Genomic DNA, 144,179 nt, shown 5'->3' with positions numbered 1-144,179 from the left:
CTTCTAAGCCTGTGGTGAGGACTGTGAGGAAGTGGACAGTGGAGTCAAGGCAGGACCTCCAAGCCTGCTTTGACTGCACCGATTGCAGAGTTTTTGAAGGTGCAACTTCAGACCTGCATGAACTCACTGACACTGTCACATCATACATCAGTTTTTGTGAGGATCTGTGCGTGCAGACTAAGACCTTTTGCACGTACAACAACGACAAACCTTGGTTAACACCGAACCTCGGGAGGCTGCGCAAAGTCAAGGAGGAGGCCTACAGGAGCGGTGACCGGGACCTTTTCAAGCAGACCAGAAACACACTGAACTGAGAGGTAAGGACAGCCAGGAGGTGTTACGGGGAGAGCCTGGAGAGACACCTCTCTGCCAATCCTGATCCCTCAACAGTGTGGAAAGGTCTGCAGAGCATCACGGGCTTCAAGAAACGAACCCCCCGTCCTGTGGCGAGCCCAAGGCTTGCTAACCAGCTAAACAGGTTCTACTGCAGGTTTGATCGGTCCTCCCACACAACGGGACCTCCTGCAGCACAATCTACATACTCACCTCCCCCCACAACTGCTCTGTCCACACCTCCATCACCGTGGTCACCGACTCTCTCTCTTGCAGAGGCCGCGTCCGCACTCCAGATCCGCGAGGAGGAAGTGCGCCAGATGTTCCGGAGACAAAAGATCAGAAAGGCACCGGGCCCAGACGGCCTGTCACCTTCCTGCTTGAAAGTCTGCGCTGAGCAGCTGGCGCCCACCTTTGCACGGATCTTCAATCGTTCCCTGGAGCTGTGTGAGGTGCCCTCGTGCTTCAAGAGCTCCACCATCGTTCCAGTGGCCAAGAAGCCCGCCATTACAGGTCTGAATGACTATAGACCTGTTGCACTGACATCTGTGGTCATGAAATCTTTCGAGAGGTTAGTGCTGAACCACCTGAAGGATGTCACGGGCCCCCTGCTTGACCCCCTCCAGTTTGCCTACCGGGCAAACAGGTCGGTGGATGATGCGGTTAACATGGGACTGCACTACATCCTGCAACACCTGGACACCCCAGGAACGTACGCCAGGATCCTGTTTGTGGACTTCAGCTCGGCGTTCAACACCATCGCTCCTGACATCCTCCAATAGAAGCTCATCCAGCTCGCGGTGCCTGCCTCCACCTGTCAGTGGATCACCAGCTTCCTGACCAACAGGAGACAGCGTGTGAGGCTGGGGAGCATCACATCTGACACCCGGACCACCAATACTGGAGCCCCTCAGGGGTGCGTCCTCTCCCCACTGCTCTTCTCCCTCTACACCAATGATTTCTCCGCAGGTGACTCTCCTGTGAAGCTCCTGAAGTATGCAGACGACACCACTCTCATCGGACTGATCCAGAACGGTGATGAGACTGCGTACAGACAGGAGGTGGAGCAGCTGGTCCACTGGTGCAGCCAAAACCACCTGGAGCTGAACCCGCTCAAGAACGTGGAGATAACAGTGGACTTCAGGCGAGGCCCTTCACCACTTCCACCCCTCACTATCCGCAGAAAAACTATTCTCTCAACAGACACCTTCAAGTTCCTGGGAACCACAATCTCTCGGGACCTGAAATGGACCGGTCACATAGACTCTGTCCGGAAGAAGGCCCAGCAGAGGCTGTACTTCCTGAGACAGCTCAAGAAGTTCAACCTGCCGCAGGAGCTGCTGAAGACCTTCTACACTGCCATCATGCAGTCTGTCCTCTGCACCTCCATCACTGTCTGGTTTGGATCGGCCTCCAAACAAGACAAGCACAGACTGCAACGGACAATAAGGACTGCAGAAAAGATAATTGGAATCAACCTCCAATCTATCCAAGACTTGTACCTGTCCAGGACCAGGAAACATACAAGTAACATCTCTACAGACCCTTCTCACCCAGGCTGCAGTCTGTTTGAACTACTCCCCTCCGGACAGCGTTATAGAGCTCTGTACACTAAAACCAGCAGACACAGAGACAGCTTCTTCCCCCAGGCTGTTGCTCTGATGAACTCACACCACTCTTAGAGTCTCAGAGTCATTACTGTGCAATAACAACGTGCTCTCCACACCTTTTTTGTCTACACTGTTTGTACTATGTGTCCTCTCTGCATCCATTGCAGCCTGGTCATCCTAGAAGAGGGACCCTCCCATCTGTGGTCTCTTCTCAAGGTTTCTCATTTCCCCTAGCTGGAGTTTTGAGTTTTCCTTGCCCTCTTGGGAGTTTAAGATCAGGGGATGTTTGAGAATATCTTCCATTTTTCAGATGTCCTGAGTGCTGTTGTTAGTCACCTAAATGTTGAACAGAGGCTGTGATTTACCAAAGTCAAATTCCTTGTTTGGCACGCTCAAACATGGCGAATAAAAAACTCTTGACTCTTGAATAACATAAAATACAAAAACAAAATTAAAAATATATCTATACATATCTGTTTAGTGCAGTATATATGTTCAATGGGAGTAGAAAAAAAACGATCCCTATCCCTTGTTTCTCTATAAATGATTAGAAATCATTTAATATTACACATTTTGTTTTTATTCTGGGTTTTATTCATGGTATTCACTACTCCACCATGGTGGCAAATGTCTGCCACTGTTTCTCATGTTCTCAAAGAAACATATTATAGTGGAAATTAGGCCTCACTACTAATATGCCTGAAAGCTCTCTATGGTGACCTAAAAATAATTATTACAGTTATCATTTTGGAGTAAGCTTTTTTTACTATTTGTTTTGCTAGCTTTAAGACACAAAATAACACAGTAGGTTTTTGAATACTAAATACAGTAGTTATCATTTCAGAAAAAGTAATGCATCAAATTAGTGGTTACTCAAAATGGCCACTACTATCAAGTAACACGTTACAAATTAACTCACCAAGTTAGGGTTAGGGTTACATCCTTACCAAAGGATGGAGCCAGCCACCCATTTTTTTCTGCTGCAAAATAAAGCACTACCGGCCTCACTGTCGGTAAAATAATGATACGCTGTTTTAGCCTGTAAACCAAAATGCAAAACGACATGCTACTAATAATGACCTAGTCATTAATGAGCCAATATGGCTGGTCCAGGTTGTAACGTTTGTATACTATAAGCCTGTTGCTTCAGATTGATAGCAATAGTACGCAATAATAAACTGATATCTTACCACATCTGCAGTACATTGAGGTTGTCATGAAAAGGATGTCCAATGGTTGCCTTGTACTGCTCCCACCTCCAGGCCTTCAACCTGTTGAGGAGTTGGGCCTGACACTGGTCCAGACAGTCCACACACTCACTGAGCAGCTGAAAACGCTTCTGCAACAATCAAATGTTACAATGACACGTGGTTTGGATATTTACACTTGAATTGAAATCAGGTGATTGAGTTGGTCAGTCTGAGACCTTTCACTTCTCCTCCATGATAAAGTCTGTTGAGATGGCAGTGTGTTGTGGGTCTTGTTGCATGATGATGGTTCACCCAATTAGTTTGGATGCATTTATGCATTTTACTGTAAATTGACGGACAAAATAGTATTTTAGACTTCAGAATTCATCCTGCTGCTACCATCGCGAGTTATATCATCAATGTCTGGCAACTTATAGAAAATTGCACCAAAAATGAATTAGGAGATGTTTCATCATGCAGCAAGGGCCCAAAACACACTGCCTACCATTGTTGGGAAAGTTAATTTTCAACATAAACTACCATATTGTCCCGAATATAAGACGACGCTGGTTATAAGACGACCCCCTCTTTTTCAAGACTCAAGTTTGAAAAAAGACTTTTTGAACACCACGTTTAATGTTTATAATTACAGTTCATCTGAAACAAATGATCATAACAATATATTCGAGAGAAGAAGCATATTTTGCCTCATTCAAATCATGCAAAAACTATCTATCACATCTTAATATCTGAACATTTAAATATGTAAACTAAAGTGCAATCACATTTGTAAATGAATGGCTCCTGGTTTTTGAAATGTAAATAAACCTACTGTGATAAAACAACAAAATTGCAATAACTGTATTAACCATCAAAGTGGAGTTTAACTGTAACTGTAGTCTTGAAACAAATCTGAATAAGGAAAAACATTGCAATAAAATAATGGAAACTGCTACTGCTATTGTTGGGGAGGCTGAGGACTGTATAGGGGGTTGGCTCGGATGGTTATGCTCTTATTACCTCCGGGTGTCGGTCAGAACACAGGAGGGAAGACGTAGTTTAGTTTTGATTGCTTTACTGAATTATTGGCAAAAAAGTAACAGGCACTGTGACTCATAGGGGCATACAGGCAAACTGGCAAAAGGATATAGGCACGTTTGGTCGTAAGAATGTGAGAGCAGGTGCGTGTAGTGTACATGGGCGAGTCGTTGGGTGTGTGAATATGAGTCTTGTGTGTGTGATTATTGTATGAATCGTGTGAAGGGTGTGTGGGGTGTGTGTGTGTACGTGTGTGTGCGTGTGGTGTGTGCGTGGGTGTGTGATGTGCGATGCGTGTGTGTGCGTGTGTGTGTGTGTGTGTGTGTGTGTGTGTGTGGTTCTGCAACAGACAGAAATACAGCACGTAAGTCAACGCTCAACTTCTAACGTCACAACACTAGTAGACGGCACACATTACAAAACTAAATGCGTGTAATGGTTCCACTATACTAAATAACCATAAATAAAATACTCTCGGCAACACACCAAACATAAGTCATCGATCGAGACAACAAAATACATTTGCTGTCGACCGTTAGTCGCCGTGCCGCTGCGTAACGGCTACTTGTACGATGCGAGGGAAACTTAAAGGAGCGCGCCGGAGCTGTCAATCAAACGGCACGCACACGAAGCAAACCGCGATCGGACAAACGGCACAATAGTAACAATGAAATGTATATACCGTAATTCAAAAATCCGCGTGAAACCGCAATAAACGAACCGCGATGTAGCAAGAGATTACTGTCATTTGAACTGAAAGTGATGTCAACAGGGCGGCGGTTGTTTACATTAAGAACAAAGGATTCAATCACGGGATGACGAAGATGACGAACGGACCCACGTTTGAAGGATTTAAAGATTTGGAGTGACACAAGGTTTGAAAAACTTATTTATGTTACAGTTATTTGATATATTTTATTTCGTGTAGCAACTTGTATATGTTTTTATCGTTACAGTTCAGTAGTTGCTGGCTCGTTGAACTCTTGTTTTTGTGGCGCGCGCGCGGCGTTGTTGACATACAGGACGAGGAATTTGATTTAATGATTTGGAGTGACACAGATGGTTTGATAATATTGTTGTAATATAGTTATTTGAAATATACTTTATATATCGTTATATGGGTCTGTGGAATAATTAGAAATGCAACTTACAACGAGTCCGATGTCAGCGACGCGGCGCATGTGCGGCGCATACACGGCATTGTTTACATAAGGACAATCGATGGATTTAATGAATTGGAGTTCTTCTTCTTATCGTTCCTACAAGGCAGTTAGTTACAAGGCTTAGCTAGATGCGGTTCAGCCACAGTTGAACACATTTCTGTCCCTTCTCAATAAACTCTGCTAAGTCCGGTGCTGTGCAGGGCCGCTAAGATTGTTCGTTTTGCAGAGGAGAACACTTCGATGTTCACAGATAGAATTGTCAATGCTGGTCGTGACGAGGTTCCTCGTTTCCAAGATTGACCTTTGTGTCTATCTCCAGGCATGATGTTGTTTTCTGTTTTGTAGCTTTGTGGCTTGTAGCTTTCGGCGTAGCTTGTAGCGTAGCTTGTAGCGTAGCTATGTAGCGTAGCTTATAGCTGTGTTGTAGCTTGTAACTTTGCTTAGCTTCATGAATTGGAGTGACACTGATGGTTTGATAAACGTGTTATTTATGTAATAGTTATTTGAATAATTCTGAATGTTACATCAGGTCCGTTCTCAGCTCCTCGTTTGTGTATATGTCACGTTAGCATACCGTATCGTTTAGCCTGTTATTGCTGGTTCATGTCTGTTCTTGGTGTTGGATTTTGACAAATAAATTTGCCCCAAAAGTTTGACTTATACTCCGGTGTGACTTATATATGTTTTTTTTTCACTTTATTGTGCATTTTATGGCTTGTGCGACCTATGCTCCGGAGCAACTTATAGTCCGAAAAATACGGTACTCACTTTGTGTCAAAGACGCACACCATCACAGTGAAAGCAAAGTGAAAATGGGTATAATGTCTAGACCCCAAATGTAAGACAACCCTCACTTTTTCAGTCTTATTTCAACACAAAAAACATCTTATATTCGGGCCAATACGGTAGTTCAAAGTTCAGTTCACAAATTTTAAAAAGAACTTGTTCATTTCATCGTTCATAATTGAAATTTTATGAACTATCAACCCTAAGGATTTTTTTTTTTTTAAAGAATTCATTGTATGCATAAGCAACAATAAAAACTTGGTTATTCTGTTTAACATTATATTTCTGGAATAAGAGTTAGACATAATAATTCATTGGACATTTACATCCCGTTGTCAACCGAAAAATGTCACTAATGTCTTTCACGTTCTTTCTGATACATGCGGAACGTCATGTGACCAAACCAGGAAACCAATGTTGCGTTCAATACGCTTAGAGAACGCCGTTCAGAATTTCAATACTTTGCCTAAATTTTACAATGCTGGTGCGCAATTGACGACACAGCTATGCCAGTGCAGTGCTGACTGCGCTCATTAAGTATAGCTTTGACTTTGCTCCATTTTATTTCTGCTTAAAAAGATCAAGTTGTCCAAGATGATCAGTTCACGACAAAGATAAAGCTTTTACTTCGATGTGTATTGAGGGAATTCAGTACAAAAAAAAATTCTCAAAATGTTTCTCTTTCTGAGAAAAAGACAATTAGATTATACTCCAGATTCTAGATTAAAAAAGCCACGTGAATGAAAAAACACAGGAGCAAAAATGAAACGTTGGTATTGATCTCGCACTAGAATCGATCCGATATTAATATTGACGATATCGATAATGGTGCTATTCGGATCGATTCACCCACCACTCCTGAGTTGTGCATGGGTATCTCAGGGAATTTCCAAATGTTAGCGGTCGTTCAAAGATTACTGGCTGCGATGCACAGATACGCGCACGCACATTATCCGTAGTAGTACCGTATTTTCCGGACTATAAGTCGCACCAGCTATAAAATGCCCCAAAAAGTGAAAAAAAACACAAGTCGCTCAGGAGTATAAGTCACATTTTGGGGGATATTTATTCGACAAAATCCCACACCAGAAACAGTCATGAACAAGCAACAACAGGCTAAACGATAGCAACAACGGGCTAAACGATAGGTATGCTAACGTGACAAACACAAACAAAGAGCTGAGAACGGGCCTGACGTAACATATAGAGTGATTAAGGACAACTATTACATGAATAACATGTTTATAAAACCATCGGTGTCACACCAATTCATTAAATCCATCGATCGTTCTTTGTCAACAATGGGTGCGTGCGGCTGAGGGCGCTTGCACTTCAAAATATTCCACAGGCTCATATAACGATAGATAAACTATATTTCAAATAACTATAATATAAGCAATAAACCATCCGTGCACTTTAAATCCATTAAATCCATCGATCAAATTCCTCGTCCTTTGTCAACATCGCCGCGCGTGCGCCCTGACGTCAGCCTCGTCTTTATTCCACAGATCTAGTATATAACTATGTTGTAGCGTTAACAAAGTACAAGGATAGACGTGGGTTTAGTAAACGACTCTTTATTAAACAAAACAAACTTCCAAGCGTGTGGCGGCGTGGACTTCCTGACAGACCGGGCGTGCGTAATGGCCATGTCCGAGCCCCGCGCACCGTTCGCGGACAACCACTCGGCCGAGCGCCGGCCCTCGACTCAGTAGAGTAGAACCGGGCGTGCGTAAAAGCCATAATAGTTTTTCAAACCTTCTATGTCACTCCAAATCCTTAATTCCTTCAAACTCTTTGTCCTCCGTGTCACTTAGAAATGATCACCGCTAATGATGCCGGTAGTCCTTATGTGGGCACGTTTGTATGTAAACAATATGTTTTGAATATGTTCAAGATAAAGATATAAAAGCATGTGAAGTGATCAACTATACTAAAAATAACATGGGAAGTGGTCAACTATACTTGTAAGTAAGTGATGTCTTAATGATCAAGTAAAAATTTGTGAAAAAAAACATATTAAGTCGCTCCTGAGTATAAGTCGCCCCCCCACCCAAACTATGAAAAAAAACGCGACTTATAGTCCGGAAATTACGGTATATGCACGCACATTATAGTATATACAGTACAGTACACCTACACACACACATTATATATACAGTACATATACCTAAAAAAGTGTGTGTACTTAAGCCCCTCCTAGAAGGTACATGAAGCAGAAAAATTGATGCTCACCGTTGCCATTGTGCTGACATTGTACTCCAGCTGCTGGATGTGTTTTTGCAGTCTGCTGACTTCTGATACCATGGGATCCATGGACCCTGTGCCACCAGTAAATAACACGTTCAATCCCCAAATGCACCCAATTATGCACATTACCCTTAAAAGTTGTTGTCAATCATCTTGAACAATACAATATACATGTAGTCCTCAATTTAAGAATGTTCAGTTTAGGAACGTTCATAGATATGAACAATGCACTGGCGGAGCTAGAAGGAAGGGGTGCGGGGGCACTGCCCCTCCCTGAATATACTTGGACACACCCAGATGTCAGGGCAGACATTTTATACTTTGGGATTTATTGTCCGATTTTTCTGGGAGTTGGGAATTCGCCACATTTCCTCTATCTGCCATAAAAAAAAAAAAAAAAGTTTTACGGTCACCCTCCATGACTGTACTATGTAGGAATGTTTTTATTAATGTATGTTAACAGTCTAAGTGTAGTAGTATATGCCGTACACTGCAGGGGTGGGCAATTCCGGTCTTCGAGGGCCGGTGTCCTGCATGTTTTCTATGTCACCCTGTTGCAACACACCTGATTCAAATGTTCAGATAATTTGCAAGGTCTACAGAAGCTGGATAACAATCCTGATTATTTGAATCAGGTGTGTTGCAGCAGCAGCAGGGAGACCTCAAAATAACCCCACACTCTCCTCGAGCTTTGACAACAGACGCAGTTTGTTTCGCACGCTTGCCGTTTACCAGCAATTAGTTACCATTTCCAATGTAACACATCTTAATATGATAGCTAGTGTACAAACACCATACAGTAATTTAGATATAGCAATGCTGGGGTAAATACGTTCTAACTAGAGAGAACTGTCTTTCACAAAGATAACCAATTCCACTGCCTGTGTTAAAATAAGTATGAAGCATTAGGATGAGTCGTCAAAACTACTTCGAAGACTGACATGACGTGCTTCTCTGGAAAAAGTCAATGACTGCAATGTAAACTTTCCACCAAAAAGTATGCCAATACACTCTAAAAATGGTGATGAATGGTATAGCAAGTGTACAACAGACTGTAAACCAGAATGTGGACTGTAAATGTTTGAGTGGCTGGCGTAACAATGAAGGCCGGAAATGTCTCGGCATAAAGAAAAAAAATTGATGAAGTTTACTTGGTTGATCCCCCCCCGGCCGTATTGTATGGTCTGACTGTGTTATGTGAGCATTAGAAACTTGCACACATGCAACCAGATGATGACAACAGATGCCGGAAAATCAGGGTACCCGATTATACATGAATACACAGAAAGAAGATACTTTTTGAGGTTGATTTTGTGGGGACGTATTATACATGGGGTAATTGGAATTTTTTAAACCCATATTTGCGACACCGCGAAACAATGTATGTTTACTGCATGGACATTAGTTGTTGATTTGACCGCACCGAATGTCCGACTTCCATATTTCAACTTCCAAGACTCAAAAATGAAATACCTTGATACAATAGAATAATCAATTATTTAAAAAAAAAAAGTTGGTGACAGCCTTAACATATACACAACTGTACTTTTTTTTTTTTTAATTACCTTGCAATGACTCATAGTTCTGCCTTTCCCAATTGAGCTCTTCCTGCACCTGGTGTATTTTCTGTCTCAAGTCCTGGACATCCCGCACTTTGAGGACCAGGTGGTCCACATCTGTGCTAGGTAATGCTGATTCACCGGTGACATATGGTTGATGCTGTGGAGTTTTGTTTACCTGTGGCATCTGTACACAAGACACACCACCAAAATCAGATACTGACCCACCATGAGGTTCCATATGTCAAATCTGAAAACTACATAAAAATATGATCATCATTATCAATCAAAATGAGCAGAATAAGTACTTTAAATTTGAATTTTTTGATCAACTATAATGATTTAAAATATAAAGTCCTTTTAACAGAGAGTAGTAGTACCTTGACGTTTAGGAAATATAGCTTCCAATTTTAGTTTTTCTAACCCGGTGCTTCTCAATTTTTCCTCACCCCCCAAGGAAGAAAATATTCCCCCACCAACTCTCCTCAGTGACCATAAATAGTATCATTTGTCTATGAAAGTTTAACAAATACACCTCAGCATAATACTGTATCCTATAAATTATGCTCCCTCAGGTCCCCCCTCGAATCGCACTGCTTTACTATGATGAGGGGCGACGACAACAGTGCATGCAACTGTGGTTACATGACATTTTCCATAACATAACAACTATGTTGAGTTCTCAATGACTTGCTTCACCCGACCTCACTTCAGCCCACATGATACACATATTAGTATGTAGAAAATGAATAACACAGGCTTTGGGCATGAGAAATAAAGTTAAACAAGAAGCGTAAGAAATAGCCTTACAGCCTCAAGCAGGGCCCTCTCTTTGCGCAGCGTGTCCCTCACCATCACTGCAAACTGCAGCGGCTGCTGGTGAAATATATTCTGGAAGACATCACAGGTATTACTTTGTACAGTTCATTCTTGTTTTGCATTCATCTCAAAAGTCTGGTTGGACAATACTGGGCTAACTTTTTGTTTGGTGGTATACAACCCTTGCTTACCGTGGAAAATGTTTATTGTATTTTTTTCAACAAGTTAAAAAAAAATTATAATTTTTTTTCTTTTCCATTGCATATATAATGGTCATCATTTATATGCTGATTTTCACAATTTTTTGGGCGGACCGGTCCTTTTTATTGTAACTTGTGTATGTGTGTGTTTTTTTTATTCAATCAAGTCAAATTTCCCTCTACAATACTTTGACAGGATTATTACCATCTGTGACATGAAAGTTTATTTGTATTTTATCATGGAAAAAAAAGAATTAAAAAATTGATGGCTCAAAACAATTTTTGCATTGAATGTGATGCAACCATATCAACAATTTACAATTGACTGTGTAGCAGGGGCCACCAACACACCGTCCAATATGCTATTTATTACGCGTTGCTCTAAATAGACAGAGTGATCAAAACATTAAAGATGTATTTACACCAAAATTTATAATCAATTTTTATTGGTTGCTTTGGCCACTTAAATAAATAATTTCAACAGTGGACCCTCAGCAGGGTCCTTGAGGTTACCCAACCTCATGTGTTTTGTGGACTTGGAGAAGGTCATGTCCCTCTGGGAATTCTGCGGGAGGCACTTTGGGTACTGAACCTGCTCATATGGGCTCTTTGGTCCCTATATCACCAATGTAAGAGTTTGGTTCGCATTGCCGGCAGTAAGTCGAACTCGTTTCCAGTGAAAGTTTAACTCTGCCAAGTCACCCCTTTGTCACCAATTCTGTTCCTAATTTTTATGGACAGAATTTCTATGTTCTGCCAAGGTGTTGAGGGGGTCCAGTTTGATGATGTTTGATGACTGGGGACAACCCAGTACGTGTTAGAGAGACTATGTCTTCCGTAGAGATGCACCGATTCGATATCTGGATCAGATATCGGCCCCGATATCAACAAAATAAATGGATCGGGTATCGGAAAATGCAGCCGATCTGTGAGCCGATCCTTTCCTTAATCTATTGGGACGCGGGCTACGTCATACGTCAGCAGCACGTGTGCCACATGCCACGAGAGTTTTCTAAACAAACGCAAACATGGAGCGAACGAAAGAGTCAGCTGTGTGGAGGTACTTTAAACTGAACACGCCAACTAGCTTGACGGCAGTTTGTAATGTCTGCAAAGCTAATGTTGCCAGGGGTGGTGGTAGTACTGCCAGTTATAGTACTACCAATTTAATTAAGCATCTCCAGAAACACCACGCAACGAAGCACCAGGAGTTCCAGCAGTTGAGCAGATCTAAGGAAGCGGGAGGTGGACCTACACATTAACATTAACATTAGCAGATGCACTGCAAAGACGGGAGAAATTCCCAGGCAATAGCGCAAAAGCTATGAGAATTACTGAGAAAGTGCTGGAATTCATGGTTTTGGATGGACAACCGATGTGTTGTTGAAAACGAGGGCTTCCGACGTTTACTTGAGCACCTGGAGCCACGGTACAATTTGCCATCGCGCAAGTATTTTTCTGAGACCGCACTGTCAGAATGTCTGAGAAAGTGTGCGAACACTTGTCACAAGAATTAAGAGATGCCATGAGCTTCACAACTGATATCTGGAGCTCAGCGGTGTGCCCCATGTCTATGTTGAGTTTAAATGTGCACTGGTTAGACAGGAATCACACCCCTCGCAGTGCCGTGCTGCAAGCTAAAAACTTCCCCGGAGCACACAACGGTGACACAATTTCGACTGCCATTGAGGCAATGCTTGATAAGTGGAATATTCCGCTCAACAAAGTGCATGTCATTCTCAGGGACAATGCCAGCAATATGAAAAAGGCCATGGAAAAGATGGGAGTGTGCAGCTTGGGCTGTTTTGCTCACACACTACAGCTCGTTGTTAACGAGGGGCTACCGTCTCAGCGAAGTGTGAGCGATGCGATTGCAAACGGCCGACAGATTGTGAAACATTTCAAACATTCTTAACTTGCTTATTCACGTCCAACTCCAGATGCAAATGCAACCTAAACGCTTACAACAAGACGTCAGAACAAGATGGAACAGCACCTACTTCATGATACAGAGTCTGCTGGAACAGAAGCGCGTACTAGGTGCCTATGTTATGGATTATGATCTGCCCACAACACTGACTGCTAACCAGTGGGCCTTGCTGGAGAAAACTAGCACTGTTTTGGAACCATTTGAAGAGCTGACCAGGAAAATAAGCTCATCCACCGCCTCCACTGCTGATGTCATTCCAGCCATCACTGTCCTCAAGCGCATCCTGACCAAGGAAGACGAGGCAGACGCTGGCATTAAAACGATGAAAAAGACCCTGCTCCAAGCTGTCAAACAACGTTTTGACTCAGTAGAAGATGAGCCTCTGTACGCCCTGGCCACTTTGTTGGACCCAAGATATAAGGACAGGTAAAATATTTTAAGCTAACATACTCAACAGGCCGTGAGCTATTAGCTGTGGTATAATCACAACATATCACGGTCTGAAGTGAGCTATTGCTTTTATATAACAGATACCAAGTATGGCAATATGAAAGTTATAGACACCTAAGCTGTTCTATGTCTGTTTCAGATACTTTACAAGTGAGACCTCTACCAAGCATGCAAAAGATGCACTGTTGAAGGAGCTTGAAGACAGGGGCTTGACCAGCACAGCAGGAGCAGCGGAGGCTTCACAGCGACCAGAGAAGGCCCCTCGGATGGAGACTGCAGCAGAAACAGTAGCAGCTCTAAGCAAGAGCTGTTTCACGGACGCATTTGAGCAAATTCTGGAGGAGAGTGAGGATGCAGGTGCAGCAAGCAGCTCAAGCCCTGCAGTTCAACTGAATGAATATTTAGCTGAGAAAACCATCACTGCATCAGACAGCCAATACAATTACTGGGAAGCCAACAAACATCGGCTACCTGATCTTGCTGCTACTGCCAAAAAGTATCTCGGTGCCCCCTGCACCAGTGTGGAAAGTGAGCGATTGTTTCCAACACTGTGAATGACAAGCGAAACAGACTGACTGCAGACAGAGCAGAAATGCTTGTCTTCTTGACAAGGAATTTTTCATTGCTGCTTAAGTGAGCATTAATGAGGGGGTGAGACTGCACAAGTTTCAGAGCACCAGGCCATGAATGGTGCGATTGCACTATGTAGAGACATGCTCACATTGCTTGATTATTGTATTTGACCAAGTCACTTGTTTATTCTCTTGTCCCGATGCTATATTTTATTTTTCCACATGTAGAGGTATGTAGCTTGTTCGGTCAACCATAATATCGGATCGGTATCGGGTATCGACCGATACGCAAAGCCACGGTATCGGTATCGAAACTGAAAAAGTCGGATCGGTGCATCTCTAGTCTTCCGGCTGTGTTGGGAATGCCTTGAGATCCTCTGGGATGAACTAGAAGAAGTGGTTGGAAAGAGGGAAGTTCCCTGCTAAAGCTGCTGCAGCTCGCGTCATGTACTGGTGCGTGCGGAATCTGAGGGTGTAGCCAAATTTCTGTCATTAATAAATGCAACAGTATTGAAGTTAGTGGTTTTGTGCTAGTTGTTATTTCAGATCACCCGTTTTGTGTGTGATGGCTCTGTGATGGTAATATAGCTCTGGGGAAAAAATTGCAAAGGTATTTGTGTAACTGTCTTTTTTGTCTAAGCTCTCTCGGTCCCCTCCTTCCCCCATGTGTAACTGCTAGCCAGGAAGGAAGGGAGAAAAAAAGCTACTGGTGCTGAATTAACTTCAAAGAGGTGACAGAAGAAATGATGACTTTTTAAAACCCCCGTAAACCGTCAAACCGGAAATTGTATATTCAAATTAAATGTCAAATACAGTGGAGCCTCGGTTTTCGAACCCAATCCGTTCCAGAAGGCTGTTCGAGAAGTGCATCGTTAGAATTCCGAATCAAATTTCCCCATTACAAATAATGGGGAAAAAAAATAATCCATTCCAAGCCAAAAAAAACCCAAAGCCTTTTTTAAGCATTTTTTCATTTGCGCATTTTTGTCCAATCGCGCAACTGTAGCGCACCGCCAAACGCGCAACCATAGCGGTCGCTAAACTTTAGAAAATATTTTTAAAGTCCTGTTGTACTTTCCAAAATTTAAGTGGACATCAGTGCGCAAGAAGCTTAATTTTGTCCGATCGCGCAACTGCAGCGCACCGCTGAACGTGCAACCGTTGCGCGCCGCCCACTGCGCAACTGCACCGCGCTGGTCGCATTATTGTGACAGAGCGGTCGCTAAATTTTAGAAAATATTTTTAAAGTCCTAATGTACTTTCCAAAATTTAAATGGACCTCAGTGCGCAGGGAGCTTAATTTGGTTCGATCGCGCAACCGCAGCGTGCCGGGCGCTCAGTGTCGCATTGCTTTAGGAGCGTCTTTGTGTTTTAGGATGACTTTACTGCTCCCACTTGCTTCCTTTGGAGGCATGATTAGAGTTGATGCAATCCTCAGAGTAACGAGAACGTAATAACGAACGGAGTCAGTTGGCATGCGGGTCCTCTCGGCTCATCTCGTGAGGTTCGACAACCGAATTTTGTCCGACATCCGAAGCAAAAAAATCTCGAATTTTTTGTTCGAATACTGATTTGTTCGAGATCCAGGACGTTCAAAAACCGAGGCTCCGCTGTACTTGAACCAATCAACAAATTCCCCAATATCAGCTGAGGATTTTGCTCGACTCCTTACCATGTTCCTGCTAATCTGCATAAGCTTCATTTTATCCACTACATTAGCATTATGCTGAGAAAACGACTGCAGCAGCATGATGATCTCGTCCAATAGAGCGCGGGCATTATCTTCTTGCTCCACTTTCTCCAGAGCAAATTCCTCCCTGAGAAAACACACACTGACAACTCAAGTATGTAATAAGTAACTTAAGTATGACACGTTTCTATTGTGCACAATAAGCATAGCGTACTGTGTGTGACAGTGTGTGTGATGTCTGGGCCTTACCATCTTTGGTTTTCAATCCATTCGGACAAAAAGTGCCGTACTTCAATAGCAAATGTGGCGGAGGGGTAGAAGTCGTAGATGGTCTGGTCAGGCAGGTACTGTATCAGCTGGCTGATGCGACTCCACTGGGCCATGGTCAAGATGTGCTGCATTGTACATGGAGAAAATCAAAAGAACAATCCGAATAGAAAGCGGTTGTTGACTCGCAGGAAAGTTCGACATTACCAGCGGGCTGAAGGCCAGCGGCCGCTGTGCTGCGCTGGCTGGCAATCACTCACCTGCAATGCTGGTCCAATCGTGGGAGTCCAAATTTTTTAGCTACTGCTACAGACAATGGCCATTAAGTGCATTTTTTGTTTTTCAGGCTTAAATACTGTAATTTTCAGACTATAAATCGCGTTTTTTTTCATAGTTTGGGTGGGGGGGTGACTTATACTCAGGAGCGACTTATATGTGAATTTCTTCGCAAATTTTCAAAATTCAAAAATCCATGATGTAGTGAAACCGCGATAAACGAACCGCGATGTAGCAAGGGATTACTGTCATTTGACCTGCAAGTGACGTCAGCAGCGTGGCGGTTGTTTACATAAGGACAAAGGATTCTATCACGGGATGACGAAGATGACGAAGGGCCCCACGTTAAAAGGATTTAATGATTTGGAGTGACACAAGGTTTGAAAAACGTATAGTTATTTGATATATTTTATTTCGTGTAGCAACTTGTATATGTTTTTATCGTTACAGTTCAGTAGTTGTTGGCTCCTTGAACTCTTGTTTTGTTAAATAAAGAGCCGTTTACCAAATCCACGTGTTTCCAGGTACTTTGTTAACGCTACAATATAGTTGTATACTAGATCTGTGCGGCGCGCACGCGGCCTTGTTGACATAAAGGACGAGGAATTTGATCGATGGATTTAATGATTAGGAGTGACACAGATGGTTTGATAATATTGTTGTTATATGATAGTTATTTGAAATATACTTTATATATCGTTATATGGGTCTGTGGAATAATTAGAAATGCAATTTACGAGTCCGACGTCAGCGGCGCATATGTGGCCCATACGCGGCATTGTTTACATAAAGGACGATCGATGGATTTAATGAATTGGAGTGACACAGATGGTTTGATAAATGTGTTATTTATGTAATACTTATTTGAATAACTCTGAATGTTACTCAGGCCCGTTCTCAGCTCCTCGTTTGTGTATGTCACGTTAGCATACCGTATCGTTTAGCCTGTTGTTGCTGGTTCATGTCTGACCAGCTCAGTGACCTAGTAGTCCGCCCTGAGACTGGAAGGTTGTGGGTTCAAACCCCGGCCGGGTCATACCAAAGACTGTAAAAATGGGACCCATTGCCTCCCTGCTTGGCACTCAGCATTTAAGGGTCGGAACTGGGAGGTTAGATCACCAAATGATTCCCGAGCGCGGCACCGCTGCTGCTCACTGCTCCCCTCTCCCCCAGGGGATGAATCAAAATCACATGGGGATGGGTTAAATGCAGAGGACAAATTTCACCACACCCAGATGTGTGTGTGACGATGATCATTTGACTTTAACTTAACTTTCTTGGTGTTGGATTTTGACAAATAAATTTGCCCCAAAAGTGCGACTTATACTCCGGTGCGATCTATATATGTTTTTTGTTCACTGTATTGTGCATTTTATGGCTGGTGCGACTTATAGTCCGAAAATTACGGTACTTTATTTTGATATATTTTTATCACAAAAACTAGAGCTGTTTGAGACTACTTTTTCTCAATTCTTCGAGTAATCGCCGATACCAATACCAATTACCGTTACCGCTCATACTTTTGATACATAAAATTTCCCCTTAAAAATAATGACAGATGATAAAAACTATTGTGGAAACTGTACTTGCATTTACATGAAATTCATGTGAATTTTCTATTCTTCTAATTACAAATATGAAACAACCCCGCCGAAACACGACGTGATGACGAAGAAAATGTTTGAAGGGCAGTTCATTTTCGTTTAAGTGCCAGGTTTTCTCTTCTTAGACTTCAAAATAAAACCCCACTAAACACACAGTGAACAAGGCTTAGACGGGGAAAACCAATTTGACAATCCCGGCCACAAACAGTCGCACAGCACGTATATCATCAAAATGCAACGTGTGCTTGGAGGAGCGAAGAATGCGCAATTACATTTTAGTTGATATTGACTCAGTTGCGCGACGAGCAGCCCCACTCGCCATTTCTTGTCAACCGGCAACAATAAGGTATCGTCCTATGAGAGCATTCAGGAATTGTAGGAGAAGTTGTAGTGTTCTTAATGAACCACAAATTACTCTTCATGAGAATGTTTTTTGTTGATGTTTAAGTAATTTATTTGGGCTTTGCACCTTTACCTTTGCACTTTTATGTCCCAAATTCTAAACATTTTCTGATTCTTTGGGAAAACAAGTTAAGAAATAATGAACCATATAATCAATATTTAAAGGAAAGAACTGAAATGTCACTTAAGGCTTACAGAAATAAGGTAAATAACCAACTGAGAGTTGAAAGAAAAGATTTCATGACCAACTATTGCGAACAAGCACACAATTCACAAAGAATCTATGGGCTGTTATCAACATGATAACAGGTCGCGGAAAAAAACATCCTGACTTCCCCACTTACTTCAATTTACAAAACAAGCAGATAGAGAGCAAGCGAATGATAGCTGTAAGCTTCAATGAATTCTTCGTTACAATGGGAGAAAATCTTGCAAAGACATTCCCAAAACAACAGCTACACTGGAACCACTTTGAAAAAAACAGACGTTTCCAAAAACACATTTGTGCTTGAAGCAATTACAGAAGAAGAAATACTATGCTCAATCCTAACAAAGTGTACAAGCAAAACCTCTATTGACACCAATGAGTCAGACATGAAACTGATAAAAGCCATAGAAAAGACAACAGCCTACAACAATCTATGTTTTGAAAGTTGGGTATTTCCTGAAAAACTGAAAATAACAAAAGTCCTCCCCATTTATAAACAAGGAAATAAGCATGATCTCAATAACTATCACCCTATTTCAATTCTACCCCAGTATTCTAGAATTATAGAGAAACTGTTTATTCAAACGGTGGAGAAAATTATAGAAGACAACAATATATTCTGTGATAACCAATATGGCATTCGCTAAAAGAAATCAACTGCTCATGCACTCACCGACTTCACCAAAAACATAAAAGTGGCCCTGGACAACGGACTAGATAGTATTGGAATATTTTTGGACCTCAGAAAAGCCTTTGACACCATAAATCACAACATCCAATTTGAAAGGCTGAATAGGTATATGGACAACAGGGTAAATCACTAAAATGGATCAAAAGCTATCTAAATAATAGACAACAGTTTGTACAAAAAAGTACCGTATGTTTCGGGGAATAAATCACAGTTTATTTCATAGTTTGCGATTTATATGTGAAATTATAAAGACATTATTACTTGATCATTGACACATTACTTACTTACGAGTATATCACTTCACATATTATTTTCAAACTAAACCGCATGGGGGCGCTCGAGGCCTGTGGAATAATTGGAACTGCAACTGACGATGAGTCTAACGTCAGCGCCGCATATACTTTTGGAGTCAGCGGAGTTGTTTATAAGTGACACAGAGGACAAAGATTTCTATGGATTTAATGATTTGGAGTGACACGGATGGTTTGATAAACTTGTTATTTATGTTATAGTTATTTAAATAACTGTTAATATTTACGTCAGGCACGCTCTCAGTTACTTGTTTGTGTTTATGTAACGTTAGCATACTGTATCGTTTAGCCTGTAGTTGCCTATTTATGTCTGTTCTTGGTGTTGTATTTTGTCAAATAAAGTGCCCCCAAAAATGAGGCTTATACTTCGGTGCGACTTATATGTTTTTTCTTCTTTATTATGCATTGTTTGGCTGGTGCGACTTGTACTCCGGAGCGACTTATAGTCCAGAAAATATGGTAATACTAGGTCAACTTGTCTGAGTATCGCTTGTGTTGATTTGGGGGCCTAAAGTGTTTATACTTGTATAAATGACATAATCAATGTATGTGATCAACTTAAATTAGTAATGTTGTGGATGACACCAGTATAAATCGTTCTGGATAAATGATTCACCCATCAAAAATGTTAATGAAAATAATATGTTGGGCATCACAATTGATAACCTCTTGGGATGGAAACCATATTTCAAATACATACCTCCAAAACAAAATAGCAAAAAGCATATCTGTACTATGCAGGTTACAAAACAAAGTGAACCAGTCAACTCTAACAATAGTATATTTGGCAATGGTAGAACCACACTTGTTTATGGCGCCAAGGTTTGGGGCCACACCTACCTTATTTCACTAGAACCTCTCAATAAACTTAAAAAATGAGCAATACGGACCATTCACTCCAAATCCTACACTTCCCACACAAATTAATTGTGTCTTAAAGATGAAATACTCAAGCTGCGAGATATTATAATATACACTTCATTAGCTAACATGTATAAAGTCTCAAGATTTGACATGCCTTTTACAATAGAAAAAAAAAAACTATTCAGACAGACAAAATAACCTGGGGCTCATAAGACTGTAGATATTTGAGCACCTGCAAATAAACTCAACATTAAGAAGCCACACCCTATCAGTGGCATGAGTTAAATATTGGAATAAATTAAACGCAGAAATCAAGATACCTAAAGACCTTAAAAAAAAAAACAATTTACTGATGCAAAAATACAATGCGTCATATGAGACGTTTTCCATGTGAAATCTAGTGTGACTTGTGCTTTGAAATCTTACGTGTACAATACAGGCTGGCGCCTGTGTTGTTGATGTGTGCAAATATTGATATAAAAACTTGTCAACACTGTTGTTTAATTTTGACATTGAAACTCATAAACAATGTTGTGAAATGTTGAATGTTGATCTTGAAACACATGTAGTTGCAAACTTGAGGGCATACCGGCGGCAGGTTTTCAGGCGACAGAAACAGGCACTTCACTCACTGCATCATATGCAATGGATCTCCTAAACTGCGCCTTCAGCGCAAACCATCGACCTGACCATCGCCGCTCCATGTCCAGAAACTAGGAAAACTGGCCCCCACTGTACCTCTCTTGCAGGATACACAATGGACAGCTGGAGCAAGTGGCACGTCATGGAAGATGGTGAAGATGTGTACATTTTGATAATCATCTGCTGGCTCTCTCTGACCCTCATAGTGCTGCATTTGTACCAATAGCTGAAGGAAATGAAGTCTGGTGCCCTTGGAAATGAGGGACTTCCAGCTTCGGAAAACAGCCTGAGGGCTGAGAGACCAGAGAGATGAAGACAAGGCTCTATCACGAGATGTCTGAACTTAATGGGAAAATGGTCAAGGTGCAGGAGGCCAGCATGGGAGATGACTGCTTGTGATCGATCGGTGCAGGTGCCGCCTGGTGCTGGGGGCGGTGCGCGGGATGCCGCCAAGATTGTGACTCCAACTCTCTAAATTGATTGTTTTATTCAAATCAAATCTGCTAGGATAGGCTCCAGCACACCCGCAACCCCCGTGGGGACAAGCGGTATAGAAAATGGATGGATGGATGTTATAAGTCAGTTAACTTGTCATTGCTGTATTCAAATCAAATGTTATCTTGTGTAATTTTTCTGATTCTTTGTTTCTTCCTTTTTTTTGTTGTTGTTGTTATGGTGGTACTTAGGTAATACTGTGGAGATGTAGACTGTGTCTGGCAGTGTAAACCCTTGGTTGAAATTGGGGCAGCACTAGATAAGCAGAATTCCTTCAACCCGCTTCCTTTTTCAACAAGTCATGTACAACATAATCCATCCATCCAATTTCTTTACCACTTTGTCCCCACGGGGGTCGCGGGCGTGCTGGAGCCTATCCCAGCAGTCATCGGACAGTAGGTGGGGACACCCTGAACCGGTTGCCAGCCAATCGTAGGGCACACAGAGACGAACAACCATCCACACTCGCACTCTCACCCAGGGGCGATTTGGATGTTTTTGGGATGTGGGAGGAAACCAGAGTGCCCGGAGAAAACCCACGTAGGCACAGGGAGAACATGCAAACTCCACACGGGGAGGGCCTTTGAAGTGGAAAGGGCAAATCAATAATTCCTCAATTTTAAACATGGCCAGTGACATGTGATATGATTAGTTATAGCATAATCAAAACATGTCTTTCAATCCTATTGCATTGTTTATGTATGGCAGTGGCATTGCAGCGAGACCTACTAACATCCATCTATTTTCTGTATCGCTTTGTCCCCACGGGGGTCCCGGGCGTGCTGGAGCCTATCCCAGCCATCATAGGGCAGTAGGTGGGGGACACCCTGAACCGGTTGCCAGCTGATTGCAGGGCACACAGAGACAAACAAACATCCGCACTCGCACCGAGTGGCAATTTGGAGTACTGAATCGGCCTATCAAGCATGTTTTGCGAGGAAACCCACGCGGGCACGGGGAGAACATGGGGGAGAACATGGAAACTCCACACAGGGAGGGTCGGAGGTGGAATCGAACCCGCACTCTCCCAACTGTGAGGCGGACGTGCTAACCAGTGCCCCACCGAGCCGCCTGTACAACATACCGTATTTTCCGGACTATAAGTCGCTCCGGAGTATAAGTCGCACCAGCCATAAAATGCCCCAAAAAGTGAAAAAAAACATATATAAGTCGCTCCGGAGTATAAGTCGCATTTTGGGGGAAATTTATTCGACAAAATCCCACACCAAAAACAGTCATGAACGAGCAACAACAGGCTAAACGATAGCAACAACAGGCTAAACGATAGGTATGCTAACGTGACAAACTCAAACAAAGAGCTGAGAACGGGCCTGACGTAACATATAGAGTGATTAAGGACAACTATTACATGAATAACATGTTTATAAAACCATCGGTGTCACTCCAATTCATTAAATAGCAACAACAGGCTAAACGATAGGTATGCTAACGTGACAAACTCAAACAAAGAGCTGAGAACGGGCCTGACGTAACATATAGGGTGATTAAGGACAACTATTACATGAATAACATGTTTATAAAACCATCGGTGTCACTCCAATTCATTAAATAGCAACAACAGGCTAAACAATAGGTATGCTAACGTGACAAACACAAACAAAGAGCTGAGAACGGGCCTGACGTAACATATAGAGTGATTAAGGACAACTATTACATGAATAACATGTTTATAAAACCATCGGTGTCACTCCAATTCATTAAATCCATCGATCGTTCTTTGTCAGCAATGGGTGCGCGCGGCTGAGGGCGCTTGCACTTCAAAATATTCCACAGGCTCATATAACGATAGACAAACTATATTTCAAATAACTATAATACAAGCCAATAATATTATCAAACCATCCAGCTTAGTGCTGACCCTGAGATACCAACACAACTTTTAAGACGCCCTAATAAAATATCGAAGTCTACAGTGTCAAAGGCAGCACTAAGATCGAGTAGTAACAATACAGACGACGTATTTGAATCCATAGCTATGAGGAGATCATTAGTCACTTTAGCAAGTGCTGTCTCTGTGGAATGATTAGCTCTAAAACCAGACTGAAAAGAGTCATATCGATTATTAGCGACCATGTAATCAATAAGCTGCTGCGCTACTACTTTTTCGAGAAGTTTTGCTATGAATGGGAGGTTTGAAACTGGCCTATAATTACTGAGACAGTCCGGGTCAAGATTTGCTCGCTTAAGTGACTCGATTGACTGGGTTGTGCACAAATATTGCGGAGGCTCCGTTGCGGCCGCCCGTCCTCACCGCGGCCTCTTGCGCAAAGACTTCTTCTCCAAGCAGTAATAAGACCAAGGCCAGAATCTGCTGCCTGCGCCAATAGATTTCATTTAGATATTTAAAAAAATTTAATAATAGCGGTTTTAAAGGCTGTTGGCACTATCCCAAAGGAAACAGACAGATTGATTATATTTAAGACGGACGGAAATAATTCTTTGGCTGGAAGCGGGTCGAGTAAACATGTTGTTTGTTTAGCCGTACTAACCAATTTTGTAAGCATTTCAAGGGACACGCTTTTAAAATTTGAGAGGGTTATTGCATGATCCCCAGCGCTAGTAACCGGCGGAGCAATTGGAATGGTATTCTTGATCTCGTCCCTAATGGACTCAATCTTTTGAGCAAAAAATTTCATAAACTCGTCAGCTGAGTGGAAGGAGCTATCGGGGGTCGGCTGGCGCAGAGTTAGCTTTGCCACCGTATCAAATAGGTATTTAGGATTGTTTTTATTAAGATTAATGACTTGCGAAAAATAACGAGTTTTTGCTAAAATAAGCGCATCTTTATATTTCAGGAGGCTGTCCTTCCATGCCTGATCGAAAACCTCAAGTTTGGTTAAACGCCATCTGCGCTCATGCTTTCTACATAATTGTTTAAACGTACGTGTTTCATCTGTGAACCACGGAGTTGGCCATCTACGGCGAGTTTTCAGACGTAGCGGTGCCACAGAGTCGATGGCTTTTAATAATGTCGCATTAAATTCATTTGTAAGATTATCAATAGAGCCGCTGTATGCGGGAAACATGGCGGTTGCTGGCGACAGTAACTCAGATAGCGCAGTTGCAGTCATGGAGTTAAAATTACGGCTGCTATAATTCTGATTGCTCTCTTGTCTTTGACAAGGAACTAAAATTTCAAATTTTATTAAGAAATGATCAGACAGAACAGTAGTGTATAGCAGTACTGCTATATTTGAGTTTGCTAGTCCCCGGGATAATACCAGATCTAAGGTATTTCCATTCTTATGCGTTGCTGCCTGTACAGCTTGCGTAAAACCAAACGTATAGATTAAAGTTTGAAATGCCGAAGTCAGTGGTTCTGACGGTGAATTCATGCGGATGTTGAAATCACCCATGATAACTATATAATCTGCATTTGTCACTAGATCAGCCACAAATTCTGAAAATTCATCCAGGAAGCCAGAGTAAGCCCCGAGTGGGCGGTAAATAACAACAAGATAGAATGACGGAAACACAGTGGATCGCACAATAAGAACTTCAAATGTTTTAAATACGTGAATTGAGCGCGGCCTAAATCTAAGCTCAGAATTTGAGATGAGGGCGACACCCCCACCCTTTTTTCGAGGACGTGCCACATGCGAGCTCACAAAATTTGGAGGCGAGGCCTCGTTAAGTGGTAGCAGTTCATTAGGTTTTAACCAGGTCTCGCAAAGACCAAAAACGTTTAGATTATGTTCCGTGATAAGGTCATTAACGAGAACTGCTTTCGTATGAAGTGATCTAATATTCATAAAACCGAATTTAAGTGTAATCGGTTGATCAGGGTGCGTATCTATCAAAGGATTTTTAAACGGGATGCGAGTAAAATTGTGTTCTCTAGGCCTAATATCACCTCTCAAAAATGTATTAGGGCGGTGGGATGAAACGACCGTGGGAATTTGATGATGAATATTTGTTACACATGTGAAGTTATCTAAAACAGGCACCGTTTCATCAGCAAGACCGGTCAGGACGGAGTGATTGGATTTGTCTACTACCCCAGTAGAAAGTGTGTTTATGTGTACTGCAGCACTATTTAAACTGTCGGGCTCTAGTCTACACGAGGAGCTATGTGTATGCTGAAAGTCTAGCCTAGCGCTAGTTAACTTTAACTTAACAGACTCCAAACCCATCCTCACAGGTGGTCTAATCACCTGTGCCCTGGCCTGCTCTAAAGTGACCTGTCATGAGTGGCTCAAACAGTAATCTATATTCCTAGAAAGAGTGAAGGCGCCTTCACGGTTAGGGTGAAGGCCGTCCTTCCTCAGCAGGTCGGGGCGGCCCCAGACTATGAAACTATGAAAAAAACCACGACTTATAGTCCGGAAATTACGGTAATGTAAAATGAAATTGTAGTGAATGTTGATTATGCACTTGCCGAAATAAACAAATCAAATCAAATAGCTATGACACACAGTCATTAAAACCCTCGCAGCAGACAGCAGTGGAATCATTTATTTCAAAAGATGACATGGATATTTTTTTCCCTCTACGTCACGTCTACTCTTCGCTGACTGGTTCATTCGAACTGTTTGTTTACATTTGCCCCTTCTCAGAAATGCGCATCGATGCGAGCTCCCCCCCAGACCAACCACTGTAGCATTGGTCTGGTCTGCCAGGCTCGGTGTGATATGCCTCGATTTACATCTGAGTCAACTCATCGCAACTACTGTTGGTGATACATATACAGGGTCCGGCAAAATGATCTGACACATTTGTAGGCTTGATAAAATGCAAATAAATTAAAGAAACAAAAACGTTTTTTTTATTTTCTAAAAGTACATATAACGCCGTTTTATTTTGTTTTGTTTCGTTTTCGAATAATGTTATTTTGTTTCGTTTCAGTTGCTAACATGAATTCGGTATATGAGGTCCGTACTTCTTCGAAGAAGACAACGTCACAGTGACTGTGAACTCTGATCGATATTGTAAGATGCTAGAGACTTTTCTCAGACACAAATTGAATACGCTCCACGATATAGAAAATGTTTGGTTTCAATAGGATGGGGCAACAGCCCACACTTCTCGACGTGCAAAGGGGAGTTTGAGGGAGATGTTTCCTGGTCATTTAATCTCATTGCGTGGTGACATCGGTGGGCCCGCCTGATCACCTGATTTAAATCCTTGTGATTTGTTTTCTCTGGGGATACCTCGTCAAAGGTATACATTAATCGCCCTCGATCTATTGAACAACTTAAAGATGCCATTGGTCAAGAAATTGCTGCCATTCCCCATGAAATGATCCGCCGCGTTATGAACAACTTTCATGAACACCTTCGACAGTGTGTGGACAACCACGGCTCCCATTTGACTGATTTGATTTTTAAAACCAAATGAAACAAAATGGCATTACATGTACTTTTCAAAAAAAAAAAAAATGTACGTTTCTTTACTTTATTTGTGTGTTTTTTTAACCCAAAAATGTGTCAGATTATTTTGCCGGACCATGTACAAAGTGAAGTAAACAAATGCAAGATCTGTAAAACTATGGTAAGAGTACAAAATTTAACTGTGTTTTTGAAGTGTGAGGAGCCATGAAGAAGCGCTCTATGATGGTTTTCACTACTAAGTAGATGGGAGGAAGCCCATCAGTGAGCTATTAGGCACAGGAAATGACAGAATCCAACTCCCTGCCTCATATGTGAGCTGTGGTTCCAATACTTGTTTATTCCTACGAGCATTGTAAAACAAACTAAAGTAGAATTGATCACCCTTCAAAGACATAATAATGAATAAATAATGAAGAAAGAGTTTGCCAGCATGCTCCTGTACTCAGTTCCATGTAATAAGCCACTACGCTTTAAGCTACATGAAAACTAAGTAAGCTGTTTGATAAAATTACTGTGTGTATGTGTATGTAGTGATGTCACAAGAAAGCCAAAGTAAAATAACACAGTTGTGGAGCAAATTCTTTAGTTTGAATTCACACTGTGAGGGTGAAGTGACACATTTGCCATACTTGTGCTTTGAAAGTGTCAGAATAATATTACAGTGTAAAGACAGAGCTAATAACCAAGGTCACCAGACAGCATCGGATCAGAATCTGGCCTCTTTCAAATGGCGATCAAAATCTGGTATCAGATATCTTCCAATCCACACGCAGCAAAAACACCCAGAGAGATATTGCATTGCTGCCATAGTCATCTTGACATCATTTAAGTATGCCAATTGCTGACAAATACAATCCTACATTTTCCCAGAGAACACAAACATTTTTTTTTTTTACAAACAACTGCAACAGAAAAAGCACAAGTAATTCAATAAGATTTAAATATGATACATTATGAAAAATAATTAAAGACTGCAGCAAGGTTGCTCTAATTTCAATTAATGGTGGAAAGAGCCAGCCCGGGTTAAATGAAAGTTTTATATTGTTTAATATGTATTTTGTAATATTGCCCCATCCACACTGTTATTGCTCAGTATCATCCATCCATTAGTCCGTCCGTCCGTCCACTGAGTCTCACAAGCTTTGCTGATGCCTGGAATGCTGATTGTTTGAATTCCAGGTTTTGTTTGACGTTCGGAGTATATATCTCTCCAAAACCATTTGGATCCAAAACTTTAAGAGTCTTTTTTCTCTACATCAGGGGTGTCAAACTTATTTTTGTCGCTGGCCGCATCATAGTCATGGTTTCCTTCGAAGGGCCATTGAAATTGCCAACCCAAATAAATGTCTGAATGTCTCAAATTATATATAGGGTACGGTACTCAACAAGCTAGTGAATGACTAGATGAATAACTAGTTTTCAAAACATAGACTAAGAAAAACTGTTAACATATTTTAAAAATATGAATGGTAATAAAAATTGCTAGCAATAGATCAATTTTTTTAAAGTTAAAACAATTCGTCATTTTAATATTGACATATGGATTTGATGCACAATTTGTCTTCGCGGGCCACATAAAATGATGTGGCGGGCCGTATCTGCCCTCCGGTCCTTGAGTTTGACACTGTGCTCTAAACAATCAACTACGCGGCATACCTTGACATGCACTAGATTGGTTTTATAGCATTTTTTACAAAGAGAGCTGACAGCAACGCAAAGGGGGTGATGCCCGTGTATACCGATGGGAGGGACGAACTTGAAATAAATTATCTTTATCTCTCGTCAAGACTTACATTTTTAGTGAATGTCAAACAATACTATGGGATTGCTGCTCGTGCTCAAGTAAAACAGAAACTGAAAGTACGCACGACAAGAATGAGAATATAGTTAAAAGGTAAACACTAATAATTATGTCGTCATATTGACCAAGACCATTCATGCAACTACTGTCGAGCGACATTTTCGCTTACCGTTCTAAGTTCGTTTGAGAATTTTCAGTTTCTTTCGTCTCCTCGCAGGCTGCTGCGTGAAAAGCTACCCAACATGTCCGCTTTGTTTATTATTCAACTTCTTTGTCTTCATGCACTTTAATAGGAGACGATCGTAGTTTCTTTCGACTTCCCTGTTGAAGCAACTCGCTTCCTGCAGTCCCGTAACAGACGCGTAGCGTGCTCGTCGGCCAACGTTACTTCAAGTATTGTTGGACTCTGCGCACTTCGTGACGTCGCCCACCCTTCCTCACCAAAGAGGAAAGGTTCGAGTTTGTCAAGGTGGACTTGTGTGAGTGGACTACGTATTCCGCCACCGTGGGTGTACTGAGTCAACTTCCAGAGAAATAGAAAAAAGGGCGGTGCATTGATAAGGCGCGTACATTTCCAGGAAAGGCTTTCTTAACATAGATTAAAAATAGAAAAACGAATAGTTATTTGATTTTGTTTGAAAACAGAAAAACAGATTTTCTTGTTAGTTATATGAATGGAGTGATGAAAAGTCTAACAGGTTGATTTACAATTTTTATTTGTAAAACGAAAATGGGATATAACACGCACGCTCACGCGAACACAAACACGCTTCTGCGCGTGCGCAAAACGGCTGATATTTATTTTGGATTCCCGGAAGTTGCCACTAAGAGCATTTCTCATACTGACCGGAAGATGGCAAAAGCGCGGCGTCTTAAGACAACGCAGTGTTCTGTAATGATGATCCATCAGCAATCAACATTCTACGTTCGATTTCTGTAACTCTCAGTAAAACTTGAGCACCTTTGAGCAGGTATTTTGTCACAGGTTTGAAGGCTGCTTTCTCCAAATGTCATGTTCCAACTCTTTCTGCAGATGAGAAGATTTAGATCAGGGCTCATCCAAAGCGACTGTAATACTATGGTATCACATTGTTACACTTTCAAGAGCACTATTCTGCATATGGGTCAATATTTCTGTAGCTTTCCATAGCCGATGATGCAACCAACAGCCCCTTTGCTGAGGTGTGGTGATGCTTATTATTATCTTGTATAGAAATGCATGTTTTCATCACTCAGTGCAGCTGCGTCTTACTCTCCTCGCAGAACAAAAGATTGCAACATCGCAGCTTTATCTTCCGTGCTCAGAGAAAAAAGATGACAACATCTGGAACTGATACAGCTGTGCTGGATCTCAGTGGGACTAGGGGGCTAGGAGGCTGCTGGGGGTGGTGAAGAGCTTAGGCCCTGGGGGCCCTGTGTCCCTGACTCGAAAATGGACTTGATTGCAAACATCTGGCAGTCCTGACTCACCCTGTGTCTGATGTCAAACTTGTCAGTATCATGACCCAAACAAGCGAAAAGGCCAGCACTTATGGTCAGGTAGGGGACATAGAGCAGACCACGTTCAGTGTGTATATTTACTTTCACAAATCTGTTGGGATAAAATCAGGTTATTTTATCAACAGAGGGGCTCATCTGCCCGCAATAAGCGAAATCCGCAAAGTAGAGGTTGACATTTTCCCGGGGGATTTACCCCTCTATTACTATGTTACGGGCCCCCTGCAGCTTCCAAACAGTTCCCTTCCCTCAAAATATTTGTTACGCTTAATAAATTCAACTTTTAAATTGTAAAATGAAGAAGGGAAACGAGCTGCGAGAGCTGTGAGAGAAGCGTGTTCTGTCCCCAACAGTGTACGAGTATGATGTAATGTAACATTACATTCAAGCTATATTTTTATGGTAAAATGGTGTACCTTAACTAGAATCCTGCGGTGCATTTCAGCCAAATCCTGGTAGATTAATGCAATTTCAAACACTTGTTGTGCAAAACAAAGGTTGAGCGTATACCCATGAAGGTATCTTGCGCCTACTTCTTCGATTTTTTCTTCAGTGCAGTCGTCTTCTCTCTTCCTCGAGAAGCAGAACTCGCAGCATTTTATTTTCACTTTGAACAATAACATCAACAAAGTGAACTTTAAACCACTGGAAATGCACCTTTGGCCAAAGATGCCGCATTACAGGTAAGGTAAGCTGTTTTAAGATAAACTTTAAAGAGACACAAACACCATGATCCATTTTTTTTCATAAACAAGCTCAGTTTGTGTATTTATTGATAGGGAAATGATTAAAGTGATTTTCTATTTCATCCATTTAATTTTGGAGGGAAAACGAAACACCCAATGCCCTCAGAAATGGCCACTTTTAATGAGGAATTGGCCATACCACCTCCCCTCCCTACATGTCGAACCTCGCGAGATGAGCCGAGAGGACCCGCATGCCAACTGACTCCGTTCGTCATTACATTCTCGTTACTCTGAGGATTGCATCAACTCTAAACATGCCTCCAAAGGAAGCAAGTGGGAGCAGTAAAGCCATCCTAAAACACAAAGACGCTCTTAAGCCATGCGACAGTGAGCGCACGGCGCGCTGCGGTTGCGCGATCGGACCAAATTAAGCTCCTTGCGCGCTGAAGTCCACTTAAAATTTGGAAAGTACACCAGGACATTAAAAATATTTTATAAATTTCAGCGACGGCTCTGTCACAATAATGCGACCAGCTCGGTGTAGTTGCGCGGTCGGCGACGCGCTACGGTTGCGCGTTCGGCGGTGCGCTGCAGTTGCGCGATCGGACAAAAACGCGCAAATGAAAAAATGCTGAAAAAAGGCGGGGTTTTTTTTCTTTTGGAACGGATCAAATCTTTTTCCATATTTCTGGAACGGATTGTGGTCGAAAACCGAGGCTCCAATGTACACGTATACATATTTCGACATTGCAATAGTTAGAAAACTTTAAGTTACAGTCTAGCCAGCTCAGTGGCCGAGTAGTAGAGTGTCCGCCCTGAGACTGGAAGGTTGTGGGTTCAAACCCCGGCCGGGTCATACCAAAGACTATAAAAATGGGACCCATTGCATCCCTGCTTGGCACTCAGCATTAAGGGTTGGAATTGGGGGGTTAGATCACCAAATGATTCCCGAGCGCGGCACCGCTGCTGCTCACTGCTCCCCTCTCCCCCGGGGGATGTATCAAAATCACATGGGGATGGGTTAAATGCAGAGGACAAATTTCACCACACCCAGATGTGTGTGTGACGATGATCATTGGGACTTGGGGGGGACTTTAATAAATAAACTGGTTTACATATAGACCTTCTGGTGCCTAGCTAAGGAGAGAAAACAAAGGGTTGTATCCCCTGGCTTGGAGGTGTTATTAGTTCCTGGCCACTTTAAAGGGCCACCAGGACAGACCCACACTTAAAAAAAAAAAAAGATCCCGCACGATCACAGTTTTTTTTATTGGAAATCATTACACAGCTGTCGCTAATCATATCAATATATATAATATTTTATATCAAATATTTGTAGGCATCTCAATTTAGGCCATTTTAACTTCTTAAAACTTCAAAACATTTTGCCTTTCCACGGCTGTCCAACTTAAAAGAGCAAAAAATGAGCAGCCTCCCTGCAGCAAAATGCCTGTTTTTTGTCACATCTGTATGTTTTTTTTTTTTTCTATCTCCATAAGTCACCAACATACGAAAAACACAATGCGGTCCAGAGAGGCTTTTTGGAAGTTGAATTGTTCATAAGTGCTTACATATTCAACTGAAATCTGACTTAGATTTCCTCTGAAATCCACATATGGATATTCCCCCTGAGTCGCCTATCCGAAAAGAAGGAACCTTAAGTGGCCACCTTCAGCTGAAGGGTCGGACCCCTTGCTAGTAATTAGGTGATCTGAATCTTTGCAACAAGCCAACCTCCTCTGAAATTGATGCACACGGGCCGGCAAACGCGGCCTGTGGTCAGCAGAGATCCTCATTGCTGGGCAGCAGGCCAGCCGACGTGGGCCTCCTTGCTGGAATGAAGGACCTGCGGCACCTTTCCTTCTTTCACCGTGGGTCTAACAGCCTGCTGCTGAAGGAGCTTCTCAGGGACCCCATAATGTCATGGAGGGGGTGAGAGGTGTTGTCCAGGATGGATGTCAACTTAACTAACATCCTCCTCTCACCCACAACCTCTATGGAGTCCAGGAGACAGTCATGACAGAGCTCGCTTTCCTGACCAGTTTATTTAGTCTCCCTCTGTCCCGGTCCGTACTGCCCCCTCTCCAGCAGACCACAGCGTAGAGGATGGCTGAGGCTACAACAGAGTCATAGAAAGTCCTGAGGAGAACCCTGCACACACCAAAGACCTCAGTCTCCTCAGCAGGTGGAGGCGACTCTGGCCCTTCTTGTACAGGGCGTGAGTGTGGTCAGTCCAGTCCAGTTTGTTGTTGAGGTGAACACCCAGGAATTTGTAGTTCTCCACTATTTCAACGTCCGATCCCTGGATGTTCACCGGGGTGAGGTGGGGTGCTTTCCTCTTGAAGTTCATAATCGTCTCCTTTGTCTTGCTGGTGTTCAGCTGAAACTGGTTGAGCTCACACCAGCTGACAAAGGCCTTGATGACTGTCCTGTATTCCAGATCGTTTCCCTCAGAAACATATCCAACAATGGCTGTGTCATCGGAGAACTTCTGGATGTGGCAGTATGTGGTGTTGTGGGTGAAATCCGATGCGTACAGGGTGAAAAGGAAAGGAGAGAGCACCGTAACGTGGGGGACACCTGTGCTGCAGATCACCACGTCAGACTCACAGTAATGTAACCTCACGTACTGTGGCCTGTAGTACATGCAGCCAGGTGTTGGTCCACTCCTGCCTTCTCCATCTCCACCCTGAACAGTGACGACTGGATGGTATTAAAAGCGCTGGAGAAATCGAAGAACATGATCCTCCCAGTGCTCCCGCTGTCCTCCAGGTGAAGCAGTGATCTGTGTAGCAAATAAATTATTGCATCGTCCACCCAAACACCAGGCCGATAAGCAAACTGCAGGGGGTCCACCAGTGGTCGTAGGTGACCCAGGATGATCCTCTCCATAGTCTTCATCAGGTGGGAAGTCAAGGCAATAGGCCAGAAGTGGTTAGGCTCCTTGGGGCGTGGCACCTTTGGTACGGGGACCACGCAGGAGGTTTTCCACAGGGCTGGAACTTTATTCAGGCTCAGGCTCAGGTTGAACAGGTACATGACCACACCATATTTCATGACCACAGATGTCAGGGCGACGGGTCTGTAATCATTCAGACCTGTGATGGCGGGCTTCTTGGCCACCGGTACGATGATGGAGCTTTTGAAGCACGAGGGCACCTCATACAGCTTCAGGGAACGGTTGAAGATCCGTGCAAAGGTGGGTGCCAGCTGTTCAGCACAGACTTTCAGGCAGGAGGGGGACACGCTGTCTGGGCCTGGTGCCTTCCTGCCCTTTTGTCTCTGGAACATCCGACAGACCTCCTCCTCGCGGGTCTTAAGTGCTTCTGAAAGAGAGAGAATAGGTGATAACGATGATGGAGGTGTGAACAGGGGCAGGCACACACATGTACCCACATGCAGACACAAAGGAGGAGAGAATGAAAGTGCATATAGGAACAAAGGCAGAAACAAAACCACAGAAAAAAAGACAGAAAAAAAGACAGATGTACAAAGCCACGGAGTATAGCTCAGTGGGAGAGCATTGCAGATGCTGCAGATCAAGAAGTCCCCAGTTCAGGTGCCCACTAATGGCTCTGGTTCTTAGTTATTGATTCAGTTGTCATTAACTCAATAACACAAAGTCAGGGGGTATAGCTTGTTGATACAGCATTTGACTAAAGATCAAGAGGTCCCCAGTTCAAGTCTGGGTGCCGCTTTCTGGCTATATGTAGACCCAAGTCCTTTTCCTCCTCAGGGGGGACTTCTTTTAAAGCAGAGGCACAGGTACCTGGTCTGGTTCTAAGTCACATTTTCATTCATTAGGGAATCAAGGGAGTATAGCTAAGTGGTAGGGAAGTTGACTGGAGTTCAAGTCTGGATGGCCCCTTGCTGGCTGCTTGTCGAACCCCGAACCTTTGATTCCTTCAGGGAGATTTCTTTTATAGCAGAGCTTGAGGTACCTGGTGTCTGGTTATATGTCACTTTTTTATGTGTCAGGAAATAAATTGTACAAAGACAAGGGGTATAGCTGGTAGACCATTCTAAGTCACTTTTTTATATGTCAGGAAATCAACTGTACAAAGACAGGGGATATAGCTCAGTGGTAGGGCAATTGACTGCCGGTCAAGAGATCACCAGTTCAAATCTGGGTGCCCCCTTGCTGGCCGTTTGTAGACCCAGATCCTTTGATTCCCTCAGGGAGACCTCTAAGCAACATGCATAGTAAGTGAAAAAATGCTATTGTAAAATATTATGTTTTTGTTTGTGGACTTTGTTGAACTGAGAGTTTGTGTGTGTGTCAGGTCTAAGTACGATCAGACATTAAGTCACACGCTGGAACGAAGAGGAGAAGACAACCAGAACAGGTTTACTCGCGAGGAGAACGATAGAGAAAGGAACGTCAGTTACGATCTCCATCAACTCTGAGTCCTTACTCCACGTGCCCCTCTTTTTAATGTTTTGGTTGGCCTGGTTACAGAGGCGTCACTACACTAAAAGGAGGGGAGATTGTGGCTGTAGCAACGCTGATTAGCTAAGGAATGTAATGTGGTGTGAATTAGCACTTCATTGTCGGCCTGTGACCCCCGCAGAGTCTCTCCTCTTTCCTCAACCAGCTGTCTTCCCCTGGCTGGCTGACTCGTCCTCGACTGTGATCAGATAACTTGAATCACGTTGATTGCCGCTTTCCTGTGGAACAATGCAATTAAACTGTCAGGTTCAAAATCAGTAAAAAGGATCAGCAGACAAAACCAGTGAGGCAGAATGTTGAGTCTTTTCTCGCGAGGAGTGCATCCAGACTTACAGCAGTCCGACTACACTAAAGATCTGTCACACCCCTCGCTCTTTTTATTTGGAATGCCCTACCCACAATGTGAGACTAGCCCCTAACAGGTGGGGGGAAAGCATGGCCTAGTCTCATGAGAAACAAAAAAGAGCGCAAGGACAAAATGCTATGTGAAACAAGTACTCACAAGACGTCATGAGAAACAAAAGAGCGCAAGGACAAAATCCTATGTGAAACAAGTAGTCACAGACAAGACGTCATGACAAAATGCTATGTGAAACAAGTAGTCACAGACAGGACGCCATGAGAAAGGAGTGCAAGGACAAAATGCCATGTGCAGACATCAACAAAATGGATTGAGCTATCAGCAACTTTCTTGGATTCCCAGAGGTGTAGAAGGTCAGGAAGCTCCAGACAGCATCGTTTGACTTGTTGTGGACTGGTGGACGTCTGCAAGGCGAAACAGCAAGCATTCTGCGCAATAATCTTATTAATAAGTACTCATTAGGGAACGCATGATAACATATATGTACAATTTAGCTAACATAAACCTTTGCTAACTTTATCTTCTTGGTAAATTAACACACAATAATAATAAGTAACTTGTCCTAAACACTTCAACACACATTAAGTAAATGTGTGAGGTAACTGATATGCAGTTCCTTAAACAAACATTGAGTAAATATGCAATAACTTATATGCAACTACTTCAAACTGTATATAACACTTAACAAAGAAAAACAGTTCTGATCAACAACAATCTATGAACCAAACCTACAGTTAACTAAAAGGAATGAAGTTCCTTTGAACCAAACAAAGAACATTTTGCCGATGCAAATAAGCTCTGCTCATTGTTAGTGAAAGCCTCTTACAGGAACAAAACACACAGACAACATAAGGACAGGAAGCATACATATGGCTGACAGGGATCAAAAGACATCCCTGTCACTAAAGAGGAAGAACCTAGATAAAAGGAAAGTCATAAACTCGTAAAGACGAGGCCTCGAAGTCTGGCAGGCAAAGACTCCACTTGAATTATTCCAACAGTGTGTGAGACAGTGCACACAATGTTCATTGTTGAAAATGACTGGCCTGTGGTCTTAGTACTATAGGAGTCAATTTCTGTCATTATCCTGTTGGTGTGTGACATGATAATGTCACACAATAAATTTGGCTGAGCAGAGGTGTGTGTGTGTGTGTGTGTGTGTGTGTGTGTGTGTGTGTGTGTGTGTGTGTGTATGTGTGTGTGCGTGTGTGTGTATGTGTGTGAGTGTGTGTGAGTGTGTGTGTGGAGGGGCGGTGATGTTCATGTGTGCTCATGTGTATGATGTGGCTCTATGCAGTAACACAGTAAAAAATGTGGCTCTTAGTCTCTGCTGGCCACCCCTGCAGTAGAGGTACCCGGTGTCTGGTTCTATGTCACTTTTTTATTTGTCAGGAAATAAATTGTACAACGAAAACATCCCTTCATGATCTGGCAAGAGGCTGTCAGTCTGTCTCAGTTGGTAAACGGAAAGGCAGTTCACTGAGCGACGAGTACTTGCAAAGGTAGTGTTGGATTTTTTAAATAAATAAATAGATTTCGACCCCATTCCTTCAGTAGCAAATGTTAGATTTGTCAACATTTCTGATGAAAGTTTACAAATATCAGTGCTCTAATAGTGCTGCGGTTGAAGTGGTACATGGACACTTGTCCACACACAATTTGGTTAAGAGTCCCCTGGGATTACATTATGTAATACGGGGCTGAGTTAGTTGAGGGACATGTGTGCATACGACGATTAAAAGACAGTATATCTGTGTCGAAAACAGATTCCTGTAGGCCTCAGTCTCTGCGTTTTGAGAGGTCATTCTTTTTCAGGACCCTAGATAATGTTCCTCTTGTAGTCAATGCTTTTGTTTTTCCCTCTTTTTCACACTCTTTACAACTGTTGGATTTTGACCACAATTTAGGGAGCGCGCTATCTGCGCCTCACGGCAAAAGCCATTGCCAATCACCTGTTATCCAATTTACTCACTGCATGCTCGTTTGATTTCTTCAGATTTAGGAAAATGCTAAGACACTGAAGCAGAAATTAGACTTACACAGGTTGGTTGAGTTCAATCACAATTCTTGTTCAGAAAGCTCTGTTTTCAGGAAAGTACAAGACAACGCTGGGCCTTTTTGGCGACAATGCTTAAGAACAGAAAGTCTCCGTTCAAGGTTCTTTGGTCAGCTTATATTCAGTTGCACATGCCAGTGTGGGCCGAGTTTGATGGATGATGAGTCTTTGTGGCGGGGCAAGTTCGCAGGAGAGTCTGATTCCATGGGAGTGGGTGCTGGTTCGGTGAGAGCTGGTTCCGTGGGGTTGGGTGCTGATTATGGGCGATTTGATGTGTGGGGGCTGTTGTTTTCCTTTCCATCTTTCAGCCTTGACGATCATCTTTGGCTGGGCTGTCTCCCTCTGGCACCTGATGGTTTTATCTCCAAGTGACCTTCCTGTAAACATTCTCCTCCATTCTTGTACATACACTGTTCCACCTCATCCATTCATCATTCTTTCAATTTTGTCATTTTATACGGAATTATGTGAGCTTTTGGCTGTGACATCATCTACGTATCTATTAATGTTCCCTGACTATGCAAAGTTTGTACTCACCACTTACCATGTTTTTGTTTGTTTGTTCTTTTGATCTCCATGTACTTGGTTACGTCATCATATTCTTAGTTTAATCATGCTTTCAACCATATCTTTTCTTTGTTAGGCAAAATATTTCTCTCTGTCCAGAACGTTCAGTAGTAATCGAAAACTGGCGTCTAGCATTAGTCAACACATAAGATACAATCAAGTACTGAACATTTTTAGACGACTTTGGCAGTGTCCGTGATTTAGAAAATCATCAGGCATGCATTAAACAGTTCCTTAAGGGTCATTAAGCTATTCAGGCAATATATCAAAAAACATTTGTTATTTCAAAGTGCTTAGAAATATATATCAGATCATAAAGTTATAAAAACCTTTCTCATTACCACTTATCAAAAATGTCTAGTTATGTCCTTTTTATTGATTTGGTGTGTAGGTACAATTATATGCTTAAAATGTTTCTTTTATTTATTTAATATGTGAATATACTTGTCTGCTTATGTACTTTATTCAATGATGTCAGGGTTTTTCAGATTATCCTTATCGTATGATTATGTTGGAATGTGACCGGTAATAAATAACCTAGCTTGTCCCATCCTACACAACGTCGTAAAACACCCCCTGATATGTTTTGACTAGAGGACAAGGGCTTCCTATTCAGCCTACTCTTACCCCCACTCTGTTTTTCTTAATAAATATGCCCTTGCTGGAGGGAGAGGCAGACTTCATTCCTTCAACGGGTGAACTCCCCACCTGCAGGTGCCTAAAAGGACTTACTTGTCTCCCGTGTGGTTCTTGCAAAATAAGTTGGAGTGAGCGAATCTCTAACAAATGAGGTTTGAGCATATCTGTTTTTGTAGCTAGGCAGGACTTTTTGTATTTCGACCCCATTCCTTCACAACAAACAATCCTTTCTCCTGGTAACGTCATACCAATGGGAATTCGTCGAACTACTGCGTTTTTAGATTAAAGGCCTGTTTTGCCGTGTCATCTATATTCTTTTTCTTGGGCACATGTGAGAAAAATTTTATGTTGTTTGCCGTTTTGCGCAGCTTGAGTGCTGGTAGGTTGTTTGGTGTATATTTATCCATTTTATGTTCGTTAGCGGGTGGCTCGTTGGAGCACTGGTTAGCACGTCCGCCTCACATTTAGCAGGGTGAGGGTTCGATTCCACCCTGTGTGGAGTTTCCATGTTCTCCCCGTGCCCGCGTGGGTTTCCTCCCAAAACATGCTTGATAGGCCAATTGAGCACTCCAAATTGCCCCTCGGTGCGAGTGCGGATGTTTGTTTGTCTTTGTGTGCCCTGCAATCAGCTGGCAACCGGTTCAGGGTGTCCCCCGCCTACTGCCCTATGATGGCTGGGATAGGCTCCAGCACGCCCGGGACCCCCGTGGGGACAAAGCGGTACAGAAAATAGATGGATGTTAGTTGGTCTCGCTGCAATGCCACTGCCATACATAAACAATGTAATAGGATTGAAAGACATGTTTTGATTATGCTATTGTTGGATTTTGTCCACAATTTAGGGAGCGCGTTATCTGCGCCTCACGGCAAAAGCCTTTGGCAATCACCTGTTATCCAATTTACTCACTGCGTGCTCGTTTGATTTCTTCAGATTTAGGAAAATGCAAAGACACTGAAGCAGAAATTAGACTTAGACAGATTGGTTGAGTTCAATCACAATTCTTGTTCAAAAAGCTCTGTTTTCAGAAAAGTACAATACAGCGCTGGGCCCTTCAAGAGCGGAAAGTTTCCATTCAGAAAAGGCAAAGTCCAAGGTTGTTAGATCAGTTTTATATTCAGTAGCACATTGTGGGCCGGGATTGATGGGCGATGAGTCTTCGGGGTGGGGCAAGTTCGAAGCAGAGTCTGCTTGCATGGGAGTGGTGCTTATTATGGGCGATTCGGTGTGGAGGTGGGGGGCTGTTGGTGTGTGTGTGTGGAGGGGGGCTGTTGTCTTCCATCCCGTCTTTCGGCCTTGGCGATCATCTTTGGCCGAGTCTTTGGGTGGCTCCTTCTGGCACTTGCTGGTTTTATCTCCACGTGACCTTCCTGTGAACATTCTTCTCCAATCTTAGACAAACACTGTCGTACTGCTGGATTCTTTTAATTTTGTCATTTTGTACGAAATTATGTTAGCTTTTGGCTGTGACATCATTAATCTATTGCTGTTCTTTTGATACATTATGTCTTTGCTTATTCTTAGTTTAATCATGCTTCCAACCGTATCTTTTCTTTGTTAGGCAAACTATTTCCCTCTGTGCAGAGTGTTCAATAGTAATCAAAAACTGGCGTCTAGCATTAGTCAAAACATAAGATACAATCAAGTACTGAACGGTCAAGACGACTCTGGTCGTGTCCATGATTCAGAGAAAAAACATCAGGCATGCATTACACAGTTCCTTAAGGGTCATTAAGCTATTTAGGCAATATATCAAAAGTCATTTGTTATTTCAAAGTGCTCAGAAATATATCAGATCATAAAGTTATAAAAACCTTTCTCATCACCACTTATCAAAAATGTCTAGTTATGTCTTCTTTATTGATTTGGTGTGTAGGTATAATTATATGCTTAAAATGTTTCTTTTATTTATTTAAGATGTGAATATACTTGTCTGCTTATGTACTTTATTCAATGAGGTTTGAGCATATCTGTTTTTGTAGCTAGGCAGGACTTTTTGTATTTTGACCCCATTTCCTGCACTATAATTAATCATATCACACGTCACTGGCCATGTTTAAAATTGAGGAATTATTGATTTGCCGTTTCTGCTTCAAAGTGATGGCTTTTGGGACCGTTCCCACAAGGCGAGTTTGATCAACCAAACTGGCGATTCGCCTGAGTGAAGAGCTTGGGAAATGATTCTGTATTCTGAACCACTTATCCTCACGAGGGTCGCGGGCACGCTGGAGCCTGCTCCAGCTGACTTCAGGGATAGGCAGGAGACACCCTGAACTGGTTGCCAGCCAATCACAGAGCACATATAGACAAACAACCATTCAACCATTGACACACTCAATTGACACACTCAACTCCATTTAACCATTGACACACTCAATCAGCACTTACGGATAATTTAAAGTGGTCAATTGGCCCACCATGCATGCTTTTTGAATGTAGGAGGAAACTGTAATACCCAGAGGAAAGCAAAGGAGGCACAGGGAGAACTTGAAAAAATAGAGAGAAAATGCAAACTCCACACAAAAAGGCCGGAGATGGAATCAAATCCTGCACCTCTGAACTGTGATGCGACGTGCAAACCAGTGCTCCACCGTGAAATATTTATCTCACTGAATTAATTTTCAAATCATCATTGCGACGTGGTGAACAGGGGGCGCGATCTCTGTTATCACGACTGGATCTGGACTCCGGGCGATATGAACTATGCTAGCCAGGATCGCGTTTTGAGGTTCACCAGACAATATTTTTCACTGTAGGACTGCGTTTCAACAGAAATAGGACATGGTTGATAATTATGAGAAAAGTATGAATATATCAAAAAGCAAAGAATGGACAGACAAATGTGAGGTCCTCGCGCATCGTTAAAACAAGCTCCACGATTGGTAACTGTGAAATTATGAATATGGCCACCTAATGTTCCAATACATGATGAGTACCATGTATAACAGTACTGTTGCTAACACGGAAGCGGATTTCTTCTGTGATGATTGCTGATGAGTTGCTTTAGCCTGTCGATCAACACCAAAGGAGGAATGTACAGTAGTTGCTTGGACTGAAGGTAGTATGGTCACGTGACTGATATCATCCTAATTCCCGTGTTAACATCCTGAACGTTTATATCTCAATTTCAATACAATAACGATATATTGCCAAGCCCTATATCATAAAATATGTCAATATAGAGGTGGATGTTTCAACTTTTATGCATTTTTCCAAGATAAACTTATTAATATGTAACTACCAATCAAGTCTCACATGTAAAATGAAAGATAGCAGTCAAGCCTCCCCTTAACAGTATTTTTCTCTTATTGGATGATCTATGTATTTAATGCATGTGTTCTAAATGCATCCACTCATACTCCAAAGTCACATTCTACACGAATGGGTGGGAAAATTGAATTGGTGACAGCAAAAGACAGAAAATTAATTTTGACGAGCTGCATATAGACCATTACCCTTCATTATAGGATGAAGGGCAGCCCATGCTCATAACACAACTATGCATCAATATTAGAGAATTAATTAGTCTGTCATCAACAGCCCACAGTGGTACTGATCTGCTGGGACTCCATCACAGGTGTTATGAACATAGCTTGCACCCACAACTAAGAATGTTGTCAGGTATCTAGGACAAAGCTATGATGTCAGCTTTATGGGTGCTCCACTCAAAATAATGTAACACATGACATTTAAATTCGTAAATATTAATAACTTCCTGTATAATAAAGTCATAGTTTTACATACATACAAATTAGTCTGAAACCACAAAGACAGTGTTGTGCCTGAACGCGTTCAATGAATTAAACCCGTTCATATTTAAACGAACATGAACTGAACGGAACGCATTTTTGCTTCGTGAAACGTATGTGAACGCGCTCATTCTGGGGCCAGTGAACAGTTTTGAAGAGCAGTTCATTTTCATTTAAAGACTTCAAAATACAACCCCACTAAACACACAGTAAACGAGGTTTAGTCGGAGAAAAACGATTTTACGACCCCGGCCACAAAGAGTGCGCGCGCGCGGATCATCAAAATGTGACGGGTGCTTGGATGAGCGAAGAAAGTTGATGTCGCATGACGAGCAGCCCCACTCGAACTCGCTGGCACGACATGAATGTGGAGCGGAGACGTGACAGGCCAACATTACGTTCAAGACAATAAAATGAGAGAAGTGTCAATAATAAATACACAAATAAATAATGAACACAAATATCCATTAAATTAAATTAAACATGAACGGATGATAATTTACTTTGTCAAATGAACCACACTTTTGAGGACCAGGAATATTAATCTAAACAAATGTCCTGACAGCAAAGCAAATAAAAATGACTGAAATACGTTACTAAGATGATTATAAATTAAACTGTAATCCCAAAAATGAAAAGAAAAATTTACCCAACATTTGTGGAAGTGACACTAGCGCTTATTTCATTTGTGAATTAGGGTACATTCGGAAAGTCAGTCTGGTATCCTAACTCTACTCTGTGTGCGAGTCACACCCATACCCATGGGCGGACAGATTGTACTTCTCAATTAAGGTTTTACTATCTAGTTAGCGGTGGGTCTTCGTCTATCCGTGTAATCGTCCCTAACCTGTGTAATTGTCCTTAACCCAGTCAAGTACAGATGAATTGACAGATAAAATGACAGAAACAGAAACATGCTCCTTTGTCTCACATGTGAAACCCCTTTAATACACTACGTTCAGACCGAATGTGAAATATGGCAACATGACACTTTTCTCGTGCCATATGGTGTATGGAGATATTCTGATATACTATGCACTCCACCATTTTAGGTAAACTGGGTTTCTCATCTGCTAGACCATGACATATACTTTTTTGATAGACTAATGATGAACTGAGGGATGGAACGGTGACAGAAGCAATGGCAGAAGAACTTTTAAAGTAACTAGGATGGATTACATTATGAATAATGACAGACTGCTGACAAACGGTTGGCCCACCTCTGCAAATAGTTTATCCTCATTGTACTGTGTTTATTTGATAGATTTAGTGCTGTTCTCCAAGGTTCAGACCTGGTCTTGTGTGCAACTTTACGTGGGTTGCTTCAAGCAGAAAATTGGAGGGGCTTTTCCTGCATAAAATGTCTGAACATTGCTAGTCAATCTGGTGCAAATAAATCTGTTACTTGTGTTAGTACTTTGGCTGAAAAATTCAATCTTGGTTGACAGTTTAATAGCTGTAAAGAAATCAATACACTCACCAGATACGCCACCTTCGTCGCTCCATTTTCCAAGCCGGTTCTTTTTTTGCATGGCTCCTGCAGCTATTACATATGGAGAGAGATCTGTCAGAATTATTCACACAAATACATCCGCGATTTTCACGTTTTCAGAGCCACATTATATTTGTGATTTTCACGTTTTTCCAATCCACAAATACAGGCTACAGTGGATTCTCATGTGTTTTTCAGATCCACAAATATATGCACGATTTTCACGTGTGTTGTCACTTCAAGTGATGCACGCGCGCGCGCGCACGCACGCACGCACACCCACGTACACACGCGCGCGCACACACACACACACACACACACGAACACACACGCACACACACGCGCGCGCGCACACGCACACACACACACGCGCGCGTACACACACACACACACACACACACATTACAGTCTCGGATATTCTGATATTGAAAGGCCCTCCATCTGTGGGGAGGCACTGCTGCTAGAATGTACTATATCAATTAAAAAAGAAAAAGAGGTGCCAAATCTTACCTGTGCAGCAGAAATGTTGCTAGTTCCACCTTGCTTCTGAATGTCAGCTGCCACAGGTCCCTCGCACTGGTTTTATTTCCATGTCTTATGCCCATTTGTTGGCAATTAAGGAATGGGCTTTTATTTTATCTTTCAGTAATGGTTATTCCATTTTAGTTTCAACAAAGTGCTTGAAGCCCAAATAGTTCAGTTTGAGGCTGCTTGGTTTTGCTCACTATGAGTGCGCCTGCGAGCACGTTTGTCAATCATGCATTTTGTCTCTGATTGATCAGGCACGGTGGTTCGTTTAAAATCAAATTAAAGGTATGAGATGCATGCAAAGACGGCTAATTTTCTCTCACAGTGCTGTCAGATTATTCTGACAGCTTTAACAAATATGCCAATAATTATTTAAAAAGTGAAAATTTTCTTTTCAAAATATTTTTGGGACAAATTAAGTAGGACTGGAAATGTTCCTGCAGCACAACACTCATAATCATCCCAAAGTCCATCTGAATGTTTGCTTTTTGTTTCCTACCCTTGTGAGTTACAGATTGATGGGTTAATGTCACAAATTTAAGTGTCATCAGTCATTTTAATAAAATACCGGTGAATGGATACTTTCAGGGATACTTTCTTTCCTGCAGAGCTTGTGAGATTACTGGTTAAAAGCAATGTCTTTTTAAAGTGCATTAATATCATTCTGATGAATGAATGGCCTTTTGGAGACCTCAATCTGCTTCCAAACTCCAATTTTTGCACACCGATCTATCTATAGAAAAAATGCACTATACTTTACTTTAAAATGTACTTTACGAAACCCAACATGACGACCCCCATGGAAAGTTAAAAAAATAAGCCCTCAACACCTGAATTTGAATAAGGGTTTGTTCATGAAAAAGTGAATGTGAGGAGCTGTTCATCACTCGTAGGTGATTTAAAGTCATTTGCATACCCAATTATGGTGCACATGTATTGTTTAGTAAACCTTTTATTGTGACTTATCTGCTCAAAACGTTTGTGAAGCTCTTTTTCAAAGGGTGTTTGGTTAAAAAGCTGATAAACTAAAGTACATTGATAGGCTTGACCGCAACATGATGCATCACAAAGGTGAAGGTCACAAAAATAAGCAAAGCACCCCATGGTGTGCAATATTGACAGATTCTGTTTAATATTTGTGTGATACTCTTCTTTTTAAAATACAGTCTTTTTTCTGAGGTAGACCATTACAGTTTAAGAACATTATCAATTTCAAAATTCAGCAACATCAAAAAAAAGACATGAAATAAAAACTTTCATGTCCACTATGTCGCAAACAAATGAGGTAGAAATTGTTACAGAAATTATACAAGAAAAACTTTATGAATGCAAAGAAAGTGTAAAAAGTCAAACCATTTTTTTTTGGACAAACTACTCTTGTTACGAGTCATCATGTAGTATATTTCATAAATAATTACAAAGTTGACTTTGTTGTACTCGCCACTTTGCAAGATGGTCAGTGTGATTGACCAAGCGTTGCATTGGACTGACTAAAAATCAATCACAGGATTTCCAGGGAAGGTGAAGGATGCTTGCTTGGGTGCTTGAGGAGAAGATAAAAAACGGTTGGTAACCCTCTACTAATGAAAAGAATAATAATAATAAATAAATCGGGAAAACATAAAAGTATGATAAATCAAAATTCAATGAAAATTAACCAAAATCAGACATTGCTTTTGAAGTGTTGCATTTGAACTGGTGAAATGGGCTGAGACCAAAATAATGGTACCACTTGTAAAGCCTAAAAATCATTAGACACAAGGTGTGTCCTCGAATTAGGATCATATTTGTTTTCAAACTTGCAAATCAAGTTAAAGGATGACAACTCGTCACTGTGCCGGTTGGTGACATGTTATGTTCAGTATTTTTACTGGAGCCACAGAATCCAACATATCACGGCAAGATATGGCCTCAACATGGAGGCTTCATGTCCGTAGACCATACGCTACTGCAGTGTTTCCCAACCTTTTTTCAATCACGGCAAACCTTTTCATTGGAAAAAATCTCGCGGCACGCCGCCAACAAAAGACTGTTAAGCTCCTATATTAAAATCAGTTATATTACAACGAAACACGTACAGTCCTATTCCTATATATGTATGGAGAGTTGAATAATTTAATAGAAATAAATACTAAATATTCTTTAAATTGTATTCCTTTTTTTAAATAAAAGTGACAGTTTTTTAAAAAGGTTTTAGACGGTGTAAGAAATAAACTATTTAAAGTGATTGTGATTAAAATAAAAGAATCAACGTGATTTTGTTTACTGTTTTAGACTAGGTCTATAAATATTGCAACAATAAGAACAAAGTCACTTTTAAAGACGCTCTGCTGTTCTGACAGCAGCTGAGTGGCTATCACAGTCGACGAATCTCGACTTGACTGCTTATTTTACGTATGTGAAAAATAACCAATTCAGGTTCGCCGGTTGAAATGCATGCTCTGATTTCCATTCTATTCCACAAACGCACCACAACCGTCATAGTGTCTGTCACTGTTAGCAAAAGCACACAGCAACACACACATAAACTGAATATGTGCCAATGCAATACAATCAGATCGACACAATATGAAATCTCAAGATTCTCCGATTCTCCACACATGCACGATTAGCAAGTGGCTGACCAGGCCTTGCGCGAACTGGCCAGTGGTTTGGCGATCCTGTTTACAATGCGCTCCGTAATTAATATTGGACAATCCCACGGCACAGCTGAACGTCTCTCACGGCACACCAGTGTGCCGCGGGACAGTGGTTGGGAAACACTGCGCTACTGGAAGTGCTGAGGTCTAAGTGGAGCCTCAGTGGGGATCGAGCCTTTTTTTTGCCGATCCTTCCCTCTGGAATGACCTCCCCTTAAAGGTTAGACAATCCCACTCTCCACTTTTAAAACTCGTTTGAAGACCCATTTTTATTCTTTGGCTTTTGACTGACTTTATTGTTGTTGTTCTACTACAGTATTTTAATTTGTGGTTTAATTTACTGTTCCACTGTTTAGTTTACTGTCTTTACGGCGGGCTCATTGTGATATGGAAAGGGTTTTGTTACAACTCCAGCTATTGTGAAATGCGTTGTATAAATAAAATGTCTTGAATGAGAGCAATGTTTTAGGACAAGGATTCTCATCAGATGGTCCGCGGCCCTCCAGTGTTCTGTGACGGTACTGCAGGTGGTCCGTAAAATTAGAAATGGAAATAAATTTTAACATTTTTAAAAATAAAATGGATTTATTATTTAGACTTGATTTATTTTCCAGCTAATTTTGTTAATCATTTGCCCATCCAAATTATGTCAAATGTAGCCGAGATATTCTGCCAAAGCAGTGGTCCCCGAGTTGCTCTAGGTTATAATGGTGGTCTCTTAGACAAAACCAGTTGAAAACCCGTTTTAGGACATTGGGGAAAATGGACAAGTAGGTTAAAGGTCAAGTCTATGAGACCATCTCCAAGCAGCTTGAGGTCCCTGTGATGACATGTTTAATTCAGATGTTTAGGGTCTGTGGGGCTGTAGCCACCCTCCCTAGACGTGGCCAAAAATTGCTGAAAAATTAGAAACATATTTAAAATTTAGAGACAAAGTGAAGTGTAACAAAAGAGCCCAGTGCAATTGCAAAGACATTAAAGATAAACTACAAGGTATTGGTACATCTTTGTCACGTGGTACCATCTGTCGTTCTTTCAGCAAAAAAGCCAAACAGTATATTAACGAACCACAAAGCTTCTGGGGGAATGTACTATGGACAGATGAGGTAGAACGGTACTAGCTTTTTGGTAAGCTGCATCAGCTTTATGTGAAGCAAAACATTGTGTCAATGGGTACCATCATTTTTGTCCAGTCATGTTTCACGTGTTTATAAAAATATTGCTCTTGAGTCAACATTGAAAAGCGATATCTGATTTTCATTGGTTAGCTTTCATTATTTGTTTATCATTCCTATTACTGTATTATAATTTTACGATTTATTAGTATTGTTATGATTGTTATATTATTCATTATTATCATGCATTCATTATTATTATTATTATTATTATTATTATTATTATTATTATTATTATTATTATTATCCATCCATCCATCCATCATCTGTACCGCTTGTCCCCACGGGAGTCGCGGGCGATTATTATTATTATTATTAATATATTCTCATTTACAGAGGGGTACCACAAATTTTGTCTACATGGGATTTTAGTCCAGCCCATTATTAAGTGCTGGTTATGATTGATAACAATAATTGATTAAGTGATGTGACCCATATTTATGTTCATTCATTGAAGCACTCTGTTTTCCTCTTCTCTCACCAAAAGTCATCTTAGACCTCTAAATTGTCCATTGGTGTGAATGTGAGTGGGCGCGGCTGTCACTATGTGCTCTGCGATAGACTGGCGAAACGTCCAAGGTGTAAACTGATTCTGTTGTCAAAGAGAACTGGCTCACCAACAACCCTAATGAGGACAGATTTTATTAAAAATGTACTTTAGATGAATGGATGCCTGGCTTCTCAGAGTGCTAACATAAATGAAATGACGTGTGATAGCATGATCTACATATGTTAGATTGACGTCCAACATCCACTCACTGGAAATACTTTGAAGTTTTATGAAAGCTAAGCTACATGATGTAATTTTTTCAATTGTAAACTTAAATAAAAAGCAGTTTGTGCAACAAGAATGAAGTTTTGTATCCTACATTAGTATTTCTTAAAGACAACAACTATCCCAACATCAACTACAATAAAATAAGGGTGGTGGTCTAAAAGAAAGAACAATCATATATATTTTATATATATATATATATATATATACACGTATATATATATATATATACGTATATATACTATATATATATATATATATACTATATATATACTATATATATATATACTATATATATATATACTATATATATATATACTATATATATATACTATATATATATATATACTATATATATACACTATATATACTATATATATATACACTATATATATATATATATATATATATATATATATATATATATATATATATATATATAAAACGATAAATGGATTTATGGCATCAAATATCCTTTGAAATACCTGAATTACACTCAATGTGACTCTTGTACCATATTCAAGTTTCTCTCCTGGGGATAAAAGCCCAGCTACAATGTCTTTTAAGAAGCTTTCTCCTCGCTTTTCACCACTGAGACCCCAAAGATTACATACATTCTTTCTTTCTTATTTCTGAGGTAAAGACATTCTTCCTGAGCATATCAAACAAGACGACAGAAAAGAAACAGACAAAGAAGTGGTGTGCAGGTGGGACCGCAGCAGTTGAGGAGGAATGTGCTTGTCATTCATTGTGGTGGCTATGAAATTTAAGGACAGAAGGTCAGGAGGAATAAAGCAATTTTTTTTAATCTTATTTAAGCATGAGTGTTGAGGTGAAGTCATTGAATGAGACGTGTGAAGTACTTCTCATTGGATGAAGTAACTTGAGTATTTGGCGAGTAGCTAGCAAGCATTGGGACTTCAGCCATTCGGTTTGATTAGAAGGATAGAACATTTGGCTTGTCATGTTTTTGGTCAAAGAATGTTGTTGAAAGCAAAGAACATGAGTTTGGACTTGTACATGGAAATGGATTGGCAATAAAGAGAATCCTGAGAGAAGCACACAAATGTAAGGATTTACCCAACCCTGATTATCCATTACCTTGGACCACGTCACCTAGCAACAAATCATTGATTTTGTGCTGGACCCGAGCGAAACAGAATCTGAGTTTCCAAGTAATTATTTGATTTTTCCATTAAAAGCTACACTACTCATCAAGGTCAGTTCACATTTCTTTTCTTTTGGGGTAAAAAGAAAATATTGTGGATCTTCATAGCTAACCAATGCCAGTCAAATGAATGTGTTTTCAGCTTCCTCTTACATGGGGGATTTCTCATACTTGCTGGCTCTTTTGGCTGCATGATTTGCAATGAAAAAAAATATGAACCAAACATTCAAATAGTGGGGTCATGGTACAGTGACTGGCTGACTCATTAGTAGCTATATATTTTGCTCCATTCTATACAAGTATCAGGCTCTTTTGTGGTGTTGTGTGGGCGCACCTTGCAGAAAGCATTCTCAAAGTCTGTGAAGGTCGGGGCTTTGCCATGTCTTGCCCCAGTGGGGGCTGATGCTGAGGAGAGCGCCTCCTGACTGAGCTGCAGGAGCTCCCACACAGAATAGCCTTCAGTACGCTTCGACACCGCGCTCAGCTCCCGCTGACTCAGACTGTAGCCCTGAGGCGAAAGAGCTTGCAACAGCACCTCCCGACGCATACACGCATCTGGCAGGCCGACATGGTAGCGTTTGGTGAAGCTACGATGAAACGCGTCTTGCAGTAGATCCGGTCTTCTGGTGGTGCATACGACAATCACCAAACCCGTGCTCATAAGGGCGTTCTCCAAGAAGGTGCGCAGTGTCTGTCGCAGGCCCTCTTCCTCCATGGTTTCCACTTGGCTTAGCAGCACCACTGATGGCTGCCGCGCACCCGCCACCTCCAATACAGATCCCAGAATGTGTTCTACCTCCGCTTTTCCTTTCAAAGCCAACAAGGCACCGCTCAGTCGGTAGAGGGAAGCTCCGATTTGTGAAGCCAGAGAATGAGTCAAGGTGGATTTACCCCCTCCACGGGGGCCAAACAGTAGGATGCTTCTTGGTGGCTGCATCACTTGACTGGGCCTCAGGACAGGCCACAGGAGGTCCTCTTCCAAAGCAGCCTTTATGTGAGTGAGGCCAGCCAACTCGCCCCAGTTTAGGGCTGGGCTGCAGTCCAAAATCTCCTCGTCAATCAGGTCCAACACAAGGGGGTCCGGACTCTTCAGACTTTTAACAGTTGGACAACACAATGAAGAAGCTTTGTGGACCTCAGAGCACTGTTTCTGTTGCTGCTGTTGTTGGGTCAAGGCCTGCTCCCCTGCTGCGTTATCTCCTGTCATTCCAGCAGGAGGACTGTACTCACCAACTGGCCCATACTGGGGAGATACCAGGGGCGGCGAGGAGGATTTGCTAGGTTTAAACTTTTGTGGCTCTGTATTGCTTACTGAACTGCTGAATCTGTTTCCGTGGCAATGTGCTTTGTCACTCACACTGTATGGTGAGTTTTCACCAGCCTTCTGCGCATCGTAGCTGTATTTCTTGTAACAAGTGCTGTCCCCAACTTCATTCCCTTCTACAGCCATGTGAAATGCTTTTCTTTTCAACAGCCCAACAGACTCGGATGTGCCAGTGTTGGTGGTCTGGTAACTGTAGTTGCTACCTACCACCGAGGGCCGAGGAGGAACAGGAGTGGGCGCTGGCAGACCTGAGGGTAAGTATGTTGCAGAGGGGTGGCTATAGCTGGGGGCAAGGCTGTTCTGGGGAGAATATGTGCTGGGCGGGTAGCTATAGACAGGTGTGGTCGGACTATAACTGGGTACCACAGCGGGGGTGGATTGAAGTGTATGAAGGGAGGCAGGAGGAAGTGCTGCACTGGGTTGGGGGCAGTATGCAGATGAGAGATAGGTGCCATTGTAGCTGGAGGGATAGTCATTGGAGCCGCTGCAGGAACTACCGCCACTGTAGCCGGAGTCTGAGAGGTTGCTGTTCACCACTGACACACTGCCAATCCCGGCAGGGCCTGCGCCCGTGGCCACAGCCTTGGAAGTGGACAGGCTCTCGTGGCTTCCAGGGGGCACAAGGGAGTAGGAGCCATCAGAGGTTTGTGTCAGCGGCCAGGCTTCCAGTTCAGGCTTCTGGCTACTGAGACCCCCGAAGGCACTCTGCTCTGGGTAGGTGCCCACAGGAGGTGTCCGCTCAAATGTTGAATCCAGTCCGCCGGTGTATTTCTCAGCATAGCGCTTCAACAGATTGGAAGCTGTGAGGGCGGAGATGTCATTGTTGGCCCAAGAGTAGTTGTAGGAGCTGCGGCCACGGCTGGAATAGAATTCCGACTTGTCTGCCGGTGAGGAGGTGGTGGAGGAGACGTCCAGGTGTTGCTCAGGCCACTGGCTAAGAGACTGGGCATGCTCTGGGTTCCAGTGCATCTTGAATAAGCCTGACAAAAAACAGAAAGTAATTCTTATCGTCATGTTCAACAACGTTTTCCTTTTTTATGAAAATTATAATTGGGGCTATTCCAATCAAACTCACTTTGCTGCCTTCTGGTAGGAGAAACATGAGGAGTAAATTGAAAATGTACAGGCAGTCTGGTCTCAGACAAGCAGAGCAGGGCAGTTGCGAGTGTTTCAATACCCCGAGAATGAAATTACTTAAATGAAAGAGAACATGCATAAACTATCTGCTATAATAATGACACATTGTTTATTCTATGTATGACCCCGCCAACACAACGGATCTTATTAATCATCAAAATGTAAATTCTAAAAACAACAACAAAAAAATCAATACCAAAAATTCACAATTTTTATGCTAGTCTTCTAAGGTCAATGTGGTAAATCAATATGGCTACAGTATGTGTTTTTTAGTGGAATGATGCAGACGTTCACGAACCCTGTCAAGATGATAAAGGGGCAGCATGTCTTGAAAGCTTTGTTGGGAAAAAAGACTGGTTCAAAAGATGACAATAATCAGAAAACAGGGTTTTCTCTAAGTACTCCAGGTCCCTCCCACGTTACAAAAACATGCAAATTGTGTTATATGACGACTCTTAATTGTTCATAGATGTGAGTGTGAATGCTCGTTATCTCAAGTATGCCTTGTGACTGACTGGCAAACAGTCAAAGGTGAACTCATCCAAAGTTAGCCTGAAATGACTCCAAGTTAGCTACAACCCAAATGAGAACAAGCTCTATAGAAAATAGATGCAGTAATTTGTTTTAGCCTGAAGGAACATCCCTGTGCTGTGCTGTACTAGCAGACTCTGATCACTTTTATCAGAGAGAAAAAAAGGATGCTACAGAAAGAATGTTGGGGGTATGGAGAGGCATGGGTAAAAGCTGATCTGGTGGCTGCATATGTGCTGTACAAATTTATGTATATTATGCTATTTCATGTATAGTGCCAGCATCTACAGATCTCCCAGGAGAACTATTGTTATCTTTCAGGGCACTGAATACCTCCTCTCTCTGCCCTGCACCCCTCTTTACCACCCACCAATACACTCCACCCCACCTACCCTTCATAGACCGGAGCTGCACAGGCTCCTGAGCCGGCGAGACCGAGGGAAGGGAGGCGGACATTGCTGTAGAGAGAGTGAGAAAGGCAGATGGGGTGGGGAAGGTGGAGGGGGGGGGGGGGGGGGGGATTTAGTAGTGCACCATAGTGTGCAGCACATAAGTACAATCTCTCATGGGACGCTGGAAAGGTGGACTGTCTGTTCTTTTGGCAAAAGCACATTGCCCTTAAAGTATTTGTTTACTCAATGATCCCACAGCAAGTGTGTGATTTTTCTAATTAAACTCATGGCACAGTGTAAAAGGGGTCACAAGCTGCATGCCTTGCAAAAAATAGCTATATTGATATCTTGTTTTTATCTAACCAATCTGACTGCATATTCTGTGTGGTGACTTGCGTTATCACAAGTCCAAAAAGACTTGCGCTACTTCTCGCTGGGGTGCTAACTTGACATTCCACAAATAACTTGGCATTATTGAACTGTCATGAATCAGCCTGAGGTGGAGAGGTGACGGAGAGAGAGAGAGAGAGAGAGAGAGAGAGAGAGAGAGAGAGAGAGAGAGAGAGAGAGAGAGAGAGAGAGAGACATACAGAGAGCGAGAGAAATAGAGAGAGAGAGAGCTACATAAACAAAAGCTGGCTGTCTACGTATGTGGAGCCAGGTATCTTATTGCCGTCTAAATCAAATCTCGATATCTGCAACCGGATATTCCACTCACTGCTAAACTTTGGCCTCCTCCTCCTTTACTCTTTTTCAAAACGTCTGTGTGTTTTCAGATTACGCACGTTATTTATTCAGTCAGATGAGACCAGCAGACCAGATGGCTCTGGGATTATAACGTGCTTCATATTCAAATCCATTGCCTTAGATTCCCAATGGCCAACGTAGTTCAAGTACTTCCCTTAAGCTTTCGGCAGTGACACCCGGCATGGCCAAGACTCACCAGAGCCGCTTCTCACACACATCAAGCCCGAGACACCCCATTGACCGTGTATGTTTGTGGTCTGAATTGCAGCTCTTTATCAGGGTTGCTGAAAGCATATATGTCCTGCAGGCCCTTCCCATCTGCAGCCTGACCAGTTTCTGAGCAGCTCCAATAATAGGGCCTGTGTGTGACAGAGATGGATGGGAGCCCAGGGGAGCTCATAAAACCTGCAGCAAGGAGGGAGGCATGAAAGGAAGGAGGAAGGAAGGAGGGGAAAGTTGACAGCAGGCGCTACGTCCTCTCTAAGCGGGCCGGAGCTAACATTAGAGGACTCATTGAGGCAGGCTAACTGCTGTCCACTCCATCATCAGTGTACTCCTGCTGCAGAATGGACTTCTTTCACAATAAATCCCCACCACTCCCCCTCTACCCACTGACCAATGTGCTGGACAGCTAGCTGCCCTTAGGCACCTCAGTAAGTGTTCAGAAGGAGAATAATTATTTTCTACAAGTGTATACTAAAGTTTGTTATCCACGTATTTGTTGCATGCTCAATGTTGCATGGAGCCGCATTGAGAGTGTTAGCAATCCCAAAACTACATGGTGGCGTTGTGGTGTAGATGGATTCACTGAAGAATACAAGATTACAGTTCTCTAAATCAGGACAATGTGCACATTGTGTCATTAGAGTTCATCAGGGCTGCTCCATGAGGAGTTCTGATTTAAACCAATGATGTGCAACAGCATTTAATAAATAAATTAATCAATCTAAAAAGTGTTTTAAAATATGTTGAACATTTATTTCAAACATCATTAAAGGCAAACAATGAGGACAAACAGGGTGAGAAGGTCCAGAGGGTGTCTTGTTTAATAAAGTCTGGGCCTTGAAAATAAATCTGCATCTCACACTTTTACTGTTATTACATAGTTTTTAAATTCGTTTTGAATTTAGTCGGTATACATGATACATGAATTAAATTGACCAAGCACACAGGTTACAAAGGGGTGCAAAATAGAAATGTATTTTTAAAGGCTTTTTTATTAGTATGGACAAACTGTGGGTTACAACAGCAGCTTTCAGTTACTGCAAACACCTTTGCAGGAATCCCTAATCGTGAACTTCTGTCAATAGGTCTTGTGATGGAATAGGAACTATGACTAAATTGCTGCATTAATAAAAGCAAAGTAGATCATTATTGCACAATTTTACGGACTGAGCAGACACGCCGCTCCAGCGATTGGCTATAAGTAAACATTTGAACACACATCTCTTTTTGCTGACCAATGACCTCACCCGGCTGCAAGGAGACTGATAAAAAGCTAAAGGATATGCACATTTAAACTTCCCACTGCATGCGTGAGTGTTCCATGGTCCCAAGGGGGACAGATGTTCCTCTGTTGACCGCCTTACTGTCTGTGCGGCCATTGTGGCGGACGACCATCCAGCAGGCGTGCGTAGCTCGGACAATCACGTTGTTCCTGAGACAAAGGCTGAACGATCCTATTGTTGAAGGCCTTTCTAATTATGGAAATCGTATTAATCTATTCAGTAGCCGTCCACAGAGAGCTTTTGTGTGAGCCTGGGATTTATCGAGGGAACAGCATGAGCTGCAACCTTTAGTTGGCATGTGTGATGAAGACACAGCTCCAAAAGCAGCCTTGTGGATGGCCTGGACTTCAAATTAGACCAGTGCGGCCTCAAGAAAGTAACTACATTTACAACTTTATACGTGTACAAATGTTACTGACACCAAGTTCAGTCTGTGCATTGTTTCATATATCCCTGTTAAGTCCAGTTTACTTGCACCGTGTTCAGTTCCATCAGCTGCTGTATTAGACCTGAATTGGATGCACTGGAAACACTGTGAGAGGCCACACAAATAGGGTAAGCATGGAAACATTCAGGCTAGGCTTGTTGCTAGTCCACATGCTCCACAATACCATCACTCTTCCTGCGTAACTTGGGACTTGCTTAAGACTTGAGGGTGAAGACTTGAGACTTGTGTGTGACTTTATCTCATTACAGCTATGAACTTAACACACCATTACTGAGCAACAGACAGCACACCCAGGCAGTTTACTCAACGCTATTCAAATTTTATAAAACAGTTATTCAAATGTTGACACCGTTTCACACTACCCTCTTTATGGTGCATGGGTGTACAGTAAAACCGTAGCTAATTTTAGACTTATTTTGTAGCTTGCCCAACAGTTGACCATTATGACATCATCCACAAATTACTTGTCCTAGGGTGACATGTCAGGTGAATCACCCTCAATCAAATAAGACTTATTGTTTTAATAATCCTTAATGCAGTAGTATCAGTAGAGTCCTACACATATGCAAACTATTTCCCAGTGAGCGAGACGCTTTTGTTTCCTATTCTGCGATATGCGACAGACGAGCGCACATGCTCACATACGTCCGACTAGAACTTCCCTACTAATGCAGTTATAAGTAACATTAGAGCCTTCTATTAATTTTAAATCGTAACACTAAGTTAAAAACACAACTAAACATTTATATGTGCCATACAAAAAACTATTTATATACATCAGTGGTTCTTAACCTTTTTGGAGGTACCGAACACCATCAGTTTCATATGCGCATTCACCGAACCCCTCTATGGGGGTGGGGGGGATTATGGTAAGGGTTGGGGGGGGAATGACATACCAGCAAATCAGTGTGACTTCTGCTGTTGCTTTTTCAAGACCAGTTCAGATATGCGTTATCGCGAATTTACACGACATTCAGGTGTGTTCGGCCATCTGCGGGCGGGGAGGGGGGACAATGATATACCAGCTCTGCCGAACCCCTGATGCCGACTCACCGAACCCCTAGGGTTCGATCGAACCCAGGTTAAGAACTACTGATATACATCGGATGTACGTATATTCATATGTATCACCATATTGTAATACTGATAATCACCTCCAAAGCTGAAAAGGTACAGGTAAGTAAAGGTCCCGTCTCTCTCTCTCTCTCTCTCTCTCTCTCTCTCTCTCTCTCTCTCGCTCTCTCCCCCTCTCTCTCTACCTCTCAGTTTAAATAGCTTTTAGAGGTGGTGATGCTGCAGGGCGGGCAGCAGCTAGGGCTAACTGTCCCATGCAATGAGAGAAGGAATCACAACAATAAAGCAAAAAATATTTGCCTACTTCATCAACAGCCAAGCTCTCTCAGGTAATAAACCTCCACGACAGACTTGTGAGAGTACATCACAGTACCAAACGAACTTATTTGGCCACTTAGATTCACATGACGACACACCGGCACAGAAGACCCCCCTACAGCTCAATCATCCAAGACATCCCTCTACAACTCGGTGCTGAACTTTCTCACAGGAGAAAGCATGTAAATCGACAGCAGCACTCCCAGAGTGTATGCTTATCCTGCTGCTTTTTACTGACCCACATCTGTTCTCCAAACTACAGTACCGATAAGGTCATAAACAGCCACCTGGTCGAGTACTGAAAAAAAACAAAAACAATCACGGGTGGGCAACTTAAATGATGGAGGGGTCTACAATTTGTCATCAGTGGTATGAGGATGGGGGGGGGGTACATATGTAATATCACAGACTTTCTAACCAGATGTATGACAAAAAATGCTACTGTGAATATGGACAGACGTGCATTGAGAAATGGTGACGTACATTGGTTCAATGAAAACACTAATACATGTGTTAGTGTTTTCATTGAACCAATGTACGTCACCATTTCTCAATGCATGTAAAAATGTTTGAATATGTTCACCCCTCCCTTATGTCTACTCACAATCTATGTACTAATCAAAGTCATCTGCCTCTCGTTACCTGTCGCGTATATAAATCCTGTCTGCGTCACACCCGTCGGATTGTTCTCGTCTCTCGTCTCGTCTTCCTTCCTGTCTTTATCTTGTCTTTATCTTGTCTTTTTGTTCAGTTAGTCTTGTCCCTAGTCGAGCTTCTTATAGTCTGTCTTTGAGTTCTCCAATAAACCCTGGTCCAAGCTGTATTTGGTCGCCCTACTCCATTCCGATTCAATGACATCTTGTGCTTAAAAAGATAGAATTCAAAGGCTGTATAAAACTGCTGAACAGCGAACCTATATTGTATACAAGAACCCAATTTAAGTATTTTTTTTCCCCAAAAATTATCTCACTCAAAATGTTTAAATTTGGGTAATATGTTTGTCCTGCCTGTCAATACAACTCTGAAAATTTGAGAAGGCTTATTCACATTGTTGTATAAGGCATTATGCCAGGATCTGACTCAGCATTTTAGCAAACTACTCCTTTTTGTGTGTAGTTGGGCCGCTGGCGGCGTGATCGCAACGCCGTCCTTAGAGAAATTTGATCCTATGATCAAATGATCCTGGAGTGAATCAACAAAATAAATTGGTCCACATTTTCAACAAAAGATTTCATGGAATCCTAGTTGTATATAAAACACATTTACAAAGTTTGACTCGACACATTAATTATTACTCAAATTTTCCATTCGGGTGAGGAGAAGCTCAAATAAACTTTGTTAAATGTTTTCTTTTAATTTGTCACAGACTTATACTAAAGTGTCTATTTTCCATTGATAGGGAATAGACAATGTTAAAATTTGGTGTTATGTGGATTTGCTTTGCTATCACATTAAAGATTTTTTTTTTCTTGTGGCGCAAACACGCTGACCTTTTGTTTTGGTTTTTTCAATTCAATTTTGATGTTTACATGACCACAGAGGCTGAACCGTGTACATAATGAAGTTTGCAATTTTACAACGGTCATGCCAACCTTTCATTGCAGCAGTCTAGATGGATTAACAATCTTTTAAAAAGTCAAACGTTTTAAAAGTGTGGTTTCAATTTTTATTTGTAGTGACTTATTTTCTTTTTAAAGTGCATGTAAACAGACTGACTGACAGCCTTGGCTATCGTGGGAGAAACCCAAGTAGCTGTTTAAGTACTCATGGTTTCCTATAACAAGGTATTGCCGGTTGAGGTGAAACATTATCTTGGCAGGAAGCCCAGCAATGGAGGGCTCCGGTGCTGTTTCACTGCTCCCAAGAGGTTCCCATCTCCTTCTACCTCTCATGGCGCTTTTGTTTTTACCTGCCCCAAGGAACAAAATGGACACACTGGCAGCAAGCCTTCTGGGAGAGTGCGCTATTAAACTGTTCTAATTGTAAACATGAGGGCCGTGGATCAATCCAATCAAGGACTCCTTTCAGGACTCAGCATCCCTTCAGCAACCCTCACCCCTCCTCCCACCTATCATCAATTGCAAGCAAGCAACATTTCTAGTCCATCACTCACAGAAGCACACTCGAATGTGTGCATGACTTTTTGCATTTAGTGAATGTTACCTCTAATTGCCTGAAACAGATTTTATAATCCACAAATTTGGCTCAGTTAACAAAGATCTTAAACCTCATGTTTTATAAAACAAACAGTATAAAAAAGAGATAAATGAATTATTCTGTAGGCAGTTCTTTCTTTCTTTCTTTCTTTCTTTCTTTCTTTCTTTCTTTCTTTCTTTCTTTCTTTCTTTCTTTCTTTCTGAACCCCCCCCCAAAAAACAAAAACCTAATTTAAAAATGAATTGAGGTGAATTAGAGGTTGTAAAGTGTGATGTAATTCTTGAGCTTTAGTGTATTTTGATGACAGAATTTCTCTGACAAGTTATTAAAACCCCAGAGAACTGTTTTAAATTGAGGAACTTTAAGGATCAGCAGGTGCTAAGTATCACAGTTGCCATTTTCTCGTGGCCGCCTTGTGCATCATACTGTTTCAACGGTGCGTATGAGCCAAGACAGAAAGGCTACAAACTGACTTGGCAGGTAGTAAAAGTTCCAAATCAATGTCTTGTCAGAGACCCACAACAAGGCAAAATACACAGTGTACCGTATCGTTCTCTGGTATGATAGAGTATCAATAAACAAGCATTAACTATTGATATTATGGCTGTGAGTCAGTGGTGTAGCAGTTGTAGCCTGTCTTGGATGCAGGCAGCATAGGTACAGTTCCCACTTAGTGAAGGTGTGATTGTAAGCGTGAATGGTTGTCTTTCTCCATTAGTGTCCTGGAAGTGACTGTTGACCAGTCCAAGTTGAGGTCGCTGTTCAGCCAAATTCAGCTGGGTTGGGCTCCAGCTCCCCAGCATACTAATGAGTGGTATTTATTCATTATGGCAGTGCAATGTTCAAATCCGCACACTTCATGTTATATTTGTGCTTCAAGATCATATACAGGTGCTTTTGATGTGATCAAAAAATATTGACATTTTATCACCTGCAATTACCACACACTAATATAATGAAGTACATTTCCATGTGGGGCTTAGTTTAGCCTTCAAATATGAAACATATGAATATGAACAACCTTTTCAACAACAGACAATAGTGTATTAATAATTTCTTTTATTTATGATAGGTATGGGCAACATGGAGGGGCACCACAATTTTTCATCAGCTCCATTAATTTGTTGATCAGTCACGATCAGCTCCATATGTCTGCACACTGATTGATCTGAATAGTGTATAATAAGTGTAAAACGTTACAGTGGAACCCTGCTTTTCACAGGTGATAGGGACCAAGCCGGCCAGTGAATAGTGAAAATCTGTGTATAATTGACATCCACTGAAATGCATTTGATTTTTTTTAAATCCCCAAATTATTAAAAAAACAAAACACTGATGAAACGCGACTACATTTTTTTCACGAAAGAAAAACCTGAAATTGGCCACCCGACCCAAACCTGAGAATAACACAATGAAAATCAGGAAAATCTGCAATTGCCGAAATGTCTCTTTGTCGATGCCATTTTAGAGCGTTTATTTATCAATGGCGGCGGAGGGACGTATTATGTACAGTCCTCTGACTGATTTACCGTTACGATCTATGTAAAAGGTAATGTCCTCTGATTGGTTAGTCGGTTCACATGTTACGCCCACATAATACGCCCCTGTGTGGTGGTAGTGATGTGGTGGAGGGGTTTGCGTGTCCTTATGATCCTAGAAGCCAAGTTGTCTGGGGCTTTATGCCCCTGGCAGGGTCACCCATGGCAAAAGGGTCCTAGGTGAGGGGCCAGACAAAGCACGGCTCACAAAAACCCCTTATGAGGAATACTACAGTTGGATTTCGTTTTCCCTCGCCCGGATGCAGGTCATCGGGGCCCCTCTCTGGAGCCAGGCCTGGAGTTGGAGCTTGAAGGCAAGCATCTGGCCCATGGGGCCCTGCCGGGCACAGCCCAAAAAGTAAACGTGGGTCCCTCTTCCCATGGGCTCACCACCTGTGGCAGGGGCCAAAGGTGTCGGGTGCTAAGTGAGCTGGGCCTCTCTTGCAGGAAAGGAGCCCGAGCTGGTGTGCGAGGCAGAAGAGTTTCGACTAGACATATAGTTGGACTTGCCTCCACACACAGTTTGGGTTCTGGTACAAGACCTCTTGAGAGGGGCTGGACTCGCTTCCACTCTGGATTTGCCCACGGAGAGAGGCGTTGAGCAGGTGTGCGTATACATATTGCCCGCCGGCTGCGTGCCTGCACATTGGGGTTCACCCCGGTGAACGAGAGGGTAGCCTCCCTCCGCCTTCGGTGGGGGGACGGGTGCTGCCTTTTGTTTGTGTCTGTGCACCAAGCGGCAGCTCAGAGTACCCACCCTTATTTGAAGTCCTTGGAGGAAGTGCTGGAGAGCGCTCCTTCTGGGGACTCCATCGTTCTCCTGTGTGACTTCAATGCTCACGTGGGCAATGATAGTGAGACCTGGAAGGGCGTGATTGGGAGGAATGGCCCCCCCAATTAGAACTCGAGCGGTGTTCTATAATGAACACCATGTTCAAGCATAAGGGTGTCCATGTGTGCACTTGGCACCGGGACACCCTAGGCCGCATTTCGATGATCGACTTTGAAGTCTTGTCATCGGATTTGCGGCCGCATGTTTTGGACACTCGGATGAAGAGAGTGGCGGAGCTGTCAAGTGATCACCACCTGGTGGTGGGTTGGCTCCGATGGTGGGGGAAGATGCCAGTCCGACCTGGCAGACCCAAACATACTGTGAGGGTTGTGCTGGGAACGTCTGGCAGAATGCCCTGTCAGCAAGAGCTTCAACTGCCACCTCCGGCAGAGCTTTTCCCATGTCCCGGAGGAGGCAGGGGACATTGAGTCCGAGTGGACCATGTTCCGTGCCTCCATTGTTGAGGCAGCCGACCGGAGCTGTGGCTGTAAGGTGGTTGGTGCCTGTCGTGGTGGCAACTCCCAAACCCGCCGGTGGACACCGGCGGTAAGGGATGCCGTCAAGAAGGAGCTGAAGGAGGAGCCCTATCGGGCCGTTTTGGCCTGTGGGACTCCGGAGGCAGCTGACAGGTACCGGATGGCCAAGTGGGACGTGGCTTCGGCGGTTGCTGAGGCAAAAACCCGGGGGTGGGAGGAGTTTGGCGAGGCTATGGAGAATGACCTCCGGAAGGCTTTGAGGAAATTCTGGTCCACCATCCGGCGTCTCAGGAGGAGGAAACGGTTCACCGTTTACACTGTTTACAGTGTAGACTGCTGCTGACCTCGACCAGGACATCGTGAGTCGGTGAGGAGAATACTTCGAAGATGTCCTAAATTCCATCGACACGCCTTCCATTGTGGAAGCAGGGCCTGGAGACTCTAAGGTGGACTCTCCAATCTCTGGGGTCGAAGTCACCAACGTAGTTAAAAAAACTCCTCGGAGGCAAGGCCCCGGGGGTGAGTGAAATCCGCCCGGAGTTCTTAAAGGCTCTGGATGTTGTGGGGCTGTCCTGGCTGACATGCCTCTACAACAAAACGTGGACATCGTGGACGGTGCCTCCGGATTGGCAGACTGGGGTGGTAGGCCCCCTTTTTAAGAAGGGGGACCGGAGAGTGTTTTCCAACAACAGAGGAATCACACTCCTCAGCTTCCCTGGTAAGGTCTATTCAGGGGTGCTGGAGAGGAGGGTCCGTCGGAAGGTCGAATCTCGGATTCAGGAGGAGCAGTGTGGTTTTCGTCCTGGCCGTAGAACAGTGGACCTGCTCTATACCCTCGGCAGGATCCTCGGCAGGATCCTCGAGGGTACATGGGAGTTTGCTCAACCAGGCCACATGTGTTTTGTGGACTTGGAGAAGGCATTCGACCATGTCCCTTGGGAAGTTCTGTGGAGGGTGCTTTGGGAGTACGGGGTGCCAAACCAACTGATACGGGCCGTTCGGTCCCTGTAATATCGACTTCAGAGTTTGGTCCGCATTTCCGGCAGTAAGTCGGATTTGTTCCCAGTGAGGGTTAGACTCCGCCCTTCGTCACCGATTCTGTTCATAACTTTTATGGACAGAATTGCTAGGCGCAGTCGAGGTGTTGAGGTTGTCCGGTTTGGGGGCATTGCATCTCTACTTTTTGCAGACGACGTGGTGCTTCTTCAAGCCGTGATCTCCAGCTGCCACTGTAGTGGTTCGCAGCCGAGTGTGAAGCGGTCGGGATGAAGGTCAGCACCTCCAAATCTGAGACCATGGTCCTCAGTCAGAAAAGGGTGGAATGCCCTCTCCGGATCGGGGATAAGCTCTTGCCCCAAGTGGAGGAGTTTAAGTATCTTGGGGTCTTGTTTACGAGCAAGGACAGGATTGAGCGGGAGATCGACAGGCGGCTAAGTGCAGCTTCGGCCGTGATGCAGACTCTGGACCGGTCCATCATGGTGAAGAGAGAGCAGAGCCAAAAGGCAAAGCTCTCAATTTACCGGTCGATCTACGCTCCTACCCTCACCTACGGGTCGTGACCGAAAAAGAACAAGATACCGGATAGAATTGGCCGAAATGAGTTTCCTCCGCCTGGTGTCCGGGTTCTCCCTTAGAGATAGAGTGAGAAGCCCGGTCATCCCGGAGGGACTCGGAGTAGAGCCGCTGCTCCTCTACGTTGTAAAGAGCCAGATGAGGTGGCTCGGGCATCTCATCAGGATGCCTCCTGGACGCCTCCCCGGGGAGGTGTTCCGGGCATTTCCCACTGGCAGGAGACCCTGTCGAGGATCCAGGACGCGCTGGAGAGACTAAAAAGGTAAAGACCCAATGATTGTCACACACACATCTGGGTGTGGTGAAATTTGTCTCTGCATTTAACCCCTCCCCTAAGGGAGCAGTGAGCAGCAGCGGTGCTGCGCCCGGGAATCATTTGGTGATCTAACGCCCCAATTCCAACCTTTAATGCTAAGTGTCAAGCAGGGAGGCAATGGGTCCCATTTTTATCGTCTGTGGTATGACCCGGCCGGGGTTTGAACCCACAGCCTTCCAGTCTCAGGGCAGACACTCTTACCACTAGGCCACTGAGCTGTGTCTCTCAGCCGGCCTGGGAACACCTTGCGATCCCTCGGGATGAGCTGGACAAAGTGGCTGGGGAGAGGGAAGTCTAGGCGTCCCTCCTAAAGCTGCTGCCCCCGCAACCCGACCCCGGACAAGCGGAAGATGGATGGAATTTGGTTCACACTAAAGGCGCACCTTATTAAAAGTCACGCCTGCGGTTTTTGAGAAAATTAAAGGCTTTTATGGTGTGGAAAATACGATAAGTTACACAAAAAAACTTTGAATTTGTACCTTTGAGGCAGAATTTTAATCACCCGTCTTCATACATACAAGCATCGGTTTCTTTATACATCTCCAACTTAAAATAAAGAGCTGAAGTTTGGGGTTCAGAGCGAGAAGTGAGCAAGCCTGAGAAGCTGTTCTATACCAGAGTTAGTTATCTTGATTTGTTGGGGCTCTCAAGTCCTCTGTTCACACTGATTTATGACACGAATATCGAAGAGAACATTCTCACTCTGCTGGGGCCCTCCTACTGCCGCTCACTACCCGGCCCGTCATAAAAAGATCAATCTTAGAGGCCGGCTGCATTTCATCGCATGGCAGATGGAGATGCTGGGAAATTGTCTCGGGGAGTTCGCTCTGCTAGGAGCTTTGTTTACACGCAAAATAGATAATTAATTCCTTCCATATGTTGTGTGAATGTATGTACTTTGTGTGAATGTACGTATAATTCCAGCCCAACGCAAGCTTGATAGGTTGTGGAATCATGTGACCTGCCAAAAGAATCGTCACCTAAAATCTGAGTTCATGACTTAAAGATGGGGTTAGTGTGGATGCCAGACAACATAGATCACAAATTACTAACTAGCCGTGTATAATTGGCCAACGCGTTGGACTATGATCATAACTACACACGTTGGTCTTACAGGCCGCCAACAATCAAAAGAAACACATTTGCTCATGCTGTCACGCTCTTTAGGAGATGCTTTCACGATATGAGAGTGCAGGAGCTTTCACACGTGTGCTCCAATGCCCCTAGGCCAGGGGTCACCAACACGGTGCCCGCAGGCACCAGGTCGCCCGTGAGGACCGCATGAGTTGCCCGCAGGACTGTTCTAAAATTAGCTCAAATAGCAGCACTTGTCAGTGAGCTGCATCTATTTATTTTACAGTCAAACCTGGTTTACGAAAGTCCTGCTTTCTCGAACAAATCAGAATTCGAACAAAAAATTCGAGATTTTTTTTGCTTCGGTTGTCGAACAAAATTCAGAGGTCGAACGTCGCGAGATGATCCGGGAGGACCTGAGAAAACCCGACCGCGCGGCCCGGATGCCGACTGACTCCGTCTTTATTGTATTTTCGTTGCTTTGAGGATTGTATTAACCCCTAATCATGCCTCCAAAGAAAGCAAGTGGGAGCAGTAAAGCATCCTAAAACACAGATGCTATTAAAGCAATGCGACAGTGAGCGCCCGGCTGGCGCGCTGCGGTTGCGCCATCGGACCAAATTAAGCTCCCTGTGCACTGAGGTCCACTTAAAATTTGGAAAGTACATCAGGACTTAAAAATATTTTCTAAATTTCAGCGACGAATCTGTCATAATAATTACGGTGCAGTTGTGCGGTGGGCAACGCACTACGGTTGCGCGTTCGGCGGTGCGCTGCAGTCGCGTGATCGGACAAATATGCGCAAATGAAAAAATGCTTAAAAAAGGCGGGGTTTTTTGTCTTGAAACGCATTTTAAAAATTTTCATTATTTATAACGGGAAAAATAGATTTGGAATTCGAATGATTCGCTTCTCGAACCGCCTTCTGGAACGGATTATGGTCAAAAACCAAGGTTTGACTGTATTTTTGCTATTCTTGTTAAAATCACACTTACATGTGAACTGGAAATGACAATAATAACACATAGTGAAAGCCAAATTGAGCAAATGGCTATTTCAGAAGTGTGTGTCAAACTGGTAGCACTTTGCCTTAATCAGTACCCAGGAAGTAGCTTTCGGTTTAAGAAAGGTTGGTGACCCCTGCCCGAGGCCATGTTCAAAAAAAGAGTTGTTTTTGAAAACAAGTATATTAAAATAAAACATATTTTCATCACAAATGCAAGACATAATGGAATTATCAATAAAAAGTACTTTGAGTACCGTAATTTCCGGACTATAAGTCGTGTTTTTTTTCATAGTTTGGGTGGGGGGGCGACTTATACTCAGGAGCGACTTATATATGTTTTTTTTTCACAAATTTTTACTTGATCATTAAGACATCACTTACAAGTATAGTTGACCACTTCCCATGTTATTTTTAGTATAGTTGATCACTTCACATGCTTTTATATCTTTATCTTGAACATATTCAAAGCATAAAAAATAGAGAAAACATCAAATAAAGCAATTAACACTTTAAAGCACCATATCCAAGTCCACTGTCTGCTGTATGTACTGCTGTTGCTCCATTTTTGCTCCTATTATATTTATTATTATTATTTATTATTATTAGTTTATTTATCATTTATTCAACACTCTTATTTATTCATTGTTTGTGCCTTCTTGGGGGTTTTTTTGTGTTGCTTGTATGCATATGTGTACTATCTCACCAAGGGATAGTGGAAACGTAATTTCAATCTCTTTGTGTGTCTTAGTATATAAAAAAAAAAATCAACGATAAAGCAGACTTTGACTTTGATAAAACAACCAAAATAAATTATATTTTCAGACGAAACTGGATGAGGGCGCTCTAAATTTCACCGTTGGCCGTGACTCATCAACTGGGTGGGCTTAAGAAAAATGGCACCAAAAAGAAACTCCTATTTTGCAGGTTACAAACTTCAAGTTGTAAAATATGCAGCTGAAAACAGTAATCGAGCAGCAGAAAGAAAGTTTGGAGAACCGTGATGTACCAATGGATTACTATTTCAAGTGACGTCAGTAGCGCGGCGCGGCGGTTGTTTACATACAAACGTGCCCACATAAGGACTACCGGCATCATTAGCGGTGATCATTTCTAAGTGACACGGAGGACAAAGAGTTTGAAGGAATTAAGGATTTGGAGTGACATAGAAGGTTTGAAAAACTATTATGGCTTTTACGCACGCCCGGTCCTACTCTACTGAGTCGGGGGCCGGGGCTCGGCCGAGTGGTTGTCCGCGAATGGTGCGCGGGGCTCGGACATGGCCATTATGCACGCCCGGTCTGTCAGGAAGTCCACGCCACCACACGCTTGGAAGTTTGTTTTGTTTAATAAAGAGCCGTTTACCAAACCCACGTCTATCCTTGTACTTTGTTAACGCTACAATATAGTTATATAGTAGATCTGTGGAATAAAGACGAGGCTGACGTCAGGGCGCACGCGCGGCGATGTTGACAAAGGACGAGGAATTTGATCGATGGATCTAATGGAATTAAAGTGCACGGATGGTTTGATAATATTATTGGCTTGTATTATAGTTATTTGAAATATAGTTTATCTATCGTTATATGAGCCTGTGGAATATTTTGAAGTGCAAGCGCCCTCAGCCGTGCGCACCCATTGCTGACAAAGAACGATCGATGGATTTAATGAATTGGAGTGACACCGATGGTTTTATAAACATGTTATTCATGTAATAGTTGTCCTTAATCACTCTATATGTTACGTCAGGCCCGTTCTCAGCTCTTTGTTTGTGTTTGTCACGTTAGCATACCTATTGTTTAGCCTGTTGTTGCTATTTAATGAATTGGAGTGACACCGATGGTTTTATAAACATGTTATTCATGTAATAGTTGTCCTTAATCACTCTATATGTTACGTCAGGCCCGTTGTCAGCTCTTTTTTTGAGTTTGTCACGTTAGCATACCTATCGTTTAGCCTGTTGTTGCTATTTAATGAATTGGAGTGACACCGATGGTTTTATAAACATGTTATTCATGTAATAGTTGTCCTTAATCACGCTATATGTTACGTCAGGCCCGTTCTCAGCGCTTTGTTTGAGTTTGTCACGTTAGCATACCTATCGTTTAGCCTGTTGTTGCTATTTAATGAATTGGAGTGGCACTGATGGTTTTATAAACATGTTATTCATGTAATAGTTGTCCTTAATCTCTCTATATGTTACGTCAGGCCCGTTCTCAGCTCTTTGTTTGTGTTTGTCACGTTAGCATACCTATCGTTTAGCCTGTTGGTGCTATCGTTTAGCCTGTTGTTGCTTGTTCATGACTGTTTTTGGTGTGGCATTTTGTCGAATAAATTGCCCCCAAAATGCGACTTATACTCCGGACCGACTTATATATGTTTTTTTTCACTTTTTGGGGCATTTTATGGCTGGTGCGACTTATACTCCGGAGCGATTTATAGTCCGGAAAATACGTAAATTACATACACAAGCATAAGTCATCACATGATCTAAAACACTGATTCTTAACCTGGGTTTGATCGAACCGCGTGGGTTTGCTGAGTCAGGTTCTGGGTTCAGCGGAGGTCAAGACATGCGCATACACTTTATGTGTATATCTGTGTTTGTACTATGATTTGTAACAACTCATCAGAAAAACAACTGACTCAGCTTTTGTGCCTCAGCAAATAATAAAAACTTCTTTACAAGCAACCCTTTTCCAGGATGCTAGATAAAAATATATGAACAAAAAGAAAATGGAACAAACTATGTATACACAGTAATTCCTCATTTCTCGCTGGGGTTACATACATTTTTTTTATACCATTATTACATATGTGTCACGTCTCGTCCCCAGTCGTGTTACTATTTGTCTCTGTTGTCTTGGTTTCTGTCTGTATGCTTGCCCCTCCCCTCCTGTGTGCCCATGATTAGTTTGATTAGTCTCACCTGCCTCTTGTTACCTGTCGTGTATATAAGTCCTGTCTGCCCCTCACGCCCCGTCGGATCATTGATGTCTTTACGTCCTTTGTGTCGCATCCCTGTCGGTTAGTCCTTTTGTTATTTCGTTAAGTCATGTCAGTTTGCCAAGTCTATTAGTTTGTTTTGCTGAATAAACCCTGGTCCAAGCTGCATTTGGTCGCCCTTCTCCATCCGATCTGTGACTATGTATAACATTGAAACCAAAGAACAAAACCTAATTTCAAACCCAAACAGATCGTCGCTCTTCGGACGCAAAGTATGGCAGCGGACCAAGAGGTATGTACGGCTTCGTGCACCAACTGCACCCTTCTCTTAGAGAGGTTGTCTCTGCTAGAGGGACGTGTCCGCCAGTTAGAGCAGAATAGTGCGATAACAGTAGTTGCGGCGGACACAGACGCGGGCTGTAGTCAGCCCGCTAGCCCGGTTAGCATTAGCCCCAAGCGGCTTGCTGATCGCGATGAGCCAGGTAAGACGCATAGCCGTCCAAAGTCATCTCGGTCTACTGGCCCTCGCACTTTGGTCATAGGCGACTCCATTACCCGAAACATTACGCTTAAAAATCCAGCCACGGTAATGTGTATTCCTGGGGGCAGAGCACCCGACATAGAAGCTAATCTTAGGGAGCTGACTCGCAATAGGCCTAGTCAACAGCGTAGTTCCAACAACACTAGCTACTCGGACATAGTGATACATGTCGGCTCCAATGATGTTAGGATGAGACAATCAGAGATCACAAAGAAAAACATAGCGAGGACTTGTGATCTTGCCAGAAAGATGAGTCGGCATCGAGTATTTGTCTCTGGCCCCCTGCCTGGGAGAGGCACTGATGAGAGGTTTAGTAGATTAGTCTCCCTTAATCGATGGATGGCTGGGTTCTGTAAAAAGCAGGGACTGTATTTTATAGATAACTGGTCATCCTTCTGGGGCCGCCCCGACCTGCTGAGGAAGGACGGCCTTCACCCTAACCGTGAAGGCGCCTTCACTCTTTCTAGGAATATAGATTACTGTTTGAGCCTCTCATGACAGGTCACTCTAGAGCAGGCCAGGGCACAGGTGATTAGACCACCTGTGAGGATGGGTTTGGAGTCTGATAAGTTAAAGTTAACTAGCGCTAGGCTAGACTTTCAGCATACACATAGCTCCTCGTGTAGACTAGAGCGCGACAGTTTAAATAGTGCTGCAATACACACAAACACACTTTCTACTGGGGTAGTAGACAAATCCAATCACTCCGTCCCGACCGGTCTTGCTGATGAAACGGTGCCTGCTTTAGATAACTTCACATGTGTAACAAATATTCATCATCAAATTCCCACGGTCGTTTCATCCCACCGCCCTAATAAACTTTTGAGAGGTGATATTAGGCCTAGAGAACACAATTTTACTCGCATCCCGTTTAAAAATCTTTCGATAGATACGCACCCTGATCAACCGATTACACTTAAATTCGGTTTTATGAATATTAGATCACTTCATACGAAAGCAGTTCTCGTTAATGACCTTATCACGGAACATAATCTAAACGTTTTTGGTCTTTGCGAGACCTGGTTAAAACCTAATGAATTGCTGCCACTTAACGAGGCCTCGCCTCCAAATTTTGTGAGCTCGCATGTGGCACGTCCTCGAAAAAAGGGTGGGGGTGTCGCCCTCATCTCAAATTCTGAGCTTAGATTTAGGCCTCGCTCAATTCACGTATTTAAAACATTTGAAGTTCTCATTGTGCGATCCACTGCGTTACCGTCATTCTATCTTGTTGTTATTTACCGCCCACCCGGGGCTTACTCTGGCTTCCTGGATGAATTTTCAGAATTTGTGGCTGATCTAGTGACAAATGCAGATAATATAGTTATCATGGGTGATTTCAACATCCACATGAATTCACCGTCAGAACCACTGACTTCGGCATTTCAAACTTTAATCGATACGTGTGGTTTTACGCAAGCTGTACAAGCAGCAACGCATAAGAATGGAAATACCTTAGATCTGGTATTATCCCGGGGACTGGCAACCTCAAATATAGCAGTACTGCCATACACTACTGTTCTGTCTGATCATTTCTTAATAAAATTTGAAATTTTAGTTCCTTGTCAAAGACAAGAGAGCAATCGGCATTATAGCAGTCGTAATCTTAACTCCATGACTGCAACTGCGCTGTCTGAGTTACTGTCGCCGGCAACCGCCATGTTTCCCGCATACAGCGGCTCTATCGATAATCTTACAAATGAATTCAATGCGACATTATTAAAAGCCATCGACTCTGTGGCACCGCTACGTCTGAAAACTCGCCGTAGATGGCCAACTCCGTGGTTCACAGATGAAACACGTACGTTTAAACAATTATGTAGAAAGCATGAGCGCAGATGGCGTTTAACCAAACTTGAGGTTTTCCATCAGGCATGGAAGGACAGCCTCCTGAAATATAAAGATGCGCTAATTTTAGCAAAAACTCGTTATTTTTCGCAAGTCATTAATCTTAATAAAAACAATCCTAAGTACCTATTTGATACAGTGGCAAAGCTAACTCTGCGCCAGCCGACCCCTGATAGCTCCTTCCACTCAGCTGACGAGTTTATGAAATTTTTTGCTCAAAAGATTGAGTCCATTAGGGACGAGATCAAGAATACCATGCCAATCGCTCCGCCGGTTACTAGCGCTGGGGATCATGCAATAACCCTCTCAAATTTTGAAAGCGTGTCCCTTGAAATGCTTACAAAATTGGTTAGTACGGCTAAACAAACAACATGTTTACTCGACCCGCTTCCAGCCAAACTACTTAAAGAATTATTTCCAATTTTAGGACCGTCCGTCTTAAATATAATCAATCTGTCTGTTTCCTCTGGGATAGTGCCAATAGCCTTTAAAACCGCTATTATTAAACCACTACTTAAGCGAGCAAATCTTGACCCGGACTGTCTCAGTAATTATAGGCCAGTTTCAAACCTCCCATTCATAGCAAAACTTCTCGAAAAAGTAGTAGCGCAGCAGCTTATTGATTACATGGTCGCTAATAATCGATATGACTCCTTTCAGTCTGGTTTTAGAGCTAATCATTCTACAGAGACAGCACTTGCTAAAGTGACTAATGATCTCCTCATAGCTATGGATTCAAATACGTCGTCTGTATTGTTACTACTCGATCTTAGTGCTGCCTTTGACACTGTAGACTTTGATATTTTATTAGGGCGTCTTAAAAGTTGTGTTGGTATCTCAGGGTCAGCACTCAGCTGGTTCAATTCCTATCTATCAGGCAGGACGCACCGAGTGGTCCATGGTAATACGTCCTCTGAGCTTTATAATGTTACGTGTGGTGTTCCACAGGGATCGGTACTCGGACCGATTTTATTTAATATTTATATGATTCCGCTTGGGGACATAATACGTAAATATAATATTAGCTTTCAATGCTACGCGGATGACACCCAATTATATATGCCGTTATCGATGACAGATCCACGGGACTGTTGTAATCTCGAGGCGTGCCTTGCGGAGATCAAGCAATGGATGTCTCTCAACTTCCTTCGTCTTAACCCAGATAAAACGGAGATGTTGATAATTGGTCCTACTCGTTATCAACACTTATTTAAGGAAACCACTATAACTATAGATAACCGGACTATCACTCAGAGTGATACGGTAACTAATCTCGGGGTAATATTTGACCAAACGCTCTCCTTTCAAAAACACATTAAGAATATAACCAGGATTGCGTTTTTTCACCTTCGTAATATTGCTAAGATTCGTCCTATCCTCTCGACCGGGGATGCGGAAACCATTATACATGCGTTCGTTACGTCGCGCCTGGACTACTGTAATGTATTATTCTCTGGTCTTCCTAAGTCCAGTATCAAAAGTCTACAGTTAGTGCAAAATGCCGCTGCGAGGATGCTCTCACGGTCAAGAAAATTTGATCACATTACCCCAATATTAGCCAAATTACATTGGCTCCCGGTCCATTTAAGATGTGACTTCAAGGTTCTTCTACTAACCTATAAATCACTGCATGGCTTAGCGCCTTCATATCTCGTCGACCTAGTCGTTCCTTATGTTCCGTCTCGTAACCTTCGTTCGCAAAACGCTAGTCTTTTAGTTATACCTAGGGCCAAGAAAATGTCTGCAGGGTCTAGAGCATTCTCTATTCGGGCTCCAGAGCTTTGGAATGCCCTACCAATGGATATTAGAACTACTACCTCAGTAGAAACATTTAAGACACGTTTAAAGACACATTTCTATGAGATGGCCTTTAACTAACTTGTGATGGCCGATTTGGCCGGAGTTTGTTTTGTTCTCTCTGCCCACCCCCTCCCCGGCTGGGGAGGGGGTTAGGTGGCTCAAAAGCTGATCGCGGCTAGCTGGATTCTCGGGGACCAATTCAAGATGAAGGAACTGCAGCTCAACCCCCTTGAAGACACGGCCAGGACAACCGAGGGCACCTCCGACATCCATTTTTTCATTGATTTTCATATTATGTATTACTTTTGCACTCTCTGCATCCATTATAACCTGGTGATCCTGAAAGGGGGATCCTTCCATCTGTGGTCCCTTCTCAAGGTTTCTCATTTTCCCCTGGCAGGGGTTTTTTGAGTTTTTCCTTGCCCTTTTGGGAGCTTATGATCAGGGGATGCTTTGAGAATAATTGTCAATTTTTGGCTATGTGAAGCCCTTTGAGACTGTTTGTGATTTAGGGCTATACAAATAAACTTGACTTGACTTGAAACATTTGTTTAACATAGAGAATTGAACACTTTCTTCCAAAGAACTGCAGTAAAATCCACCGCCCTCTACAGTAAAATAATTTTTATCATCAATATGAAGTACATACTATAGTCACAAATTGTGACTTGTGTTTCAATGTACCTCTGACTGTGCCGCTACGGCCTGACTCCGTAGTGAGCCATTGGCTCTGTAGAGTCTTTTCTTCTGAAACCATAACAGACGTGTCAAACTCAAGGCCCGGGGGCCAGTTTTGGCCCGCCACATCCTTTCATGTGGCCCGCAAAGACAAATTGTGCATCAAATTCGTGTGTCATTACTAGAATTGCAAATTGTCTTCACTTTTAATAATATCTTTGGGTTTTTTTTAATATTTGACCAGTTTTTACTCGTCTTATTTGAAAATGAGTTATTTGTTCATTTGTTTTGAAGCTTTTACCGTATATAATTTGAGATGCTCATACATTTATTTGGGTTGACAGTCATAATAACCTTCCGAAAGAAGCTATGACTACAATGCGGCATGCGAAAAAAAAATCGTTTGACACCACTGGTTTAAATCTAGAGTTAGGGTTTCAAAGTAGGGTTTCATATGAGAGTTAGGGTTTCAAAGTAGGGTTCAAAGGTACGGTTAGGGTTTCAAACATGGGTTTAAAGGCCCAGAGACACCGGTATATGTATAAATCAGTTTTAGTTAGCTTATGGGCTTATAAATATAAATTGACGATCGAAACAACGAAAAGGAAGCTGTTGCTCTGAAAAATATAATTTAAATTTGCCGCGCAGACGAGTTTGACCACCGAGCCGCCAGCCGGAAGTGACGTCGCATGACGTCTCAAGTTGTACGCGTTTAGCTTCAGTGAATGTAAACAAAAAGAGAAAAGGGGCCAGCGCGGAGACGTCGGGCCAGGTTTGCGGCCAACCCAGCTCGCCTAGCCGTGTCTTCCATTCTCCTGGCGTACGTTCGTTCGCGGGACGACAAGATGGGTTGCGTTCGCCTGATAAGATCCACGAACCGGACAGTGCGTGCCTGCTGTGTGCTCGTGTTCACAGTGGCCTGGTTGTCATCTTTCCGGACTCTGCTGTGCATCGGGAGCGGCTAGCGTGCTATCACGCTTATTGTTCATCTTCTTGTTTTAATTTTCTTGTGTTGTTTTACTTGTATGTGCGTTGTGAACTCTGTCTTGTCACCCTGGGATAGTGAGAAACGTAATTTCGATCTCTTTGTGTGTCTTGACATGCGGAGGAATTGACAATAAAGGAGACTTTGAGACTTTGACTTTGAAAAGTATGTCGAAGCGTGACGGGAGGGGCACAATTCAGAAAACGTGCTCAGCTCGTCGAAAAAATGCGATTTAAGCAATACAATTAAAAATGCGCCTAAAACATAAACCAAACGCTGCAGATGTTCATTTCTCCATGCGCAGTGGTCAACTCGGCACTCTAAAGCCCCCTGAGAACTTTTTACTATGCCAACCTAACCACAGTGACGGGAGAGGCACAATTCAGTAAACGTGCTCAGCTCGTCGAGAAAATGCGATTTAAGCAATAAAATTAAAAATGCTTATAAAACCTAAACCAAACGTTGCAGGTGGTCATGTCTTCATGTGCCGAGATCAACTCGGCACACTAAAGCCCCCAAGAGCACTTTTTACTATGCCAACCTAACCAGAGTGACGGGAGGGGCACAATTCAGAAAATGTGCTCAGCTCAGCCCAAGTGAACTGCTAGATTCATCATATTCTGCGTCAAAAGAGGTTTCTGAATCGGATAAAATGATGCTAATATTGCCGCTAGAAACAGAGCTGTCGCTATCATCTGCCATATTGTTTGGGTTTGTTGACTTCCAGATGTACAACTTGTGACGTCACAGTAATGGCGCCGCCAGTGTGGCTTCGTGCGGTGTTGTGCTCGATTTGGTTCCCCCGTGAGATTTTGTTCCCCCTGCCGCGGGAGCGCGCACGCCTTGTTTGGAAAGCGAAAAACCGATGCCGTACGGCGTCGTACGGCGTCAGCACTATGTTGTTTTCAATAAAAACATGAAGAATTCACGTTTGCGTCAGTCAATTTTAATTTTTAGAAAGGATTATTCTCATTTGATGTCTTTAAATTCATCCGCGTTCCGCCATTGAAGCGGGGTGCATTCAAAGACCAGTCGTACAGACGGAACACTCACTCACTTCACCAAAAAGCAACGATATAATTACGTGAGCTCTTTGCATAAACCTCGATGCAAAGAAACTCCTCTTGGGTACCGTTACATGCTACAAGGAGTATATATTACAAAGGAGACTTTATACTTAATTGTGATCATCATTCATCCATTCATTTTATTACTCAGGTATTTTCAAAGCAAATTAATATTGTTGCATTTATTAATTTGCTTTAAAATGACAGCGCAATATAATTAAAAGCCCAAGTTACAGGGGGGGAACATATCCTCACGGGTGGCCCGTTCCAATGCGGCAAATGTGTTCACTTTATACATTCTATCAAATTCCGTTCTAATTGAAAAAAAAAAGGGATGTCTCTAGGCCTTTAAAGATATGGTTAGGATTTCAAACTAGGGTTTCAAACTAGGGTTAGGGTTTCAAAGCAGGATTTTATACTAGAGTTAGGGTTTCAAAGTAGGGTTGAAGCTAGGGTTAGGACTTCAAAGTAGGGTTTCATACTAGGGTTAGGTTTTCAAAATAGGTTTTAAAGCTGGGGTCACGGTTTCAAAGTAGGGTTTAAAGATAGGGTTAGAGTTTCAAAGTAGGGTTTAAAGCTCGGGCTAGGGTTTTAAACTAGGGTTCATACTAGAGTTAGGGTTTTAAACTAGGGTTCATACTAGAGTTAGGGTTTTAAACTAGGGTTTAACTCAGAGGTGTCAAACTCAAGGCCCGGGGACCAGATACGGCCTGCTAATTCATTTTATGTGGCCCCCGAAGACAAATTGTGCATCAAATTCGTGTGTCATGACTAAAATTGCAAATTGTCTTCACTTTTATTAACATCTTTTTTTTTTTTGATTTGACCAGTTTTTACTCATCTGATTTGAAAACAAGTTGTCAGTTTGTTTTGTAGCTTTTACTGTATATAATATGAGGTGCTCATACATTGATATTGGTTGACAGTCATATTGGCCCTCCGAAAGAAGCTATGACTACAATGCGGCCCGCGAAAAAAATGAGTTTGACACTCCTGCCATAACACAATGCACAGTGAAAGCAATCCGTGAAGCAGTGAGGCCGTGAAAGATGATGAGGGATTATTGTGTGTGTGTGTGTGTGTGTGTGTGTGTGTGTGTGTGTGTGTGTGTGTGTGCGTGTGTGTGTGTGTGTGTGTGTGTGTGTGTGTGTGTGTGTGTGTGTGTGTGTGTGTGTGTGTGTGTGTGTGGGGGGCTCGGTGGCGCACTGGTTAGCACGTCCACCTCACAGTCAGGAAGGTGCAGGTTCAGTTCCACCTCCGGCCCTCCCTGTATGGAGTTTCCATGTTCTCCCCGTGCCCGCATGGGTTTTCTCCGGGCACTCCTGATTCCTCCCAGATCCCAAAAACATGCTTGGTAGGCCGATTGAGCATTCTAAATTGCTCGTAGGTGTGAGTGTGAGTGCGAAAAGTTGTTCGTCTCTGTGTGCCCTGCGATTGGCCGGCAACCAATTCAGGGTGTCCCCCGCCTAGTGCCCGATGACTGCTGGAATAGGCTCCAGCATGCCCGCGACCCTCATGAGGACAAGCGATATAGAAAATGGATGGATACATTCACACACGCACACACACTAAATATATATATATAAATATATATATATATATATATATATATATATATATATATATAAATATATATATATATATATATATATATATATATATATATATATATATATATATATATATATATATCCATGGAGCCAATATCAGCTTGATTTGTGCAATTTTCAGACCCAGCTGTCACGCCCGTGCCACAGCGCGCTCGGCCTGCACTTCGCTCGGCCACACCCCTTTCGTTACCGTAATGTTTCCCCCTGTCGGTGTCTACTGTTGTGTCCATTCCTGTTCGTGCCCAGTGTTCCTGTTCGTGTCATCTGGTTTTCCCTCGGTCTGTCTGAAGGCTCACGGTCAGAATTTTAACCTTGTCCAAGGGGACTTCATGTCGGTCAGTCTGTCTGTTTTGCTGGCCGTGAGTCTTCCTCCCGTCTGTGTCGTCGGTTCCCCACCTGCCTCCCTTCCAACTCCTTTTCCCTGCAATAAATCCTGGTTCAAGCTGCATTTGGTCGCCCTGGCTCAACTCCTTCCTGACAGAAGACACCGACCATCACAGCGACCAGCGCTTGGACCAACCGTTGCCGGCTCCCGCAACTGCTGCATGGTCGCCAAGGAGATGAGTTCAAGCGATGCAAGATGCACGGTTGCCCCCCCCCAAAACAGATCCGACGGCGCGGATGTTGCGGCCGCCACTTGTTCCGGTGGCGCGGATCCAGCGGCTGTCACCCAGTCGGCTTCAACGGCGCATGACGCACGGCCGCCCCCCGTCTCTCTAGTTCAAATCAGTGTCTAATGAAAAGTTTTGTTATTGTTGTGCAAAATATTTGGCTGCAGCCAAACTCCTTGATGGCATTAGCTAAACATTGATTAATTGACAAACCAGTTTAGAAATGCTAATGGGGGTGCAGCAAAAGAAAAGCAAAGTAAATTCCCATCTGCAAGTGTACTCAATTTACAGCCTCTTTTAGCTCTCTCACCAAAACAGGAAAGCTCGCAGAATAATTGCTGGATGCGTCATTTCATGCTTGTAATTTTAGAAACAACAGCCCTTCCCCCACGCCTGCGAACATACGTCCACAAATGGCAGAAGCCTGTCCGCTGCTTCCACCTCTTCAAGGAAAACAGGGTTCTTATTTTGTGTGACTGCAGACAGGCTTTTGCTCATTGTGTCCGCTAATATATCAAAGAGCAGCTGTCCTCAAGCCCTGTGATGACCAATCTCTCCTTCCATCTGTCCCATCGCCCAATCTCCTGCCCGGTGAACTTGTTCTATGTTAAGCTCGGTTCACACGGCAAGATTTTAAAATCGTCGAACAACTTCCAAACTCAGAAAGGCAGGAGAAAATATACACGTATAACAGTTTTGAACGTACCATTTGTGGTGTGCAGCCACACTGCAAAAGCAGCACATCACACACAAACCGATTTCATTTAGGAATATTATGGGGCCCATGGTGGTATTCTTTTATTATTACTTTGTGACCATATGTCTGGACATGTTATATGCAGGTATTACTGTATTTGATCAGTTGTTAATATCTGGGGATTTGAATAAGGCACCTAGAACAGCTGCGGGGTCTTCTAAACCCAGAAATCAGTAGACTGTGCACAGTTAGTTTTGTCATGTCTGGTTGTAACTGTCGCTGTTGTACTGTGTTTTGCAAAGTACAATTTTTTTCAACAAACCCGGCATGCTTGGAGTGATTCACATCTGTGTGTGCGACAATATTCCCACATTGGATGGGAAATCTCGCCATGACCGTTTTGATTTTGGATTCTCCACGGCGCTTCTTCGCTGCCTCGTCACCTTACTTTCTGATTGACTGCACATCACTGTCAACCAACTGCACACTCGTTTGTCCTCGGGGGGAAACCACACACCAAAGTTGGGCCAAAATAATCCAATGTGTTGAATATCCTTGATTTGAGGTCAGACATCCTTCCGTGTCCAAGATCAGTCTGAACACACCACACCGGGCTTGAAGCTCCTGTATTATCCTATTTTATAAGCACTACACCAAAGCCATTTACTATTGAGACAGACAAACCAACCAAAACATGGGTAGCTTGTGTTCCCCTGGGGTGCATTACGATCACAGCAAAACAAATACCTGTTAGCACTATGATCCAAGAGTGATATTTCTCAAATATAGTCATTTACTAATTAGCTGCATCGGTGTGAACTCTGTGAATATTGCTGTCTCAGGAATACAGTGGAATGTTGCCATCCAAATGAGCCCTCTTAATTGGGTCCTTAACAGTAGCAGGGGTCTCCTTAATGAGCTGATGAACCCTTGGAGAGTGGTAACAGAGGGCCACTGGACTCACAGGGTCCTGAGTACCTAACCTCTTTTTTTTTTTTGTGGGCGAGCACACACACAGACTAGAGGCTAATTAGAGCCCATTCACACCCCAAACTAATGTGTTTGCTCAAGGGCCTCAGTGGCCCCGCCATCAAACCACTTGTGCTACTCTGCCCCACAATAGTGATGGGCGCCGGCGTGATCCTCCAGCGTGAGATCTGCTGCTTCTTTCTTCAATGCAAACCACTTCCTTCAGAGGAAAACACTTGCAGCAAACATAAAAACAAGGGAGCGAGGGAGAATGTAGTTGGGTCAGACAGAGGAGACTTATAAAAACTGTCAAAACCATATAACAACTCAGTTTGTCTTGTGCACACTCTTAAAAGTAAAGGTATTGCTACACAAGCAGGGGCCCTGAGAAACAAAAGTTAGGACACTCACAGGTTGGTGGCCTGGGACTGATTTAAGAGTTTGTTTGAAGTACAGATTACAGATTGTTTGCATCAAATCCCTCCAGGAGTATCCATGGCCCCTGGAATCTCTCTCAGGTTTCCTCTTAGGTCCTGCTGAAGCCTGCTCTCTACAGCTTGAAGTCCAGCAAGACCACGATCGCACATAAGAAAAGCAACTGAGTCACCCCCAGTGCATGAGCAAAAATTTTACCTTGAATTCAAGGTATATAGAGTGAATAAATGGGAAAGGGCAATACTATTCCCAAATAGGGAATTCAGTCGGTGAGGCGAGACTCTTCACAAGTCCACCAAAGGGCCGATTTGCGCAGGCAAATTCACAATTGCGCTCTTTCGCTCCAAGACAGTGAGCTGCAGTGTCACCAGCAAATTCAGGGTTGTGTTTGTGTCACTGGCACGTGAGTAAATAGCGCAACTATATAGTAAGACCGCTGTGCACGTTCCGGCACACACATGAAGCCGCTCTGCAATGATTTCCACCTTGTAGAGGTGCAACAGAGCTACTCAATACGATGTTTAATAAACAAGGAACAATTGAACAACAGCAAACAAAGACACAAAGAACTAGCAGGAGGTATAGCAGAAGGTACCAGAGAAGGAAGTGTCTTCCAACACGGATAGCGACTAATTCTTTAACTTGGCATCCACTTCAGCACTGGGGAGTGAGTTGGGTCAATACGGTCAAGGGGGCTGCAGGGAGCTAATGGAACAACCAGTAAAGCACACCTTGATGGGAAGCAGCACAAGTATGCATAAACTTCCCCCCATGGCAAATGTTTCTAGGCTGAGTCCAAGCTTTTCTAAGCTAGAGACATTAAACATCAACGCCAACGTAATTGTTTCAGGAGGAGGTGTGAGTTTGTCTTGATAGTACTTGCACACCCACACACACGCCATAATCTTGCTTTTTTATGCAAGGAACGCTCAACCTGATGCCATTTTATGAGGTAATATTTTGGAAATGAACCCTTAAACCGCTTGTCATGCTGATAAAGCTTCTTTGAGGTGAGTTAAAGGAGAAGAGGAGTTGTGGAGGCTGATGCAGCACCATGCTGGCTGCCAAACAATGCTGTTTTTGACTGAAATGAAGCCCAGTTGGGGGGGGGGTCAAAAATGGAGATGTCAGTGAGCAGCATATGTGTGTAGTGCAAAGTCCTTAGAAGCAAAAGAATGCCAAAATGTATGAGGGACTAAATCACAGGTGTCAAACTCAAGGCCTGGGGGCCAGATACGGCCCACCACATCATTTTATGTGACCCGCAAAGACAAATTGTGCATCAAATTCGTGTGTCATTACTAGAATATCCAATTGTCTTCACTTTTGATAATATCTTTTTTTTAACTATTCGACCAGTTTTTACTCGTATGATTTGAAAACGAGTGATTTGTCAGTTTGTTTTGTAGCTTTTACTGTATATAATATAAGGTACTGATACATTTATTTGGGTATATAATAGCCCTCCGAAAGCAGCTATGACTACAATGCGGCAGGCAAAAAAAATGAGTTTGACACCCCTGTACTAAACCATCAACCTCCTTCCTCTACATGCAGCAAAATTAAATAAGTGTCATGTCTCATCTGGCCACAAGCGACACAAAAGAGGCTTCATGCTGGCTTGTATTTGGAGTTGCAGAGTTTCGGTTTGGGCTCAAAGTCCAACTAAATCCTGACTCGGCTGGTTGGTTGTTGTGACACGTGCACAAGTGGTGAGAGAGAAACAAACGGTGCAAAGTACTCACTATAGGGGACAATGGGACTCAGCATTCTGTGGAGCTGGTCTTAGTGAAGAGGAATGCGGTTGTGTGAATGCCTGCCAGCGTTAGCCTCTGTTGGCTTGTAGTCCATCACTGGCATGCACTTGCACGGATGACGCGATAGCCCTGCGAGGGGGGGAAAGGCAGAGTTGACGATGTTTGGACCCACATGACAATTAACACCAAAACTCAACATCCGGCTGGTGTGAGACAGAGTTACAGAGCAACGACAAAGTCCTGTCAGTAGAGCAAAAACAAAGCACAAATGGACGCACACAAGGGGGCACATTATAGTCAAGCATTAAGGTGATTGTGAAGCTGCATGGACCCTCAAAAGAAGGCTTTCTAAAATCTGCCTTGCAAAAAAAAGACTCTCACATACCACTGCTCTGTGCACTGGGCCAATAAAGACCACATTCTTTGCACTCCAAACAATTTGGCCTCTGCTGCAATGCAAAATACTCATCATATATTCGGAGTCTAAGTGGTAATGTTTCAACTGAAGAACATGTTAGTGAGATTCTTCAATGAGTTGAAACTGAATTCTGTAAATTTGCAATTTTAGTCATTTGACTGCTATTGTTTTCCCACAATTTAAAGACATTACTGCAAATCTACTCAATAAATAGACTGCACAATATAATTTATTTCCAGGCCTGGTCATTTTGATGTTATATTCAGAAGACCCAGAATAATATACCAAAACTTTATTCCACATGAATTCTTCCACTAACATTGTCCTTCTCGATATGAATTTTTAATTCATGGCAGTATGGATCATTCGTTTAGGCTTGTACATGACCACCCTACAAATAGATACTAACAATACATGCAAAAAGGCAGTTGCCCGTGTCCATTCTCACTAGTGTCATTCAGGGGAACGTGAAATGATGCAATGAGCACAGCTATTTGACAGTCCAGTGTTTATTAGTCAGCCAACAATAATAAACTACAGCTTCAAGTTCAAAGCAAACATGGTAACATTGCCTGTGCACACAATAAGTTTGTAAGTGCCTAAATCCCTGGTTCCTTCTGCTTTCTTTCCATCTTCCCTTCCTTTCTCCCTTTCCTCCTTCCTTCCATCTTTTTTCCTTCCTTCCACCCCTCCTTCCTTCTCTTATTCCTTCCTCAAGCAGCTAGCCTGTGTGACTTCTAAAGTCATGGCAGCAAATCATTACAGAAAGTAAGAGGGAGAGCTCAAGAAGGCGTGCAGCTTTACCTCTTCATGCCTGCATATCCTCCATGCCATCTGATAGCAGCACTTGGATAATCCGGAGAGCAGACTGGACCAGGCAACTGTTTGTGTGTGTGATCTGCTTTGCTTTTTTTCCTCACATATGGGACACAACTCCAGTCTCTCTCTCTCTCCCTCTCTCTCTCTCTCTCCCTCTCTCTCTCTCTCTCTCTCTCTCTCTCTCTGTGTTAGCTTGTGACGAGAGTGAGCACAACCCCTCCCCCATGGATCGCTCTTGCTCTCTCGCTCTCTGACAGAAAGACACAGGGGGAGGGCAAAAAGGTGGATGGGTGGATTGATGTGCGAGATTCCTCAATCTCCTCTGTGGCATGCTGTAGCAAAGAAAACGAAGAAGAGCATCTGGTTTCAAGGCAAATGGGCAGGATGAGCTGCTATAATTGGAAAGAAGTATGTTGAATAAAAAAACAAAGAAATGTTTCCATTTCGAAGACAATGCCTATACAATTTAGTGCCTATACCTGCATTTATATTTTCAGATTACCTATATCACAATGTTTGCATCTACTGCACAAGTGAACAACCTGAGTGTCAATGTCAACATCAGTAAATAAGAATGGATGAATCATAAGTACCAACTAAGTACAGTAACGATCGGACAGTTATTTGGAAAACAGCGATGTAGCGTGTGTGTTTATATGCGCGCGTGTGTGTGTGTGCGCGCGCGCGTGTGTGTGTGCGTGCATGCGTGAATATGCGTGCACATGTCAGTCTGTATGTATATGTTGATGTGTAGAATCTATATACTGTATAATTATTCAAAACAAAAATCAAACAACAACAAATCTGGTTTCAATTTTATTTTGCAATTCATTGGAATTTGAGGTTGTAAATGTATGAGCTCCTGAGTTCATATTTATAGTCACTCCATGGTGTTTGAACACTCATGGTCAGGTGTTTTTCCATTTTCATTGACTTGTCAGTCACGTACAGCTGTCAGGCTGTTTTAAGCGCCGCACAGACGATTATGTGGCCCGTTTATCGACTCATGTTTCAAAATCCCAATGCTACTGTCAAACCACACATTATCAACAACTTTTTTGTTCTAGGGCTCACTATTAGGCTAATTTTGTATGCAAGTAAAAACCTTCTCCGAGCACATTTTCACCAGAAGCATCATGCCTGCAAAATTAAATTCTGAGTTTTTAAGAGTGGGGAAGCCTAAAAAATGCTGTTTTATTTACTATACTGTATAACAGAACAACAATTACTATAACGGCAAAGAAACAAAGTGATTTCATGAGCTCCTCTGCACTGCTCAGGGCCAAATAAAAGCCAATTAACCTGTAATGAAGCACAACTGTAAAGTTGAAGGATATATATTGAGTCGTGCCTAGGGATGGGAATTGATATGACTTACGATTCCGATTCCATTTTCGATTCTGTTTAACGATCCAATTCTTTATCAATTCTCTTATCGATTCTCATTTGGGAAAAAAGGAAGCACATAGACTGTTGGATTTGGTCCACAATTTGGGAAGCGCGATTTCCGGGCCTCACGGCAAAAGCCATAGCCAATCACCTGGTATCCAATTTACTCACTGTGTGCACGTTTTATTTCTTCAGTTTTAGGAAAAGGCTAAGACACCGAAACAAAATTTAGACTTACACAGGTTGGTTGAGTTCAATCACAATTCTTGTTAAGAAAGCTCTGTTTTCAGGAAAGTACAATACAGCGCTGGGCCTTTCGTGCGACCATGCTCAAGAGCCGAAAGTCTCCATTCAGAAAAGGCAATGTTCAAGGTTCTTTGGTCAGCTTACACTCAGTTGCACATGTTAGTGTGGGCCGAGTTTGATGGGTGATGAGTCAGGGAGTGTGGCAAGTTCGCAGGACAGTTTGATTCCATGGGAGTGGGTGCTGGTTTGGTGAGAGCTGGTTCTGTGGGGTTGGGTGCTGATTATGAGTGATTCGGTGTGTGTGGGGGCTGTTGTTTTCCATCCCGTCTTTCAGCCTTGGCGATCACCTTTGGCCGGGTTCTTGGTTGTTTTCCTCCTGCCGCTCTTCCTCTGGCACCTCTTCTGGTTTTATCTCCAAGTGTCCTTCCTGTAAACCATTTTTGCACATACATCCACTTCGCCCACTGTCGCACACCGCCCATTCATCATTCTTTCAATTTTGTCATTTTGTACGGAACTATGTGAAATCTTGCCTGTGACATCATCAATTTGTTAATGTTCCCTGACTATGCAAACTTCTTACTTACCACTTTCCATGCATTTGTTTGTTTGTTCTTCTGACACTATCTTTTGACACATATCTTTTCATTGTTAGGCAAAACATTTCCCTCTGTCCAGAACGTTCAGTAGTAATCCAAAGATGGTGTCTAGCATTCATCAAAACATAAGATATAATCAAGTACTGAACATTTTTATATTACTTTGGTAGTGTCCGTGATTTAGAAAATCATCAGTTCCTTAAGGGTCATTAAGCTATTCAGGCAATATATCAAAAAACATTTATTTCAAAGTGCAGAGAAATACATATCAGATCATAAAGTTATAAAAACCTTTGTCATTACCACCTATCAAAAATGTCTAGTTATGTCTTCTTTATTGATTTGGTGTGTAGGTATAATTATATGCTTAAAATGTTTCCTTTATTGATTTAATATGTGAATATACTTGTCTGCTTTTGTACTTTATTCAATGAGGTTTGAGCGTATCTGTTTTTATAGCTAGGCAGGACTTTTTGTATTTCGACTCCATTTCTTCAAGACGATTATGAAAGAATGAATAAATGAATCTTTATTTCTAACATGATTTAAAGAAAAAAGAACAATACAAACAAACAAACAACAAACAACAAACAATATACATCACTGTCGGAAAAGGAGTAGGCAGAAGCCTAAGCTTCATGATTATGATCATTTTGTTTTATATATTGTAACTTTGTGTAAATATGACATTACAAACCCAAGAGTGAAGAATGCAAACATTCTCTTACAATAGAAATCACCACCTACCAAAAATCTTCTTCTTGCAAATGGGTGCAAGCCTTTAACTACAAACTTTGTCACTGCACCTCCCTGCCTCTGTGAACGGTTAAGCTAAGTTAAGAGGTACAATACTGCTGGCGTCTGAACCAGTCAGGCGTTGTCTCTCGTCATCTAAAATGAAACATGATTTGCCTGACATATTTTACAATTATAGAAAAGGAGCTAGTAGTGATAGTTAGTTAGTTGGTTGGTTGGTTGGTTGGTTAGTTAGTTAGTTAGTTAGTTAGTTAGTTAGTTAGTTAGTTAGTTAGTTAGTTAGTTAGTTAGTTAGTTAGTTAGTTAGTTACCTGCAGTAAAACTGCACGTCGGGCTCAGGCTAATGTCGCCGCTGGTGCCAGGTTGTTGACTGACCCTCCGCAGCGAATCAAACACGTGAAAGTCCGTTAAACCAGTGGTCCCCAACCTTTTTTGCGCCACGGACCGGTTACGTGTCAGAAATATTTTTGCGGACCGGCCTTTATATAAATACATAAATAATACATTTATATAAATAAATATTACATTTATAATAAATATATAAATACGATGAAATAAAATGATACGACTGGCATAAAAACAAGTATAAACGACATTAAAAATAAAACTCACCGTTGAATTAGTGGGAGCACTGAGCTTGTTTCTCAGAAACGAGCCGGTCCCATCTAGGCGTAATCGGAGACAATGACAGGATGCTTGGTCTCCATGTGCCGAAGCAGTTTTGAAGGCTTCTTTACCTCGTTAGCTAGCCTGTCGCCACATATTATGCAGAGTGGGCTTGGCGCGTCAGAGTCATCTTTGGCGATAAATCCATATTTTAAGTAGGACTCCAGAAATTTTCTTTTAACTGCAGCTTTGCTTTTCTTAGAAGTCGTAGCCTCTTCTTCCGTTTCCTCATTGGGCTTTTTTCCCTTTCCGAAGAAGCTTTCCAAACATCTCAGTTTCTTGCTCATTTTTGCTTGCTTCGCGGGCTCGACTGACGTGACATGTCACGTTACCGAGACGAGCGTCATGACCTGAACCGACGCATGTAATTGGGAGAGAATTTTTTTTACATATTTTTCAAAATAAATTCTTACTCATTTTTTGCTAGCTTTGCGGGCTTGACTGGGAAACATGTCACGTGACCGGGACGGGCGTCTTGACCTGAATTAATTGATCGTCGATTAAAAAAAACTTTTTTTTTTTTTCCCTGTGCGGCTTGGCAGTCTGGTACCAAGTGACCCACGGACCGGTATCGGTCCGCGGCCCGGTGGTTGGGGACCACTGCGTTAAACTAATGGCATGTTGCGTGTACAAAGACTTTTGCATGGTACAGGTTTTTCCTCCCTTTGTTGAGATTTCAACATTGCAAGTACAGTCAAACCTCGGTTTTCGACCACAATCTGTTCCAGAAGGCGATTCGAGAAGTGAATCGGTCGAATTCTGAATCTATTTTTCCCATTACAAATAATGGGGGAAAAAATGAATCCGTTCGAAGACAATAAAAAGAAAACGCCCTTTTCAACCATTTTTTCATTTGCGCATTTTTGTCCGATCGGGCAACTGCAGCGCACCGCCGAACGCGCAACCCTAGAGCGCCGCCGACCGCGCAACTGCACCGTGCTGGTCGCATTATTGTGACAGAGCCGTCGCTGAATTTTAGAAAATGTTTTTAAAGTCCTGATGTACTTTCCAAAATTTAAGTGGACCTCAGTGAGCAGGAAGCTTAATTTTGTCTGATCGCGCAACCGCAGCGCGCCGGGCGCTCATTGTCGCATTGCTTTAAGAGCGTCTTTGTGTTTTAGGATGGCTTTACTGCTCCCACTTGCTTTCTTTGGAGGCATGATTAAGGGTTAGTACAATCCTCAAAGTAACGAAAATACAATAACGAACGGAGTCAGTCGGCATCCGGGCCGCGCGGTCGGGTTTTCTCGGGTCTTCTCGGGCTCATCTCGCGACGTTCGACCTCCAAATTTTGTGCGACAACCGAAGCAAAAAAATCGCGAATTTTTCGTTCGAATTCCGATTTGTTCGAGAACCAGGACGTTCGAAAACCGAGGTTTGACTGTATTCCACATCGCTCTATTCTCATCCGTCTTAGCGAAATGTATCTTTGGAGTGCTTCTGCCTCACAGGTGCCATCATTGTTTACGTCGCTACGCATGTTGCATAGCGTGCGTAACGTAATTCGTTTTGACTGGAATCACTAAGGGAATTGTTAGCAAAATAGCAAACAATTCCAAGGACATGGTAACGTGGGAACTGGTTCTCAACAAGAACCGGTTTTCAATTCCCAGCCCTTGTGAAATGAAGTGTGAATTTCACAATTACATTCTTCACATTTTCTCAAATCTGGACTGTGTGGCAATTTTGTGTCTGCAGTATTTGAAGCCGCTGCAGTTGACAGAGGCCATATCTTCGGAGGCGTCTCAGACATCTGCGTCACCATTATTAAAATTGGATGGTTCAGCTTTCAAGACACTGCCTGGTTATAACACATCTTCACATTTGCACATGCCACCGAAATCAAATGGAAGTGTGTTTTTTTTTTCATGTTTTTGTCTAGTCCCTTTTTTTTTTAAATAACATTCTTAGACATGGTAGTGTAGATTCGTTCCTGGATGATGATGTGCAAACTGGGACATGGATCAAAAACACTGAGACCAACCCAAATATAGTATGTCCCAATGACAGGCAGAAGACACCATGATCTTGAACGTATGAATCCTATGCATGATGGCAACCATGTGGGATATTTTAATTCTCATTAAAAATGTATTAATGTAACATAAAATTGTTGTTTCTCTAACTGCTATCTTTGAAAATACTAAATAAAATAAATTCAGTCCTTTGATATTTAAAAATGTATTACTGTTGTCAATGACTACCGCCCTGTGGCACTGACGCCCATCATCATGAAGTGCTTTGAGCGGCTGGTCATGGAGCACATCAAGTCCGTTCTCCCCCCCACCATTGACCCTTTCCAGTTTGCGTACCGTGCCAAGCAGTCCTCTGAGGATGCCATCTGCTCTGCCCTCCACTCGGCCCTCACCCACCTGGAGAGAAAGGACTCATCTGTGAGGTTGCTGTTTGTGGACTTCAGCTCTGCCTTCAACACCATTGTGCCGCAGCGTCTCATCTGCAAACTCAACGAGCTGGGCCTCAGTACCTCCCTCTGCAACTGGGTACTGGACTTCCTCTGTCAGAGGCCTCAGGTGGTGCGTGTTGGCGACAAAATCTCCGCCAGCATCACGCTGAGCACGGGGGCCCCCCAGGGCTGCGTGCTCAGTCCATTGCTCTTCACCCTGCTGACGCATGACTGCACTGCGACCTACAGCGACAACCGCATAGTGAAGTTTGCTGACGACACGACTCTGGTGGGTCTTATCACGAAGGGCGACGAGACTCGGTACAGGTCGGAAGTTGACCTTCTGACCACGTGGTGCAGGGACAACAACCTCCTGCTGAACGTCAATAAGACCAAGGAAATCATTGTTGACTTCCGGAAGGGTCACACAACACACCTGCCGCTGATCATCGACGGTGCTGTGGTGGAGAGGGTGAGCTGCACCAAGTTCCTGGGGGTGCACATCAGTGAGGACCTCTCCTGGTCCGCTAACACCTCGTCACTGGCAAAGAAAGCTCAGCGCCGCCTGTACTTCCTGCGGAAGCTCAGGCGTGCATGTGCTCCTCAGGCAGTCCTGTCGACATTCTACCGTGGCACCATTGAGAGCGTCCTCACCAGTTGCATCGCTGTCTGGGGTGGTAACTGCACTGAACAGAACTTGAAGGCCCTGCAGCGCATAATGAATACGGCTGGTAAGATTATTGGTGCTTCGCTCCCCTCCCTGAAGGACATTTACACCTCCCATCTCGCCCGCAAGGCAACCTCGATTGCCAGAGATGTGAGTCACCCGGCTCACTCTTTGTTTGACCTTCTGCCCTCTGGGAAGAGGTACAGGAGCCTGCGCTCCCGCACCACCAGACTCGCCAACAGCTTCTTTCTCCAGGCTGTTAGGGCCCTGAACTCGCTACCCCCTTCTGCGTAGCGTGCGGCACTGTTGCGCTATTTTCGGGAATGTCTGCCGTACGCGCACTTGCTCCTTTTTTTTTTTTTTTTTCCTGCTCCTCTTATTTATTTATTTATTTATTTATTGTTGTGTTATTTATTCATTATTTATTCAGCACGCTTTTGTTATACTTGTGTACTTGTTTGTCTGTTGTGAGCCATGTCTTGTCACCGTGGGATAGGGGGGAACGAAATTTCGGTTTCTTTGTGTGTCTTTGGCATGTGGAGAAATTGACAATAAAGCTGACTTTGACTTTGTTAATACTGGTATAATTGTTCTGGAGTTGGCAGCACAAAAAGGAATAAGACAAGTTTTGGGGTGGAGCAACCTATCCTTTACCTGAAATTTTACATTTAACATATAATGTTAGAGATTTGCTCACTCAAACTTATTTTGCAAGAACCACACGGGAGACAAGTAAGTCATTTTAGACACCTGCAGGTGGAAGTCCATTCGTCGCTGTGTGTGCAGCGATGTTCGAATGGAGGTCTAAACTCTCCCAACTGCAAGGACATATTTATTAAGAGAAACAGAGTGGGGGGAAGAGTAGGCTGAATAGGAAGCCCTTGTGCTCTAGTCAAAACATATCAGGGGGTGTTTTACGACCTTGTGTCGGATGGGACAGCTATCTTATTTATTACCGGTTGCATGCCAACATAATCATACGATAAGGATAATCTGAAAAATCCTAACATCTAATGTCATTCGAAATAACAAGATCAAGTCGTGTAGATGTCTATCTAATCAGAAGAAGCTCTGCAGGAAGACACCCTCAGTCATCATGGCAGCACCTGTGAGGAGGTGGCCCACCTCAGATCTGTTCAGTCGGTGCAGCAAATTTCAGTTGGGTTGTCACCTAACTCCCTCGCCAATCTGGCGCTAAGATGTGTAATATTTCATTGGCAGGATTTATAGTTTAGGATTTAGCCTAATGCAAGAGATATATGCTTTATTATTATTTTTGAGCTGCCCCATTCCTTTGCCTGTTGAGGTTTAGATTTCTTTGTTGACCCAGCACTTACAGGATTGTTCTATACAGACTGAGGGGCAAATAAAAACAAAAATATACACACCATACTTTCATACATACACACATTTTATATACTGTACGTATATATTTACATGTACAGTCTTTGCACAGCGTGATCACATCACTAGTCTGCACATGCAGCCTAGAAAGAGTGGAGACCCTAAATTTGGATGAATCCATGGAACCCTCAGTCAATTTGGTCATGGTGTCGCCATGCAGGGTTAGGTAAAGCTATCGTTGAGTTTTGAATTGAGATATTGAAGAGAATTCTGTCAGAGAACTCTGTCACTCCATTGCTTTATTGGTGCTGAGGCAGCAGTGTGTGAACGCGGGCAGCTTGCTGAGCCCAGCACTAGTACAATGACCTCAGGGCATCAGGACACAAGACCAGTCAAATTTGAGGAAAATGAGACAGACGAAAAATAGTCAACCAGGTGCGGCTACATACACTCGCCTCCAAGTCACATGAGTGAATTTGACAGGTGTCACTCCTCATGACCTTGATCCCTACCTTCCCAACACTAGCTCAGACATACAGAGGACATACATGTGTGCTTTTCATTTAAAAGAATGCAACTGAGATACTGTATACCTTCACATTTTCAAGGACACACATTGTGCATTTTTTCAGTTTAATAAAGCTCCCTGATCTCTTAATCGTGTTTTTGCAGCGTGAAAATATGCAAAAAATTAAAGATTACGGTTTGGGTAGACTACTTGTTATGAAGCTGTATTATGATGAGAAAAGCAAGGCTTTATGAATTGAAGTAAAAGCATAATTTGTATTTTCCCTCATGCAGGCAGCACTCATAAAAAAACATCGAATTACACTTGTCAGTTTTTGTAGCAGATCTGTGCATGTGGCGCATATATTGGACACATCAAACCCAGAATAAACCCAGCCCGATTCAAATGCCTACAGCATAGAGGTGCGTCATAAAATGGATTGACATTTTAAATTAACAAATCGATTGTCAAATTAAGCAAGAAATAATTCAATGGGACAAGGAAAGACAGCTTTATTTATATAGTGCACTTCATGAGTGAGCTAAACAATGTAAAAAATACAACATTAAAAAATGATATAAAATGGTAAGTGAAATGGCTGTTACTGTATTAGTGTTAATCGTAAGTTGCTTTATTATGCCCAACCAACTATTTTAGTTTTTGTTACAGGCCGACAAATTGAGGAGAGTTCCTTTACCAGCACTTGCATTTTGCTGTCATCCTTCAAGCAGTTTTTCTTTTGCAACATTGATGGGGTGTGATACAATCTGTTAAGGAGCTTCATGTTTTTGGTAAACTGAAGCCTTGCATTTCTCGATATTCCAAGAAACATATTCCTTTGGCTTACTGTATGTAGGCCACTTAACCCTTTCAACGCACAAGCCTGGTGCTTTTATTTAATAATGTGAAAAAAATAATAATACAATTTTAATAATACTCTCGATTTGAGTGTTTCTTTTAAAAATATCTTTTAAAGAAATATTCTCTTAATCAAACGTCAGTTTATATTTATTTATTTATATTTATTGGTGCTTCACTCCCCTCCCTGAAGGACATCTACACCTCCCATCTCACCCGCAAGGCAACCACGATTGTGTGTGATGTGAGTCACCCCGCTCACTCTTTGTTTGATCGTCTGCCCTCTGGGAAGAGGTACAGGAGCCTGCGCTCCCACACCACCAGACTCACCAACAGCTTCATACTCCAGGCTGTTAGGATCCTGAACTCTCTCCCCCCTCCTGCGTAACGTCCTGTACTTTTGCACTATATTCTGACTGTGTGCTGTATGCTCACTTGCTCCATTTTTGCTCCTCTTATTTATTATGTTATTTGTTTATTTATTATTTATTCATCGCTCTTATTTATTCATTCGAGCGGCCGCCTCGTGTGCAACAGGCTCTTCCTACATTGCTATGGACCTAAATGTACCGTATTGGCCCGAATATAAGACGGTGTTTTTTGCATTGAAATAAGACTGAAAAAGTGGGGGTTGTCTTACATTCGGGGTCTAGACATTAGACCCATTCGCAACGCTAGATGGCGCCAGATATCTTTAAAGCGAATGCTGAGATTCCCAAAGTAGACCAACAGATGCAAATAAATAGCCTGCATCGCAGGGGTGTAAAACCCATTTTTTTCGCGGGCCGCATTGTAGTAATAGCTTGTTTCGGAGGGCCATTATGACTGCCAACCCAAATAAATGTATGAGCACCTCATATTATATACAGTAAAAGCTGCAAGACAAACTGACAAATAACTCGTTTTCAAATCAGACGAGTAAGAACTGGTCAAATATTTAAAAAATATACATTATTAAAAGTGAAGACAATTTGCAATTCTAGTAATGACACGAATTTGATGCACAATTTGTCTTCGCGGGCTACATAAATTGATGTGGCGGGCCCTATCTGGTCCCCGGGCCTTGAGTTTGACACCTGTGCTTTATAGCTTTTTTTGGTGCAAAACAAAAGTAATATTCCGCCAAAGCAATGGTCCCCGAGTTGCTTCTTAGTTATAATGGTGGTCCCTTGGACAAAAACAGTTTAAAACCCCTGCTGTACTTCATTGACTTTTTTGAAGAAGTGAACTGTGTTCTGGTTAGGCTGTGCATTTCTCCGTACGGAGCAGGGCGATCAAATGCAGCTCAGACCAATGTTTATTTGAGGGGAAAAGGAAGTAGAGAGCAGGTTTACAGGGTGGTCAGAAGTCCTCACGGACAGCAGGTGAGGGAACAGAAGTCCTCTTGGACCACGGGTGCAGAAACCCCACACAGTCAACGAGCAAGGCAACAAACGTTTACTCGGACCAGGAAACAGAAAACAGGAACAGGTACTAACTTTGACAGGTTAGAATGGACAGTAGGACATAAACAGATGATCCGACAGGGAGTGACACGCAGGCAAGGTTTAAATACACTGGTTAACAATTGGAGACATGTGACAGTGATTGCTCGACTGGGAGGAGCACTGGCAGGGAGGAGCAAGAGTGGGGACGCAACAACACGTCCCAAAACAACACGGGACCGCAACATGGGACTAGCAGGTGCCAGTTTGTGGCAAAACGCCCATTCATGGGGCAATCAGCCCAAAAGGAGAATGGAGACGTGACATTTTAATGACTTTAAAGACTAATGGAGTTGATACGAATATGAGAAAAGACACCATTTGGTGCTATCCTTCATTGAGTGGATTTGACAGTTTACATCTGGGCCCCAAAAGTTGATCGATATCGTATTTAGTGCTTGGGAAACTGACTATACCTGGAGTGACCACCAAGGACTAATTTTTCCAGGACTGTGGAAAAGCACATTGCTTTAGACAAACTAAACATCTAAACACAAATTATCTTTCTCAATAGACTGTCAAGAATTATTCCCCACACTTGTGCCAGGCTTCTTCTGAAGAGCTAAAAGAAAGAAGGAGAGTGTGAGTTCCTAATTGTTATGCACTGTTTGCGTGTGTGTTGGTGGTTATAATCAGTTCCAGGCGCACAAGGGTGACCACATCATTTCATTAGAGTTGAGGAGCAAGCGCATGAGTTTTGGTCCAGATTAGGGTCAGAGAGAAACTCTACTCCCCGCCCCAGTTGCCCTGAAAAGTCAGTTGAGAAAGGGGGTAGAGGGGGCTACAGGATTACTCGGCAGGGAGGTTCAGCTGTATATTATTCCAATTCTATCTCTAACAGCTGAAAATTGGAGAATTAGGCGGCAGCCCTGAGCAGTCCGGGATCAATGTAGCAGGGTTAAACCCCTGTGGCATATGTATACACACACACACACACACACACACACACACACACACACACACACACACACACACACACACACACACACACACACACACACACACACACACACACACACACACACACACACACACACTCGCACACAGTGATGAGGTCATCCACAAAATTTAACAGACACATTAGATTTCCCACTCTGGGGAGATAAGACACTTGTAGATTTCAAAAGTTGCTGAAAAACATCAGACTTTGGTGATGGCTTGCCTGAAATGACATACTTAAACCTCCTCACCAGAGATCAACTTGACTGTAAAAACATTCTGTTTTATAGTATCCAGGCGTGAGTACTCCATGGTCACGTCCATGCATGTTGTTAATCTGCTGAGGGACATGTGACATTTGGCACTCAAAAAACTGAACATGCCAGCATGCGGTCTGAGGGAATGAAAACTGCTCCATGGAGGTCACAGCGCAGACAGGAGAATTCAAAACTAAAATCTGTTTTATATCGCAATCATCATGCATTTGACTCTTTGTGTTGAGGCAAGAGGGGTTATCTATACCCAAAACTGTCACGTCTCGTCCCCAGCCGTTCCACTATGTGTCTGTTGTCATGGTTTCTGTCTGTGTGCTCGCCCCTCCCCTCCTGTGTGCCCATGATTAGTTTGATTATTCTCACCTGCCTCTTGTTACCTGTCGTGTGTGTGTATAAGTCATGTCTGCCCCTCACGCCCCGTCGGGTCATTGTTATCGTTTGATGTCTTCATATCTTTTGGTTCCTGTCGTTTTCAAGTCTGTTAGTCATTCAGTCATGTCATTAGTTTGCTAGTTCCTGTCTGTTTCCCTGGATGCTCCGTTCCTCTTCCCTTTCCCCTAAATAAACCCTGATCCAAGCTGCATTTGGTCGCCCTGCTCCATTCCGATTCATGACAAAAACAAGACCACTACTTCCTGGGTATGGGTAAGAATCTAATCCCTGATTCAAATTCAAGATATTTTCTTTAAAAACAAGTGACTGCCCGAGTCCTTGGTGCAGTCACTTAACGTTAATACAATGAAATTTGTATCCAATCTAGGTTGAGTCTACTGCGGATTCTTGGAAACGTTATCTTTCTACGATGCTTAATTTAAAATGAAGATTGAACTCTTTTTACTATCAGGAAATTAAAATGAATTTAGTGTTTTGAATATTCCAACTTTAGCCAAAAATCTGAAAGAACAACATTCAAGTAGAAAAAAAGTCCTTGATATAGTATATGTATTTGTATATGGAACACATAACAGCCCTACAAAGGAAAGGTGATTTAAAAAATCCATAAATATGCAAAATGGAGCCTTGCTTGCTGAGGCATGTTTTTCGTTGATGGTGAAAGTGGGTCAAATAAATTTGCAAACTTGCTTACTTGAGTAATGCTTTGCATGCAGTCAGTGCGACCAGGTCCGTCGATAAATGCGTCTGTGTGTTCATCATTTCGGTAAATCATTTAAAGTTAAACATATCTGCAATTAAGTCACTGGATGACCAATCTTTATGCACTACATTATACACAATGTGAAATATTATCCTATTTGGATGTCAGTCTTCATTGATGAGTTTGGCCTTGCACACTTTTCATCTAAGCAGATATTCCTGACTGCCTGAGAAGTGCACGCTCATCTTGATGCACTTTCCCATGGGACTAAAAACCATTAGCACACAAGTTGCCATACTTACATTTTATGTGACCTGCCAAAGCAAATTATATGTGCACCAACTTCATTTTCTTACCACAATATCAAAATAACAAATGTTTCCAAACATTGACGTTGCAAGCATTTTTTTCCAAGCCCCCTCTTAAAATTGTTAACCTTTGAACAGTTATTGCTCACCTCTGATTTAAAAACTGATTATGTGTCAGTGTGTTATGTATATATGTAATATGAGGTCATCAAAGATTCATAATATATGGGTCCACAGTCATAAAGGCTCTTCGAAGGAAACGCTAAGTATAAGGTAGTCTGTAACAAAAATGACTGACACCCCTCCATGAAAAACAATCCCAATCTTTTCTCTCCCCAGGCACTTCTTCCAGAGGGATCGCAAAGCATTCCCAGGCCAGCCGGAAGACATGGTCTTGCCAGTGTGTCCTGGGTTGTCCCACGGCCTCCTTCCAGTGGAACATGCCTGGAACACCTCACCCGTGGGGCATGCAGGGAGCATCCTAATAAAATGCCCAAGCCATCTCATTTGCCTCCTGTCAATGCAGAGGAGCAGCTGCTCGACTCAGAGTCTCTTCTAGATGATCTCTAAGGGAGAGCCCAGACACGTTTTGGAGGAAACACATTACGACTGCTTGTATCTGGGGTCTTGTTCTTTTGGTCATGACCCACTGCTTGTGACCATGTGAGGGTAGGAAGGTAGATATACTGGTAACTGGAGAGCTTTGCCTTTCAGCTCAGCCCCTTCACCTTGACAGACCAGTACAGAGTCCGCATCACAGCAGACGCTGCACTGATCCGCCTGTCGATCTCCCGCTCCATCCTGCCCTCAGTGATTAACAAGACCCCAAGATGCTTATATACATAGCTCTTCCCTGACCTGGAGAGGGCATTCCACTACTTTCAGACTGAGGACCATGGTCTCAGATTTGAAGGTGCTGATTTTCATCCCAGGCAGCACGGTGGTGCACAGTTTACCATGTCTGCCTTACAGTTCAGATGTGTAGGGTTCGATTTTGTCTCCGGTATTCCTTTGTGGAGTTTGTATGTTCTACCTGTGCCTGTGTGAGTTTCCTCTGGGTGCTCCAGTATCCTCCCCTACCAAAAACATGCATGGTAGGCCGACTGACCACTCCAAATTGTCCGTAGGTGTGATTTTGTGTGTAAATGGTTGTCTGTGTGCCCTGTGACCAGTTCAGGGTGTCTCCCACATGGCTGAGACTCTCGAAAATGAATGAAAAAAATAAAACATTATATATAAATACTGATCAAATGACAATTATCTCTCTCATTTTCAACTAGATTAAAAATTGTGCGTGTGTGTGGTGCGCGTGTGGCATGAGGCATATTGTTGCATGAACAATATGTCAAATGACAGAATAGTAGGACACTTTTAGTAGGGAGTTTTGTAATTTCCTGTGTGAAGGAGCATAATGGAACAGGTCCTGCATTCAAGACACATTTAATATAAAATAATGTCTAATTTACTATGTTGTCGTAGTTGTAAAGAGGCCAAATATTTGATGTAACATTTCCTCGGCTTGAAATTATAGAAGCAGTAAACCAAAACCAAAGTAATCTTTTCCTCCAACAAAAGTCACAGATTGCAATAATTGTTGTTGGTCTACTTTCTCTCCCAAGAGGCAGAGGTTGGTGGGGAGCAAAGAGCTATTCTCCATTCATGATCAAATCTTTACTGAGAGGTCCAACTCATACCCGGTTTTGATAGAAATAGAAGCAGCAGAACGGGACAGGGCTCGCCGGGGTGTCTTTTTGAAAGTCTCCATCCAGCCTGTTGACGAAGACCTGGACAAAGCATCAGTCAGCTGAAAGCTGTCTGTTGTCCACTTAATCCTCACCGTGGCCCTGTTGCCATTGACAACACCAGCAAACGAGGCTCTTTCAGAAGTTGTTTTTTTCACTGACACACTAACAGATGACAATGAAAGGACACACTTTGGGCTTAATTTGCTCAAGGTTTGTAAAAAACGGGCGCAATCCTGATTGTTCTTGTTGGGCACTTAATTATGTGTATTCTGAGAGGAGTATATTGCGAATAGATGAATTTAGCACATGCACTTCTCAAACCTGAGACAAATTGCGATGGCTGATTTTCTTTTTTAGTGTGGAAACTTGGACCACGCAGGAGTCATCACAGGTCAGAGCCAAACAAAGTCCCAATGAGGCAGAGTGGCGAACATTTTTAAAATGCCAGAAACAAAAGTAAACACTAAATATCTTTCACTGCGGAATGCAATTTTCCTCAATTTGTGTTAAAAATTGGAGCAACCCAGGAAGTTGTGTCAATTTGACCCAACTTCCAAAGCAGGCATTTTGTTGAATAAAAAAACCCCAAAAATGGGTTACCGTATTTTCCGCACCATAAGGCGCTTCCGGTTAAAAGGCGCAGAGTCAATTCCGGGGGCTTTTCTGTACTTCATCCACACATAGGACGCACCACATTATAGGTGCCATGCCCTACGGTAAAAAAAAAAAAAAAAAAAAAAATGAGCAAGGCAGTGAGCTCAGTTATTTATTCTACAATTTAATCATGTACTGTAATGTACTCACATTATTAATCAATATTAATACACAAAAACCTCATCGTCTGTATCCAAATTAAATAGTCGGGCAAGAGTGAGTGAACATGTAATTTAGCACCTGCTATATGGGCTCTTAGTGAAAGATCAAAATCTTAATAGATTACATGCAACCTGCCTGACAACAGCACATGCAACCTGTTGAAAGTGAACTTGCAATTTGGTGTCCACTGCATGTAATCCAAGTAAATACTGGAGGAGTAAAAAACAAACAAAAAAAAACAATGTCCGTGATGACATATGCACTTTCTTTACCTGGCAAAATTTCATTTGAAAATTACTTTCCCAAAACCAAGAGATTTTCTTCTGAGCAGAAGAAAAGCAGAAGTATGGAGCCACCAGCACACAAAAAAAAATCAGCCATCCAAGTCACAGCTGATAAATGCAATAAACCCAAGCCTGGCATATCCACTTGTAGCAGAGCAAAGGTGAAATAGGCTGATCTGCAATAAAATGATTTTTTCAAGATCAGCCTCGTCTCCATTTTTTTCACCAGGCTGTTTCCTTCCCTTTGAGCGGATTTGCTGACCAACAGAAAGGAAAGATGAACGCTTCCATTTCAGATGACGACCCCCCCACCCCCCCTTCTCTCATCTTCCTCAAGCCTGAATTCACATTAAAATTGTAAGAGCATACGACCCTGCGAAGCACCATTCTCATTCAGGTGGGCCATTTTATATGAATGAGATTTGGTCAAATACCAATATTTATGCACATACATTCGCATTCCCATCACGGCACCTGCCTCGGTTGTAAAGGAGAAGAGCAGCTGTCATTTCAAATATCAAATAGAGGAATACACAAACATCTAGGGTTGGGGGTATTGATATTGCCATATTTGCAGTACAAGTATAAGCCAGGATCAAAGATTTTCTTATCAACTCTTGTCAATTTTTAATCCAAGCAAATTTCATTATGCTGTTTTTTCAACATGCAAGTTGAGTATTACAGCAGCATCAAGAATCTTGCTTTGTGTAAATCAACTGGCACTGCCGACATCTTTGGAGAATGAATCTTAAATCTTTCACAATTGAAATGTGCACTTTTTTCTAATCAAGCTATCTGTCATCCACTATGAGTAATGTTGCAAAAAGAATTTGAATCGATAGTAGAGCCTTTTGGGATCATAGATTGTGATATACCGTATTGGCCCGAATATAAGACGACCCTGATTATAAGACGACCCCCTCTTTTCCAAGACTCAAGTTTGAAAAAATACTTTTTGAACACCAAATTTAATTTTTATACAGAAAATGATTGCCTCTGAAACAAATGATTATAACAATATATTCGAGAGAAAAAGCATGTTATTTTGCCTTATTCAAATCATGCAAAAACTGTCTATCACATCTTAATATTTGAACATTTAAATTTGTAAATGAATGGCTTCAGGTTTTTGAAATGTAAATAAACCAATCTACTGTGATAAAACAACAAAATTGCAATAACTGCATTAACCATCACCGTGAAGTCAAAGTCAAAGTCAGCTTTATTGTCAATTTCTCCACATGCCAAAGACACACAAAGAAACCGAAATTTCGTTCCCCCCATCCCACGGTGACAAGACATGGCCCACAACAGACAAACAAGTAAACAAGTATAACAAAAGCGTGCTGAATAAATAATGAATAAATAACAACAAATAAATAAATAAGAGGAGCAAAAAAAAAAAAAAAAAAAAAAAGGAGCAAGTGCGCGTACAGCAGACATTCCAGAAAATAGCGCAACAGTGCCGCACGCTACGCAGAAGGGGGTAGCGAGTTCAGGGCCCTAACAGCCTGGAAAAAGAAGCTGTTGGCGAGTCTGGTGGTGCGGGAGCGCAGGCTCCTGTACCTCTTCCCAGAGGGCAGAAGGTCAAACAAAGAGTGAGCCGGGTGACTCACATCTCTCGCAATCGAGGTTGCGTTGCGAGTGAGATGGGAGGTGTAAATGTCCTTCAGGGAGGGGAGCGAAGCACCAATAATCTTACCAGCCGTATTCACTATGCGCTGCAGGGCCTTCAAGTTCTGTTCAGTGCAGTTACCACCCCAGACAGCGATGCAACTGGTGAGGACGCTCTCAATGGTGCCACGGTAGAATGTAGACAGGACTGCCTGAGGAGCACATGCACGCCTGAGCTTCCGCAGGAAGTACAGGCGGCGCTGAGCTTTCTTTGCCAGTGACGAGGTGTTTGCGGACCAGGAGAGGTCCTCACTGATGTGCACCCCCAGGAACTTGGTGCAGCTCACCCTCTCCACCACAGCACCGTCGATGATCAGCGGCAGGTGTGTCGTGTGACCCTTCCGGAAGTCAACAATGATTTCCTTGGTCTTATTGACGTAGCGGGCTCGTTTTTTCGTCAGCTTTTCGAGGAGGCGAAATTCCTTGACGCAGTTCTCTCCATAACTTCTTCGTAATAATTGTACTAAGTTCATCTTGTCATCTTCAGCCGTCAAATACTGGTCCACCCAAAAGACAAAGTCAACCCGGGAAACAAATGCAATTCCATATACGAAATTCCATGCAAATCATGCAATAAATCATACATCAGGGAGACAGGGAGGAACTTCATCACAAGAAAAATAGAACACAAGAAGGAGTGTGAGAAGGAGACGGCAACAAGACAAACAAGAGCAATAAAACTACAAGCAGAACAGGAGCACTACAAGTCAGCCATAACCGATCACTGTAAAAGAGAAAACCACATCATGGACTGGGAAAAGGCCAGAGTCATCCGCACTGAAGAAAATAAACATCAGCGTTGTATCAGGGAGGCCATTGAGATCCGCAAGCGGGGCCCGAGGACCATCAACAGGGATGAGGGAGCCTATATGCTCTCTACAACCTGGAACAGCATTCTGGAGAGGTGAATGGACAGCAGAGGTCGTGACTCACCTGTCAAGTCTGACAGGTGAGCCACGCCTTCATCCATCATCCATCAGCTGATAAAGACGCGTCACTATCACATCTGTGACACTCTGATGAAGGCGGAAGAAACCGCCGAAACATGTCAGGTAAAGAACCTAAAACAATTTGTTTGATATAAAAGAAACCAGTGAAGTGATTAAAACAAGGAAAAACAAGATGAACTTAGTACAACTGAATAAATTGAATTATTAAACTTTTTTTTTGGTCATTTTCTCTGCAATTACTATGTTGCCCCAATAGATGGGGAAGCGCCCGCCCGCGTATTTACTCCCGGAAGCCGTGTCAGAAAGCTCGGTGCACACTCACAAGTGCGTGTACGTACTAAGTAGTATGGACCCGGCGCACTCCGCGCTCTATTTCCATCAATGCCAGATTTCGAGTGTGGCCTGTGACGTCAGCATTCTCGTAATTCGCGTGCTGAGGTTTTTACGCTAATGCCACCCACAAACCTTCCCCTGGAATCCTTCCATTAAAATGAGTGGCTCGAGGAAAAGAAAGGTGGACAGTGCCAAGTGTTTAAAAAAAGGCTCGACCTACGTGTGTAAGCCACATGAACGTCAACAAAGCCCGTCACAGATCTAGGCTAAAAGACCGACACCTCGGCTCTATCCTAAGAATTACCACCATAAATTTTACTCCAGACCATGATACACCAGCAAAAATGGGAGAACAACAATACAATGGATTTCTTTATTACTTTATTTACTGTATTTTTCCCACCATAACTTCCACTTCCACTTCCAATCCCTTAGACCTTTGTCCGTTGGGGCACCGCTGAGGATTTGACAGTCGGTTTTCTCCATTCCTCTCTGTTCTCCGCTGTTCTCAATAACTCGTATGTTTTTAGGCCTGTCCAATCCTTTATGTTGTCCTCCCATCTCTTTTTCTGTCTCCCTCTCTTTCTGCCTCCGTTCACCGTGCCTTGCAGGATCTCCTTGGCAAGTCCTGTTGATCTTGTGACATGGCCGTACCATTCCAGTTTCCGCCTTTTGACTGTCGTTAGTAGGTCGACGTATGGTCCGATTGCACTCTTTACACGTGATTTTACCTCTTCGTTTGTGATGTGGTCTTTGTAAGATATTCCAAAGAGTCTTCTGTAGCATCGCATTTCCAGTGCCTTGATTCGCTTTTCAGTGTCTGCTGTTAGGGTCCAGGATTCACAAGCATATAGAAAGATTGAGATTACTAGGGAGCGCATTAGTCTGATCTTGGAGCTGGTAGAGATATTTTTGTTGTTCCAGATGGTCTTCAGCTTGGTCATTGCATTTGTAGTTTGGGCAATCCTGGCAAGTATTTCGGGTTTAGATCCTTCATCTGAGACCACAGCACCTAGGTATTTAAAGTTGTTGACTACCTCTAGGGTCTGGTTGTTAATCTTGATGTCTCCGGTGAATCCGTTGGGGTTGTTAGTCATTAGTTTTGTTTTTTCTGCACTTATCTCCATGCCATAGTCTGTGGCTGTCTCTTCTAATCGGTGGATCAGGTCGACTAGTTCTTGTTCGTCGCCGGCAAGACCATCAATATCATCCGCAAAGCGGAGATTGGTGATCTTTCTGCCTCCAATGCTTACTGAGCCTTCATGTTGTTCAAGGGCCTCTGACATTATTCTTTCAAGGAAGATGTTGAAGAGCATGGGGGATAGCAAGCAACCTTGACGCACTCCTATTGTTGTCCTAAACCACTCTCCTATGTTGTTTTGTAGGTATACCGCACTTGTGGCTGTCTTGTATAAGTTCTCAATTACTGCAATTATATTCTCATTGATGTTATAGAGTTTCATGGTTGCCCAAAGCGCTTCATGCCACACGCGGTCGAATGCCTTCTTAAAGTCGATGAATACGTGGTAGAGATCCTGTTGGTGTTGCTGGTACTTTTCGCACAGTATCCGAAGATTGAATATTTGTTCTGTGGTGCTGCGACCTGGTCTGAATCCAGCCTGTTCTTCTGCTATTATCTTTTCGGCTTGGGGCATTAGTCTTCTTAATATAACTTTTAGCATTACCTTACTGGGATGGCTGATGAGGCTGATAGTGCGGTAGTTTTGGCAGAGCTGGACGTTGCCTTTTTTGAGAAGGGTGATAATAAGTGATTGTGTCCATGATGTTGGCCACTCGCCTGTTGTCCAGATTTTATTGCAGATAAGTAAAAGTGCATCAATGATCGGGTCACCCCCCGCCTTGATCAGTTCCGCTGTGATGTTATCCACGCCTGGTGATTTTCCTGGTTTTAGTGACTGTACTGCTGAAACTATTTCTTCTCGCAGTATAGGGTCCTTGTGATTGTTTGTTGCTGCAGGGGCAGTAAGGACTTTTGGGTTGCCTTTTATTTTATGTGTGTATAGTTCGGAGCAGTATTCTGTCCATCTCTTTCTCACTTGTGCTTCTTCGGTTAAGCAATTCCCTTTGGAGTCTTGTATTATTGTGGTCCTTGATCGCTTTGTGGAGGTGAGGTCTTTGATTGTCTGGAAGGCCTTTTTACTGTTGTTTTTGAGTAGGCTGTCTTCAATATCTTTGCACTGATCTCCAATCCACGCTTCTCTCGCTTGGTTTATTTCTTTTTTAACTCGTAGGTTGGTCTTTCTGTATTGTGTCAGGCCCTCTGTTGTGTTCTTTTTCCATCTCAGCTCTCTGCGTTTATCACATAGCTCCAATATTTCGTCAGTTATCCATGGTTTCTTCTTCGGGCGGTGTTTTCCGATAATGTCGCTAGCTGTTTCAGTGATGGCTGAGGTAAAGGAGTGTGTTAAAGATTCTACATCTACATCTTCATTCAATGCGAGTAGTGGTGCAAATTTTCCTCCGATGTTGGCCTTGAAGGATTCCAAAATGGTAGGAACTTTCAGCTTTTCTAGATTGAATTTTAGTCTGGTGCCCCCAGCTTTCTGGATCTTTTTCAGACGTAGGGAAAAGGTCATCATTACGAGGCTGTGGTCACTTCCAATATCTGCTCCTGGGAATGTTCTTGTCCTTGCGATGTTTACACTAGATTTGAAGCGTTGTTGGATCATGATATAGTCAATTTGGCTTTGGTAAAGTCCTCCTGGGCTGAGCCAGGTCATTCTTCTTGATTTCTTGTGTGGCCCCAGAGTGTTCATGATTTTAAGTTCATTCAAGCTGGCAAATTCAAGAAGCCGCAGCCCTCTGTCATTTGAGATGTCATTACAGTAGGGTCCACATGTACTTTTCCAGTCGTTGAAGGCATCCTTTCCTATCTTTCCATTCCAGTCACCCTGCACGACTAATATAAAGCACCATAAAGCGCACTGGATTATAAGGCGCACCCTCATTGAATTTTTTATTTTAGAAATCACAGTGGAGCCTCGGTTTTCGACCACAATCCGTTCTCGAAGGCTGTTCGAGAAGGGAATCGTTCGAATTCCGAACCATGTTTCCCATTACAAATAATGGAAATAAAAAAAAAAACCAAAAAACCTTTTTTAAGCATTTTTTCATTTGCGCATTTTTGTCCAATCGCACAACTGCAGTGCACTGCCGAACGCGCAACTGCACCGCGCTGGTCAGAGACGTCGCTGAAATTTAGAAAATATTTTTAATGTCCTGATGTTCTTTCCAAAATTTAAGTGGACCTCAGCGTGAAGGGAGCTTAATTTTGTCTGATCGCGCAACTGCAGCGCACCGCCGAACGCGCAACCGTAGTGCGCCGCCGAATGCGCAACTGCACCGCGCTGGTCGCATTATTGTGACAGAGCCGTCGCTAAAATTTAGAAAATATTTTTAAAGTCCTGATGTACTTTCCAAAATTTAAGTGGACCTCAGTGAGCAGGGAGCTTAATTTGGTCCGATCACGCAACCGCAGCGCGCCGGGCGCTCACTGTCGCATTGCTTTAAGAGTGTCTCTGTGTTTTAGGATGGCTTTACTGCTCCCACTTGCTTCCTTTGGAGGCATGATTAGAGTTGATGCAATCTTCAGAGTAACGAGAATGTAATAACGAGTCAGTTGGCATGCGGGTCCTCTCAGCTCATCTCGCGAGGTTCGACAACAGAGTTTCGTCCGACATCCGAAGCAAAAAAATCCCGAATTTTTTGTTCGAATACCGATTTGTTCGAGAACTGGGACGTTTGAAAAACCAATGCTCCACTGTATTTCATATATAGTCAAACTTCGGTTTTCGAACGAATCGGAATTCGAACGAAAAATTCGAGATGTTTTTGCTTCGGTTGTCGAACAAATTTCGGAGGTCGAACCTTGCGACATGAGCCGAGAGGACCCGAGAAAACCCGACCGCGCGGCCCGGATGCCGACTGACTCCGTTGTTATTGTATTTTTGTTACTTTGAGGATTGTATTAACCCCTAATCATGCCTCCAAAGAAAGCAAGTGGGAGCAGTAAAGCCATCCTAAAACAAAAAGACGCTCTTGAAGCAATGCGACAGTGAGCACCAGGTGCGCCAGGTGCGCTGCGGTTGGGCGATCGGACCAAATTAAGCTCCCTGCGCACCGAGGTCCACTAAAATTTTGGAAGTACATCAGGACTTCAAAAATATTTTCTGAATTTCAGCGACGGCTCTGTCACAATAATGCGACCAGCGCGGTGCAGTTGCGCGGTCAGCGGCGCGCTACGGTTGCGCGTTCAGTTGCGCGATCGGACAAAAAATAACATGCTTAAAAAAGGCGTTTTTTTTTAGTCTTGGAACGGATTTTTTTTTTCCATTATTTGTAATGGGAAAACAGATTCAGAATTCGAACGATCCACTTCTTGAACCGCCTTCTGGAACGGATTATGGTGGAAAACAAAGGTTTGACTGTATGGGGCGCACCGGATTAGAAGGCGCATAAAATAGAAGCTATACTGCAACAAACTGACGAGGGTTGTGGTATGCATCCATTAGCCAATAACCAATGAGAATTCTTCAAGATGATATTTCATGAATCTGACCTGCAGGCCTTGAAGTGATGGAAACTATTACTCATAATAACAGTGTTGTATTTAATGAGAATCACTGATAGTAGTTTTTTGGTGTAATATTTTTTAATGCTGTTAATAAATCCATTTGTTTTCAAAAAACTTTTTTTGAATATCCATGCTTTACAACCTACTAAAAGTACAAACCTTTTATGCAATTACCTTTACATGTCATTTCTATTACTTCACACAAACACTGCATCCATCTGCTCCTGATTCGGCCCCCCGGTCAAAATTTAGAACCAAATTCGGCCATCCAGTCAATGGTATAGGGGGTTGGTTCGGATGGTTATGCGCTTTTCGCCCCCGGGTGTCGGTCAGAACACAGGAGGACAGACGTGGTTCAGTTTTGAATATTTTACTGAATTATTGGCAAAAAAGTAACAGACACTGTGGCTCATAGGGGCATACAGGCAAACTGGCAAAAGGGTATAGGCACATTGTGGGGCCCATGGTGGTGAAGGAATGGGGTTTAAATACAAAAAGTCCTGCCTAGCTACAAAAACAGATATGCTCAAACCTCATTGAATAAAGTACATAAGCAGACAAGTACATTCACATATTAAATCAATAAAAGAAACAGTTTAAGCATATAATTATACCTTCACACCAAATCAATAAAGTAGACATAACGAGACATTTTTGATGAGTGGTAATGAGAAAGGTTTTTATAACTATGATCCATCCATCCATCCATCCATCCATCCATCCATCCATCCATCCATCCATCCATCCATCCATCCATCCATCCATCCTCTTCCACTTACCCCTCCGTGTCGCAGGGGCAGCAGCTTCAGGACGGACTCCCAGACTTCCCTCTCCCCAGCCAATTCATCCAGCTCATCCTGGGGGATCCCAAGGCTTTCCAAGGCCAGCTGAGAGATATAGTCTCTCCAGCGCGTCCTGGGTCGTCCCCGGGGTCTCCTACCGGTGGGACATGCCCGGAACACCTCCCCAGGGAGGCGTCCAGGAGGCATCCTGATGAAATGCCGGAGCCACCTCATCTGGCTCCTCTCAACGTGGAGAAGTAGCGACTCTACTCCGAGTCTCTCCCGGATGATTGAGCTTGTCACCCTCTCTCTAAGGGAGAGCGCGGACATCCTGCGGAGAAAACTCATTTCAGCCGCTTGTATCTGGGATCTCGTCCTTTCGGTCACGACCCATAGCTCGTGACCATAGGTGAGGGTAGGACCGTAAATCGACCGGTAAATTGAGAGCTTTGCCTTTTGGCTCAGCTCTCTCTTTACCACGACGGACCGGTACAGAGTCCGCATTACTGCCGACGCTGCACCGATCTGCCTGTCGATCTCGTGCTCCATCTTCCCCTCACTCGTGAAAAAGACCCCAAGATACTTAAACTCCTCCACTTGGGGCAGGATCTCATCCCCGATATGGAGAGGGCATTCCACCCTTTTTCCGACCGAGGACCATGGACTCGGATTTGGAGGTGCTGACCCTCATCCCGACCGCTTCACACTCGGCTGCGAACCGCTCCAGTGAGAGCTGGAGATCACGGCCTGAAGAAGCCAACAGCACCACGTCGTCTGCAAAAAGCAGAGACGCAATGCTGAGGTCCCCTAACCGTACCCCCTCAACGCCTCGGCTGCGCCTAGAGATTGTAACCAGACAAAGGGCAGCCTTGGCGGAGTCCAACCCTCACTGGGAACTAATCCGACTTACTGCCGGAAATGCGGACCAAACTCTGGCATCGGTGATTATCAGTTGGCTCGGCACCCCGTACTCCCGAAGCACCCTCCACAGAACCTCCCGAGGGACACGGTGGAACGCCTTCTCCAAGTCCACAAAACACATGTGGACTGGTTGGACGAACTTCCATGCACCCTCGAGGATCCTAAGGAGGGTGTAGAGCTGGTCCACTGTTCCACGGCCAGTACAAAAGCCACACTGCTCCTCCTGAATCTGAGGTTCGACCTCCCGACGGACCCTCCTCTCCAGCACTCGGACTCAATGTCCCCTGCCTCCCCCGGGACGTGGGAAAAGCTCTGCCGGAGGTGGGAGTTGAAGCTCTTCCTGACAGGCGTTTCTGCCAGACGTTCCCAGCAGACCCTCACAGTGCGTTTGGGTCTGCCAGGTCGGACCGGCATCTTCCCCCACTATCGGAGCCAACCCACCACCAGGTGGTGATCAGTTGACAGCTCCGCCCCTCTCTTCGCTCGAGTGTCCAAAACACGCGGCCGCAAATCCGATGACACGACTACAAAGTCGATCATCGAACTGCGGCCTAGGGTGTCCTGGTGCCAAGTGCACTCATGGACACCCTTATGTTTGAACATGGTGTTCATTATAGAAAATCCGTGTCTAGCACAGAAGTCCAATAGTAGAACACCGCTCGGGTTCAGATCAGGGGGGCCGTTCCTCCCAATCACGCCCTTCCAAATATTCCAATCTCACTGTCATTACCCACGTGAGCATTGAAGTCACCCAGTAGAACGATGGAGTCCCCAGAAGGAGCGCTCTCCAGCACTTCCTCCAGGGACTCCAAAAAGGGTGGGTACTCTGAGCTGCCGTTTGGTGCATAGACACAAATAACAGTCAGGACCCGTCCCCCCACCCGAAGGCAGGGTGAACCCCAATGTGCAGGCGCCCAGCCGGGGGGCAATAAGTATACCCACACCTGCTCGACGCCTCTCACCGTGGGCAACTCCAGAGTGGAAGAGAGTCCAGCCCCTCTCGAAAGGGCTTGTACCGGAACCCAAACTGTGCGTGGAGGTAAGTCCGACTATGTCTAGTCGGAACTTTTCTGCCTCGCACAGCAGCTCGGGCTCCTTTCCAGCCAGAGAGGTGACATTCCATGTCCCAAGCGCCAGCTTCTGCAGCCGAGGATCAGACCGCCAAGGTCCCTGCCTTTGGCCGCCGCCCAGCTTACACTGCATCCGACTCCTTTGACCCCTCCCACAGGTGGTGAGCCCGTGGGAAGGGGGACCCACGTTTCCTTTTCGGGCTGTGCCCGGCCGGGCCCCATGGGCGAAGGCCCGGCCACCAGACGCTAGCCTTCGTGCCCCGCCTCCAGGCCTGGCTCCAGAGGGGGGCCCCGGTGACCCACGTCCGGGCGAGGGAAAACTAGATCCAATTTTCTTAATCGTCATAAGAGGTTTTGTGAGCCGTGCTTTGTCTGGCCCCTCACCTAGGGCCCGTTTGCCATGGGTGACCCTACCAGGGGCATGAAGCCCCCGACAACATGGCTCCTAGGATCATAGGGGCATGCAAACCCCTCCACCACGATAAGGTGAAGACTCACGGAGGGGGGGAGAGATGAACCTCCGCAGCCATATCTTGATGACAATCTCGTCCATAGCAAATCATTTGAAGATCACCTGTTGGATATGAGGGAGGTCCTATGTCGCTATCAGAAGCATGGCGTAAAACTGACACCAAAAAAATGTGAAATCTTCAAAGATAGGGTGAACTTTTTGGGGAAGATTGTAACCAAAGATGGCTACTGCATGGATCCTGCCGAAATAGCACCAGTACAAGCCTTGAAACATTGCAACCCCGGGACAGTGGGAGAACTTAGGAAGATGTTGGGATTCCTCTCCTACTATCAACCATATATTCCAAATTTCTCCCGTATCGCAAAACCCTTGTACAGGCTGTTATGCACAGAGAAACACTGTAATGGCAGGATAGAGAAGTCAAGTGTAAGTACAGGAAGGACAAAACTCAAGGAGTCAGATCAGCTTCCCTCAAGCCAAAAAATTCAGTGGACTGAACACCAGGAAGTGCTTGGCCAAATTATAGAGTACCTAATCAACCCACCACTACTGGGGTACCCTGATTTTGAACAGCCATTCGTGCTTCACTGCGATGTGTCTCAAGAAGGGCTTGGTGCAGTACTGTGCCAAAGACAACAAGGCAAGCTCATTGTCATCGGTTATGGATCAAGAACGCTAACTGCTCCAGAAATAAATTACCACCTGCATTCTGGAAAGCTAGTATTCTTGGCCATGAAGTGGGCAATTTGTGAGCAATTTAGGGAATATTTTTATTATGCACCTTCCTTCACAGTGTACACGGATAACAATCCATTGACCTATGTCCAAACAACAGCCAAGCTCAATGCTACAACACACCGGTGGATTGCAGAGCTTGCAGACTTCAACTTCAAAATTAAATAGCGCCCAGGGAAAGTGAACCGAGATGCGGATGCCCTATCAAGGATGCCACTAGATATGGAAAAATATATGCAGATCTGCTCACAGGAGATGGAACCAAAGGTCATAACAGCCATCACACAATCACTCCAACTTGGATCTGGCGGATGTGAACCATGGATGTGTCCGATTGTCATTTCCACATCATGTGATCATGTGGAAAAAGAAGTCCTCCTAAGAGAAAGAAACAAGCTATGTGTCAATCAGGACAGTATCTTGTACTGAGAGTCTGCAACTCGATTCCAGTTAGTACTTCCTGCAGCATTCCATCCGCTGATTTTCCAGGAATTACATGAGAAAATGGGACATCTTGGATTGGAGCGGACATTGAGCCTCATACGGGACCGATTTTATTGGCCACACATGCAGAGGGATGTGACCCACTTTGTGACACAAGTGTGTAGTTACCTCAAATGGAAGCGTCCAAGCAAGCAGGCGAGAGCACCACTCGTGAACATTGTGACAACGTACCCCTTTGAGATGGTCTCAATAGATTTCCTGCACTTGGAAAGCTGCAAGGGCGGATATGAGTATATCCGTGTTGTAATTGACCATTTTACTCGATTTTCTCAGGCCTATATGTGCACCAATAAAACTGCAAAAACTGCTGCGGAGAAGATCTTTGGAGATTTTGTGCTCAAGTTTGGATTCCCTTCAAAGCTTCATCATGATCAGGGAAGGGAATTTGAAAATAAGCTCTTCTCCAAACTGGAGGAGTATAGTGGTGTCAAAGGTTCACACACAACTCCGTACCACCCTGCCGGCAATGGCCAAGCAGAAAGATTTGATCAGACACTCTTGTCGATGCTATGAAATCTGCCAGAGCACTCCAAGTCAGATTGGAAGAGTTCATTAGCCAAAGTGGTACATGCATACAACTGCACACGGAGTGAGGCAACAGGATATGCACCATATTATCTTCTTTTTGATAGGAGCCCCCACTTTCCTGTGGATATCATGTTTGGCTTACCACCAGTCGATCAAGGTGATTCTCACAGTGATTGCGCCAGTAAATGGAGGACGTGGATGCAAGAGGCGTACAGACTGGCTTCAAAGACTGTTCAGAAGGGCGAAGACTGCTCAAAAAGGCTGTATGATCAAAAGATGTATGGAGCGGAGCTACAACCAAGATGTCGAGTGTTGGTGAAGAACTTCAAGGATAAAGGAGGACCTGGGAAACTTAGGTCGTATTGGGAGGATCAAGTGCATGTGGTAGTTGAGAGGAAGCATGAGGACAGTCCAGTCTATTTGGTCCGACCAGAGAATGGGACTGGAAGCAATACAATATTGCACAGGAACCTTCTTCTGCCCTGCAACTTTCTGCCTGTTGAGGAGGAGAGTTTGGAAAATAAAAGAAAGGAGAAACAAACCTCAAGAATTTTGAAGCCGAAGGCATGGAAAAGACGTTTGAGACGGGAGGAAATGGATTCGGAAAGCAGCTCCGACGACGTTGGGTGCTGGAGCGGCATCACCGCACTTCCAGTAGCACCCTCAGATCAGCCTAAATATCAGCTGAGAGTGGAGGCAGAAGAATTCTACCCAAGGATGGAGGAAGAGGGCGTCGAGGAAAGAGTTGAGCAATCACAGCATGACAATGGGGGAATTGTCGCGCCTGAAAGAGAGTCGTTGCCTGGAGAAGAGGTGGACTCTGACCAGGAAGGGTCATCTGATGAGGCTGATGAGAGAGAGACCAGCTCTCCACTGAAGAGACGATATCCTTTTCACAACAGACAACCACCCAAAATGCTTACCTATGTGATGTTAGGTCAACCCTCAATCACAAGTAGATGTAGGCGGTAGTCATGATTCAAGCTAATATTCAAGTTACTTACTATGTTCTAAAACGTTGAGTTCTTAAGATGAAAAGTGTTAGTGATTTATTTTTGTTCCAGACATTTAGGAACTGCACCAGACATTGACACATTGATGTATGTGTAGCATATTGTAGTGAAATGTTGATTAATGATGTATGGGGGGGTTAACGAAGGTCAAGCCTTTCAGTCGAATGTACATTGCCCGTATAAAGAAATGGAGTATGATGCAGATATCACTTGGCCAGAGACGTCTGCTGCGTACATGCATGAAGTTGGAGATAGATTGCATGCTGCAGGCTGTGATCTACAGAGTATCTTGAGACCTGACTCCGATTATCGTATTTTTTGGACTGTAATTCGCTGTGGAGTATAAGTCACACCAGCCATAAAATGCACAATAAAGTGAAAAAAAACATATATAAGTCGCACCGGAGTATAAGTCGCACTTTTGGGGCAAATTTATTTGTCAAAATCCAACACCAAGAACAGACATGAACCAGCAACAACAGGCTAAAGGATACAGTATGCTGACGTGACATATACACAAACGAGGAGCCGAGAACGGGCCTGACGTAACATTCAGAGTTATTCAAAGATCTATTGCATAAATAACACTTTTATCAAACCATCGGTGTCGCTCCAATTTATGAAGCTAAGCAAAGTTACAAGCTACAACACAGCTATAAGCTACGCTACAAAGCTACGCTGCAAGCTACGATATAAGCTACGCCGAAAGCTGCAAGCTACAAGCCACAAAGCTACAGAACAGAAAACAACATCATGCCTGGACATAGACACAAAGGTTGATCTTGGAAACGAGGAACCTCCTCACGACCAGCATTGACAATTCTATCTGTGAACGTCGAAGGGTTCTCCTCTGCAAAACGAACAATCTTAGCCGCGCTGCACAGCACCCGACTTAGCAGAGTTTATTGAGTAGGGACAGAAATGTGTTCAGCTGTGGCTGAACCACATCTAGCCAAGTCTTGTAACTAACTGCCTTGTAGCCACGGCAAGAAGAACTCCAATTCATTAAATCCATCGATCGTCCTTTATGTAAACAATGCCACGTATGCGCCGCATATGTGCCGCGCCGCTGACATCGGACTCGTTGTAAGTTGCATTTTTAATTATTCCATAGACCCATATAACGATATATATAGTATATTTCAAATAACTATCATATTACAACATTATCAAACCATCTGTGTCACTCCAAATCATTAAATTCATCGATCAAATTCCTCGTCCTTTATGTCAACAACGCCGCGCGCGCGCCGCAAAGATGTAGTATATAACTATATTGTAACGTTAACAAAGTACCAGGAAAGACGTGGTTTTGGTAAACGGCTCTTTATTTAACAAAACAAGAGTTCAACGAGCCAGCAACTACTGAACTGTAACGATAAATACATATACAAGTTGCTACATGAAATAAAATATATCAAGTAACTATAACATAAATAACTTTTTCAAACCTTGTGTCACTCCAAATCATTAAATCCTTCAAACGTGGGGCCGTTCGTCATCTTCGTCATCACGTGATAGAATCCTTTGTCCTTTATGTAAAAACCGCCGCGCTGCTGACGTCACTTTCAGTTCAAATGACAGTAATCCCTTGCTACATCGCGGTTCATTTATCGCGGTTTCACTACATCGCGGATTTTTGAATTTTGAAAATTTGTGAAGAAATTCACATACAAGTCGCTCCTGAGTATAAGTCGCCCCCCCACCCAAACTATGAAAAAAAACGTGACTTATAGTCCGAAAATTACGGTACTTCCATTCCTCAGCAGTTGAAGACGATTTTGCTTGGGACAGTCGAATGTCGAAACAACATTTATTTTGGAGGGGAGAGTGTGGGGCCCATGGTGGTTTTTGGGACATTTGAATGGAATTCATACTCACCCGCCATGTTATTTTTTTAATTACTTTGTGATGTTTCTGAACACGTTATATGCCGTTATATGCAAATAGTACTGTATGGTATCAGTGGCGAATATTTGGGGATTTCAATAAGACACCTGGGACAACTACGGGGGTCCTCAGTACCCGGAAGTAGTTGACAGTGAGCGGGAGTTTCGCCGGGTCGGGACTGTAACTGCCACTGTTTTGTGTTTCAGGTGAGTAAATCTGTTGAAAAGTTGATGATCAGAAATTGTAATACTGCTGGTAGTCTGAGCTAATTATTGATTGAGACTATGATACATATGGTTACGGTTGTACAATGTATATTTTGGCGTATAACATGGACAGTGTGATGTTTATAGCGTATTCTCAGTACCCGGAAGCAGTTAAAGTCCCAAAGTCAAAGTCCCAATGATCATCGTCACACACACATCTGGGTGTGGTGAATTTTGTCCTCTGCATTTAACCCATCCCCATGTGATTTTGATCCATCCCCTGGGGAAGAGGGGAGCTAACCCCCCAATTCCAACCCTTAATGCTGAGTGCCAAGCAGGGAGGCAATGGGTCCCATTTTTATAGTCTTTGGTATGACCCGGCCGGGGTTTGAACCCACAACCTTCCAGTATCAGGGCGGACACTCTACTACTAGGCCACTGAGCTGGTACTTGACAGTGAGCGGGAGTTTCGCCGGGTCGTGACTGTAACTGCCACTGTTGTGTGTGTTTCAGTAAATGTATTATTTTAACAACAAACCCCGCATGAGTGGTGTGATTCGCGTCCATGCGTGCGACAGCATGTTTGTTCGTAAGGATGTGAGCGCGGGTGTTTGTAGTGTACATGGGTGAGTCTTTGGGTGTGTCAATGTGATTCTTGTGGGTGTGATTATTGTATGAATCATGTGAAGGGTGTGTGGGGTGTGTCTGTGTGTGTGTTTGTGTGTGTGTGTGATGTGTGTGGTTCTGCAACAGACAGAAATACAGCATATAAGTCACGCTCAACTTCTGACGTCACACAACACGTCGATGGCACACATTACATAACTAACTGTGCGTAACGGTTCCGCTATACTAAATAACCATAAATGAAATACTCTCGGCAACACACCAAACATAAGTCATCAAGACAACAAAATACATTTGCTGGCGATCGTTAGTCGCCATGCCGCTGCGTAAAGGCTACTCGTACGATGCGAGGCAAACTTAAAGGAGTGTGCCAGAGCTGTCAATCAAACGGTGCGCACACAAAGCAAACCGCGATCGGACAAACGGCACAACAGTGGACAGTAGTAACAATTAAATGTATATACTCACTTACAATTAAATGTATATACTCACTTTGCGTCAAAGACGCACACGATCACAGCAACATACTCCGTCGATACCAGCAACCTTTAACTTATTGCTGCACATAAGTGAATGGGTATAATGTCTAGACCCCGAATGTAAGACGAACCCCACTTTTTCAGTCTTATTTCAATGCAAAAAACATCGTCTTATATCCGGGCCAATACTGTACTTTGAGTATAAGATATTAATGGGTGAAAAAAAGGTGGTGGTGGGGGCAAAATTCACGAAAAGCTCGGTCCTGATTCCTCATAAAGCTCATTGTTTTGGTTGGCTGCATCGGCCCCAGAAGTGCCACTTTTTCACTGTTTGCCCAGAATATTTGATTAGTAATAGGAGAGTAGAGTTGACTTTTTTCTTGAAAATGAAAACACAGATGTCCTTTTGTCTTTACATATGTCATAGTGGGCTCTTAAGTTACTCCTCCATTGCCAGCCTTTCAAATAAGTGTGTGTATAGTGAGAGAGACAAAATGTCAGCCAGATGCCTACCCACCTACACAGACATTCACAGGGAAGATGCTTCGAAAAAACTAAGCTGCAGGCTTTTCACATCCTCAGGTGGTCTGGAGGACACTTTCTCTCCCTCCTCTAGTTCAATCTCTGACAGGATAGACGTGTCTGCTAGCCACGTAATCTTTGTGTAATTGAGTATCTAATCAGTCATCCATCAGTAATGCATTTGGTTGAGAATCTGGCCCCGAAAATCACGCTAAGACCTGCTGCTCCAACAGAGCAGAACCACCTATTAGAGATTCTTACTGCCACCCTCCTCAAATATCAGAAGATATATAGTAGACATATCACGGTAGCAGTATGAAACAGAATAGGTGGCTATGTCTGTGATTTTCAAATTGGATGATGCAAAGCTTGAAGGTGCTTCCAGGAGACCGCTTCCATGCTGTCAGCAGTGAATAGGCGCATAGTGGGAAAGTTTCAAGTGAAATTTCAAGAGATAGCACAGAGTTGACGAAGCGCCTTCACAAAGCTTTGCTGTTGTGTAAAGAGCTTATGAAAGAAAGAGCCAATGTAAATAGGGGCACACACAAGAAGCTCATTTTTCAATTGCCAGCGCATGCCAACACATCAATTAGCGACTAGACCACAGCCCTCCAAGGTTAAACTGTATGGCTGTCTGAGTGCTTATCAGTTATACAGCTAGGAAGACCCCCGACAGCCTGCTGGCTCCCACCTCCCTTCTTGCTCACACATGGTCATTTACAACACTGAACACCTTCCCTCTTTGTCCTGCACAGAGTTATTTCTATTTTTACTCTTGATCAACCGTCCTGGAAAAACTAGGTCCAGATTAACCACACAGAGCACATTGAACATTTAATTGATATAGTGCTTTATCTTATTGTTCTTGATATATGCAATCACATATCGTTTGCCATCATCTGAAGCTTTCAAGTTTACTCCTTGAGAACCCCTGCTGTGACATCCCTTTACCCTTGGATCTGCAAGATGAATGACTCATTTAAGTCCTCATTACAGAAGCGCATTACCCATCCAGGCAGTAAATACTGTACCACCACCAGATAATAAATCAAATAATGAAAATGCAATCAATTTCCATAAGCATTTGTACATGATCCGTTTGCTCGTAAAGATGATGACAAATGTCAGGTAAATTCTATGACTGAATATCTGTATAAAAGAAAAGGATCAGCAGACAAAACAAGTGAGGCAGAATATTGAGTTTTTCTCGCGAGGAGTGCATTCAGATTTACAGCAATCTGACTACACTAAAAATCTGTTTGCACTCTTCGCTCTTTTTATTTGGAATGCCCTACCCACAATGTAAGACTAGCCCCTAGGAAGGCGTGGGCTTCGTCTCATAAGAAAAGAAACGAGATTGATGTGAACCAAGAAGTCACAGACAAGATGTCATGAGAAACAAAACGAATGCAAGGACAAAATGCTATGTGAAAACAAGAAGTCACAGACAAGACGCCATGAGAAAAGAATGCAAGGACAAAATGCCATGTGCAGACATCAACAAAATAGTTTGAGCTATCAACAACTTTCTTGGATTCCCAGAGGTATAGAAGGTCAGGAAGGTCCAGACAGCATCTTTTGACTTGTTGTTTTTCACAATCCGTCTGGTGGACGTCTGCAAGGCGAAACAGCAAGCATTCTGTGCAATAATCTTATTAATAAGTACTCATTACAGAACGCATGACAACATATATATATATAATTTATCTAACAATTCCCCCCTGTTTTATCATAAGTTCCCGGAGACCAACTCATCACCCATATGGCCACTTCAAAAGATTTTCAGCCAAGGGATCACATTTCGCAAGAACTAACTTACACTCGGGAGGAAATTGAGTCTTAATCGTCAAAGCCAGGGTCAGGAAACAAATCGGACAGGTTTACCACAATAGATTTGCTGACCGGGTCGTCACTAGAGAAAGAACCCCCGTCGATCAAAAGGTCATCCCTTTGGAGCAACGGAAAAGTCTTAGCTGGTGGAGAGATAGCAGTTGTAATTAGCTTGTTAATTAGGGATCGGAGACAAGGGATGCAACAACATCCACACAAGGTCAAAATGGCAGAGAAAACGGCAATGGAAACCAGGGCAGAGGAAACCAGTGTGCGGTACTTTCCGAACACGTTCAACCAGTCGGTCCAAACCTCTGTGTTCACCCCACTGTGTTCCTTTATCTTCCCGTTCAAGGTCCGCAGGCCCTCAAGGGCCCGGGACAGGCTTCCGCCGGCTGCAGTATTATTTGGAATAAATGTGCAACATTGCTCACCGAACATGGCGCAGACACCACCCTCTTTCGAGAGTAGCATGTCAAGGGCCATCCGATTCTGGAAAGCCATGAGGGAAGTAGCGGCCAGTTGGGAGTGGACCGCCTTGAAACCCGCCTCGGTCAATATCACTACGAGCAATAGGCAAAAAAGGGGCAGTGACATTAATCATGGACCCACACCATGGAGTAGCTAGGGCGCCGAGCTTCTCACCGGTACCAGGTAATCTAATGCATGTGAAATCACCCTTAGCTACATCGGAAGAAAAAAGGGGTTTACGTTTTGTCATAGAGGCAACAGGGTAAACCTTATCCCATTTAAAACAATCATGAGTGGGTGAAATGGATGAGTTTAACATTAAAACAACAGCACACCTAGGAACTATATTTGCAGGTATGATTTTCAAAAGAGGTCTTGGACCCATACATGCAATGAAACTGGTGTTAGCCATCTTTGCGGCTTACTCAACCATAAGAAGCCAGTTGTTGGTTCGACCGCTTATTCCCGTGGAGGCTAAAAAATAGCTGTCTACATCAGTGAGGAGCACACTTGTGATTTTTGCTCCTGCTGACAGGGTGTAATTATTTATAACGGGACGGTCCGCGATCGACATTGTTTTGTTAATGCAAATAGCAATAGGAAAGTGAGGATCAATTCCAGAGGACCAAGCCCACAGTTGAAAACCCCAACAGGAAGTGTTAAACAAGGTGGCATTTGGAGGACGAATTTGACCATCAGAGAGTGCAAGAGTCAAAAGGAGGCTTGTGCCCTGTTTCTTCAAAGTTACTCGTCTAGCGAAGAACACAGCCTCTTCACTGGAACCAGAGGGCCAATAATCTCGCGTTTGTGTGGTGACAAGGGTGCCCCAGTCGGTGCTAACCGGGTGGCCAGTTAAATACCACCAATATCCGAGCCATTCACCCCCAGTAGTGGGGTGACCATTTTGAAAACCTTTCAGACTTTTCAAAGATAAAATAATAGAAGAAGACGTATTAGGAGCCACAGTAAACATCAATGAATTATTGTAACTCCAGGACAAAAGCCATGGCACGCAAGTTGGAACGCGGACGGTTTCTGGAGTACAAACAACATGATCAAAAGGGGATTTAGTTAATTGTACTAAGTTCATCTTGTTTTTCCTTGTTTTAATCACTTCACTGGTTTCTTTTATATCAAACAAATTGTTTTAGGTTCTTTACCTGACATGTTTCGGTGGTTTCTTCTGCCTTCATCAATATGACACTCCGATGAAGGCGGAAGAAACCGCCGAAACATGTCAGGTAAAGAACCTAAAACAATTTGTTTGATATAAAAGAAACCAGTGAGAGGATTTAGTGTTGCGCTTATGTCTAGCATTTTTTCCCCATGAGCCATATTGATTAGAATCAGTGTTGGTAGTTGCCTGAGAGAAGAATGTTTGAGGCTCATACTCTACCAATAAAATAACCCCCGAAAAAAGTATAACAATAACACAAACCAGCAAAAACAACCAAAGGCACATGGTAGACTTTGCGCAGGCTACGGCCCGGTTAAAGCGCTTTACGCTTTACGAATGACTCTCTAATGCTCATGTTTTAGATCTCCTCAGAGTCAACACCCTGAGCTTCGGGTTGGTGTCTTGGAATAGGCTTCTGCTAGCTTTCGTGTCAACCCTGGATCTTGGCACCAGGATCAGGCACTATTACCAGACTTTGCTCACCTTCCTTACTTAGTTTGGGTCTGCGGAGATCACCTTTTTGCAATGAGATAAATGAATCCACGTGTTGCGTTTGGCTATTTTCAATGCATTAGGTGTCGTGAGTAGTACCAAAAAGGGACCTTCCCACGTGGGTGAATGCCAATTCTTCCTCTTGATACTCTTGATCAAAACCCAGTCTCCCGGTACCACTTTGGGGTCTTCCTTTGGAGAAATGGGTTCATCATCAGTGTTATTGGTTTGATTCTTCTGACGTTCCAACATTTTTCTCGTGTAATCAGTTAATGTGGCTTCCTCGGGGATCTCCCATGTGTTCTTGAACTGAGGAAGCCTGTAAGGTCATCCAAACACAGTTTCATAGGGAGTTAGCCCTGTTGTACTTGTAATATTTATGTACATTTTGACCAGGTCTAAGCACTGAGTCCATGGTCGTTTGGTTTCTTCCATACATTTCCGTAATCTGTTTTTTATAGTCGCGTTAGCCCTCTCAACAAGGCCAGCCGATTGTGGATGATAGGAACAATGGTTCTTTAAATTTATGTGGAACATTCTTCCAATGTTATGCACTATTTGATTCACAAAATGTGGACCGTTGTCGCTGTAAACTTTTTCCGGAAAACCATACCTTGGAATGATGTCTTTGCATAAGGATTTTGCCACTGTGAGTGCATCAGCATGTTTGGTGGGAAATGTTTCTACCCATTTAGAAAATGCATCTACTATGACTAAACAATATTCTTTCCCTTCACATTTATTTAATGGTATATAATCCATGTGTATTATCTGAAATGGATACAATGGAGTCGGGAACTTCCCTCTCCGAGGTCTTAAGTTTCCTTGTGGGTTATGTTTAGCACAGATCAAACACGGTCTGCAAAAGTGCTGTGAAAAAGCTGCAAACCCGTATGTTGCATAAATAGCCTCAACTTGTTTCACCATACCCCCCGTCGAGACATGGGTGACCCCATGACTCGAAATAGCAGCCCACTTGAACAAGTTACGAGGCAAGACAGGTTTGCCCAAAGGTCACACAAAAAGACCATCAGTGTTTTTAGTTGCACCCCGTTTTTCCCAAGAGAGTCGTTCCCGGGTGGGGCTCTGAGACTGCATGTCATGCAACACATCAGGGGAGATGTGTGACATCGAATCATGATCAGTGAGAGACGAGAGGACATGGAGCAGGCCTTTTGCAGCGGCCTTAGCGGATTTGTCAGCAAAAGCATTACCAAGAGAGACAGGATCAAAGCTTGCAGTGTGAGCAGCACATTTGCAAACCGCCACCTTTAAAGGTAGCTGGACAGCGTCCAAAAGTTGAGTTAGTAATGTGGAATGAGTGACGGGCTTCCCCGTAGAAGTTACCATGCCACGGTTGCTCAAATGCTGAGCAAAAACGTGCACTGTAGCAAAAGCATACTGACTATCAGTCCAGATAGTGACGGATTTGTTTGCAAACAATTTGCATGCCCCAGTCAAAGCAATGAGCTCAGCGGCCTTCGCTGACATATAGGATGGCAGATTAGCAGCTTCCAAAACTTTGTCAGCAGTAACAATGGCATACCCAGTAAGGGTCACACCAAATTCATTTTTCTTAGAAGACCCATCAACAAAAACCACATGACCATCTGGCAGAGGCGTATCTCCCAAATCAGGCCGAGCCCTTGCAATCTGTTGAGCAGCATCGACACAATCATGGAATTCACCGTCGTCAGGGGAATGAGAGTGGCAGGATTGAGTGTCGTGCATCTTTCAACGGTCAGGTGCGGCTGAGACAGCAACGTAGCCATGCAAGAAAGATGACGTGCAGGCGACAGAAAGGTCATATTAGCCAGTAGCAGAAGAGCCGAGACAGCATGAGAAACTTTCAGTGTCAAAGGATGAAACAACACAACACCAGCACTGCTCTCCACAGCCATGGAGGCCGCCACCACGGCCCTCACGCATGGTGGGAGAGCACATGCAACACTGTCCAGTTTAGAGGAATAAAAAGCAATAGGTCGCAACTTTGAGCCATGTGATTGGAGCAAAACAGAGGTCATGTAATGACCTTTGCAGTCAACAGTTTGGACAAATGCCTTATCATAGTTGGGTAAGGCCAGAGTGGAGCTGGAGACCAAAGTCTGTTTGATCAAAACAAAAGCATCCTCAGCTTCAGAAGTCCATTGTAAGTGAGTGGACATTGAGATGTTTTCCACATACATCAATTTGGACAGAGGAGACACAATTTGGGCATAATCAAGTATCCAGCTTCTACAATAACCTGTGAGACCCAAAAAAAGACATCATTTGTTTCTTTGTGAGTGGTTTAGGAGCTTGCAAAATAGAGGTTTTCCTGCTCTCAACTATAGTTCGACCTTGGGAACTTAGATTGTGGCCTAAATATTTAATTTCAGTGGACCACAGTTGAAGCTTGTTCTTGCTGACCTTGTGGACTTCACTGGCCAAGTGATGCAACACTGCAAGCGTGTCTTTCTGGCAAGAGGCAAAATCAGGAGATGCTATTAAAATGTCATCAACATAGAGCAGGATTTGACTTCCCATTGGCGGGACACATTTAGCCATGCTGGCTGCCATCACCTGCGAGTAAATTGTTGGGCTTTCACAATACCCTTGTGGTAACCTTGTAAAGGTGTACCTCGAGCCAGCATATGTAAATGCAAACCAAAACTGACTCTCTTCTGCAATAGGGACAGAGAAAAAAGCATTGCTAATGTCAATGACCGTAAAGATTTTCGCATCAGGTGTCAATGAATTCAACAAGGTATGCGGGTCAGGGACACAAGGTGCTCTCTGAAGAACAGCACTGTTTACAGCCTGCAAGTCTTGCACCATTCTCCACCCCACAGAAGGGGGTGCCTTCTTTACAGGGAAAATTGGAGTATTGCAAGGAGAATCCGGGCAAGGAACAATGACACCTGCTTTTAACAAATCAGAAATAACAGGTGCGATACCCTGTAAGGCATCAGGTTTTAAAGGATACTGCCTCACACAAGGGCGGTATTCAGTTCTAGGTCTTATGACAACAGGAAGCGCCCCTTTCACTAAACCAACGTCAGAAGGACCCGCAGACCAAAGATGACGGGACCTCAGCGAGGATGTGCTTGTCATTGGATGTCAACACAAAATCTCAAAATGAGGGTGTTTGTTCAACACAAGGATCAGCGTGGATTCCACTAATAAATGACGAATCTTGAGTCATATTTTGTTTAAAGAGCTTGGTGGAAGGACTATAAAAGGAGTCAGGATTAAACTGAGTCCAGTCAGAAGCTGCCAAGGCAACACCAGCCATAAATCCCAAACTTTGCCACGTTGCAGTGTGAGGCCTGTAGAGAGAGATGTGGAGCGGAGTGGGAGACACGTGCAACTTCTGAACAGCACGGGGAGCCGTTGGTATGACTACACGAGCACGGCTTTCACCATCATGCAGAAGGAAAGATGTCGTCAAAGAGGCAGGTGTAGCAGCCTCAAGCATGTTCTCGTAGTCGTGATCAGGACCAGGTGTGTCTTTATGCCACATGGTTATGTGTAGTTTATTGGCTTCCATTGCCTGTTCAGGGCAGTGCAAAAGAGTGGCCACACGGGCCAAAAGAGGGGAACCAAATTCCTCCACTTTACCATGAGGGTTATCACGGGCTTCTCAATATTGTTCATCAACAAATCTTGAATGTTCACATCTACATCAACAGGGGGAGCTGTTGGCAAGGCAGTTGTTTCAACTGTATTTTGACCGTCGGCTAGTCATAAGACGGGTTTACTCTCGCCCCCATGATTACCCGGGCAGTTTCTTGCTATATGGCCTTTTTTCCCACATGACCAGCAAATAGGAGGTTCAGCATTGTACCGTTTTGACTGACCTGAGGCAGGCTGGCCATTTGTTTCATAATTGGGATAACCACGACTGTACCCCCCGCTACCTTTGCCACGGAATTTGTTAGACCACGCCCCCCTAGGCGTGGTTCGAAGGTCCTATTCTGATAGAACACTTCAGACTGCTCTCCTTTAACTAAAAAAATGGTGCCTGTTTTCCCTTTCTCTTTTGCTCTTTTTGAATTGACAACTTTTTCGGCGTGTATAGCATGATCAATGAACTGTGGCAAGGTAGATGTCGGGAAAGTGATCATATGTTTTGTGATCCAGTTTTTGATTGCTGGTCGCGAATTTGCATGTAGAGCATTTTTGAGTTGTTGCTCATAGACATCAGTTCCATGCTCCAAGCCACTATTGGCTTTGAACACTCTTTCTAGTCTGTGTCTAAAGTCTTCAAACAACTCATCTTCTTTTTGTTTGGTTCCGCCAATGTCCGTGTAATTGGCTCTACGTTCGAATTTTACTTTTATTCTGCCCAATAGTTGGTCAATTTCTGTTTGTAACGGCACCCCGTGACATTCCAATGGACGGCCCTGAAAATCAAAAGAATTCCAGGTGCCTTTAACGCTTGCCCAATGTTTGGTTAAGGTTGCCATGAAAACCTGTTGTACTTCATCGCCTCTCAAATTATAGGAAGAAATGAGTTGTCTAATGTCGATACAGTATTGATCAACATCTTCAGAGGGCAACGCTATACCCTCAATTGCTGATTTTATATCAGCTTGGGTCCATGTTCTGTATACTTAAATTGTGGGTCCTCCATCATCATGAGGATTGGCCACTTGAACCATCGGGTATGCATCAGCCGAGGGACCCAACTTCGCACGGCTCCGCATCAACATACCACGAGCAGAATCACTACCATATTTTCCGGACTATAAGTCGCTCCGGAGTATAAGTCGCACCAGCCATAAAATGCCCCAAAAAGTGAAAAAAAACATATATAAGTCGCTCCGGAGTATAAGTCGCATTTTGGGGGCAATTTATTCGACAAAATCCCACACCAAAAACAGTCATGAACGAGCAACAACAGGCTAAACGATAGCAACAACAGGCTAAACGATAGGTATGCTAACGTGACAAACACAAACAAAGAGCTGAGAACGGGCCTGACGTAACATATAGAGTGATTAAGGACAACTATTACATGAATAACATGTTTATAAAACCATCAGTTCCACTCCAATTCATTAAATAGCAACAACAGGCTAAACGATAGGTATCCTAACGTGACAAACTCAAACAAAGAGCTGAGAACGGGCCTGACGTAACATATAGAGTGATTAAGGACGACTATTACATGAATAACATGTTTATAAAACCATCGGTGTCACTCCAATTCATTAAATAGCAACAACAGGCTAAACGATAGGTATGCTAATGTGACAAACACAAACAAAGAGCTGAGAACGGGCCTGACGTAACATAGAGTGATTAAGGACAACTATTACATGAATAACATGTTTATAAAACCATCTGTGTCACTCCAATTCATTAAATCCATCGATCGTTCTTTGTCAGCAATGGGTGCGCACGGCTGAGGGCGCTTGCACTTCAAAATATTCCACAGGCTCATATAAATAGATAAACTATATTTCAAATAACTATAATACAAGCCAATAATATTATCAAACCATCCGTGCACTTTAAATCCATTAAATCCATCGATCAAATTCCTCGTCCTTTGTCAACATCGCCGCGCGTGCGCCCTGACGTCAGCCTCGTCTTTATTCCACAGATCTACTATATAACTATATTGTAGCGTTAACAAAGTACAAGGATAGACGTGGGTTTGGTGAACAGCTCTTTATTAAACAAAACAAACTTCCAAGCGTGTGGCGGCGTGGACTTCCTGACAGACCGGGCGTGCGTAATGGCCATGTCCGAGCCCCGCGCACCGTTCGCGGACAACCACTCGGCCGAGCGCCGGCCCTCGACTCAGTAGAGTAGAACCGGGCGTGCGTAAAAGCCATAATAGTTTTTCAAACCTTCTATGTCACTCCAAATCCTTAATTCCTTCAAACTCTTTGTCCTCCGTGTCACTTAGAAATGATCACCGCTAATGATGCCGGTAGTCCTTATGTGGGCACGTTTGTATGTAAACAACCGCCGCGCCGCGCTACTGACGTCACTTGAAATAGTAATCCATTGGTACATCACGGTTCTCCAAACTTTCTTTCTGCTGTTCGATTACTGTTTTCAGCTGCATATTTTACAACTTGAAGTTTGTAACCTGCAAAATATGAGTTTCTTTTTGGTGCCATTTTTCTTAAGCCCACCCAGTTGATGAGTCACGGCCAACGGTGAAATTTAGAGCGCCCTCATCCAGTTTCGTCTGAAAATATAATTTATTTTGGTTGTTTTATCAAAGTCAAAGTCTGCTTTATCGTTGATTTTTGTTTTATATACTAAGACACACAAAGAGATTGAAATTACGTTTCCACTATCCCTTGGTGAGATAGTACACATATGCATACAAGCAACACAAAAAAAAAAAACAAGAAGGCACAAACAATGAATAAATAAGAGTGTTGAATAAATGATAAATAAACAAATAATAATAAATAATAATAATAAATATAATAGGAGCAAAAATGGAGCAACAGCAGTACATACAGCAGACAGTGGACTTGGATATGGTGCTTTAAAGTGTTAATTGCTTTATTTGATGTTTTCTCTATTTTTTATGTTTTAAATATGTTCAAGATAAAGATATAAAAGCATGTGAAGTGATCAACTATACTTAAAAATAACATGGGAAGTGGTCAACTATACTTGTAAGTGATGTCTTAATGATCAAGTAAAAATTTGTGAGAAAAAACATATATAAGTCGCTCCTGAGTATAAGTGGCCCCCCCACCCAAACTATGAAAAAAACCGCGACTTATAGTCCGGAAATTACGGTATATTCAGGAGGATAGTTTGTGCTCTGTAATTTGGGGTACAGAGACTTTATAATTTGATCATTTTTCTCATCATCATTCATCACATTGTCAGCTTCGGTTCTCAAGCGAGCCCGCGCTGACACTGTCTCATCATCTTCCTGTCTGTGCAACAGCAAGTTCTTTTTTATCTTTTCTTCGTCTTCCTTATCTTTCAATTTTCCTCTCATCTGCCCACATTTTCTCTTCTCAGCTTCCAATTCCCATTTTACTATTAGGTGATATCCGTCTTTAGTCTTCTTTACGCCACATTTAGCATCAATTGATTGCTTTAGGTTATTCAACGAATTCGATTTCAGCTGACCATCAAATTTGTAATCGGTTATCCATTTATCAAGATATTTTATATTTTCAGGGTCGACCCCTTCCATCAATTTCCAATCTTTGCATTTTGATTCATGTCGGGGTAGCGGCTTTTGTTTGCTATTTGATTTTCCCATGGTTTATTTTTCTAAATTTCGGAGTTGGCAATTCGAATGGCACCTACAGTGTCCTAAAGCCAACTTTATTCACAGGACAGTGGTTAAATGTTCGATGTGTGGTGAGTCTCCTTTCACCTTCCCGGAGGAAGCGGAGAGTCAAGATTCAAGATTCAAGAGTATTTTATTCGCCATGTTTGAGCTTGCCAAACAAGGAATTTGACTTCGGTAAATCACAGCCTCTGTTCAACATTTAGGTGACTAACAACAACACTCAGGACATGTGAAAAGATATTCTCAAACATCCCCTGATCTTAAACTGATCTTAAACTCCCAAGAGGGCAAGGAAAAACTCAAAACTCCAGCTAGGGGAAACGAGAAACCTTGAGAAGAGACCACAGATGGGAGGGTCCCTCTTCTAGGATGACCAGGCTGCAATGGATGCAGAGAGGACACATAGTACAAACACTGTAGACAAAAAAGTGTGGAAAGCGGGATGTTATTGCACAGTAATGACTCTGAGACTCTAAGAGTGGTGTGAATTCATCAGTGCGACAGCCTGGGGGAAGAAGTTGTCTCTGTGTCTGCTGGTTTTAGTGTACAGAGCTCTATAATGGCGTCCGGAGGGGAGTAGTTCAAACAGGCTGCAACCTGGGTGCGAAGGGTCTGTTGAGATGTTACTTGCACGTTTCCTGGTCCTGGACAGGTACACGTCTTGGATAGATGGGAGGCTGATTCCAATTATATTTTCTGCAGTCCTTATTGTCCGTTGCAGTCTGTGCTTGTCTTGTTTGGAGGCCGATCCAAACCAGACAGTGATGGAGGTGCAGAGGACAGACTGCATGATGGCAGTGTAGAAGGTCTTCAGCAGCTCCTGCGGCAGCTTGAACTTCTTGAGCTGTCTCAGGAAGTACAGCCTCTGCTGGGCCTTCTTCCGGACAGAGTCTATGTGGCCGGTCCATTTAAGGTCCCGAGAGATTGTTGTTCCCAGGAACTTGAAGGTGTCTGATGAGAGAATAGTATTACTGCGGATAGTGAGGGGTGAAAGTGGTGAAGGGCCTCGCCTGAAGTCCACTGTCATCTCCACGGTCTTGAGCGGGTTCAGGTCCAGGTGGTTTTGGCTGCACCAGTGGACCAGCCGCTCCACCTCCTGTCTGTACGCAGTCTCATCACCGTTCTGGATCAGTCCGATGAGAGTGGTGTCGTCTGCATACTTCAGGAGCTTCACGGAAGAGTCACTTGCGGAGAAATCGTTGGTGTAGAGGGAGAAGAGCAGTGGGGAGAGGACGCACCCCTGAGAGGCTCCAGTGTTGGTGGTCAGGGTGTCAGATGTGATGCTCCCCAGCCTCACACGCTGTCTCCTGTGTGTCAGGAAGCTGGTGATCCACTGACAGGTGGAGGCAGGCACCGCGAGCTGGATGAGCTTCTGTTGGAGGATGTCAGGGGCGATGGTGTTGAACGCCGAGCTGAAGTCCACAAACAGGATCCTGGCGTACTTTCCTGAGGTGTCCAGGTGTTGCAGGATGTAGTGCAGTCCCATGTTGACCGCATCATCCACCGACCTGTTTGCCCGGTAGGCAAACTGGAGGGGGTCCAGCAGGGGGCCCGTGACATCCTTCAGGTGGTTCAGCACTAACCTCTCGAAAGATTTCATGACCACAGATGTCAGTGCAACAGGTCTATAGTCATTCAGACCTGTGATGGCGGGTTTCTTGGCCACTGGAACGATGGTGGAGCTCTTGAAGCACGAGGGCACGGTTGAAGATCCGTGCAAAGGTGGGCGCCAGCTGCTCAGCGCAGACTTTCAAGCAGGAAGGTGACACGCCGTCTGGGCCCGGTGCCTTCCTGATCTTTTGTCTCCGGAACATCTGGCGCACTTCCTCTTCGCGAATCTGGAGTGCGGGCGCGGCCTCTGCAAGAGAGAGAGTCGGTGACCACGGTGATGGAGGTGTGGACAGAGCAGTTGTGGGGGGAGGTGAGTATGTGGATTGTGCTGCAGGAGGTCCCGTTGTGTGGGAGGACCGATCAAACCTGCAGTAGAACCTGTTTAGCTGGTTAGCGAGCCTTGGGCTCTCCACAGGACGGGGGGTTCGTTTCTTGAAGCCCATGATGCTCTGCAGGCCTTTCCACACTGTTGAGGGATCAGGATTGGCAGAGAGGTGTCTCTCTAGGCTCTCCCCGTAACACCTCCTGGCTTTCCTGACCTCTCGGTTCAGTGTGTTTCTGGTCTGCTTGAACAGGTCCCGGTCGCCGCTCCTGTAGGCCTCCTCCTTGACTTTGCGCAGCCTCCTAAGGCTCGGTGTAAACCAAGGTTTGTCGTTGTTGTACGTGCAGAAGGTCTTAGTCTGCACACACAGATCCTCACAAAAACTGATGTATGATGTGACAGTGTCAGTGAGTTCATGCAAGTCTGAATTTGCAGCTTCCAAAACTCTCCAATCGGTGCAGTCAAAGCAGGCTTGGAGGTCCTGCCTTGACTCCACTGTCCACTTCCTTACAGTCCTCACCACAGGCTTAGAAGTTTTTAGTTTCTGTCTGTAGGCAGGGATCAGATTAACTAGACAGTTGTCCGAGAGTCCTAAAGCTGCACGAGCCACAGAGTGGTATGCATCCTTAATTACGGTGTAGCAGTGGTCCAGTGTCTGTGCCCCTCTGCTGGGACACGTTATGTGCTGTCTGTATCTGGGGAGTTCGTGTGCGAGGTTCGCCCTGTTAAGATCACCCAGAACAATGATTAATGAATTTGGTAGAAGTTTCTCCATGTCTGTCACCTGGTCAGCCAGCATCTGCGTGGCTTCACTCGCACGTGCGTGTGGTGGAATGTAAACAGCCGCCATGACGATCGAGGAGAACTCCCGTGGTGAATAGAACGGCCGGCAGTTTATGAAAAGTGTTTCTAGGAGAGGGCTGCAAAACTCTTTCAACACCATGACATCGGTGCACCAACGTTCATTAATGTAGAAACAGAGACCACCTCCCTTTGATTTTCCGGAGAGCTCCGCGCTGCGATCTGCACGCGTTAGCCGAAACCCAGCTAACTCCATGGCGTGGTGGGGGGATTCGTTCGCTAAGCCACGTTTCAACAAAACACAGCGCGGCGGATCTGCTGAAGTCCGTGTTCCTTGAAGTGAGGAGCAGCAGTTCGTCCATCTTGTTCGCCAGGGAGCTGACATTCGCCAGATGAATTGACGGTAGGGCAGAACGGAACCCTCTCTGCCTCAGCTTTACGAGGGCTCCGGCTCGTTTTCCGCGTCGCCGCCGTCGCGCTAGCTTGTATAGCACCGCCGCTCCGGCTAAAATCTCCAACAAACAGTCTGAATCAGTGAGAACAGGAGAGAAAATACCAGAAGAAGACTGACCCATGTTTAACAGTGCTTCTCTAGTAAAAGTGATCCGGGATGGACAGCAGAAGACACAGAAAACACACAAAATAAGACGAAGAAACAGAAAGCGACTCACCGTGGCAGCCATTCGCGTCCACACAAAGCCGCTGTTTACAATCCTGTGTGTTTATATAGAGGAGAGCTCTAATGAGATCACTCTCGGTCAAACCATACACACACACACACAATGCGCACTTTTATCGTCTCACAGGCAAGCAGGGGAGTCCGCCCTCCCGTGGATTTTAACAAACTCTCCAAGTTAGGAGGCCCCACGATACCTCAGCGGAATTTAACTGCTCTGAACACCTGTACTTCTATTAAGAAACAGAGGAGTCCGCCCTCCCATGGAATTTAACTGAATAAGTCAGGGGACTCCATCATCCCAGCGGAATTTAACTGTTTCTAATTGCACTTGATAGGGTCCAGAATTGTCAAGGTTTTAAGTGACCTCTTGTCACTGCACATTCATTAATCAATATTCATACTCACAGTCTGCCGGTTCTTTTCCTCGGATGATCTCGTCAACCACTCCGGTGTCCAGCGGACTTGATCGAGACAGCCCCGTGAAAATGGTTTCTTTATATGCCTTGGCCCAGGACTTGTCCTGTGTCGAAAAAGTCAGCCGGACCCCTTATGGTCTGCAGAGATCCCGGACGAGCCCCCAATTTCTGTCAGGTAAATTCTCTGACTGAATATCTGTATAACAGAAAAGGATCAGCAGACAAAACAAGTGAGGCAGAATATTGAGTTTTTCTCGCAAGGAGTGCATTCAGATTTACAGCAATTTGACTACACAAAAAATCTGTTTGCACTCTTCGCTCTTTTTATTTGGAATGCCCTACCCACAATGTGAGACTAACCCCTAGGAAGGCGTGGGCTTCGTCTCATAAGAAAAGAAACGAGATTGATGTGAACCAAGAAGTCACAGACAGGATGTCATGAGAAACAAAACGAATGCAAGGACAAAATGCTATGTTAAAACAAGAAGTCACAGACAAGACGCCATGAGAAACAAATGCAAGGACAAAATGCCATGTGCAGACATCAACAAAATAGTTTGAGCTATCAACAACTTTCTTGGATTCCCAGAGGTATAGAAGGTCAGGAAGGTCCAGACAGCATCGTTTGACTTGTTTTTCACAATCCGTCTGGTGGACGTCTGCAAGGCGAAACAGCAAGCATTCTGTGCAATAATCTTATTAATAAGTACTCATTAGAGAACACATGATAACATATATATACAATTTATCTAACAACAAATGTTTTAATGCAGTAAGTGACAAATTAATGTGACACCAATACTCAAATAGTTCTGCTTTGTCACAGCCGTGAATGTGAAGTGAAAGGAGAATGTTTGGTGGTAATGTCAGTGAGGATGCATCACAGCATTCTGAGGTCTGAGCTCATTGTTGTGGTTGGCTGCATCAGTCCCAAAAATGCCACCAAAACAAACAATTTCAGTAAAGCAATTCCATGTGTTGAGACAAGAAAATAACAAATTGCAAGGTGGGGTTTACACTACAAAATAACATTGTTCCCAGATGGAGGTTAATTCAATCCACTTTGAGGCTACTGTCGGGCTCAGGTCTGCAGTGTGACATTGCGAGGGAGAGGTAGTTACATTTCGGTCCAGTTGGGCGACTCAGCGTCTATTCAGAGGTTGTGGTCCATGGTCTCCTCCTCTCAACCATCGCCAACAGGCTCTGGGCAAACTACTGACTATCCCACAGCACATTACAGCTCAAAACTGCAGATGGCCGGCCATGTCTGAGCTGTTATGGTTCTCTAGATCATATTCTAAATTGCAAAATTGTTAGACATCAATTACAAGTTGGGGGTAGTCGAGAGATGCACAACCCTTAGTAAGAACCGTATTGGCCCGAATATAAGACAACCCTGATTATAAGACGACCCCCTATTTATCAAGACTCAAGTTTTGTCACGGATTGGAATGGAGCAGGGTGACCAAATGCAGCTTGGACCAGGGTTTATTCAGCAAAACAAACTAACAGACTCGGCAAACTGACATGACGTAACAAAACAACAAGAGGACTAACCGACAGGGGCGTAAAACAAAGGACGTGAAGACATTAATGATCCGAAGGGGAGTGAGGGGCAGACAGGACTTAAATACACAACAGGTAACAAGAGGCAGGTGAGAATGATCACATTAATCATGGGCACACAGGAGGGGAGGGGCAAGCACACAGACAGAAACTATGACAACAGACACATAGTGGAACGGCTGGGGACGAGACGTGACAAGTTTGACAAAAGACTTTTGGAACACCAAATTTAATTTTTATACAGACAACAATTACAGTCCATCTGAAACAAAGGATTATAAGAATATATCCGGGAGAAAAATCATGTTATTTTGCCTCATTCAAATCATGCAAAAACTGTCTATCACATCTTAATATCTGAACATTTAAATATGTAATCTAAAGTGCAATCACATTTGTAAATTAATGGCTTCTGGTTTTTGAAATGTAAATAAACCAATCTACTGTGATAAAACAACAAAATTGCAATAACTGCATTTACCATCAAAGTGAAGTCGAACTGTGACTGTAGTCTTGAAACAAATCTGAATAAGGAAAAACATTGCAATAAAATAATGCAAACTGCTACTGCTATTGTTGGGGAGCCTGAGGACTGTATATGGGGTTGGGTCGGATGGTTATGCTCTTTTCGCCCCCGGGTGTCGGTCAGAACACAGGAGGGAAGACGTGGTTCAGTTTTGATTGCTTAACTGAATTATTGGCAAAAAGTAACGGGCGCTGTGGCTCATAGGGCCATACAGGCAAACTGGCAAAAGGGTATAGGCATATGTTTGGTCGTAAGGATGTGAGAGCAGGTGTGTGTAGTGTACATGGGTGAGTCTTTGGGTGTGTGAATGTGCTTCTTGTGTATGTGATTATTGTACGAAGCGTGTGAAGGGTGTGTGTGTGTGTGTGTGTGTGTGTGCGTGTGTGTGTGTGTGTGGTCTGTGTTTTTGTGTGTGGTGTGTGGTCCTGCAACAGACAGAAATACAGCACATAAGTCAACGCTCAACTTCTGACGTCACACAACACAATACAGTGGCAAAGCTAACAATACGCCAGCCGACCTCTGAGAGCTCCTCCGACGAGTTCATGAAATTTTTCGCTTAGAAGATTGAATCCATTAGGGATGAGATCAAGATGCCCATCCCAATCGCTCAGTCGAGACTGCCAATTACGGGTGCTGATGATCATGCATTAACCCTCTTAAATTTTAAAAGCGTGTTTCTTGAAAGGCTTACACAATTGGTTAGTGCGGCTAAACAAACAACGTGTGTACTCGACCCGCTTCTAGCCAAACTATTTAAAGGACTATTTCAAATTTTAGGACCGTGCGTCTTCAATATAAATAATCTGTCCGTCTCCTCTGGTATAGTGCCAACAGCCTTTAAAACCGCTATCATTAAACCACTACTTAAGCGACCAAATCTCGACCCGGACTGTCTCAGTAATTATAAGCCGGTTTCAAATCTCCCATTCAGAGCAAAACTTGAAAAAGTATTAGCGCAGCAGCTTATTGATTACATGGTCGGCAATAATTGATTTCAATCTTTTCAGTCTGGTTTTAGAGCTAATCATTCCACTGAGACAGCACTTGCTAAAGTGACTAATGATCTCCTCATATCTATGAATTAGAACACTTCATCGGTCTTATTATTACTCGAACATAGTGCTGCCTTCGACATTGTAGACTTCGATATTTTATTAGAGCGCCTTAAAAGTGTTGGTATTTCAGGGTCAGCACTACGCTGGTTCTATTCCTATCTATCAGACAGGACTCACCGAGTGGCCCATGGCAATGCAACCTCTGAGCTCTATAATGTTACGTGTGGTGTCCCGCAGGGATTGGTACTTGGACCAATTCTATTTAATATTTATATGATTCCGCCTGGGGACATAATACGTAAATATAACATTAGTTTTTAATGTTGAGTGTCAATGCGGATGACACTCAATTATATATGCTGTTATCAATGAGAACTCCGCGAGACTGTTGTAATCTTGACGCGTGCCTTGCGGAGATCAAACAATGGATGTCTCTCAATTTTCCTTCGTCTTAACCCAGATAAAACTGAGATGTTCATAATTGCTCCAGCTGGTTATCACCACTTATTTAAGGAAACCACTATAACGATGGATAACTGTACTATCACTCAGAGCGATACTTTAACTAATCTCGGGGTAATATTTGACCAAACGCTCTCCTTTCAAAAGCACATTAAGAAAATAACTAGAATTGCGTTTTTTCACCTCCGTAATATTGCTAAGATACGTCCGATTCTTTCACCCGGTGATGCGGAAACTATTATACAGGTGTTTATTAAGTCGCGCCTGGACTACTGTAACGGATTATTCTCTGGTCTTCCTAAATCCAGTATCAAAAGTCTACAGTTAGTAGAAAATGCCGCTGCAAGGCTGCTCTCACGGTCAAGAAAATTTGATCACATTACCCCAATATTAGCCAACTTAGATTGGCTCCCGGCCCATTTAAAATGTGACTTCCAGGTTCTTCTATTAACCTATAAATCATTGCATGGCTTAGCGCCTTCGTATCTCATCGACCTAGTTGTTCCTTACGTTCCGTCCCGTAACCTCCGCCGCAAAATGCTAGTCTTTTAGTGACCCAGAGGGCCAAAAAGATGTTGCAGGGTCGAAAGCATTTTCTATTCGGGCTCCAGAGCTTTGGAATGCCCTACCAATGGATATTAGAACTGCTACCTCATTAGAAACATTTAAGACACGTTTAAAGACACATTTTTTTGATATGGCCTTTAATTAACCTGTAGTGGCCGATTCGGCTGGAATTTGTGTTTTCGCCCACCCTTCCCCAGCTGGGGAGGTGGTTAGGTGACACCCAAACTGATAACGGCTGTCTGGATTTCTTGTTGATCAATTGGGATGAGGGATCTGAGCGGGATTACTACCCTCGAAGATACGGCCACGACAATTGAGGGTACCTTCCTGCAGCTCTTCACTTTGAATATGGACATCTACTTTTTCTTTGGATTGCTTTTTATTATGTATTCTATGTGCCCTTTCTGTATCCTGAAAGGGGGATCCTCCCATCTGTGGTCCCTTCTCAAGGTTTCCCATTTTCCCCCCAGTATCTGCCAAGGACTGTTCTTCCTCTGCTTTTTGCAAATCTTGTATCATTCACCAATCAATTTTATTGCCCTTTTGAACTGGGCAAATAGGAGTGAATGCAAGGAGAGTTTGACCACTTCCTATTGATTCCTCCTGACCAAAGACCATTTATGACAGTGGCTATCTCATTTATTGCCTCCTGTTTTAAAGGCGATTCTCTGATCTTGGTTGGATTTGGACGGGGGAATGGACGTTAAGTCCTGTAACAGATGGTTCCTTTGCCCACCTCCTTATCAGTCAAACAAATGTTGATTAGTTAGGGAAACGCATAAGCGCGTGCCCTTCTAACAGCTACACCACTTCCTCATAGCTTCTTTAGTCACTTTTCAATCATCTTCCAATTGCTAACAGCAAAAGTTTGAAAAGTTTGAGAAAATTTTAACACGACTTCGACCAAAGAGATTGGAGAGTCCGCCTCAGAGTCTCCAGGCCCTGCTACCACAATGGAAGGCGTGTCGGTGGAATTTGAGGAGGTCTTCGAAGTATTCTCCCCACTGAGTCACGACGTACCGAGTCGAGGTCAGCAGCACGCCATCTCCACTGTAAACAGTGTTGACGGTGCACTGCTTTCTCCCTCCTGAGACGCCGGATGGTGGACCAGAATTTCCTCGAAGCCGTCCGGAAGTCATTCTCCATGGCCTCGCCAAACTCCTCCCACGCCCGGGCTTTTGCCTCAGCAGCCACCGAAGCCGCATTCCGCTTGGCTATCCGGTACCGGTCAGCTGCCTCCGGAGTCCTGCAGGCCAAAACAGCCCGATAGGACTTCTTCTTCAGCTTGACGGCAATCCTAACCGCCGGTGTCCACCGGCGGGTTCGGGGATAGCCGCCACCACAGGCACCAACGACCTTACGGCCGCAGCTCCGGTCAGCTGCCTCAACAATGGAGGCGCAGAACATGGTCCACTCGGACTCAATGTCCCCCCGCCTCCCCCGGGACGTGAGAAAAGCTCTACCCGAGGTGGGAGTTGAAGCTCTTCCTGACGGGGGATTCTGCCAGACGTTCCCAGCAGACCCTCACAGGGCGTTTGGGTCTGCCAGGTCGGACCGGCATCTTCCCCCGCCATCGGAGCCAACCCACCACCAGGTGGTGATCAGTTGACAGCTCCGCCCCTCTCTTCACCCGAGTGTCCAGAATATGCGGCCGCAAATCCAATGACATGACTACAAAGTCGATCATTGAACTGCGGCCAAGGGTGCCCTGGTGCCAAGTGCACACATGGACACCCTTATGCTTGAACACGGTGTTCATTATTGACAATCCGTGTCGATCACAGAATTCCAATAATAGAACACCGCTTGGGTTCAGATCGGGGGGCCGTTCCTCCCAATCACGCCCTACCAGGTCTCACTGTTATTGCCCACGTGAACATTGAAGTCACCCAGTAGAACAATGGAGTTCCCAGAATGACATGACTACAAAGTTGATCATTGAACTGCGGCCTAGGGTGCCCTGGTGCCAAGTACACACATGGACACCCTTATGCTTGAACATGGTGTTCATTATTGACAATCCGTGTCGATCACAGAATTCCAATAATAGAACACCGCTTGGGTTCAGATCGGGGGGGGGGGGGGGGGCGTTCCTCCCAATCACGCCCTTCCAGGTCTCACTGTTATTGCCCACGTGAGCATTGAAGTCACCCAGTAGAACAATGGAGTTCCCAGAAGGAGCGCTCTCCAGCACTTCCTCCAGGGACTCCAAAAAGGGTGGGTACTCTGAGCTGCCGTTTGGTGCATAGACACAAATAACAGTCAGGACCCGTCCCCCCACCCGAAGGCGGAAGGAGAATACCTTCTCGTTCACCGGGGTGAACCCCAATGTGCAGGCGCCCAGCTGGGGGGCAATAAGTATACCCACACCTGCTTGACGCCTCTCACCGTGGGCAACTCCAGAGTGGAAGAGAGTCCAGCCCCTCTCAAGAGGGCTTGTACCGGAACCCAAACTGTGTGTGGAGGAAAGTCCGACTATATCTAGTCGTAACTTTTCTTCCTCGCACAGCAGCTCGGGCTCCTTTCCAGCCAAAGCGGTGACATTCCATGTCCCAAGAGCCAGATTCTGCAGCCGGGGATCGGACCGGCAAAGTCCCTGCCTTTGGCCGCTGCCCAGCTCACAATGCACCCGACCCCTTTGGCCCCTCCCACAGGTGGTGAGCCCGTGGGAAGGGGGACCCACGTTTCCTTTTCGGGCTGTGCCCGGCCGGGCCCCATGGGCGAAGGCCCGGCCACCAGACTCTAGCCTTCGTGCCCGTGGAAAGGCAATCAAAAACTCACAAATTCAAAATAAACCTTCTAAATTGAGGAATTATGATATGAAAATAGCCCACACGCCAGCAGAAGGCATGGAGTATCCACACAATTGCAGTATGTACACGTGTACCTTTTTCCAAAAAAAAGTTGTTATACTAATAAACGTTCTAAAAACATATTAACAGTATTGTACCTTGTTATATATATTTTTCATAATAATAAAAGAGTTCTAAAAACATAGTTGCAGTATGTACACTTGTACCTTGTTATAAAAAAGTTGTTATAATAATGAAAGAGTTCTAAAATGATATTTACTGTGTGTATACTTTAGCTACATCTACATATGTTACACACACACGCACACACACACGCACACATGCACACACACGCGCACACACATGCACACACACACACACACACACACACACACACACACACACACACGCACACACGCACACTCTCACACACACATGCACACACACACACACACACACACACACACACACACACACACACACACACACACACACACACACACACATCATATTTATATTATTTCTGTATGTCATTTATACTACGTATTAATAGAGTATTTACATGTTTGAAACTATCATTTAATGTTCTAATGATAACATATGTACTTATATGGTTTAATATACACTTATTGATACACCAAAAATTTATGTGTGTTAAAAATGAGAGGGTGACACTACTTCGCGGATTTTCACATATCGCGGGTGGTCTTGGAACCAATTATCTGCGATAAACGAGGGATTACTGTGCACGTTTTGAGTCGATTTCTGATGAGCGTTGTACACTTTCTCTGTTGGGGGTTTGCCACTCACCAGGCTCTCACTTTGGAAAATGACTGGATTTGTCAAATATAGTACAAATAGAATTCATTTTCTCATGGTTTATTTATTGTATAATCTTTAATTTACTTTACTTGTGTCCTGACTAGATTGCATTTGGAGTTTTCTGAAATTACTAAACACTTGGTCTTTAAAATATACATGGAAATAGAGTGTCAAAAACGGGATTAGACATTAAAAGTGAATTAGCCACTCAGTTGCAGTGTGAACCTAGTTAGTGTAACCGAGTTGCATTTAATATAGCTTTGCTGAGGCTCTCAATTCACTTGTGGTCATGTCGTTATTGTGTACTATTGATTGAGCTCTGGTGAAGCTTGTGACTAAAGCTTAATCGTATCAGCGTAGAATAAATCACAGTATTGACCCTATGCTTATCAATAAAGGTACTGACAGACATCTGGCCCCACCTTTAATGGAATCGACAAAGTCTTCCTGGCAGCGGCCTCACATTGGCCATGCATAGATTGCCTTGATCTTTCCAGTGGGAACCCACTCTCAATATGCTAATTAGATGGAATGAATGCAGTCGCCATCAAAAGTAATGCTGACATCGAATTAGGATTTGAAAATTCCTGTTAAAAGTATTCCCGTAAACACCAAGAGAAATCCACCTCAGTGTCTGCTGACAATCAGTCTGTTTATTTGTATTTATTCTAGCAAATACCTCTGACAGAGTACCTCTGACTTACGGTGTGTGTTTGGGTTTTCCAGGTTATCTTTATCACAGGATTATGTTGGAATGCAACAGGTAATAAATACCTTACCTTGTCCTCCTTATCACAAGGTCGTAAAACATCCCCTGAGATGTTTAGACTAGAGGACAAGGGCTTTCTATTCAGCCCACTCATACCCCCACTCTGTTTCTCTTAATAAATATCCTCTTGCAGGAAGGAGAGTTCAGACCTCCATTCGAACATCGCTGCATGCACAGCGACGAATGGACTCTCCACCTGCAGGTGTCTAGAAGGACTTACTTGTCTCCCGTGTGGTTCTTGCAAAATAAGTTGGAGTGAGCAAATCTCTAACAGTGTGCATAAAAGGGTCTTCATAAAAGTTCTTTACAGTAAAGCGTCTGCAATGTTGCTACAGGCACAATGCAGATGGACACCCTGCTGCCCATCAGCATTACACTCAAATGGAAAATGTTCAGCCAAGTCATTCTGAATGACACAGAGTTGCACCTTAAAGGCAGTGCGACAGCAAGCTATTACTGTACTCTATCAGACAAATTGGAATAACATAATGTTGTCCTTGATAGAAACGTTAAACATGACATTTCACAACATTAAGTGAATAACGAGCTGATAAGAAATACAAATTTCTTTTCATTCAAAATAAACAAAAGCAAAGTGTATTTTCTAACATTTCAAACTAATATGAATGGAATCATTTCAGCTGTCCAGCTCGTATGTCTTAGGCTTAACAGCCAATCAAGTTTTATCAGTAACTCATAAAACTGCACCTTCTCTCCAGGTTTCTATCTTGTGTCCTTTTGGGCTTCCACCTCAATTAGTAGATGGTCTGGAGGCCAACAAGACAGTAACTAATAAAGCAGAGAGAAAAACATAAGCATTTACGAGAATAATTTCCTTATGAGGGGCTTGCTGTGACACAAGAGGTGTCACAAGAGGTTCACATGCATTCATGAAGTAGATAAACACACCATTGACAGATTCACACCTACACGTGTTGTAGTTCAAGAATTAGAGTCAGACTAATACAAAACAATGCCTCTGACATGCAAATACACACCCAGGACACCCACAGAAGCAGGAAGAATAAAAAGATGAGATGCCAAATGTCTTTATATCCTCTAATTAGAGTTTGGAACCCAAAACAGGGTTTTGCCTGATCATTGTCATGAGTTTTGAGATGGCAAAACTAACAGTGAATGCTTCTGTTCCGTTTCTGTCAAAGCAGCACAGCAGTGCGGAACCTTCTAGTTTTCCATTAATCCTGTTACTGCTGGGATTTGTACTGCTCTCTCTATAAAAGATTAGTCGTCCAGGAAAAAAGAATGGACTTGATTAGCTAGACAGCAATTTAATGGGATTGTCAGAGGGCCTACAATAAATCAGCTTTTGTGATTAAATGGGATCTCCAGTAAAAGTTGCATACCTCCAAATCAATAACTATTGAATGCTTCTCCCTTTGTTCCATGCAAAGGTAAAACGCGAGAGAGAGAAAAGGCAAGAGAAGCAAAGCCTACATTTCCGGGGATCTAATGACCTGTTCTCTGCTTGTGAGCTGCATCAAGCATTGTCAGCAGGGAGCCAAAAGAGAGAGGAGGGGTCATGGGGTTGGGTGTAATCCTCGGGAGATGATAGTGTGATTCGTATTAAGAGTAATGCATCATTTCTAGATTGGGGAACTAAGTAGAAGAAAGTGTATTTAGGCAGACCTAAAGCCATGAATGCAAGCTGCTTGTACACAACCACAGTTGCCTGCTTGCGTCAGGGTCAACCAAAGAGCCAAATTGACTTTTATCTGTTGACAGCAGTGGTGGCCGCGCCGGTAAATTTTGATGGTCCATCATCATCAGTCCGTCATTATTTCAAGCCAAACCAAAACTACAATGTCATTCTGTCACTCCGTCATAGTCCATTGTTGCTAAATGACAGTTTGTCACCACTATTGTAGGAGATACTAGAACAAATATCCAGCCCCCAAACCTGCGCATAAATGGGTGTGTGTTCAGGTCAATTAGAAACCAAGCTGTGATTCCTCCAGCACCCATATATCAGATCATCAGGTTAAACATAAAATCATATTGACCTGTGCACATTTTTCTGGTCCAAAGGCGAAAAGATTTTTTGACGTGAGTCATATTGTGCTTCAATAGCACGCTCCACACACACCCATCCAAAGTAGGAGATTCATTATAGGACAACAAATCTTCATATCAAGAAAGGAAACCGACCTTGCTTGAAAATGGAGTCTGCTCCAAGCCTGGTGAGCATTTGTATGTCTGTAGCGCTGCTCTGTATCTCACCCCTCGAATTCACACGTCATCAGCTTTTAGGGTTCGAAGGGCGTTCCAGATCCCACCAGCCAGCTCTACATTCCTGCTACTTTGATAATAGGGGGTTTGGAAGGGAGCGGGAACCCTGTGTCTGTCCATCATCAGTGTTTTTTCTTTTCCCTACCTCAAACTCAAAAAATCCGCACACACACACACACACACACACACACACACACACACACACACACACACACACACACACACACACACACACACACACACACACACACACACACACACACACACACACACACACACACACACACACACTATGCTCGGCTCCCCCAACCAAAAGGAATTACCCAGCTCTGGACAATGTTTCATTTCATTGCAGGCCACATCTTTAACAGCTTCATGGCAGCACAACAGGAAGAAAATTCCAAAGACAGACAGGACTCACATTCACATTGCAATTAATATGTTCCGACAAAGCCATGTTGTTTGCGAAAAGTGTAAGTTCACTCCTGACTTGTAGCCATGGCTTCACTATTCAGCCAGCTGGCTGAATGAGCAATTGGTAGAACTGCAGCTACAAACACAAAGACACCACAAGGCAGCCTTGGATACTGTCCTGACCCCGTGAAGAAGACATACAATGTGTCATACAGTGTGGCCAGCACTCAATTCCATTTCCCTATTGAATTGTGATTGCCACTGAGCTGTGAGAGCTCTGCTAATTGTCTCATCATCCA

The 144,179-nt window shown here is 43.5% G+C and overlaps 2 protein-coding genes and 1 long non-coding RNA gene across 11 annotated transcripts in view; all 3 read right to left on the bottom strand.

The window, feature by feature from the left end:
• The window catches only part of stat6 (signal transducer and activator of transcription 6, interleukin-4 induced), a 75,793-nt gene extending 46,755 nt beyond the window's left edge, over positions 1-29,038 (bottom strand). For 4 of the 5 annotated variants that reach the window (XM_088368518.1, XM_088368521.1, XM_088368520.1 and 1 more), the window contains exons 1-7: positions 28,672-29,038; positions 15,840-15,985; positions 15,573-15,732; positions 10,740-10,820; positions 9,936-10,116; positions 8,356-8,441; positions 3,134-3,282 (exon numbers count right to left, since the gene is read on the bottom strand). In XM_088368518.1, coding sequence (XP_088224644.1) covers positions 3,134-3,282; positions 8,356-8,441; positions 9,936-10,116; positions 10,740-10,820; positions 15,573-15,732; positions 15,840-15,973 — 791 coding nt within the window. In that variant the 5' untranslated portion in view covers positions 15,974-15,985; positions 28,672-29,038. The remainder of the gene's footprint in view (positions 1-3,133; positions 3,283-8,355; positions 8,442-9,935; positions 10,117-10,739; positions 10,821-15,572; positions 15,733-15,839; positions 15,986-28,671) is intronic. The other variant, XM_088368519.1, reaches the window with a different exon arrangement.
• A 20,541-nt stretch (positions 29,039-49,579) lies between these two features.
• fignl2 (fidgetin like 2) lies at positions 49,580-84,035 on the bottom strand. Its single transcript, XM_088368523.1, has 3 exons — positions 83,893-84,035; positions 82,659-82,799; positions 49,580-52,586 (listed from the first exon to the last, which is right to left on the bottom strand). The coding sequence occupies exons 2-3, from the start codon at positions 82,681-82,683 to the stop codon at positions 50,548-50,550; spliced, it is 2,064 nt and encodes a 687-aa protein (XP_088224649.1). The 5' UTR covers positions 82,684-82,799; positions 83,893-84,035; the 3' UTR covers positions 49,580-50,547.
• A 713-nt stretch (positions 84,036-84,748) lies between these two features.
• On the bottom strand, positions 84,749-143,639 carry LOC148401316 (uncharacterized). Of its 5 annotated transcripts, none has more exons than XR_015857204.1 (4): positions 143,386-143,639; positions 141,928-142,008; positions 99,792-99,902; positions 98,871-99,290 (listed from the first exon to the last, which is right to left on the bottom strand). It is a non-coding gene; the product is annotated as an uncharacterized LOC148401316 (long non-coding RNA). The 5 variants fall into 5 exon arrangements; XR_015857205.1 differs by having other exon boundaries at positions 98,871-99,230; XR_015857202.1 differs by having other exon boundaries at positions 99,806-99,902.
• Between the last annotated feature and the right edge of the window lie 540 nt (positions 143,640-144,179).

This window comes from Syngnathus floridae, chromosome 2 (assembly GCF_059516105.1).
Source record: "Syngnathus floridae isolate MCC-2025c chromosome 2, RoL_Sflo_1.0, whole genome shotgun sequence".
Taxonomy (NCBI): Eukaryota; Metazoa; Chordata; class Actinopteri; order Syngnathiformes; family Syngnathidae; genus Syngnathus; species Syngnathus floridae.
Note: the sequence above shows the minus strand (reverse complement) of the source record. Positions and strands in the feature narration are given on the sequence as shown.

Bases quoted from the DNA above. Each gene is read 5' to 3' on its own strand.
- fignl2 (XM_088368523.1), bottom strand. From the start codon at position 82,683: ATGCTGAGTCCCATTGTCCCCTATA. The intron at 52,587-82,658 runs GTGAGTACTTTG...GTTTTTTGTCAG, and splicing joins GAGTCCCATTGTCCCCTATA to GCTTATTCAAGATGCACTGG.